The following is a 115,556-nucleotide window of genomic DNA, read 5'->3' on the forward strand; positions in this document are numbered from 1 at the left end:
GTTCTGCAGACCTTGTGGTAGTGGCACATTAGAGTTGGGATTGGGGAATCTCCATCTTCAAATTAGATAAGAACTGTTACCATTCAAGAAGAATGTTTAATTCTGGGCCAGTCTTGGTGACACTCTGGCCATGGAGGAATTGTTTGTTCAGCATAAGCACCCCCAATAAAACCTTTTACTGAGTTCCGGTCCAGTCACAGATCAGCATTAACACAGCAAGAAAGAGAAACCTTTCTAATGAAATCCAAAATATTTCAAGTTATGACAAGTTCCGTGTCCTAAAACTACAGCTTTGTTTGACAATTTGAAGTAGTTGGTGGGGAGAGCTGTTGTTGTTGGGTTTTTGTTTGTTTGTTTTAGTTTGGGTTTTTTGTGATTAGAAATTAAGCTATATACGTATGAAATCTTAAGTATTGGTTCTGAAAAGAATTAATCAAAAGTGGACCTATGTGACTGCCAGGGATCTATCTTCCCAAAGCTTATCACAGGATCAGGGTTTTAGTTTGTTTAATGCAGCACATGAGGAAAAGATTGGCGTTCCAAAAAGTGATTTTGCATTTTGCCACATATATTAATTAATACCCTTAAATACACTTGTTCCAGTCTGTCTGTTCCCCCTCTAAGAATGTGTTCTTTGAAATTAAGTTTTCCAAATAAATATATACAATATTTTTAAAAAGTCCTTCATTAAGTATGAGTTGAGGAATACAGGTAGAAATATTTTTAAAAAATGTATGGGACATATTTTCAAAAAGCACAATATACTTCATAGCACATTCTTCTGTTTGTGTATGCAAGTCCCATGACTGCATGCACAAATGGGTATGTCAGCACCTAAATAATCATTTGGCAGCACAAAGAAGATTATCAACGGGTATCCAGTTGTATATACATTTTTGTCCACAGATGTCGGGCCTCCTTGTTTTAAATTTTTGCTATAAAACTTAATTGTGTTAATTTAATGTTTTTGAACAGGGCCAGATTGCATGCACAGATGGCTTTGGCCTCCAGTGCAATCAAAGAAAACTTACAGTGGTCAGTAGCGTCAAAAGCTTTATACACATTAGGCTACCAAGAAACCAAAACTTTGACCATCCAGGGCCAATTCTCCAAGTAAAGAGTGGCTTAGTCAACATGCTTTTTCAGTTTTGGGGTTTTCTACAGACTTCTTGCAAAAGTTCAGTTGGCATTCATGATGTTGAGATCTTTCCTTTTAAATTATGAATTCCTATTTACTAGAAACTGGACTGAGGTGCCCAGTCATTTCACAGAAGCTGCCTAGCAACCATCAGAATAAAGTAATTTAAACTGGAGAAAGGCTCCATATGTCACTGAAACCCCTAGTCACTTTATTCTACACTTCTTGGCATTGCATGGCTTTGGACAATAAGAAAGAACATTACAAGAAGCTTACATCCCTTGAGATAGTATGTCAAGGATGTACAGGTTTAATTAGAGATGTAGCTTTGAAAACCTATTGGCATTTCTCTTAATTTTTTAATCAAATAGGACAGGGGGCATGCAGGGGGAGGGAGGAAGATGCCAAAGCAGAGACCTGAGATGGAGTAATAAAGGCACTAAAATATCTGGAAGTGTTTTCATCCCCCCAAAAAATCAATAATTATATCTAAATATCTATAAGTGAGTTTTATATCTCTCTTCCTTTGCCCCTATAAAACATCTATTAAAATCCATTACATGCCTTTTTGTTTAATATATTGGGATTCCACTTTAACATTTCTAGTACTATTGCACAATTAGATCAATTCATGTCATGTTTTAAGTGTTTTGGTTGGTTAAATTGATCCAAAAACATTCTCTAAGGTTTTATTCACTACAAATACCATTACAGGCATGTTTTTAGTAATAGTATTTGGCATTATAAATGTAGAGTCCAGAAAATAAAACTGAACAAATAAAAATCATTCCTCATCTTTGGAAACCCTTGATCTGGAATTTTAGTGTGGGTGCTTTTAGCAAAAACAAAGGAAATTAGGGCATCATGGCATCCTGTTTAGCAAAAGACTAGATAGAAGCCACAAACAGAGAGGAACACAATGCTAAATTAGGAGAAGTGCCAAAACATGCTTACAGGCAAACAGTGCAAGGAAACGCTGCAGGGGAATGGGGAAATGTTTCTGATTTTTTCAAAGACTGTACCAACACATTTTTAAAGAAATTTTGGACCATTCCAAAGTACAGTACAGGTTGGACCTCCAAAAACTGTGACTCCCTCGTCCAGCAACATCCGTGGTCCAGCAGGACTATGGATGTTCCTGGACCAAGAAGTCCTAGCTGGGAGCGCCATTGGCAAGAGGGCACAGCAGCCCCAGTAGTGGGGTCAGGGATGCAGCAGCTGCGGCAGCCCCTGTAGTGGGGCCAGGGACATGGCAGTCTGGGCTGCTGGAGCCACAGCAGCATGGCAGCCTGCAATGGGGGGGGGGGGAGGGCTGGCTGTGGGGAGGGGAGGCAGGCTGGGGGCCAGTAGCAGGGGTTTTCCTCTGGTCTGGAAAATTCCCTTGTTCGGGACCAGTTAGGTTCCAAGGATGCCAGACCAGAGAGGTCCAACCTATATGATGAATACAAAATATTTGGGGACTTAATCACTCTGTTGGCACTTCTAACCTACCACCCTTAAAGCCAGGTACTTCTAACCCACCACCCTTAGCCACAAAATTATCATAGAATCATTAAATCATAGAATACTAGAACTGGAAGGGATCTCAAGAGATCAAGTCCAGTCCCTTGACCTCACAGCAGGACCAAGCACGATCCAGATCATCCCTGACAGATGTCTATCTAACCTGTTCTTAAACATCCCCCATGATGGAGATTCCACAACCTCTCTAGGCAATTTATTCCAGTGTTTGGAACTGTCAGGGTGGTTAAAGTTTTTCCTTATGTCGAACCTTAACCTCCCTTACTGCAATTTAAGCCCATTGCTTCTTGTCCTATCATCAGAGGCCAAGGAGAATAATTTTTCACCCTCCTCCTTGTAACACCCTTTTAGATACTTGAAAACTGCTATCATTGATATGATGATGATTGATGATAATACCCATTATTCATAGATTAAATAAAAATGAAATGAACATATCTTAAGTTTTTCTCAAAAAGTGACAGATGAAAACTCTTCTCTGTTAGGAAGAAAAAAACAACAGGCCTTCAACAGAGACCTTCTGGCCATTTTAAAAGGATTATAAAAGTTAGTGACACTCCTCCTCAAATCTTTAGTGCCATGATAGATGAAAGCAACAAATGTTCCATTGGGTAAAATTAGCTACCACATGTAACTTCCTATACTTAGAATGCATTTGTTGGCACTAACATTTTCAAAATGGCAACTAATTTTACTTGGGAGGGGCAGAAGTTGGGAGCCATGCAGTCTCTCTCCTCCCTCCCACCCAGTTCTCTGGGGGATGGGAGCTGAGCACTCTCCCCCCCTCCCCGGGGGTGGGAGCTTCACCTCCTTAATCTCTCTCTCCACTTGAGCCCCCCTCACACACACCATAGGTCAAGGGGAGATCCAGGGCTGGCGCAGCCTTGATCCAGGCTCCCAGCCACCAGATGGGGGGAGGAGGGACATGAAAGAGCTGGAGTGGGCCAAGGAGGAGGAGGAGGATGAGAAAGAGACATAGCCGGGGCCAGCTGGGAGGGAGGGAGGAGGGGGCGAGAAAGTACTGGGGAGGAGGAGGGATGAAAAAGAGCAGGGACTGGGCCCTCCCTGGTGGCCCGGAGTGGAGATCGGAGGCAGGGCTGGCCTCAGCCCCTGGCCCACCCCAGCCAAGAGAGGGGTTGGTAAGTGTAGCAAGCAGGGGGCACAGCCCCCTAGTTTTAATAAAAAGGAATCAAATTTTGTGTTAATTTTCTGAGTAAATTTATGAAAACTTTTGAGATTACTGATTTATTTCTGCAATTTTCACTAGCACTACTACATACTTACACTCAAAGGACACCAAAATAGAAGTTCACCCAGGGCACCATTTTCCCTCAGGCCAGCCCTTTTTCCAACCCTATGAGTCTATGATTCCATGAATATGTAACAATGGTGAAATTCAAACTGCTAGTTAGCCTCTAAAATCCCAAACTGCTTTGAAGCATATTTTTTTGCAACCTCCCTTCCCTCATGCATCATCTCAACACCTAAAATCAGCTAGATTACTTGTACAGTACTAGGACAGATGAAACACTGTGTTAGTTCAATGGCCCTCACTTGTGAAGCTCACTCTCTGATAATCATCAGAGCCACAGCTGTTAGGTTTTAAGGTATGTGGGCACTAGCAGAGTTTTCATTAAGGCTAGGTGGTGTGAAATGAGGCTAGAGGTGTGAAAATCATTTAAGAGTTTCTTAGCTCCTAGCAAGACAACTAAGCAACAAGAGAGAAGTTGGATCTGACCTCACTGCACAGTTTTTAGCAGTGACTTTTATTACAGGCCTGTACACAGAAGCGAGTGAAGGGTGCAAAAGCTTCCTCCCATGATTGGTTCCCAAAATAAGCATTCTCCTGCCTGCCAGGTGAAGGCCCCAAGCCTCCCTCCCCCATGCTCTGGCTGGCTGGGGGAAGGCTGGGGCTGATTTCCCCACTTACTTGGGGGACTATCGCAGGTGCATACACACCCTTGCTATCAATATTTGCAAAAAAAGCACATACACACAAACCCCACAGAAATAACTGCGTCTGGGCCTGTAGGTTTTAATTTAATTTTATACTGCAGTTAGGTATTAGGATTTTTTCTTAGCAATGAAGTAGCAGCACAGCCACATACTAGCATTTAACATTATTCTGTACAAAATACTACTCCTCCCTCTACCCCAGAATGCTGGCTCCATAGCCATATAGATCAGTGTGAAAGAAAGTTCTACAATTTTCTGACAACACACTAGAGGGCACTCAAGCATTGCACAAATAATTGTATTTGTTTAAGCTATACAGTAAAACTCCAATTGTCCTGCATCCAGTGGTCCGGCACTCCCGATAGTCCAGCACCAACTGGAACCCGGAAGTGCTCCGGCCAGCCGGACAATTGGAGCTGCTGTGAGCCCCATGGGTGCTCGTGGCTGGGAAAGGGAAAGGGAAAGGGAGAAGAGGGGAAGGGGATTATATCCCTGTGACGGATCTGCCGGGACCCGCACTGCTATCGGCTGGAGGTGGGGGGTGGGCGGGGAACGGCGCGTCGAGGGGCAAACCCTCCGCCATTTTGCAGGAAGGCAGGGGAAGCCCCGTGCCGCCGCCGAGAGTTTCCAGGAGCGGGCTCCCCACCCCCCAGACTGCAGTAGTTATTGCCGAGGTTGGTCCCACAGCGCCGTCCCTCACCCCCCGCTCGGCGCCTGGCAGCACCCCAGCTACTATGCTCCACGCCACTTCCCCAAGCCCGCCACTGCCGCTGCTGAAACTGACGAGTGGCGGACTTGGGGAAGCTGCAGAGCAGAGCAGCTGGGGTGCTGCCGAGTTCGTCCCACAGCACCGCCCCTCACCCCCCTGCTCAGCGATAATTACTGCAGTCTGCAGGGTGGGGAGCCCGCTCCCCTCCCAGAAACTCTCAGAGGCAGCACGGGGCTTCCGCCGCCTTCCTGTAAAACAGCGGAGGGTTTGCCCCTCGCCGCACCATTCCCCGCCCACCCCCCGGATGCAGTGCGGGTCCCGGCAGACCCATCACAGCCCCCCGCTAAAGTACCTCCCGATACTCCGGCATATCCGATAATCCAGCACCACCTAGGTCCCAAATGTGCCGGATTATCAGAAGTCTACTGTATATGGTAGGTTGATTTTAAAACCTAATGGGATCTGGCAGACCTGTTTATCATCTAGGCCCAGAAAAAAAACAATCAGCCATGGTCAGCTCTGTTTTACTCTTCTATACAGATTCTTTTATTCTTTACCCACACAAAAAAGTTACAGCCCTGAGTTGGACTGATATGTTAGGGTGTTCTATCCCCCAGTAGCTAAGCTCAAGGATCACAACTCTGCCTCAGGATACTCATAAGACCCAGTGGTGAGAAACACACCTGCTGCCTGAATTCTCATTTACGTCTTCCAGCTAGGAATCAGAGCCAATATTAGCTCCTGTCCTGCTCCCTGGCAATGCAGAGGCTGGCCCCTCTCTACTACACATAACTTGCCTATTATTGGTGAAAAGAGACCATATCACCAACTCCCATGATTTTGTCACAAGTCTTAACAATATTTCGTGTGTGTCTTTAAGACCCAGCTCTTGAGTTCATGTGAAAACATGATAATCTCAGCTTTCATTTAAAAAAACAAAAAATGTCTAGCTCTCTGTGTTGTGTAGATAATCTTGAAAACATAAATCAAGTGCTTCCAAAAAGATCAAAGATCAGAACATATTTTAAAAGAACCCAGAATGTTGGGAGGGGAGTTAATGTTACCATTTTTAAAACAATTTGTGGATGCCTGACTCATTATTTTTGAATGCTTGGAATTATTAATAATGCTTATGCTGCTCTTCACATAAGATTCATTCCAACAATGGCTTTTGTAGACAAAGTGGTAAATATAGAGGGATGCAGTCACCTATAAGAGCTGCATATTATAAATAAGTTTCATTACTTTTGCTACTAATGCCAGTTTGCCTTACTAAATTCTGAGGCTATGTCTAAATTGGCATGATCAGGGCTCAACAAATAATGTAATCTACTCATCTGTGGCAAGTAGATTACAACTCGGAAGAGCCGGTGTAGAGTGATCTGCGCATGCGTAGAGCGCAGAACCGTGCAGCTGGCGAGCAGGGCTCACCGCCACTTGGCAAGCCCTGGGCATAATCTTGCATTAAAGTATTTGCACAAAAGAGCGTCTACACTGGCATGTGCCTTTGCGCAAGAGATGTGCTTTTGCGCAAGAGTATCCATGCCAGTGTAGATGCTCTCTTGCGCAAGAAAGCTCCGATGGCCATTTTAGCCATTGGGCTTTCTTGTGCAAGAAATTCATGTTGCCTGTCTACACTGGCCTCTTGCACAAGAACAGTTGCGCAAGAGGGCTTATTCCTGAGCGGGAGCATCATAGTTCTTGCGCAAGAAGCACTGATTTCACACATTAGAACGCAGTGTTCTTGCGCAAGAACTCCCGGCCAGTGTAGACAAGCAGCATGTTTTTGCGCAAAAGCGGCCACTTTGGTGCAAGATCATGCCAATGTAGACACAGCCTAATATACTCTTCACTGTGTAGTGTTCATGAGTTGCATTTTTCACAATTAGATCAGTAAAATCTGTTTCCACTTTGGTTTACAGTCCATTTCACTTTCCAGTAGAGCAATATTTTGGTTGCAAACACTGGAAGGAACATTTTGTTTTAAACACATGGTTTCCATTGTAATTAAAAACAATTATAGAAATCTTTCTATTGTAGTGGGTTTGCATTTTGTAAACATTTGTTTTCACAAAAACAAAAGTAATGTACTTTTCTGCAGTCAATGTTATGAACTCCCAAGGTCACATTTCCAAAAAAGATTCAAAAGGTTGCTGGGTGTTTCTGTCTTTATAAGCTGTGGATTTAAGAGCTTCTTTTACTCACATATCTTAGGCCAGATGATCTCATTATATATGGGATCTGATGTAGGGCATTGGGGTTACTGTCACACAATACAGGCAGTCCCCGGGTTACGTACAAGATAGGGACTGTAAGTTTGTTCTTAAGTTGAATTTGTATGTAAGTCGGAACTGGTACATATTGTAGGGGAAACTCTAGCCAAACATTTCTCCAGAGCTCAGTTTTATTCTCCCACACCTCACTTCCCTCAGTCCTTTATTCTCAAGCTGAGGTGTCTGCTAAGAAAAGCCGCTCCGCGTCTCCCTGGTTTGCTGTAGGGGGGCGCTAGCTTCGCGTCTCCCTGGTCTGCTGGGGGGAAGCAGCTAGTGCGGGCTTGCCTCACCCCGTTTGTAAGTAGGGATCCGATGTAAGTCGGATCCATGTAACCCGGGGACTGCCTGTACTGCAGACTGCAACATGACATGGAATAAAAATGATATTGACACAAAAGCAGCTTACTTGTTAAATGGACTTGAAATGGGAGGGTGGGGATAAACTTTTGTTTGGTCCTCTGAAGCATCTATTCTGGCACATTTAAAAGCATACAAACTATAAAATGTTAGTCTGGATATTACATTTTTCTGTTATAGTTTGTGGGGACCTGCTATAGAATGAAAGTTCTCCAGATTCAAACCCAAAGGTAAATCCTTTGTGTTGCCAAAAGTAACCAACACAGAGCCTCTTCTGGTTTCCAGCTACTTATGGGCAACACCAGCACCAATTTAAATATTTAATCTAAAATATATATTTAATGGTATTTATTTATTTAATTAATATTATTTAATTAATTTAATATTACAAGACTTACAAGGAGTTGCCCAAGGCTGGGACTGGCTCAGGGTGGCAGAGGATGCACTGCCCGCCCACTGGCTTCACCCTGGGGCCAGGCCAAGTCAGTGGGGGCTAAGAAAGTTGCCTGACAGCTTTTCCCCAAGGCTGACCTAAAGCCAGGAGAGACTGTACAGGCCATCTGCTGGCTTCTTCCCAGGGCTGCACCAGAGTGGCAGGGACCATCCTTCCCATTGGCTTTTCATTGGGACCGACCCAGAGTGGGGGTGGTGCATGGCCCGGTCGTCGGCTGCTCCCCGGTGGCAGTCTGGAGTGGCGGGAGACGCATGGCACTGTGACCCAGAGGCAGCCCGGAGCTGTTTCCAAAGCTGGGACACTTGCTGCCGTCTGTGGTCATTCATGAGTATAACTGTCCCTACTATCACTCTCCCCTCCCCCTTTACCATTTGATGTGAAACAATCGCATTCCATGCACATAGCATTGTCCTAGGAAACCCCGACCTTGCTTTAAGTTATGATAACTTACCAGATGTGGTGGTCCTACCTCTTACCTTTTAGGAGGAGTTCTTAAACAAAGGGACTTACAGATTAACGGATGGACACACAGACAGACAGATGCACAAACTCTCTAAAATATATAGTAGATTTTTAAAATATCATTTAGGTATTTCTGGGCTGCCCTATTATCATGTCTGCTGTGTACTGAATTACCATCCATGCTTCTAGATACAAGTTTAGGTTCTTGGATATTAATTTATCTATACTAGCAGATTTACCTGGCATTGCTCAGTTCCCTAAACTCAGTTAAGCTTTTTTTTAAAAAAAATAACAGGGAAATGTACATATTTTATTTAAATGAGTATATTTTTCAAAATTCAGTGTTGTGTTATGAAGCTAATTTATATTTCAGATTTCTTTAAAAAATGGGATTGTTTCTATTTTTTTTCAGTAATTTTTTTAAATGTGAATTCCATCAAGTGTATTTTTTCTTCATCCCTGTAAACTCTTGTAATTCTCTGTTTTAACAAAACAGGGCTATTATCAATTTGGTTTTCAATAACATTTTCTTCTAGTTTTCAAACCTTAAACATTGATTTAGCTGTGCCAAAATAGAGCTCTACTCCAAATTTCTCCATTGTATCTCTCTTTTCTTTAAGGCCGGGGTGGGAACCTAAGGCATCTGGGCCGAATACCCTCCGCCTTCTTCCTGGGGGCTGGAGTACACAAAATCTACTAGCCTGGGCCTCCCTAGGCTCTTGTGTACATGGTGAATGTGAGGAGTGTCTTCCTTCTCCTTTGGGGGCCACGTCAGTAAGGGTTTGGGATGAGGGTTTTGTGGTGTTGCTTCTCACTTTTGAGGCCCTGACTGATTTTTCTGGGGTCAACAGCCCCTGACCCAAAAAAGGTTCCCCACCATTGTTGCAAGGTTTATTGAGAAGCAATCCTATTGTAGGTTCATCCTATTTTTCTGACTTATCTTGGGTCAGTCCCTTTCAACATTTGCTCACTTATGTCACTTTTGAGGATTGTACTTAATTTGATTATTCTGTCTCTTTTCTGTTTTATGAGAAGCAATCCCATTCCTGGTACATCTTGTTTTTCTGGCACAAACAAACCCTTACGTTGCTTTAAGTTATGATCAGAGGAAGCTGTATGCAGAATGTGGTGGCCGTAGCTCTTACCATTTAGGAGGAGTTCTTAATCAAACAGATAAACTGTAAAATATACAGTAGATGTACTTTTGCATGCCTGGGTTTTTAGTATGGCCACAAAAGAGGAAAGAATGGCTATTTATGATTAGTGCATATATGTTGCTTCATTTTTGTAGCTTAGTCCAGTGGTTCTCTGGGGTGGGGGAGGACATGAGCAGATTTCAGAGCATTCCCTCCAAGAAGAGTCAGCATTAGACTTTCTGGGTCTCAGGGCAGAAATCCAAAGTCCCACCACCTGCAGCCCTGAGCCCTGCCATCTCAGGCTGAAGCCAAACCCTGTGCATCTTCTACCCCTGTTGCATGGAGCTCCAAGCAATTGCTCTAGTTGCCTAATGCAGACCCTCAGTTTTATATGCAGAAAACCAGTTGTTGTCATATAGGAGGGCCATGGAATTTTATAGCATGTTGGAGGAGCTCACAAGGAAAAAAGTTGAGACCCCCCAACTTGGGATGTTTCCAGGTAGATCAATTGACTGTCACAATAAAATATGTCATTTGTCTCCCTGTTCCAAAGGTTTATGCTAATGAGTGTGTTTGTGCAGCCCTGTTCTGGTGGAAAACAAACTAGTTTTGTTGAATCAAAACAGAAGTGGTAGCCCACAGTAACCGCTTCAGGCAGAGTTTTTGCAGGCAGGGAATGCCAGATGAGGTCGAAGGAACCAGGCAGTCTCCACTATTTAATTTATTTTTCCCCTAAATCAAGTTGGCTTTTGTGATTGCTTGGGAAACATCTGTGCCAGCTTATGAAATTCTTTTTGTTCTATGAACAGCATTTACAATTGTAACCTTCAGTAGAGATTAGAACTTCTCTTTTGTAGGCTGATTCCTCTATATCTGAGAAGCTCTAAGGGGTCATCAGCACTGAATAGTTCTACCCTACTGAGGCAATGGCATTGCTCTTGTAAGAACCTGTGCTGGATTCACTCTCCTTGTGACCTGGGACTATTTTAGAGTGGATGGGGCCCCCTAAGATCCAGGGTGGGGCCAAAAAAAAGTGGTTCAGAATGCAGGAGGGAGCTCCAGGCTGAGGCAGAAGGTTGAGGTGTGAGAGGGGGTGTGGGCTCTGGGGTAGGGCTGGGATGATGAGTTTGGGATGTAGAAGTGGGCTCCTGGCTGAGACCAAAGGGTTTGGAGTTTGGGAGGCGGCTCGGGGCAGGAGATGGGTGTGAGGGTGCAATGTCTAAGCGGAGTTAAGGTGCAGGAGGAAGCTTAGGCCTGGGGCAGGAGGTTCAGGGGTGGGGCACTTAAGTGGGGCAGGCCATTGACAGGGAAAGGGGCAGGCGGCTCTGCGCACTGCCCTGCGCTCGCCTGGAGGCACCACCACCCCATTGCTCCTATTGGCCACAATTACTGGCCAATGGGTGCTTTGGTTGCAGAGCCTGCAGGTTATGGAAGCTCACAGATGAAGCTCACAGATGGAGCTGCCAGCAGATTGCAGCTGCAGCCCCATGGGGAGAAATGGCAGCACATATGGCTGCAGTACCCAGCTAAGGGAACCTCACAAAATATCTGCACTTTTGGCAGCCCAGCAATCTTTTTGTGAGAGCCCCACTTAACCTATGGCCCTGGGCTTCAGCCCTTAAAGCCCACTTTTTAATCCAGCCCTGGTAGGAACCACTGATTTGTAATGACTCTCTGCCCAGCATCCAACAGGGTAGATTAGAGTATGGAAAATCCTTAGCAGAAGAAGAGACTTGAGAAAGGTGTCAGATAGCCCTGCTGAGAGGGGGGACAAAGAGGGCAGTTGCCTTGATGCCTCTTATTCAAATGGGCCCTTTAAATCCTTGCCAACGCCCCATCTGGTGTGCTCTGGGTGGCTCTGAGGGTTGGCTGAGGGGGGGCAGCACTAAGGGCTGGTTGCCCCAAAAGCACAGAGTTGAGCCCTCCCTGTCCTTGCCCAGGGGCCCAGCAATTTTGTCGGTCTCTGTGGTGTCAGAACCAGTTTTTTAAAATGATACACTCTCTAAGCAAGTGTGTCAGCCATCACCAGAAATAGAAGATGCTGCTGGAGGAGGGGGGACAAATGGGACTTTGGATACTAACCAAGTCCCAAGGAGTCTCAGGCGTGGTGAGGATTCTGAGGCTGAGATCATTCACACATTTCTTGTTTTGCATAGAACTGTAACTGTCTAAGAATAAAGGGGGGGTGTGCATAAGAAGTTCATTTGAAACACATTTCTTGCTTTAACTATCACTTGCTCCCTGAATGGTTAAACTGCAAGGGAACATGCAACGCTGTTGGGCAGTAGAGGTTTCCACACTTTTCTTAGGAAAAGTTGGACTGCAGGATCCAATATTCCAAGGACGTGTTTCCGACAGGGAGCCTACACCACAAATATGTGTCATAGAGGCCCAGAGTTAGACAATGTCTGAACTCTGTCCAGAACCAGCTGGCTTGGAACCACATGGAATCAAAACGTTGGGTCTGATTAACACAATCTGGTGACTGTCCACCATGGGGGCTCAGATATGTCTGTGACATCTCACTCTCAACCCTCCCTTCCTTCCACATAACTGAAAATAATTTTGATTGAGGCTGTATTGTAATTATCTTGTTTTGAAACTTTGATGTTCTCTACATTTCAAATGGTTCCTGGATGTGAATTTTTTGTAACATATGTTTGCAATACTTTTCAAACATGTCTTGGCACAGAGATCAAGTATAAAATATAATACCCAAAACATGGATTTGTAATTTAGTAACGATGGCAATTAAACATGGTTTTATAATTTAACATTTAACTTCATTCTCGAACTGCACAAACCCTGCTATTCCAATGTGGGCTGTTCCTGGAGCAGAGACTAAATAGTTGCATCTCTTTGATGATTTGGGTATTTGTCTGTTGGGAACGATAGTAGAACCTCACAGTTATGATGAGCTTCTCAAGAATGGAGGCTGTATAACTCTAGGGCAGTGATTCCCAACCTTTTTCCCATGGAGGAATCCCTAAAATAATTTTTCATATCCCAAGGAACCCCTACCTATGAAAACATTAGTTGGCCAGAAAAAGTTGACAGCAGGGAGCCCAATTCAATTACTGCTAAATTATTGTCAAGAAAATTTATTTGTAAAGAGCTGTTATATATATATGTCAGCTTACATTGTAAGAAAAAAATTATTTATTTATTCCACGATTTCTCGTGGAACCCCTGATGATGGTCTGCGGAACCGCAGGATTCCGCGGAACCCTGGTTGGGAAACACTGCTCTAGGGAGACCAGATGCCCAATGTTTACGATAACGGCCTTATATTTAAGCCCTCCTGTAGGTGCCCTTACTTGTTTTTAAAAATGGTTCAATTGTCCAGTATTTTCTGCCTTTCCCCTCCTGTTAGTACAGGGGAGTACTGTTGCTGGCCTGGCCCTTGTTTGTCAGCTGCCCACCCACCAGTGGTAAGTGTGTATGTGTGCAGGGGCTGTTGGGGAGTCTAGAGGCTGCTGATGAGGTTGGGAGCATAAGGCAGTAGTTGGGCACAGCTACAATGTGCAGGGCCATTCCCCCTTCTGGTCCATCAGTGCAGTCCCTGATTCATGCCTTCTCTTGGCTAGCAGGCTCCCTTTGCTCCCTGTCCCATTTCTAGCCAGCGCTGGCTACTTGCCGCGGTAGTTGGTGAGTGCAGGCTGGTGATAGCCAGTTATGTATCACTTCTACTGCCACCCCTTGACAATTTCACCATCTCATAGTATAGATATATATAAGTATTCTAGACAAGGTGAAAGCAAAAAAGAATGTATTACCAATCATAAAGTATGTAAAAGGCCAACTAAAATTATCATAGCAGCTATACTATAAATGGGATTAAATCAACGTGCATGTACCTAAAATGTCAAGAGTATGTTAATTCATATTAGTCATGTAATAACTGAAATGATTTTATTGATAGAAAAAAGTTAAGAATCAGAAAAAAATTAAGACAGAGCCATTGCAAAAATGAATACATCTACAGATGTTCATCTTCTGTATTTGGATCAAATTCTTGCTATGTCTTAACCTTGATAAATCCAGAAAGTTAGAAGTAAGTGCTTATGTCACATAAAAAGTCATATGTGGAGCCTGCAGCTCATCAGGCCTGAGATGGAAGTTTCCATCCTTGAAGTATATAGCCTGGGACCCAGCAAGCGCAAACAGCAGCTGGCCCTTACTTGCTTTAACCCAGGCCTTGAGCTGGGAAACTACTAAATAATAAACAAGTTTGACTTTGGTCTCAGATCATGAGAATGTTGAAAGTGACATTGAGCCAGTACATGCACACCCAGTAAATAACTGTAGTATAACTAGTGTAGGAAGTCCCATGCCCGGTGAGTCTCACGAGGGACCTAAACCTCAGAGGGTGCCCTGGATTCTCCAAAATGAAGCCACATACACTGCAGCCTGGTGCAAGGTGACAGGAACAGGACTCCCCTCAGACTGAAGGGACATAAGCATTTCTGTTGCTCTCTTAGGCATTGCTCTGCTTGTGCTTATTGATCTGTCACTTTGCAGTAGCTGTGTAACCATTTGGCAGTATTAACCCTGTAATATTAGTGACGTAGTGAGATTAATAAAAGCAACTATCCCTAATCGACTCTGTTGTGAAGCAAATCTATAATCCTGTTTGGACATGGCCCCTTAATTGACATCTTATTATTCCTAAATTGACTAAAACTCTAATATTCAAACATAATGGCTACGTCTACACTGGCCCCTTTTCCGGAAGGGGCATGTAAATTTCACCAGTCGTCGTAGGGAAATCCGCGGGGGATTTAAATATCCCCCGCGGCATTTAAATAAAAATGTCCGCCGCTTTTTTCCGGCTTTTAAAAAAGCCGGAAAAGAGCGTCTACACTGGCCCCGATCCTCCGGAAAAAGTGCCCTTTTCTGGAGGGTCTTATTCCTACTTCAAAGTGTAGACGCTCTTTTCCGGCTTTTTTAAAAGCCGGAAAAAAGCGGCGGACATTTTTATTTAAATGCCGCGGGGGATATTTAAATCCCCCGCGGATTTCCCTACGACGACTGGTGAAATTTACATGCCCCTTCCGGAAAAGGGGCCAGTGTAGACGTAGCCAATGTATTTAGGTTACTATGCAAGGGAACAGAGTTACTAGTGCCACTAATGTTTTCAATAGTTAAAACATGTAAACCTACAAACATGTAAACCTATAAACACACAATACCACAGCTTAAAATACAAACCCTATTTTACATGTAGTGAAATAAGTATTTAAATCACAAGAATCCCTACTTTGTTAACTGGAAGTCTATTGATGAACAGTACTGGGAATAACAACAAGAAATCTGATGGCATTTTAAATACTAACAAATGTATTAGGGGTACTGGAGCATAAGCTTTCATAAGCTACCACTCACTTCCCTCACTTCCCTACATGCTGAAGAGAAAAAGACAAAAAGAGAAAAAAATGATGTAGAGTTGGGAATGTGACATCAGTGCTAAATCATAGAATCATAGAATACTAGAACTGGACGGGATCACAAGAGGCCATCAAGTCAGGTCCCCTGCCCTCATGGCAGGACCAAGCACCATCTAGTTCATCCCTGACAGATGTCTATCTAACCTACTCTTAAATATCTCCAGTGATAGAGATTCCACAACCTCTCTAGGCAATTTATTCCAGTGTTTAACCACCCTGATAGTTAGGCAGTTTTACTAATGTTCAACCTAAACCTCCCTTACTGCAATTTAAACCCATTGCTTCTTGTTCTACTATCAGAGGTTAAGGAGAATATTTTTCTCCCTCCTCCTAGTAACATCCTTTTAGATACTTGAAAACAGTTATCATGTCCCCTCTCAGTCCCCTTTTTTGCAGTCTTCCCTCATCGGGCATGTTTTCTAGACCTTTAATCATTTTTGTTGCTCTTCTCTGGATCCTCTCCAGTTTATCCACATCTTTCTTGAAATGTGGTGTCCAGAACTGGACACAATATTCCAGCTGATGTCTAATCATTTCAGAGTAGATCAGAAGAATTATTTCTTGTGTCTTGCTCATAACACTCCTATTAATGCATCCCAGAGTCATGTTTGCCTTTTTTTTTTGCAAGTGTCAACACTGTTGACTCCTAGATCGCTTTCTTCTGCAGTACTCCTTCCTACTTCTATGGGAGGTCAGTGAAGGCAGGACCGAGGGGAGGCAAGCCCCCGGCCACACCTCCAACCCTGCCCCTTCTGCTGAGGCCCCGCCCCCCATAGAAGCCAAGACGCCTCGCACGTGTGTACTATCCTCAACAAGAGGAGGTGAGGAGGGAAGGCAGGTGTGTGCCCCAGCCTCTTCGGCCCCAGAGCATGGGGAAGGTGGCCGGCACACAGCCCCAAACTCCCTGGCTCCAAAGCATGGGGAGGCAGACACTGGGGGCAGCAATACTCATCCCCCAGAATGCCTATTACAGGTGTTCTGGGGGTGGAGTGTGGGCAGGGCTGGTGGTTTGGAAGGTCACTTCCCATTCTGTATGTGTGAAATGATTGCTCCTTCCTAAGTGGAGTACTTTGCATTTGTCCTTATTAAACTTCATCCTATTTACCTCAGACCATTTCTCTAGTTTGTCCAAATCATTCTGAATAATGGCCCCTATCCTCCAAAGTAGATGCAGACCCTCCCAGCTTGGTATCATCTGCAAACTTAATAAGCATGCTCTCTATGCCATCATCTAAATCGTTGATGACGATATTGAACAGAACTGGTCCCCAAACAGACCCATGCAGACCCCTCTTGTTATGCTCTTCCAGCATGATTGTGAACCATTGATAACTACTCTCCATGAATGGTTATCCAGACAGATATGCACCCACCTTATAGTAGCCCCATCTTGGTTTTATTTCTGTAGTTTATTGATAAGAAGGTCATGTGAGACCATAGCAAATGTTTTACTAAAGTCTAGGTATATCACATCCACCACTTCCCCCTTATTCATAAGACTCATTATCATACCAAAGAAAGCTATCAGATTGGTTTGACATGATTTGTTCTTTACAAATCCATGCTGGCTGTTACCTATCACCTTATTATCTTCTAGATGTTTGTAGATGAATTCTTTAATTCCTTGCTCCATTATCTCCCCTAGCACTGAAGTTAAGCTGACTAGTCTGTGGTTTCCTGGGCTGTTTTTATTTCCTTTTTCATAGATGGGCATGATATTTGCCCTCTTCCAGTCTTCTGGGATCTTGCCTGATTTCCATGACTTTTCAAAGATGATAGCTAATGGCTCAGATCCTCCTCCGTGAGTATTCTAGAATGCATTTCATCAGATCCTAGTGACTTGAAGACATCTAATTTCTCCAAGTAATTTTTCACCTGGTCTTTTCCTATTTTAATTTCTAAACCTACCCTATTTCCACTAGTAATCACTATTTTGAGCATTTAGTCACCACCAGCCTTCTTGGTGAAAACTGAAACAAAGAAGTCATTTAGCACCTTTGCCATTTCCTCGTTTTCTGTTATTGTTTCTCCCTGTTCATTCAGCAATGAGCCTACCCTGTCCTTGCTCTTCCTCTTGCTTCTAATATATTTGTAGAACGTTTTCTTGTGACCCTTTATGACCCTTTATGAGCTTGTTTTGTGGATTTGCGTTTCTAATCTTGACTCTACATCCTTGTGATATTTGCTTATATTCATCCTTTGTAATTTGTCCTATTTTCCATTTTTTAAATGACTCCCAGTTCCCTATGGCCAGAGCCCATCTGGACCTGCTATGCCCAGCACCACCCCCAGATCTTGTACAGTGTCCTGCACACCACCACCCATACCCTGTGTCCCACAGCTCCTCCACAACTGCCCAGCATTCCACGCAGAACCCCCAGTTCCTAGGACTGCAACACACAGAAATTTTCCCTGTCCCCTCACGGCCCAGCACCCCCACTTAGGTGCTCCAGAGACCCACTCCCCTACGCCCTACCTCCTGACTTCACACACAGACCCTCTGGGACATGACTCTGTCTGCTGGACCCTGGTGACTGTCTGTCAAGGCACCCCACGCAGGCCACCTTCTGGTCTCTCTCTGGGTCCAGCCCAGGACAGCAGGGGCCATGCTATCCACTTCTTCTCTGGGCCACCCTGGGATGGGGGGGACCATCCTGACCATCAGCTTTTCATTGGTGCCGGCCCAGAGTGTGTGTGGGGGAGCATGGCCCAGTCATCAGCCACTCCCCAGTGGCAGCCTGGAGTGGTGGGAGCCATGTGGCACTGTGGCCCGGGGCGCCAGCAGCTGTTCCCAAGGCTGGGGCACTTGTTGCCCCTGTGGTCATTCATGCGTATAACTGTCCCTGTTATCACACACCCCCTTTCCATTTGATGTGAAACAACCACATTCTATGCACATCCCATTGTCTTGGGAATCCCTGACCCTGCTTTAAGTTATGATAACTTACCAGATGTGGTGGTCCTACCTCTTACCTTTTAGGAGGAGTTCTTAAACAAAGGGACTTACAGATTAACGGATTGACACACAGACAAACTCTCTAAAATATATAGTAGATTTTTAAAATATCATTTAGGTATTTCTGGGCTGCCCTATTATCATGTCTGCTGTGTACTGAATTACCATCCATGCTTCTAGATACAAGTTTGGATATTAATTTATCTATACTAGCATATTTACCTGGCATTGCTCAGGTCCTTAAACTCAAGTAAGCCTTTTTTTTTAATAACAGGAAAATGTACATGTTTTATTTAAAGGAGTATATTTAAAAAAAATACAGTGTTATTTTATTACGTTAATTTATATTTTGGATTTCTTTTAAAAAATGGGATTGTTAAAATCTATTAATTTTTCAGTAATTTTTTAAAAACGTATCAGAGGGATCGTCATGTTAGTCTGACTGCAAGAACAAATAGAAATCCTGTGGCAGTTTATAGACTAACAGATTTATTGGAGCATAAGCTTTCATGGGCAAATACTCACTTCATCTGAGGAAGTGGGTTTTTGCCCATGAAAGCTTATGCTCCAATAAATCTGTTATGTCTATAAAGTTCCACAGGACTTCTCATTTTTTTAAATGGGAATTCCATTAAGTGTATTTTTTTTCTTCATCCCTATAAACTTCCGTCATTCACTGTTTTAACAAAACAGGACTATAATCAATTCGGGTTTCAATAACATTTTCTTCTAGTTTTCAAATTGTAAGCATTGATTTAGCTTTACCAAAATAAAGCTCTACTCCAAAATTCTCCATTGAATCTCTATTTTGTAAGGCTGGGGTGGGGAATCTAAGGCCCAGGGGCCAAATTCCCTCCACTGCCCTCCTGTGGGGCTGGAGCACTCAAAGTCTACTACAGGTCCGCGGGGGGGGGGGGCGGAGTGGGAGTGGGGCAATTTGCCCCGGGCCCTGCAGGGGTCCCCACGAGAATGTCTGAAGTCTGAGACAGGGAGTGCCAGGAAGGGGCCCCCGAAATTGCTTTGCCCCAGATCCCCTGAATCCTCCGGGCGGCCCTGGTCTGCTAGCCAGCCTCCACCGGTTAACAGGCTACACAGTCCCATTCTCTAGAAGGCGTACACAACTAGAATTCATGCACAGTTAGTACCCAAACCCAATGAAGCCGCTGCTAATGTGAACCCTACCCTAAGCGTGCGCTCGTTTGCTTGCTGCAGGGCTATGGTGCTGTTAACACGGAGCCTGCGGCGTTCAGAAAGCCTCGTGTGCGTGTTTCACATAGACACTGTAGGAAAGGCGGCAGGGTAAAGAACGGGGGGCACCCCATGCTAATAAGCAGTGGCACCGATTTTACTGCGCGCTGGCACAGCGGGCGCCCTCCGCACCCAGACTCGTGGTCCCACGGGGGAGGGGGGGGGTCGCAGCCTCCGCCTTGCCGCCCACAGCGCAACGTGCCCCGAAAAATCGGCTCTGGAGTGCGCGGGGGAGGGGGGTTCCAGCGACCCCAGGATGGTACAAAGGGCTTTGTTCCAGCATCGCAGCGCTTCCGTGTCCCATCAGATTGCATGGGCGGAAATGTGATGGGGGAGGAATGGGGTCAGTTTAATATTTGTAACGCCCTTAAGGGCAGGAAGCGGGTGGAGAAGTTTAGGCAGCGGCTGTGGCTAAACTCTTAAGTTGCCATTTCCCTGAGGAGCTATGGGAAAGCAGTTTTTTAAAAGAAAATTTTGATTCCCAGCACACCGCAGCGAGCAGGGTTCGAACCTGCGCGGGGAGACCCCATTGGATTTCAAGTCCAACGCCTTAACCACTCGGCCATCGCTGCTGTTGCGAATGTTATGCGTAAGGACCTTACTTTACCAACAAAGGCGTTGCCTGTGGTTTCCACCCCTTTTCTTCTTAGCAGGCTTCTGACCAATAGGAAACGCCGGAGTCGCACAGCCGACGAGCAAAGAGCTGGGGACGCCGCGCGGCCTAGGGCGCGGACATTTTCTTCTCGTGTTTTGCTGCTGGCCCGGCCGGAGTAAGGCGCTGGGAGCTGCGGCTCCGAAGCAGGCTGCAGGCGCAGGGCCTGGCCCAGGGACATGCTGCGCGGAAGAGCCGAGCAGAACAGAGGGTCGCAGCGAGCAGCCCCGGAGCTGTTACGAGAAAGACTGACGCAGTCACCAAAACTTGCCCCCAACAGCCTCCCAACGCACCGCTGTCCCAGGACGAGCACACAGCCCAGCTCAAGTGCCCACAGCACCACACCAGCTCCCCAGCGCCAGCCCTTTCCCGCCCCCTCCCTCAATCCTCTAGAGCCCCTTTCGCTCCGCACAGCTACACCCAGCCCCGCTCCCTCCGCACAGCTACAGCCCCCATACCGCCTGTCACACCCCCTCCCTCAGCACAGCTACACCCAGCCCCGCTCCCTCCGCACAGCTACAGCCCCCATACCGCCTGTCACACCCCCTTTCCCTCAGCACAGCTACAGCCCCCATACCGCCTGTCACACCCTCTCCCTCAGCACAGCTACACCCAGCCCCGCTCCCTCCGCACAGCTACAGCCCCCATACTGCCTGTCACACCCCCTCTCCCTCCGCACAGCTACAGCCCCCATCCCGCCTGTCACACCCCCTCTCCCTCAGCACAGCTACACCCAGCCCCGCTCCCTCCGCACAGCTACAGCCCCCATACCGCCTGTCACACCCCCTTTCCCTCAGCACAGCTACAGCCCCCATACCGCCTGTCACACCCTCTCCCTCAGCACAGCTACACCCAGCCCCGCTCCCTCCGCACAGCTACAGCCCCCATACTGCCTGTCACACCCCCTCTCCCTCCGCACAGCTACAGCCCCCATCCCGCCTGTCACACCCCCTCTCCCTCAGCACAGCTACACCCAGCCCCGCTCCCTCCGCACAGCTACAGCCCCCATACTGCCTGTCACACCCCCTCTCCCTCCGCACAGCTACAGCCCCCATCCCGCCTGTCACACCCCCTCTCCCTCAGCACAGCTACACCCAGCCCCGCTCCCTCCGCACAGCTACAGCCCCCATCCCGCCTGTCACACCCCCTCTCCCTCAGCACAGCTACACCCAGCCCCGCTCCCTCCGCACAGCTACAGCCCCCATACTGCCTGTCACACCCCCTCTCCCTCCGCACAGCTACAGCCCCCATCCCGCCTGTCACACCCCCTCTCCCTCAGCACAGCTACAGCCCCCATACCGCCTGTCACACCCCCTCTCCCTCCGCACAGCTACACCCAGCCCCGCTCCCTCCGCACAGCTACAGCTCCCATACCGCCTGTCACACCCTCTCTCCCTCAGCACAGCTACAGCCCCCATACCGCCTGTCACACCCCCTCTCCCTCAGCACAGCTACACCCAGCCCTGCTCCCTCAGCACAGCTACAGCCCCCATACCGCCTGTCACACCCCCTCTCCCTCAGCACAGCTACAGCCCCCATACCGCCTGTCACACCCCCTCTCCCTCCGCACAGCTACACCCAGCCCCGCTCCCTCCGCACAGCTACAGCCCCCATACCGCCTGTCACACCCTCTCTCCCTCAGCACAGCTACAGCCCCCATACCGCCTGTCACACCCTCTCTCCCTCAGCACAGCTACAGCCCCTATACCGCCTGTCACACCCCCTCTCCCTCAGCACAGCTACACCCAGCCCTGCTCCCTCAGCACAGCTACAGCCCCCATACCGCCTGTCACACCCCCTCTCCCTCAGCACAGCTACAGCCCCCATACCACCTGTCACACCCCCTCTCCCTCAGCACAGCGACACCCAGCCTTGCTCCCTCCCCACAGCTACAGCCCCCATACTGCCTGTCATACCCCCTCTTCCTCAGCACAGCTACACCCAGCCCCACTCCCTCAGCACAGCTACAGCCCCCATACCGCCTGTCACACCCCCTCTCCCTCAGCACAGCTACACCCAGCCCCACTCCCTTCGCACAGCTACAGCCCCCATACCGCCTGTCACACCCCCTCTCCCTCAGCACAGCTACACCCAGCCCTGCTCCCTCAGCACAGCTACAGCCCCCATACCGCCTGTCACACCCCCTCTCCCTCAGCACAGCTACAGCCCCCATACTGCCTGTCACACCCCCTCCCTCAGCACAGCTACACCCAGCCCCGCTCCCTCCGCACAGCCACAGCCCCCATACCGCCTGTCATACCCCCTCTCCCTCAGCACAGCTACACCTAGCCCCGCTCCCTCCGCACAGCTACAGCCCCCATACCGCCTGTCACACCCCCTCTCCCTCCGCACAGCTACACCCAGCCCCGCTCCCTCCGCACAGCTACAGCCCCCATACCGCCTGTCACACCCTCTCTCCCTCAGCACAGCTACAGCCCCCATGCCGCCTGTCACACCCTCTCTCCCTCAGCACAGCTACAGCCCCCATACCGCCTGTCACACCCCCTCTCCCTCAGCACAGCTACAGCCCCCATACCGCCTGTCACACCCCCTCTCCCTCAGCACAGCTACACCCAGCCCTGCTCCCTCAGCACAGCTACAGCCCCCATACCGCCTGTCACACCCCCTCTCCCTCAGCACAGCTACAGCCCCCATACCGCCTGTCACACCCCGTCTCCCTCAGCACAGCTACAGCCCCCATACTGCCTGTCACACCCCCTCTCTCAGCACAGCTACACCCAGCCCCGCTCCCTCCGCACAGCTACAGCCCCCATACCGCCTGTCATACCCCCTCTCCCTCAGCACAGCTACACCCAGCCCTGCTCCCTCTGTACAGCTACAGCCCCCATACTGCCTGTCATACCCCCTCTCCCTCAGCACAGCTACACCCAGCCTTGCTCCCTCCCCACAGCTACAGCCCCCATACTGCCTGTCATACCCCCTCTTCCTCAGCACAGCTACACCCAGCCCCACTCCCTTCGCACAGCTACAGCCCCCATACCGCCTGTCACACCCCCTCTCCCTCAGCACAGCTACACCCAGCCCCACTCCCTTCGCACAGCTACAGCCCCCATACCGCCTGTCACACCCCCTCTCCCTCAGCACAGCTACACCCAGTCCCACTCCCTCAGCACAGCTACAGCCCCCATACCGCCTGTCACACCCCCTTTCCCTCAGCACAGCTACACCCAGCCCCTCTCCCTCAGCACAGCTACAGCCCCCATACCGCCTGTCACACCCCCTTTCTCTCAGCACAGCTACACCCAGCCCCACTCCTTCAGCACAGCTACACCCTCTCCCCCCACTCCCTTAGCACAGCCACAGCCCCTAGAGCTACATCTGCAACAGCCCCTATTCCCCACACTGCACAGCCCTTTTGCTTCAGGACAGCTACACCCTACAGCCCTGGTACAGAGATGGATGAAAGTAGGATAATTTCGAAGACAATGAAAGGACGTGGAAATACTGCCTCAGAAGGAGAGAAAAGGTACCATCAGGCCAGGTGCTAAGTATGAGCTGGTCACTCGGAGTGTCTACAATGCACCCTTCGTTTTAAATAAGCTACACAATTTGAGCTACGCAAATTGCTTAGCTTATTTCGAATCAATTTCAAAATAGCATGCTATTCCAAAATGCCCCTTACTCATCTTGGAGGGGAAAAGGATGATGGGGAAGTTCAACAACACTCATGAAAACTAGTGCCTCCATGCTTTGAGCACACATCTTGCTGTCAGCCCTCAGCCTCACTTTGTCAGACCTGCCAAGCTGGGTTGGAGGAACAGAAGGGGGCAATTGCCCTGGAACCCAGAAACTTTAAAGGATCCAGGGCTCCCAGCTACTGCTACTGCACTCCAGAAACCCAAGCTGCATGCTCCAGCCAGCTCTGAGGGTTAGATGTTGAAGGAGGGGTGATTGTTGGACTGCCCTGGTGGCTCTGGAGTTGACTGGCCCAGGCCCACCCAGGGCCCGATTATCCTGTAGGCACAGTACCTAGGGCCAATGAAAAATTTAGGGCCTAAAAAAAATTAATAATTGACTCAAAATTAAGAAAAGGAAACTGCTAAAGCACACATAATTGCAATTTTTTATTAGAATACATGTACAAATATTGAAAATCAATTAAACGCAAGTGTATTAAATCTTTAGTCAACAAACAACATACGATATGTATCAACATATGATACAATTAAATATTTACTTTGTGACTCTTTTTGTTCGCAAAATCACAGATTACATCAAATGTAATTTTTCTCGAAAGCTCACTCAGTTGAAAGTAGTGGAAAAGAAGATAGTCGTTTCTGTCCCATGGTAGACCAAAACCAGTTTTTTATACATTTTAGCTTTGAAAAAGTGCGCTCCCCTTCATAGTTTGTTCCCAAGATGGCAAGATACATTTTGAAAATAATGTTGACATTTGGAAAACTTCTCACCAACTTTTCTGCTATTTGTGCACTGATCATTGCTGCCATGGATTTCTTGACTGCAAACATATGTGAGAATAATAGAAATTAATCTGTAAATGCATGTTTGAGATCTGATTGTTAGGTATCTACTAATGCCCTGGTTCTAGAGGTGACTTCAGTACTGGACATAGATCTAGCCACAAGAAAACTGAACCTTTCATTCAGTGAGGCATATGCTGCTTGTCATCTAACCATCTCAACAATACGTTTATCCATGTGTTGAGGGGCAATCAACCCTTGGAGACCTTCAAGCCTAATTGCCTTTGATGGGGCACCTTGACTGTCACCAAGTCACTTTACAGAGCGGCTAGGCAGCCTCAGTCTATACCCTCAGTCCTTTTCTCAAAGTATTGTGACCCAATGACCAGAGGCGTAGCAAGGGTGTTATGCACCTGGGGGCTAAAGCAAAATTTGCACACATACACCCCACTGCTATGTGACAGGGCCCCAAACCTGGCACACAGCTGAGCCCAACCCTGGGAGGGGGCAGGAGCTTGTACCGCATCTTCCCCTGCCCCCTCCACTTTGCGGTGGGAACTATCACGCTGTTGAAAATGGAGGAGGGTGGGGCTGGGGGGTAAAGAAGTGGAGAAGAGGTTTCAGCAGGTGGTGGGTGGAGGAAGAGCAGACAAGCCGTGGGATGATAGTGGGAGCGGAGGGGCAATTACCCCCCCCACACACCTCTTTTGCTACCTCAGTGAGTGTAAGAGATTCATTTGCCTATTAAAATAACACTCCGAAAAACTTTTAAATAAAACTAACACGCAACACGAGACTCACCCTCACTTTCTTGAAGGCACTTGAAGCAATAAGTAGCCTAAAGATGAGGTTACACTGCAAGCGTGGCTTTCTGTCTGACACGAGGACTTTTTCCTTCAGGCTGTCATGAGATTCTATCCTTAAGTAAAGGAGTGAGGTCTCTCTGAGCTGCTCTACCAAATTTCACACAAGCCATTCAACTGACGCCATAAATATCAAGATTCAAGGCCAGCCTTGCCTTTGGCTTTGGCAGACTGCCTCACCAGGTATTCACAATCACAGTGTCTGAACATGTATAAGACTTTTAATTGAGGAAGCCATGTTAATTCCAAGTGTCTGCCAGGACTGGGAGATGTGGGTGACCTATAGAAAACACCAGCATTTTCTTTGGAAAATCCACATAAAAGCGTGGGGGGATCTATCACGTCAGTAATGCCAGCTCCTTTAGAATTGAGGCCCTGATTATCCAGCACCAGCTGAGGTGGAGCAGCACTGTGTATACTTCTGATATATTTTTACTAAAACTGCTACCTGCTCAACTCGCCAAAGAAGAAAGGAAATGGAAGCCAAAAGGAATGGTTTAGAGCAGTATTTCTCAACTTTTTTTTAAAATAAAGTACCACCTTTTTTTAAAAAAAAGTACCCCCAGTTCCTACAGTTTTCAGACACACAAATTTTTTTTTCTACCATTGCAATATATTTGTTTAAACAACTTCATTGTATCCGCATCACTCCTTACAAGGTATATTGACCATGGAGGTCAATGGGGCTGGGCTATTTTATATGTAAAGATACTGAGAAATGTATATGTCAATACCATGATGGCAATGCTTCTATTATTTAAATAATACCAAATAATAATTGCCAAATGAGACCACTTCCCAACCTGTTTACAAAGGACCTGATACAATTTAAATTTTAAGCTAGGATTGAGCTCAAGACAATCTGTTGATATGACCCCAAAAGATCCAGATAACATTTAGTCACCCTTCAAACATATAAGGGACTAATCAGTAAAAGCCCCACTGCCTGGTAGAGGCGATCTTTGAAGAAAATTGGAGAAACTTTGAATTTACTTTTTCTGACAGCAGCGCTTTCTGTCACTGAATGTGGGGTCTTCAGCACAGGTTTCACTTTGTGTCAGAATAACTCAGAAATGCGTCATCACAGCTAACTCCATTCAGGTTAAAGCAACATGCACCCCAAGGACAGAAGAACAAATCCCTCAAAACTGGAAGTCAAAACATCTCACCTCTTCACAGAGCTCACAAAGGGGCTTGTTCACCTAGAGACATGAATCATGACAACTGTCTCTGGAGAGAGACCATACATCCTGCCTCTCTGTGGACACACCAAGGCTACGTCTACACTGGCATGATTTTCCGGAAATGCTTTTAACGGAAAAGTTTTCCGTTAAAAGCATTTTCGGAAAAGCGCATCTAGATTGGCAGGATGCTTTTCCGGAAAAACACTTTTTCTGGAAAAGCGTCTGTGGCCAATCTAGACGCACTTTTCCGCAAAAAAGCCCTGATCGTCATTTTCGCGATCGGGGCTTTTTTGCGGAAAACACTACTGTGCTGTCTACACTGGCCCTTTTCCGGAACAGTTTTCTGGAAAAAGACTTTTGCCCGTACGTGAGCAGCATAGTTTTTCCAGAAAAGCACTGATGATTTTACATTAGATCATCAGTGCTGTTCCGGAAATTCAAGCGGCCAGTGTAGACAGCTGTCAGGTTTTTCTGGAAAAGCGGCTGATTTTCCGGAATAACTTGCCAGTGTAGACACAGCCCATATGTTTCTATGTGGCATCTTACCATGCTGTTTAAATCAACTGCTTGGATGAGGAAGACTCACAAAGAGTCTGTCCATCATCCACACTGGAGCAACATGGTGATTTCACCGCCATGGTAACAGACCTGATCTCTCTGTGGGCTCTTGTGGAGCAGCAGGGAGCCTGCAGCGATCTCGTTGGGGGAGAGGCCAGGGGTGCCTCTACTGCAGTGGTTCTCAAACTTTTTGGCCCGTGGACCACGTGTTTCAATGTAAACCTTTCCATGGACTGCCAGTTGCTAATGGAAACTCACTTTTAATTATACAATTATGCCCAAGCCATTTTGCTAGTGCTGCAACTAGGGAGAATGGTTTAATTTCAGTTATTAAACAGATTAAATGTTTTAACTTTCTCATGTTAATTTATCAAACTTCATTTTAAATAAAGTAAAATATTAATTTATGTCCAATACAAAATATTTCAATGTTTTCTTTACTTATGGCAGGGGTAGGCAACCTTTTTTGGGTCAGGGGCCACTGACCCACAGGAAAATCAGATGGGGACCGCACAAGTGAGAAATAAAAAAACTCCTACAAGCATAAACTTCACTCAGGTGGCCCCCAACTGAGACACATCACTCCTCTGGCATTCCAGTCGCAAGGGGAAGGTACAGGGAGGACTAAGTTTCAGGGCTTCCCATAGGCTAGATTTGCTTTTCTGAAGAATTTTATGGACACCTTAGGTTCTAAAGTGGGGACAAAAATAAGGGGTTCAGGATTTAAAAATGGCAGCGCCAGGCAAGATGCAAATGAAGCCCGGGATATTTAAATCCCGGGCTTCATTTGCAACTTCGATTGACTACATTAACCACCCTAGTTCGAACTAGGGTGGTAGTGTAGACATACCCAAAAAGTTTAAGAAACACTGCTCTATCAGCTACTGTGCGGGATTGATACACCCATCACACCATGATAGGATAGAAGCAGTAGGTGTGAAATTTGTCCCTGGCACTCAAATCCGAGACAGTATTATCCATACACACTTCATCAAAAATTTGTTTTGTGTGGTCTCATTGTAGTTGGATGGTGTGATATCTTTTGTAGTTTTTGTGCAAGAGGGTTTTGTGGAAAAACAAGCAGTGAGGACGGGGAAGGGGGTTGCGCAAAAACTCCATTTTGTGCAAGATCCTTATGTCTCTCCCAGAGGCCTTAATGTAGCCCTTAATATTGAATAGTTTGTTAAAATCATTTCAAAAGAGACATAGATTGAGCAATTGAGTTGGGTTAACATTTGTTTTTAAAAACTCTAATTTTCCAGTTTGTGAAATTTAGTATGCTTGAATTCTCAGTGCTGCACTGTTAGCTGTTAAAGTTATGTCATTAATTGAAAAAAATCAAAACTACTGTTACTTGCACCTCACTTTATAGTGAAAGAGACTCTATAGTTAGGGCCTGTCTTATGTTGTACAAAACATATCAGAAATAATATGGCCAGCACGGAGTGATTCCACCAAAGCACTTTATATGAACTATTCTGAAATCCGTCATCCCTCTCGAACATGGTTAAGAACGCCTCTGGATCATCTTCGGGACCCATCTTCGACAGTCTAATCGGTACTTGCGGCCCCCCCCCCGCTTCTGCCCCCTCACTTACCAGTGTCACTGGGGTGCCCCCTTTCGGTGATCCATACTGCTGCATCCATTGGTTCTGCTGTGTTTGGAACTGCTCAGCCAACTTGTGCACTACCTGCTTCTGCTGCTCCTGGTGCTGGGTGGAGAGCTGCTGTATGAGGAGGGTTTGCTGTTGTTGATGCTGTCGTTGGCTCTCCATCAGCCACTCTAGCACCTTCGCAGGTTCCATCTCTGTGCTCTTCCGTCTCGAGGGAGGGAAGCAAAAGGGGAGAGACGAGGCGGATATACTCGGCTCTAGTTGCCCCCCCTCCTCTTTTTCGGCCCCCCTCTCTCTCTCCTTTTTTCCCCCCCCACCTGTCTCCTTCATTCGGGGCTACTCTTGTGCCCACATTCTCCACAAACTTGTAAACGTGCTCAGATGGGTACGCCGCTGTTGTCTGGTCCCGTGCCCATCTACGTGCTCCCCTCACCACCCCCGACATCCTCTTGCGTCCAAGTCTGAGCAAGTTTGGGGCTCGCTGGCCCTCCTTTGTCTGGACTTTGCCTGCCCCACCTGGGGCCTGCCCCGTCTGCTAGCTCACCAGGAGTGAAAAATCGACATAGCTCCATTTGCTTTTACAAAGTGATGCAAAGGTGCATCAGTCTTGCAAATTGTAGTCCTGAGTCTCTGTTGACTTACTTCACCTGTTGTCATTGCCATGCTGATGCAGTGGTAAAGGACTAAACAAGGCCTAAGGCAGTGGAAAAACCAGGCCTCAGAATGTCAGGAAGCACTGGAAAGAGGAGGACTCAAGACAGCTGGTTGCTACAAGTAGCCCAGACACACACCCTTAGCAGTTAAAAGGGGAAAAACAGAGCAGCTGGTCTGGTCCTTGTCAACACAGAAGAGGTAACCAACAAGAGAGAAGAGGAAATGGGCCAAATTTATGCCACTCCTGCTGCCGGCAAGACTCTTAAAGGCTCAACACAGATAGTATCGATGCTCAGAAATAATAATACCCAACAGCACAGAACTAACTGATGCATATCACAGCATCTGAAACTGAAAGAGACTGAAGCCTTTATTGTGAGTCATTTTATCTTTTGCTATGTAATTGCATCAGCTTTATAACATCTTCACTCACTGCATCCCAGCCAATCTTGGTTTCTCCTCATTTATGGATATGAAAGTAGAAGGTAACAGTGTTTGCCTTCAGGAAATTAAAGGTTCTCAATAACTGTATTAGTCATCAGTGCCACTTTCTTCTATTATTGAACCTGTAGCTAGCATATTCTGAGAATAAAATAAGCAAACAGGAAACAATTGTGCTCAACCTTCAATTTTACTGGGACTGGAATTTTTAATAACATTACTTGCATTCAGCTTTAATCTGTTCATTAGATGTCTTTAACTATTAACTTTCCATGTATATCTGAAAAGCTTTGGAATTATCAGCATGTTCCCAATTCCATACAATATATTTCATTTGCATCAAGACTCTAGAAGCTATAACATTCAATTATATTAATGATATTTTATTGTACATAATACAACTGTATTGTAACTATTGGCCAAAAATTTGTAATACAATTGTAATATTTAGACTAGATTTCCTTGGCAGCTGCTAACCACCAGGTGACTGAGCTAGTAATAGCATGATTTCCCTCTACAAACACAGACTCAGGAGACATCCTTGCCTCTCTTGATCTGGATTGTGCTTCCTTGAAGCTCCCAAAGATTCATGGGTTTTGGGAAGGCTTCACATCTTTTCTTTTGCATGACCACTCTCAAATTTCCCACATTTGAAAATATGGTAGACAGAAAACTCCAGGGAATGGTCTGGATCCAAGAAATTACAGGGACAGTCAATGTTTATGTACATACCCTACAGAAACTTTGTTGCTATAAAGTTATTTGGCCATGTGTAATGGCATTTTCTGAACATCCCTACATTTGGTGACTGAAGGGTTAAACTCAGGTGGCTAGGGGTTGTTGGCAGGGAACCAGGAGAGCCAATGGAAGAAAGTATTGAGATTTGAATTGGAAGATATACCTGCCTGCTGTTTTTATTTGTGGAGTTTTAAGCCAGGGAGTTGGGGAAACAAGATGAATTGAACCAGGTAGCACTACCATGCCTACAAAGAATACTGGGCATGGAAATGGACTGGACCTTAAAGTAGATAGGGATCATGAGTAGATAGGGAAATGTTTATTCAGACACGATCAGGTTATTTTCTTTGTTTTGTTTGGTTAAACTCCTCTGTGCAAGTCCATGCCCCTCCCCCCCTCCTTCCTGGACATACATTGTAACTTTAAACTGAATCGCAGGGGTGAAAATTCTCTTGTGATTTTAAATTGTTATTTTTTTCAGTTGCTTTAAAACTACTAGCAAACAAGTATGCTTTTTTGGTTTTGTTAATAAAATCATGGTTTTTATGATGATTTAATCCTTGTGTCCTGGAAGAATCTGTGCATGCATGCATGTCTGTATATGCATGCCTAAGACTAAGAGGTCAGCTATCAGAGATTGCAGTTTCTTTTCTCTTTTTTATTCAAGCTCTCTTGTGTTAGAAGAGCTTGGGATACCCCTCTGGAAGAGGTTTCAAGTGCTTCTTTCTGGGTTCAGGAAGAAAGGGGTTTTCACTTGGTGGTGGCAGCCTATCTACCAAGCCAGGGACTCTGTAACCTTGGGGAGCTTTTAAGCAGGAGCCTATAGAGGCAAAGCATTTTTAAGGTCTCTTGCGGACCCCTACCTTCTGCATTTGGAGCAGCAGAGTGGGGAACAGCCTCGATGACATGAAACAGACAAAATAACTTCAATCCACAAATCCATTTTTGTGCTATAATCTTACTATATATTTTAGAAATGCAGGTCTGTCTGTCCATTAATTTATTTGTTCAAGAAATCCTCCTAAACAATAAGAGCTAGGACCACCAAATTTGATATGCTGCTTCCCCTTCTCATAACTTAAAGCAAGATCAAAGTTTGGTTGTGCCAGGATAATGGGATCATAGGCATGCACATAGGGTGTGCCGGGTGTGCCCAGGCACACCCTAATGTCTCGAGCTGGCTAGCAACTGCTGGAGGAGGAGGGCAATTTGAGATGAGGTACCACAGCCCGTCACTTTCCCCGCGGCCATCTACAGGGCACTTTGGGGCAGAGAGCATGCATGCGCGGTGGAAGCAGCTGGGGCCAGACCAAAGACGCCAGCCTGAGCCATTTTTTCGCCCTGAGCCCCGCCCGGCCCGGCAGCACCGCGTGGCGCCCTTTTTGCGCCTGGGGGCACCCCTGCCCGGCCATGGCACCTTGGCCCCATCCTTGGCCCCTCTCATCCTGGCAGCACTGCGTGGCGCCCCTTCTGTGCCTGGGGCCAGGGTTCCAGCCCCAGCCTCGGCCCTGGCCTGGCAGCACTGCACAGTGCCCCTTCTGCCCCTGGGGCCGCAACTCCAACACCAGCCCCGGCCCCAGCCTGGCAGCAACACGTGGCGCCCCTTCTGCCCCTGGGGGTGCTCCTGCCCGGCCCAGCCTGGCCGCACCGCGCAGCACCCCTCCTGCACCTGAGGCCTCATCCTTGGCCCCACCCGGCCCAGCAGCACCGCGTGATGCCCCTTAAAGTGAGGTACCCCAGGCTAGGTCCCAGCTGGCCTGTAGTTTGGGCTGGCTTTGATTCCAGCCCGGCAAGCTGGAAGGCAGAAGCCAGCTTAGCCTAAGGAAAGGGAAAAGGAAAGGGAGATGGGGGGAAATAGGCAGGGATGGGAGAGGAAGAGGCCTGTGCTGAGGAGAGGGGGGCAGGTCAGGATAAGAAATGGGAAAGGGTGGAGGAGACAAATGCCAGGGGGCCAAGGCGAGACAATGAGGAAAAGGGCAGGAGGGGAGGTGTCAGTGGGAGGGGGGACAGGGTGATGCTGGGAGAGGAGAGGGGAAGGGCATTGGGAGGTAAAGGGGGGAGGAGGAGGTGCTGGGAAAGGCTTGAAAGAAGGGGTGGGCATGAGGAAGGCAGGGATGGAGCAAGACGTGTAAGGGCACAGAGGGGCATGAGGGGAACGGGAGCAGAGGGTGGTGAGGGGATGGGCATCAGGGAAAAAGAGGGCAAAGGGGGAAGAGGCAGTGAGGGAAGGGGGAGCACCAGGAGGGTACAGGGCTAAGGGAAGTTGCAGATGCCAGGGGATTCTGGGAGTGAAGCAGAAGGGCAGACACCTGCAGGAGAGGGACCAGCACCAGAGGAGAGAGGCAGGGCAGGTGTGTAGAGGGAGGTGTTAGGAGAGGGGATGAGGAGGGGTAGCTCACATGATCAGAGTGGGGCTATTGGAGGAGTGGGCACGGGGGGAGAGAAGGGCTGGTGGAGGGGGGCTGGTCTCAGGAAGGCTGAGGACAGTGAGAAGGGCAGGAGTCAGGAGAGCAGAGGAGGGTGAGGGGTTGGGGGGCAGCAGGCACGAGAGGAGCTGATGGAGCAAGGAGAGATTTGGCAGCAGAAGGAAAAGGTAGCGGTTTATAAGATATTTATTAATAACAGTGGCACATCCAAACAAGCCACATGAACTCAGTACCGGTGCACAACACAAAATTCATTCTGCTCATGGGAGGAAACTCTTAGAGGGAATACTTCCCCCAGCCTCTCTTCCCCTGAGTTAATGAGTCACACATTGAGTTAATGCAACTGCAGGATAATTGCATAAGGGGGGATTGGTGGGGGCCAAACTAATTCCTATTGGTAGGAGGATAGTGGGAAAAGTCCTTAGAGGGGGGTCACGGGACACCTTTTATTTCTGGTCATGTGTCCATCTTGGCCCGAGAGTGTTACCTCTAGAGCTGTGACCAATGGGAGATGGGGTGTGGCCAATGGGGGTCATGAGCATGGTTAACAAGGGGTCAGGGCTATGGCTAATGCGGGTCAAAGTACATTTTTAAAAAGTTCTTCAGGTGTACACCCTAATGAAATGTGCTGTGCACGCCTATGAATGGGATGTGTGTGGAATTCAATTGTTGCATATCAGATGAAAGGGGAGGAGTATGATGACAGGACAGTTATACTCATGCATGACTACAAGGAGGCAGCAAACACTGAAACAGGAATGATATGGGGACATCAAGTGCTCCAGTGAGCAGCCGCTGGCCCCAGGGAGAAGCCAGTGGGTAGGGTGTGCTGCCCCTCCCCACACTGCCCCCAGGGAGAAGCCTGTGTATGGGGTGTGTGGCCACTCCCATCCTCTGTCCTGAATCCCCCACCCTCTGATCTGAGCCTATCCTCACCCCTCAACCCTGATTCCTGAACCTCCAATGCCACTGGTTCCCTGCTCTGAAGGACCTGAACAATGCCAGGTAAGTCTTCTACAGGTTGAACCTCCATGCTTAGGCAACCTCAGGACCCAACTGGTCCCAGACCAGGGAATTTGCCAGACCAAGGGAGGTCAATGCAACAGAGATTCAGATTTTCCTCCTTGGCTGCCCTAGTTTCAGGGGAGGCTCTGCTTCCTCACCACATACACACTGCCCTGCTGCCATCGGGCGATGTGCTTTTGCTTCACAACTTTACTGCGTGGGGGGTGGGGCCTCTGTGCTCCCACAAAGGCTGCACTGCCACCCAGAGTTCTGTATTCTGCTACCACCAGGAGCTCTGCCCAGAATCCCTGCTGCTGCCCAGACTGCGCTCTGCTGCCACCCAGGGATAATACACCACACGATTATTTCGGAATAAGCTATTTCAGAAGAAATACTCCAAAATACCTTATTTTGAAATAGCATATCTACACTACAGGGACACCTGGAAATTAGTCCAAGGAAAGCTCCACTAATGTGGATGCACTACCTTGATTTAGAGCCCCAGGAGGCACTAGGGAGTAATTAGTTTGAATGGCCAGCGGGAGGAGCTATTTCAAAATAGCAGCAGTGAACCGTCCACACTACGGCTACGTCTACATTGGCCCCTTTTCCGAAAGGGGCATGTTAATTTCACAGGTCGTAATAGGGAAATCTGCGGGGGATTTAAATATCCCCCGCGGCATTTAAATAAAAATGTCCGCCGCTTTTTTCCGGCTTTTAGAAAAGCCGGAAAAGAGCGTCTACACTAGCCCCGATCCTCCGGAAAAAAGCCCTTTTCTGGAGGATCTCTTATTCCTACTACAGGGGGCCAGGGCTAGAGGGGGACTCTGGCTGGGGGGAGAGAAGCGACCCAGGGCGGGGCCACGGAACCCGTGAGCGGGGGAGTTTAGGGTTCCCAGACCCCCCTCCCCCGTTGTGAGTGAGGACAGGTGTCCTGACTCTAGGGCCCTGGGTCGGGGTCTGGAGCGTGGGTGGGCCCGGAGCCCCTTTCCCTCCCCCCCCAACCAGCTGGATAGGCTGCTGCGTGGCCTGGGCCTTAGGCGGCGCAACGAGACCAGGCACAACTGGTATCCTATTGGGACAAGAGGGGCGCACAGGGAGGAGACGTGGCAAGGGGAGGGGGGTCTTCCCCCCCGTCTACTGGGGTGTCCTACACCCCCTAAACAGGGACTGTTGCTACCCCACTGCTTTCGCAAAAGCAGCAGCACAGGGCAACAGGCAGCCAGTCTGCAAGGGTATGTCTAGACTACATGGCTCCATTGATGGAGCCATGTAAACTAGTTTACCTGGCATAGGCAAAGAAGCAGGGATTTAAATAATCCCCGCTTCATTAAAATAAACATGGCCACCGCGCTGTGCCGACAATCAGCTGATCCGGCACAGCGCAGCAGTCTAGATACAGATCGGTCGGCTGGGGAAGCCTTTGCCAACCGATCCTGTGAGCCTCGTTTCACGAGGCATAAGGGATCGGTCAGCAAAGCCTTCCCCAGCAGACCGATCCATGTCTGATTGCTTATTAATATTCCTTTTTAGGGGAGTTAACATTACTAAATAATGTTTTAGGAAAAGTAGTGATAGACGTGTGAATTAAAACATACTAAAACAGATAAAAGGTTCTAACTACTGCTAATTTGTTGCCACTCGGATGTTGTGTTGAATGTCCGAAGTAAACATGCATAGGCAATAAACATGCAGTGCCTTTTACCCATTCGCTCCTGGGTCACCTGCTTCTTCTCTAACAGTCACCAAAAGGCAGGTTTTGGTGACAAAACATGTCCGTGTAGACAAGCCCTAAAACAAGTAGAATCTGGACATTAGTATTAGTGATAATGTTCAAATATGGCACATAGATCAGATTTTCACCTCCAACGTTCATGTTTATTTTTCTTTCACTCACTCTGTTATGATTTAAGTGTTATTTTTGTGATTACGCTCAGGTATTATTTTAGAATAATATTAACAGTGAAGCATTTTACAGGATGCTAATATCCAAAATATAGGTATTACAAGGAAGTAGATAATGTGAAATAAATAAATACCATCTTAAAAATTGCAACATTGCCCAAAAAAATCAGTGTTTCATGTTAATTGTTGCTTATGTTAAAACTCAAAGGGTCTGATTTTTCCACTATCTCATGTGACGACGCGTCGGGATTTTCCCATCTCCTGCACCCCGAAATGGCATGAACAGACTTCACCAGCCAGTAGAATGGAGGTTGTTTATTGTTCCTCCAGCGCAGCGCAGCACAGATGTAATCTGGTTACAGGAACTGGGGCTAAGAGGCCTCAGTGCCCCCCTTGAGATAGGGGAGTCCCAGCCCCCCTCCCCAGCTCCTTTTTCCCTGCCTTCCAGCCAGGAACTAACTTCCCCTCTTCCAGCCCTGCCCACAGCCAGGGCAGCATTCCACCTCCCTTTGTTTCTCCCCATGGGGGGCCGCAGGTCAGACATGTTTTTTGAGTCACCTTTGCATAATGAGGTTTTCCCTGCTGGGTCTTGCTCCAGACAGCAGAGGTCACCACAGCCCAGCAAGTACCCCCACTACGTCACACCTCATTTAGGGTACGTCTAGACTGCAGGCTTCTTTCGGAAGAAGATTTTCTGGAAGAGATCTTCCGAAAAAACTTCTTCCAAAAGAGAGCATCCACTCTGCCAAAATGCATTGAAAAAGCGATCTACTTTTTCGAAAGATAGTGTCCACACTGAATGGACGCTATCTCGCATTTAAGATGCAATTACTATGGATGGAGTGGCCACCAGGGCATCTTTGCTTTTAACTCTTTCCTCTTCTTTCAAAAAAGAAAGCATCCACACACGCCTTTTTCTGAAAGAGCGCTTTCGGAAAAGGCATTCTTCCTCATAGAATGAGGTTTACCAATGATGGGAAAACCCCTGCGTTCTTTCAATTTTCTTTCAAAAGAACACAATAGCAGTGTGGACATAAATGAAGTTTTTTCAGAAAAATGGCCATTTTTCAGAAAGAAAAAAAAAAAAAAAAAACCAGCAGTCTAGACATACCCTTAGTCACTAACCAGTGCAAATTACCAAATCAGAACCCTCCAATTATTTACACTTGTTTACACCTACTGCGCATAGGTATGAATGATTACAGAATGTGCAAGGTAATGGAGAATCAGGCCTAAAATATCTAATTTAGAAATACACATTACTATTTGTCATTCAGGGTTCAGAGATTATTATTTAATGCCATGAGTTCTTTATTCTGCACAGTACATGGTTATATATTTAATACTGACAGAAGAGCCATCTGATTGTATACCCATGAAGAACACAGGAAACTGATCTAAAACACTGGACCACTTTACACATATGTGTTACTTTTACTAATACTGAATAAAGGTAATGCCTGGCCAGCCAAAAAAATGTTTCCACCTAAAATACTTATACAAAGTAAACAGACCAGTATTACAAGCCACATAACTGAACAACATTCAAATAAGCATGAACAGGCACAAAATACAAACAATAAGATATAACCATGGACTAAATATATTGCACTGCTGAGCAGACGATTCCATGCTCTCATGTATCTTGGGCACACACTTCATATTTCATAGTTCCTGAACTTCCTGAGAAGCTCTGAAGGGGCATCACCTGACCAGCGGAAACGCAAGTGCCAGCAATTTGCATCTAAAAATCCTATGAAAAATGTGGTGAAGAAATTAATTATTAAAACAAAATTAAACTGACTAAGCTAAAGTATACAATGGTGTTATAGCCATTTCAGTCTGAAGATTTGAGAGAGAAAATGTGGGTGAGATAATTTTTATTGGTTTCTCTCGCAGAAACAGAAGTTGGTCCAATAAAATATATTACCTCACGCACTTAGACAAAAGTAGGTGTTAGTTATTGTGACTGAAATATAAGTAAAATACTGGAATATGTAGTCATCTTAGCAGTGCTGTAAGCATACAAGTGACCAACTCAATGAGTGATCACATTAATTGTACTCACTGTTCTAAAAATCTAGCCACCATGTTCTCTGTCTAATATTCTTATAGGTGCACACTGAGTAATAAGACAATTGCAGATGTACAGAAAAGTAAGGGAATGGGAATTATTGAAAAAAAATGTAGTCACCCATTTCTTATTCAGTTCACCTTTTAAGTGAACATCACACTCAAACAAAACTCCCATTTAATTAGATGGTAATTTTCCATGAATAAAAACTTCAGTATCAGGTATAAAGCCTAGACATTGAATTCTGTCACATCACTGGTTCCACTCACTTGGAGAGTCAGGGCTCTTTGGCAATTGTGGCTTCTCATCAGTAATCTCAGCATCATCTTGTTCCCATCTCTCATCTGATAAACCATCTTTATTGTTTTCAGTCTGTTGGGCCCAAATGTCATTAGTTACGTTGTTGCTATTATTTAGCTCAGGTGCTTCCAGCATTGCTTCTTTTTTACTTCTGACAGCCCAGTGCATTGACTAAATAAATTAAAAAATAACAATGCATAAATCTAAATTGTATATTAGATTTTAAACATAGCACATGCCAGTTTTCTACTTTAAAAGATCCAGTATGCAGTTACACAGGTTTGGTTTTTTAACTAACAGAAGTACGCACTAGAATCCTATAAAAAGGCTTTCTGGAAATTACAGTACAGTAGGATAATGAAACTGAATTTTCAAATTAATAGTTGAGTAGTTGGACAATGTTAATCTATAATTAATTCTGGGTGGGGATAAAAGTGCTCAAGCAGAGATGCAGAAAATAATACTAAGATATTAACATTTTTACCCATCTGGGTAAAAGTAATGACCTGGGGTAAATTTTTCATGAGCACCTATGACACTTAGAACTCTTAGTCCTATTTTCAAAAGTGCGTTGGGCATTTCAGAGCTTAGTCCTTTTGAAAATGGGACTTAGGCATTTCTGGAAGCATTAGGTGGGTATAACTCATGCTGCAGTCAACAGAAATACTCCTATTGAATCAAGCTTGGAGGGACTGATCCTACAATCCTTATATATTTATGTATAGTGATTTGTAGGCAAATGATCTCATACATAGTTCCACAAAATTTGTTTGTGAGACAATTTGTGTATTCATATCTAAAAAGGCCCAGTAATGCACAGTACCATATACCCTCCATTCACATTCACTTTATCTGTACTGAGGGTGATCATGACATCGTGTGACCGGGACCTAGCCGAAGTATTAAAAAAAACTCCCCCCAGCAAAATTAGTGCAAAAATCTTGAGACTGTCTGTCTGCAAAGCACCTAGCATATCAATAGCTTTATATACATACACTTATTGAAGCATACATAATATGAAATAAGTTTGTGTGTGCCTCAACTTACAAAGAAAAATTAAAGTTTCATAAATACAGTATTCTTTAGTGCAAAAGGAGGGAGTGTCAATATAAGACCTTAATGGTGATATTTTGCTCTTCAGCTTCAAGAAAAGCAAAGCATAGGAAAAAGAATACCAGGTGAAATCCTAGATCCATGGAAGTCAATTGCAAAATTCCTTCCTTATGGTGGATCTAAATTCGGGGGGGGAGGAGGGGGAGGAGGTTCTGCCCCTTTCAGACACTCCACTGAGACTCTGATGGATGATTAGGTAACTTGGTCTGTTTTTCTGAGCAACTTATCTTCCTTTGATGAATCTGAATTACAACTCCTGACACCCTGTGTGGCAATATGGTGCTTCAAGAGCAGGGGCAAATGACTGTTTTGCGGGGCCCCGGGCAGCATAACTCCGTGGGTCCCCCCCTTTGCCTCGGCGCATGCGCAGGGCTTTTTTAAGTGCGGGGCCCGGGATGGCCGCCCCGTTCATCCTGCTCTATATCCGCCCCTGTTCAAGAGCTTAAACATCTTTGGGAGTTGTAGTGCAGCTTCATTCCAGCAAGATCAATGAGCAAGAGGATACCACACATTACCCTACCAATCCAGCAGTGTTTTCTGCAACATCTCACATGAAGCACAGGGTTCCAACAGAATATTTTTCAGATTTCCATCAGACCTGTAGACAATTCTGATAAACATTGTGTTCAAGGATTAGAAATTAAAATCAGACCTAGAAAATAGATAAATGTTTTCCACAGCACCACACAATATACTGAAATTGTTACTTGAAAAACATCCAGGGACTTACTAAAGCCAAGTCTAATGCACACAGAAATGAAGCTGTGACAAGTTCACTCTACACAGACTGGCCTACACAAACCCAGTGAAGGGTTTTCATTAACCATCTGATTTTATTTGAATTTCCTTATAAGTCATTCTAATGCTATTTCCATCCCCAAAGGCCATTGCTGCAGAATTCTTTAGAGATTTAAAACAAAGCAGCTGCTAAGCGCCATTTCCAGGAAGACCAAACAACTGTCACTAATATTTACCATCTGTCAGCTAGTCAGGCTGGCAGCAAGAGGCTTCAAAGTATACACTCACAACTCAGCACCCTGCTCCTTAGATAAGTTTGTCTAGGGGTACATCTAGACTACATGCCTCTGATGACAGAGGCATGTAGATTAGACTACCCGGCATAGGAAAATGAAGCGGTAAATAATCGCCGCTTCATTTAAATTTACATGGCTGCCGCACTGAACCGATCAGCTGTTTGTCGGCTCTGCGCGGTAGTCTGGACGTTCCGCGGTCGACATCAAAGGCATTTGTCGACCTCCCAGGTATGCCCATACCTGGGAGGTCGACAAATGCCTTTGATGTCGACCGCGGAACGTCCAGACTACCGCGCAGAGCCGACAAACAGCTGATCGGCTCAGCACAGCAGCCATGTAAATTTAAATGAAGTGGCAATTATTTAAATCACCACTTCATTTTTCTATGCCGGGTAGTCTAATCTACATGCCTCTGTCGCCAGAGGCATGTAGTCTAGACGTACCCTAGGTTTACCAAAGAAAGGATGGCTACGTCTACACTGGCGCGTTCTCACGCAAAAACTCTTTTGCGGAAGCAGGGGCGGATGAGAGTGCCGTGGGGCCCCGGGCAGCACCATTTTGCGGTGGCCCCCCCTTTGACACGGCGCATGCGTGGGGCTCCTGCAAGCGCCGGGCCCGGGGCAGCCGCCTGCTCACCCTGCCCCAAATCCAGAAGAGAGCGTCTACACTGGCATGTGCTTTTGCACAAGAGATGTGCTTTTGCACAAGAGCATCGATACCATTGTAGATGCACTCTTGCGCAAGAAAGCTCTGATGGCCATTTTAACCATAGGGCTTTCTTGCTCAATAAATTCATGTTGCCTGTCTACACTGGCCTCTTGTGCAAGAACAGTTGCGCAAAAGGGCTTATTCCTGAGCGGGAGCGTCAGAGTTCTGGCACAAGAAGCCCTGATTTCATACATTAGAATGTCAGTTTACTTGCGCAAAAACACGCAGACAGTGTAGACAGGCAGCAAGTTTTTGCACAAGATTGCGCCAGTGTAGACGCAGCTGATGTGTTTTAGCTGCCAGCAATGTGGATGTCTGCGGGGGAGAGGGGAAATATTAGCTGACTTTTTCTCTATCAAACTGCCCCCAGCAAGATGACCTAAGGGTGCACTGGAAGCAGCTGCCACAGAGATATGATACTAGTTATCTAAACAGACAAAGGAAGGGACAAAGCAACATCATATTAAGGGAAATCCTGCAGACCATATTTGAACCTACCATTACATAGTAGCAAAGTACAGCAAAACAGTTTAGAGTTTGCTCAGAAGCCTAAAGAGCTTCACTAGAAAATATTAGCAAACTAAGAATATTCCATTGTCAGGAGACTACTATTTCAGTCTATTAATTTACACAGAGCACCTAACAATATTGTTCCACAACACACACAGATACATTCCTATGGAGACTAGATTACCATACGTTCTTCAAATCGACCCTCCTAAAGTTAAATAAAGTGTGACAAAAAGTCAGATACCTTCTGGAAAGTAACAACAAATGGTCTGGTAGTACTTTAAAGACTAAAGGGAATCAGTAAGTATCTGAAGACTGGGTAGTTAAAATGAAGCATGTATCTTCAGATACTTACTGATTCCCTCTAGCTCCCTGTCTCCACCCTCCTTTTTTCCCCTCCCCTTCCCCTCTCCTATTTATTTTGGGTCTGCACATCCTAAACTCATAACTCCGGTAATCTGAAGAAGTGGGCTGTGCCCATGAAAGCTCATGATACCATCTACATGTTTTGTTAGTCGATAAAATGCTACCAAACCCTTTGTTATTTTTTTCTGTAACAGACTAACTTGACTACCCCCTGAAGCTTCTGGAAAGTGTTTGGCTTCCGTTTGCTAAGAGAAAAAAAAATCACAAAACCAGGAAGTTCTTTAAGAGTGAATCTATTGTTCTTACCTATTTTATACTTGAAGCAATATTGCTCTGCTTTGACGTAGCTATTAGGGAAATTATCACAGAGAACGAGGGTGGTGATTTAATTTTTTTTATATTGAGATTTTAATGTGTGTGTTTTGGGGAATTCTCTCCTTTATTTTCAATGAGAAAGAGATTTCCAAAATGTATTCATTTTAAAACTGCCATGTCTGGATTGCCAACAAAATACAAACCACATGGTGTCAGAAAAATTGGGACATCTGCAGGAAAGCATAAATATGGGGCTGTCCCTTTAAAACCAGGATGTCTGGTTACCCTAAACATCAACAGTCTATTTAGTAAAAATGTCCATAAGCTGTGAAGAATTTTAGTCCATTTGTAAAGATGGAAATATGCTACTAGTCAAATTCGTTTCGATTCTCCCTAATCATGTTATTCTGTTGCCATTAAATATTCTTCCTTGTTTAACCAAAAAAGGCTGGTAACAGTTGGCATATCTCAACTATTTTAATATCTTTCATCAAGGAGGTGCTGAGGGGGTTGACAGAACCATAGTAATGTTTGTAGAAAGAAGCCTTTCAAGGACCAATGAAGTTGTTACATTAAGAAAATGCAGCACAAGCCTGGAGAATAATTTGGAATGGTTGCCCTTAAAAATCATGGCATTTACCTCTTTATCATAATTTGCACTGTTTCTTTTAGATCATGCAGTAATAGAGTCTGTTGTTGAGATATGTTCATATGTCTGCATCTCATTTTATCTCCATCTTCCAAATCATGTATTCTTCACAATCCTTGCAAGGATAATGCTATGGCAAACCCTCAGCATTGCACATTTTTTTATACTTTGCAGTTGATGACTGTAAGACATCTTTTGACATTTAGAGACTTGTAAATTATGCTGGAAAGATCTCCCACACTGAATAAGTCCATTTTATTTGAAGATACACAATGTTTAAAAAGTTTCACTCACTATACAAAAATAAACCTTAACGTACACCTACACTATTGTAATTGTACGTTATGTGATCATAAATGAATGCTATCTACTGCTACTATAAACCATTATACTTCTACCTGTTTTCCTATCCTGAATTACAGGAAGATGATTTAAAAAAATCAAGTATAGCTACACATTAATAAAGTTGGTGGAAAAAAAATCTAAGGTGCCTGATCACAACAAATAGATACTTGGGTATCTACTGAAAGACAAAATATGAAAACTTTTGAATAGTGTGGTTTGCTCAGACATAATTAGAATCTTTCAGACAATTTATCTTCAGGGAGTAGATCTTCTCAAAATGAATTGTAATACTCAGTATTCAGGGAAGTAGTGATATCAACAGAATTAATACATAGCAATGACTCACTCATTTTCACAAGCATAAATAAAAAATATAAATCAACAGCAGTAAATATGAACTAGAAAATGAATGCAAATGTGTTCTGAAAAATAAAGAAATGACCATAAAGGATCATTCAAAAAGCTTATGAACTAGAAAAATATTAATTAAAAATTTTTTTTCATTATTATTTATTAGGTCAGAATCTATCAATTGTTAGGAAAAACAACTACAGGTTGAACTTCTGTCGTCTGGGACTTGGATGTTGCTGGACTAGAGAGCCCCAGCACAGAAGCTGCCAGCAGCGGGAAACAGAGCCAGCTGATGGGGCCAGCAGGGCAACGGAGCCCACAGGGCACCAGAGCCTGCAAGAGGCCAAGCTGGCAAGGGCAGCAGAGCTCTCAGCCAGCAGGGCCGCCGGAGTCTGTAGGGGTGAGGGGTGCTGAGCCTGCAGCAAGCAGGATGGGGAGGTCTAACATGTAATTATATGGAAATATTCAGGTATTTCCAGTTTGTCACACTAAATCCTCACAGACAATAGGAAAGAAACATAGTTTCAGATATACAAAATTATATTTTTCTAGTCAATATTTTTATTAAAGGAATTACTGAAGATTTGTTTTCCCAGGGTGAAATCCTGGCCCCACTGAAGTAAAAGAGAGTATGCCACTGACTTCAATGAAGCCAGGATTCGCTCCCAGTAATCTTTCTGAAAAGTAACTTAAAATATACCATGCGCCTTTTACTATAGGCTAACTAGGATCACATAGCCACTTTCAACCTCAAATAAATTATTTTAAATTAAAAAGTTTTGAAATATTGAGAATTTTGCTATGGGATTGGACAGAAATATGAGATAAAATCTATACTGTCCTTGAGAACAAAAACAGCTATTAAAGTTTCATTGTGTATGTGTTCTTACATGTTTATATCATCTAACTGCCTTCCAATTTGGTATTTGTTTTTTTTAATGGATTCAAGAACATTTTTTCTGCACTCTTGTTACCTGTTGCTATGCAGCAATATTGAGGGAGTATTTTTGGTCACGTGCTATTCTAATTAGTGTCTGTTCTGCCATCAGATTAACACTGGCAAACTGATTATACACAATTGAAGGCTGATATAATGAATATTCTTTAATCTCTGACCCATCCTGCCTCACCAGTGGGAAAATATCCCTTTCCACAAACCTAACTAATTTCCTAATGCTAATGAATACGCAGGGAATTTAGATAAACAAAAAACAACCGTTTTTATGGAGTTGCTCAGAGCCTCCCACTGATGGAATGGAATGGAAATTTTGCTTCGTCGCCAGTAATCATAACGAGCTCGACTCTCTTCATTAATAAGAATCTCCTTAGCCTGCTGCAGCTTCTGAAAGTTCTCCACTAGAACACAAACCAAAAGGATGTTACATCAAATACTTACTTTTAAAGCAATTAATTCCCTTTTGGAACAGGAATGGCCAATAAAAGCTAAGTCTCAGAGAGCTGGCCGTGTTAGTCTGTATCTGCAAAAGCAACAAAGAGTTCTGTGGCATCTTAAGGCCTAACAGATTTATTTGAGCATAAGCTTTCATTGATAAAACCTATGACTGCATCTGATAACGTAGGTTTTATCCACAAAAGCTTATGCCCAAATAAATCTGTTAGTCCTTAAGGTGCCACAAAACTTCTCATTGTTTTTTCAATAATAGCTAAGGGTACGTCTAGACTACAGGGTTTTGTCGACAGAAGTTTTGTCGACAGATACTGTTGACAAATCTTCTGTCGACAAAGAGCGTCTACACTACCTTCAGTTCTATCGACAAAGCAAGCTGCTTTGTCGACATGGCAGTGTAGACGCAAGGACAGTTTACATGCAATAACACCTTCTGTCGACAGAACTCTGTCGACAGAAGGCGTTATGCCTCGTAAAATGAGGTTTACTAGCGTCGACAAAACTGCTGAGTTCTGTAGACGTTATGTCGACAGAACTCAGCGGTAGTGTAGACGCAGGTATAGTTTTGTCGACAAAAGTCCACTTTTGACGACAAAACTCTGTAGTCTAGACACACCCTAAGTAACATCAACACAAAATGGGGCAGAAAAAGCTAACACCTTTCATAGACAACTTATGTCCTCTTTCCGATGAATCATTTAATGCAAACTGGATCCTTCTTGTCTCTTGGTTTAGATGCTTTACAAACTTGAAGGCCATTGAAATTATGTGGTAATCAAAGCAAAACACATCAGATTCTGCCACATTTAAAAACTAACATTGCAGTAGCACAGAGGGTGGGCAAAATATGGCCCACAGGCCAAATTTGGCCCACTAAGCCACCAGATCTGGCCCATAGCCCAGTTGAATACTTGACTGTATGAATAAGACCTCTTATTTTTCTTCTCCAACTAAACTAAGAGAACAAATGAATACGCATTTTTATGCATTAACTGAAATGGAACATTTTATTGAATTATTCTGCATTTTTTTCTAAGGGATTTAAGAACTCAGCAGCCTAGCTGAGAAAATCTTAAACTGGGAGAGTAGGTTCTGCTTCGGCTCTCCTTACCCATATGGGCTGTATTTTCAAAGGAGTTAGGGAACCTGAATTTCAAAAGGATTTGGTTATCTAGTTTCCTTAAACTATTTTGAAAATCCCAGTCATCATGTAGTCCCTTACTCTAAGAATAGTCACACTGATTTCAATATGAGAAGTATGGGGAAGAATCACTCTCAAAGTTTTTGGATGGAATATCAGAAACATGCATCACAGAGAACTATATTGTTATAACTGGTTTAATACAAATGTGTCCAATATTAAGTGTTGCACTCTATCATTAAATTAATCTGTTTTGGGAGTTTTTCCAAGTACAGTGCCGTAATTTCCATAATCTGAGCCAACTACATTCACTAATTTAGTGTCCAACACCACATTTGACGACGACAGAGAAACTTAATAAAGAGTAGAGAATGATTGCCTTCAATATACTATTTATTTTTTTCTGTGCATTTTGTATAGACATTAAGAAGGCCAGAGGAGACATGCAAATGTTTGTGGTCATTGATGACAGTGACTCTACTGGTTACGGATAGATAAACCTGTTTCAGAGTACAGGCAGTCCCCGAGTTACGCGGATCCGACTTATGTCAGATCCGCAGTTATGAACGGGGCCCTCTCCCTGGTCTCCAGCAGACCAGGGAGAGGAAGCAAAGCGGCAGAGCACGCGGGCAGCGGACAGCCCAGACGCGCGTCTGGGCTGTCTGCTGCCCGTGTGTTCCGCCGCTTTGCTCCCCGTCCTTCTGGTTTGCAGACCAGGGGGACGGGGAGCAAAGCAGAGCAAAGCGGCTGAACACGCGGGCAGCGGACAGCCCAGACGCGTGTCTGGGCTGTCTGCTGCCCGCGTGTTCCGCCCCTTTGCTCCCCGACGGGGAGCAAAGCAGAGCAAAGCCGCGGAGCCCGAGGGCAGCAGGACAGCCACGGCGCGTCTGGGCTGTCCCGCTGCCCCCGTGCTCCGCAGCTTTGCTCCAGACGCCTGTGGTACAGCAGCTGGGGCGCTGCCGGTTGGTCCTGTAGCGCCACTCTGGGCGCTACTGGACCAACCCGGCAGCACCCCAGCTGCTCTGCCCCAGGCGTCCTGATTCAGCCACTGCTGGTCAGTTTCAGCAGCGGCTGAATCAGAACGCCTGGGGCAGAGCAGCTTGGGTGCTGCTGGGTTGGTCCAGTAGCGCCGAGCAGCGGCGGCGCTACTGGACCAACCCAGCAGTACCCCAGCTGCTCTGCCCCAGGCATCCCCAAGTCAGCCACTGCTGAAACTGACCAGTGGCTGACTACAGGAAGCCCCTGCCCCGGGCTTCCTGGAATCAGCCACTGATCAGTTTCAGCAGCAGCTGACTTGGGGATGCCTGGGATTCTAAGTTGAATCTGTATGTAAGTCAGAACTGGCATCCAGATTCAGCCGCTGTTGAAACTGATCAGTTTCAGCAGCGGCTGAATCTGGACGCCAGTTCCAACTTACATACAGATTCAACTTAAGAACAAACCTACAGTCCCTATCTTGTACGTAACCCGGGGACTGCCTGTATGTTTTTTTCTTCAAGGCACTGGTATGAGGGCAAAGTTAAGGTTATTTGGGTAACTGACATTTCCCCAATTTCTGATATTTGTTTTTTGTCTGGGCAAAGCTGGCCAGTCACATGGTGCTGGGTCCTCTTTATTTCATGTAAACAATTGCTGTAGTTAATTAGTGTCATTTGATTCCCATTGGGAGAGGAGATAGTCCATGCAAGCCTGCATTGGAAGGGATGTGGTTCAAAAGACAATGTTTGGTTTAAAATGTACATCTTATTAAAAATGTTGACAACTCCTGGACTAGATAGTCAAACCATATTTAATATCCATAATTGTGTACGCATTACAGTAAAATGTTAAGGCTTGAAATGTAAGAGAGTACATTCTGTACATGTTAAAATTATAAAATATTAAAATGGAAAATATTTACTGATGGCTTTTAGGCAACATTCAATGCTTTAATTATAATTTAAAGCAATAGATTATTTTTAAATAGGAAAGTCTACATACCAGCTTTAGGGTTTCCAGGATGTTTGTCAGGATGACACTCAAGGGCTTTAACCTTAAATTCTGCAAGAATTTGTTCAACCTAAACAGAATATCAACATATAAAATTCATAAATACACACACACACACACTCAAAGATGTTGGAGACTGGGTTTGAGGAGTGGGAAGTTTCTGTGTCTGTTTTGCTTTTTTGCTTTTCCAAGATCCTGTATAATCAAAATATTTTACAAGAACCACGTGACAGCTGTGTCACTAATTTAATTTTGTTCTCTGTGCTCCCATGTTTACCCTTTTCTTCATAAACATGACCTTTTTCCATTGCTGCATGCTTTGGTTTTAACAAAACTGTAAGTAAAAGTTCATACTTGTAAGACTTATTTCCAGCTTTTTATCTGGACATAAGAAATGTATAACTTCAGCTTTTGTTCTCATTATTTAGTCAGCTCAAATTATGAAGATTGCTCCAGTGCAGAGGGCACCTGCAAAACTCTCTACATCACTGGAATCCTATGTTAAGAGTTTATGTGGCCTTAGGTGAATCTTCTGCAAGGGGGTAAATTTCACCTAAAAGGTGGAAACTTAGCACACAATAGTATCTGTTGGATTCATGAACACCACTGAGCTACAGAATGATTTCTGCTTTTTCTATCAAGTTGAACTTCTCTTGGAAAAAAGATAAAGTTGGCCTGTAATGAAGTCAGTTCTGTGGTCAGTGCTATAATGATAACATGGACTAGTTGTGTATTCATCACATCTTCTCATAACAGTTTATGGTACTATAAAACATTATATTAATTGTAAAAAAGAATATATTGACTCCTGACATACTTGCCATGAAATCTCATGTCACTAGTTGGGAACTGACACACAAATGGTCTGATCCAGCATGGCAAATCTGTATTTCACATCAGAAGTGCGTCACTAGTTTTTGTAACTACAGTAAACTTCCGATAATCCGGCACCTTTAGGACCCAGGGGATGCCGGATTATCAAATATGCCGGACTATCAGAAGGGGGGGCTATGAGGGGTCAGGAGTGGGGTGGGAGGGGATGCCACCCCAGACCCCTCATAGCCCCCCCTTACGATAGTCCGGCTCTGCCCCAGGCATCCCTGATTCAGCCACTGCTGGTCAGTTTCAGCAGCAGCTGAATCGGGGATGCCTGCAATAGAGCAGCTGGAGTGCTGCCGGGTTGGTCCCGGCGCTATGGCACCAACCCAGCAGCACTCCAGCTGCTCTTGGGGACGCCTGGGACAGAGCAGCTGGGGTACTGCCCAGTTGGTCCCGCAGCGCCGAGGGGCGGCGCTACGTGACCAACCCCACACCACCCCAGCTACTCTGCCCCAGGCGTCCGGATTCAGCCTGCTGGTGAAACTGACGCTGCTGGTCAGTTTCAGCAGTGGCTGAATCCTGACGCTGGGGCAAAGCAGCTAGGGTGCTGCCGGGTTGGTCCCGTAGTGCCGCCCCTCGGCGCTGCAGGACCAACCCGGCAGCACCCCAGCTGCTCTGCCCCCGGGGTCCCCAAGTCAGCCGCTGCTGAAACAGATCAGCGGCTGATTCCAGGAAGCCTGGGGCAGAGCAGCTCTGCCCTGGGCTTCCTGGAATCAGCCGCTGATCTGTTTCAGCAGCAGCTGAATTGGGGACCCCTGGGGCAGAGCAGCTGCGGTCCTGCCGGGTTGGTCCCGCAGCGCCGTCCTTTGGCGCTGCGGGACCAACCCGGCAGCACTCCAGCTGCTCTGCCCCAGGCGTCCCCAAGAGCAGCTGGGGTGCTGCCGGGTTGGTACCGCAGCCCCGAGGGGCAGCGCTACAAGACCAACCTGGCAGCACCCCAGCTGCTCTGCTCCCAGCTTCCCTGATTCAGCTGCTGGTCAGTTTCAGCAGCAGCTGAATGGGGGAAGCCTGTCCGGCTGCCCCAGCACTTCCGGGTTCCTGATGGTGCCGGACCATCAGGAGTAGTGGAGCTTTGGATGCCGGATTAATGGAGTTTTACTGTAGTTATTATAGCCAAAAAATTAACAATTGCACCACACGCCTCTAAATACCACTTAGGTCTGGTCTATGCTACAGACCTATAATGGTATAATTACAGCACCCCAAGTGACATAGTTATACTAATCTAACCCCCAGTATAGACAGTGCTATGTTAGCAGAAGCTTCCTCCACCAATATAGCTAGTTCCTCTTGGGGTCAGCAGAGAGCATCTTCATTAAAATGTGACAGCAGCAAGGCTTTATTGGTACAGCTATGCCAATGCAGAATTTTAATGGCAGTTTAACTCTTTAGAAACAGGCTAAGAACTCATTCAGTAACAAACTGGAATTGGGGACCAATTTGAGGCTTTTAACACATTTTCAACTTAGCTCCTGAACTGTGCTCTAGACTGCTAAACATTTTCATGCTATTCCAGTGAAACTCAAACTCTGATAACATCTTGTAGTAAGTTACTGTTTAACCAAAAGGATTTTTTTTTCAGTTTGGCAGTTTTATGCAAATCCTTACCACTTCCCTTCATTTTCTGTAACACAAACTTCTGAGATTTATTGAGAATTAAGCATTATGTGATTTTATTTTAAAGCAAAATATTGTATCATTCAACTGGGCAGTCCTATTTCAGAAAGCAAATAGCCTGGAAAACAAAAGACAGCTACAGTGCTTTTACAAATGGTATATTTTGCATTGTTGCACCTTATTACTCTTTGTATGTACACACTTTAGTTTGGTACCTTCAGTTTTTAAATCTAATAAATTACAAGTTAAAAAATACAGCAATTGCATGCATGGAAGAGAAAGCATGGGAGCCTATATTGCTATAAATATTTCAACTATATTTTCAATGTTTTCATTATGAAGGTGACAATAGAGATTATATTTTAAATGTTGAAAATATTGCCATGATTTAAAATGAGCAAAAAAATGTTTTCCCATATAGACATAACAGTAGTACTCAGATGAGTCACAGTCTCCCACAGACAACCAATATTCATTAGGCCAGTCGGCCCCTGGCTTGCCTGGATATGGCCCCCAAGACTCAGGGTTCCCCCCATCCAGCATTGGGGAGCCTGCGCTGGTGCTCCAGTTCCCCCTCTCCCCGCTGCCCCACAGCAGTGCTGGAGCACTCAAAATCTACTAGCCTGGGCCCCTAGGCTCTGGTGTGCAAGAGGAATATTGGGAGTGTCTTTCTCCTTCTCAGTCAGGGGCCACGACAATGTGGGTTTGTTTTTCTTGTTTTGCTTCTCACTTGTTGTGTGCCCCCCAACTGATTTTTCTGTGGGTCTGTGGCCCCCAACCCCAAAAAGCTTCCCCACCCTTGCATTAGGCAACAGTAAACTAAGAGTATCCTGTTGCATCTCTGAATAATGTGTAACATATTACTATTCAGAACCAGTAGGCAGATATTACAAAACACATTATTTTTCACTTCAAGGTAATTTTAAAAAAGGTTTACAGTATATGCTTGAAATGTGCATCTCTGCCTAAGACTATAAAACAGAATTAATGTGTTAACCTTATTCATCTGTTTAAAAAAAAGCTGAAATAAAGCTGAAATTAAAAAAAATTGTACTGCCACCTACTGGAATGTCTCAAAATTACTATTTAAACTTGTTTTCAATAATAGATTTAAGAATGCAACTTGAGGTATATTTTTGTTAGTGTCTAAGGTGCAACAGGACTACTCATTTTTAAATATTTTTCTAACTATATTTACATATGGGTTTGATGTATATCAAGGACTTATGTCTATATTAATGATAAAATATTTTTGAAGTACATAATTACATTTGGAAAACAAACATATAACTCATATATTAACAAATATAATAGAAATATTACAAAATAAAAAGCCTAAAAATACTACTTCAATTCACATGTTCTTGAATTTGCATAATTAGAAAATGTAATTTAGGACAACATTAGGAAATAGAGTTACTATTGTTTTAGTTACAATCATTGAGCACCTTTTCAGACAGATTTTATCCTTAGGCATGAGATGACATGCACCTACCAAAGAGAGTCTAGAAAATTAGCATTTGAACAATATTTTGGGGGTAGAAAAGAGAGCTGGGGCAAGGTTTTCAACACATTTTCTCCCACGGACAATGGTTGTATTTTCCAGAAATATCTGAATATCTTTAAAATTGAATATAATTACTAATTATTAACAAAGAGAATAACATTTTCAAGTTTCTTATACCAATTAAACTGACAGTACTTATCCGCTGTCACCTATGAAGAGCATCAATATACTGTGTAACAGCCTACAAATAACATTTTACAAGTGTTTCAAACTGCATTCTGACATCACACATGTTGTATTTCAAATAATTATTCATTCACAGATAAACATTAACTTCAAACTCCCCTTGAAAGCACACAAACCCAAAACAAACTATAATTCACATGGCAAATAAAACATAATTACTCTTTTACCGTGGATAGTTCATCACATCCTAGCAAGATGTAATAATCTTCCATTTCATCCAGCTTGCAATTCAAAACTGCGTCCATTTAAATAGTCAAACAGCTTTTCCCACCCCCAACAGCTGATGCACACCAACTGGAAAGTATAAATTGTCAATAGAAAGCTTATAGGCTCATTTAAATGTAGCCCAGGGAAAACTGCTTTTTGCAGTCTGGTTTAAGGCTCCCTACAGCTCTTTTTAATACAGTGAGATGTCATCTGAGATTCCTGAATTCTCTGTTTGTTATTGGCTCTTCACAGGAGGACTGTAACCTTGCACAAGCCTAGTATCTGCAATGCTCTCTGGGATTTGTAGTTTTCAAGGTAATTTAAATATTTTTTAACTGTATGATCTGCCTCTTCAGACTGAAAAGCATTCAGGATGCCAAATAAAATGTTCAATATCATTTCAGGCCTGGATCCTGCTATGACTTATGCATAGGTCTATTTTTAAGCAAGTGTAGTCCTACTGATTTCAGTGAGATTATGCACATGCTGGACTTAGCCTTAAATCTAGTAAAATAATTTTTCCTTCCACTATAGACTATAATTATTGCCTCAATTTTTACAGGGGAAATATGCATCAAGTATGGAAGAGCATAGCTACTAATTTAAATTATAATTGCAGGATTGCTAACTTTCTCAGAATGAAATCCCAGAGTTTTGCCACTGACTTCAATAGGGCCAGGATTTCATCTTGATCTTTGTAGGATCACACAGGGTAGGAAAATACATTACCATCACATTCTTTAAGCTTTTTTGTGTCACTTGTATATACCACAATGTTACAACTAGGGATGTAAAATTTCAATTAATTGGCAAATCGAGTAGTTGATGCAATGTACATCAACTATTCGATTAGTCAATAAGGGCGCATCCACCTTCTGTGTAAAGGAGAAAGCACTGTGAGGAGCACGGGGCCAGCAGGGGACTCAAGCAGGGCCTTGTGCTCCCCGCAGCATTTCAAAGAGGCAGCGCCGCATGAAGCCTGGGGTCAGCCGGGGACTCAGAGTCCCTGGCTGACTGCAGGCTCCATGCAGTGCTGCCGCTTTGAAACACTGCAGGGAGCCTGGTGTCAGGCTCCACATGGCATTTCAAAGTGGAGCCTGGGGTCAGCAAGGAGTCCCAGGTGACCCCGGGCTCCACATGGTGCTGTCACTTTGAAATGCCACGTGCAGCCCGGGGCCAGCTGAGGACTCCCATCTGGCCCTGGGCTCCACACAGCGCTGCCACTTTGAAGCACCTTGTCCCCCCACACCTTGATGCCTTTTTCTGATAGAAGTAGCAAGCAGGAGGGGGGGAGGGAGGAGAGGAGAAGCGACTAGTCATTCACATCCCTAGTTACAACTATATGAAGAGTAATACACAGGATTAACAATATAAAGTATAGTGCTCATTCTTTGATTATGGTCACTGCTGTTGGGCCTTTTTAATTTCTTGGGAATAATAAAGATATTCTTAAGCTTCATAGGGGTAGCCAAGTTAGTCTGTAACAGGAAAAAATTAAGAAACATCAAATAGTCTAGTAGCACTTTAAAGATTAACAAAACATGTAGATGGTATCATGAGCTTTCGTGGGCACAGCCCACTTCTTCAGATGACCAGAGTGTTGAAGTCCAGATCCAAGAATAAATAAGGAAAGACGGGGGGGAGGGAGAAGGAAAAAAATTGAAGGGGAGGAAGAAAAAAAGACAGTGAGTAGATAAGCTTCAAAAGGACAGCCGAGCGAGTCTGTAACAGGAAAAACTTAAAAACCAACAAACAATTGAGGGGTATGTCTACACTAGCTTGTTAATTCGAGTTAGGTAGGCAAATGAGGTGACCAGAGTTGCAAATGAAGTCCGGGATTTAAATATCCCGGGCTTTATTTGCATGTTCCCATCTGGTTGCCATTTTGAAATTTCACTAGCCCGAACTCATTGCCGCGCGGCTACATGCGGCAGTGAAATGTTAATTCAAACTAAGTCCCAAGGAGTAACAGTTAATTCGAACTAAAGACTTAGTTCGAATTAACGTTTCACTGCTGCGTGTATCCGCGCGGCAGTGAGTTTGGGATAGTGAAATTTCAAAATGGCGACCAGATGGGAACATGCAAATAAAGCCCGGGATATTTATATCCCGGGCTTCAATTGCCTGCCTACCTTGAATTAACGAGCTAGTGTAGACATACCCTAATAGCATCTTGACTAAATAATTATAAGAGGCTGATAAGAACCATTAGCTTGCACTTGGAAAGGAAAATGAACAACGCCAGATTCTACACAGACATTAAGAACCATTAGCACCTTCATTGTTTGGTTGGTTTGATATCACAATTCAAGCCATTAGTATAAGAATTAAACTTGGGAATGAAGTTAAGCTCCAATCCTTCTCTGTGTATTTGGCTTGTGGAATTGGTCAAACAAAACAGCGACTTGGAGATCCATTAATGAGTGTCCAGGAAGATTACAGTGTTCTCCAACAGGTTTTTATGTGTTGCCTTTTTGGATATCTGATTTGTGTCCATTAATTCTTTCCTATAGAAACTGTCCGATTTGGCCCAATATACATTGCACTGGGGCATTGCTGGCATTTGATGGCATAGATCACATTAGTGAATGTACAGTTAAATGAGCCTCTGTGCCCTAGATCACAACCCAAACCCTTGCACCCTCTCCTACACCCCTTCCTACACTCATACCCCTTACCCAACCTTGCATGCCAATGCACTGAACCAGGTCACAATCCTCTCCTTCACTCAAACTCCCTCCCAGACTTCACACCCCCTCCTGCATCCCAGTCTCCTATCCTGAGCTCCCTTCTATAGCCCTTGACCACTTACCAAATTCTTGGAGTGCTCCCCCATTAAAAATTATTGCTCACCCCTGTGCTGGCTGCTTCTGGAGCACAGCATGGTGCCCCCAGGACAGGCAGGCACCAAGTAGCCGAACCCCAGCCCCCGTCCTAAATCCTTCCTGCACCCCAAATTCCTGTCCCCAGCCTGATAAAAGAGAATGAGGATGGGGAGGGAAGATGGGAGTGAGCAGGTGCGGGGGCTCAGAGAAGGGGCGGGAAGGAGACCAGGAGCCCCCCCAAGTAAGCCTGAGTCGCCCCCCCTCCCCACACTCCCACCCCAAAGGAGCCATGTGCTGCTTTAGTTAAGCTGACCTAACTCTTGGCGGTGGCATGATCAGAGTAAAATTCTATCAAACCTAGCTACTGCTGTTAGGGAAGGTGGATATCAGTGGTCACCAACAAGTAGATTAGGATCTACTGGTAGATCTTGGAGCCTTTGACAGGTGATCCTGAGAGGTTTGGCCGGGAGACTATCAAGTGCCAGCACTTCAGCTTCCCCTCTAAGTGCTACCCTGTTGCTCCTTCCCCCAGCCTTGGAACTGCCCCCCACCCATGGGAGCTTCCTGCTTGCTGTGCAGGGCACGGGAAGAAGAGGAAGGGGGGTACTGATCTCAGGGTGCCCCTCCCTCCACCCTGTACCCCATCTCCACAGAGCAGAGGGGGACAGGGGTGGAGAGAGTTTGATGGCTGCTTTTGGGAGTGGTGCAGGACCAGGGCAGAGGTGAGCCTGCCTTAGCCCCCTGCACCACCACCAAGAAGCCACCTGTGGTAAGAAGTATCCAGCTGGAACCTGCATTCTGAACCCCAGCCCCCATCCTAAATCCTTCCTGCACCCCAAATTCCTGCCCCCAGCCTGATAAAAGAGAATGAGAATGGGGGAGGGAGGATGGAGTGAGCAGGTGCAGGGCCTCAGAGAAGGGGCGGGAAGGAGACAAGGCAGGGGTATTTGGGTTTGAGGTAGATCCTGGATTGCACTTAAATTCAAAAAGTGATCTCATGTTTAAAAAGGTTGGAGACCACTGATCTACATCAATGAAAAACCCTTTTCCATCAACATATGAAGTGTCTACACTAAGGATGTGTCTAGACAACAGGGCTTTTTAAAAAGAAGTGGTCTTTTAAAAAACAAAATTTCCCCGCATCTAGACTGCTGATACTTTTGAAAAAATGCAAGTCAAAAGAATGCAGCAGTTTTTTTGATCATGGAATACCTCATTTTACAAGGATTAACGCCTTTTTTTGAAAGTGCTCTTTCTAAAAAAAGGCGCTATGTAATGCAAACTGTGCTTTTTCGAAAAAAGCATCTAGACTGCCAGGGTGCTCTCTTTCAAAAAAGCGGCTTGCTTTTTTGAAAGTACTGTTTGTAGTCTAGATTCTCTTTTTCGAAAGAGGCTTGCAGTCTAGACATCGCCTAAGAGTACCACAGTCATGCTATGCCACAAAACATAGATATGCCCAAAGTACACTAATAGCAATGCCTGTTACTATTTGTAGAAAACCATGACCTTATGAAGAGTGTAACATTCATCGTATTGCCAGCTCATAATTTTATAAAAAGTCTTATAATACTAGATCATCTCCTGCAGGTATATCCTGAGAATCTTAGCTTGTATTTTAAAAAAATTAATGTGAATCTGTAGCCTTAAAGGATACAGAGAAAAGCAGGAAAACAAGAGGCTCAAAAAGCAACAAGGAAAATGTATATATTTTGGGCTTTTAAAAAGTTTCATTTTTAAGCCACTCAGATTTTTTTAATACACAGGGTTGGCAATTCTCTCTCTCCTTCTTCAACCAGGTTTTCCTTTTTCTCCTACTTTGATGAAAACAGGAATCCCAGTGATTTTAAGCTTGCCTGCACAAACTGGTAACAGTTTAATTGCAGGTGTGTTTTAAAACGGATTTACTTAAATCTGTGCACATTTGCATATGCATACATAATATTTATATTTAGCAGTGGTTTATTTGGGGGGTTAGTTTAAATCTTGCAAAACACAGTTTAAATTAAACAAATACTCAGATGAATAAGCATCCAAAACGATAAACTTTTAAACACACCCTTAGTTAAACTTCTACAGCTCTGGCTGTAATGCAAGCCTTCTGATTTCTTAACACCACTCCCTCCTCCAACTTGTATTAAAAATAGTGACACCTCCTGTCCGTCCTCTGCAGCCCTCACTGGGCTGATCGCTTTGGGGTGCTCCCCTTCGTTCTCAGCCCCTCTCCCCTACTCTGTGGGACCATTTGCTTTTTCTTTCTCACCTCCCCACCCCTAAGGCCTGCTCCATCCGTGCCCTTACAGCGCTTCCTCCTGCCCCGCACAACATCCCAGCTGCTCACGCCTCCAGCAGCCCCGCCCCTTCCCGCGCTCCCCTTACATAACGCCTCGCACTGGCAAAGCCCCGGCAAGCTACCCCGCTAGTAGGTCACGTGAGGGGGTGGAGGGCATCGGCGAGGTGCGCCCAGCCTTTGTACCGGGGTCACGTGACGGCGGCATTTCCCACCCTATCCCTTCCCCTCACGTGACCCAGTTTGTTGTTGTTGCGGCCTCTGCGGGGAGGGTGCCCGCGTGGGCGGCGGTGAGGTCACGTGCAGGGTTTAAATCTCTCCCTGGAGGGCGGGGGGGATCGGGGAAGGGGGCTGTAGCCGAGGCGCTGGTGCGCCGGACTGGGGGAGGCGGCGGTTGCTGTTCCAAGATGGCGGACGAGGAGACTCTGCTCCTCCAACCGCGCAGCGGCCCCTGTGCCGCAGCCGAGAGCGCCGAGCCCCTTCCTAAGCGCCAGCGCCTGGACTTGGAAGACGGTGCCGGGCGTGGCTCGGTGACGGGCCCAAGCCCAGAGCGAGGCGTTGGGACGGCGCCCACCGCAGGCTCCGCAGCTGGGGCGGTGGGGGGGCCGGCGGCGGAGGGCTGGAGCGGCGCGGACAACGGGGCCGGGCTGCGGGGCCTGCCCCGCGAGGAGCCGCCCCCACAGCAGCAGCAGGAGGGGGAGGGGGCGGAGACGGCGCCCAGTGGAGACGAAGCGGACACGGCCATTGGCTACAGACGGTCGCAGTATTCACACGAGGTGCCTGCCCCGCGTCCCGGTGAGGATCCCCGGCTTGACCCCGTGGCGGGGAGCGGCGCCCTTCCTGCTCCCTCTCCTCGCCGGGGCCAGTGAGAACCCTCCCCTGGCCGCCCGGGCACAGACAGCTCAAGGGGGGAGGCGGCTGCGTTACTCAGTGGGCCTCCCCCTTCTGTGTGACACTAGTCACCGAGGCCCCTGCCCCACCGCGCGCACGTAGCCGGGGCGAGCCGTCTGCCACGCTCACTCGCGGCTGGGCAGCGTAGGTCGTTCCCTTCCCCCGGCCTGGCGAGGCGCAGTTAACCTCCTGCCCTCCTCCCTACACCGGCTGGGTTTGGGGAGAAGCAAGCGAATTCCTCCACCCGCCACAGAGTCATCTGCTCCGGGCAGGTGTTGAGCAGTGGGCAGCTGACCCGTCACGCTCATCTCCCTATTTGGAGGCGCAATGGAATCAGCCGCGCTTAGGGCCCCCATCCTTTTGCAGCAGCATCTTATTAACGGGACACCGATACTAAGTTTTTAGTTTCGTTTTTTGCACACATAAGCTTGTCAAATGCCCTTTGCGCTCAGTGATGTGCGTTGATTTATGTATGTGTGCGCTCGCTGAGCGTGTGTATTATAGAAGCATGTCTTCTGCTCCATATTGCTACATCTACTTCGGTTTGTAGATATAGAAAAATCGTGTAATTGGCCATTGGTTTGTACTCCTATGGGATTTGTGACAAATTTATTTTTCAACTTACAATTTTTATAGCCTGTACAATAAGTTCAGTAGACACAAAATTATTACACTGCTTCTGGAACTGGAAAAAAATATTACTATGATAATGTAGAGATTGCTAGATTGAAGTTTGAGTGATACTATGTTGATTTCTGTGCTGCTTATTTGTAGATAGTTTTTATGTATTGCATGTGCATCCATTATTCCCAAATTCAGTTTACCCTCTTAATTTCACACTGCTTTTTCAGTTTTATTTCCTGGACTTCTAAAAGGAGACTAATTTAAGTCATGTTGTAAACAAATTTATTTAATAATGTTAATAGCATCCTGTAAGTGAAATTTTTAAAAGGTTGTTTCCTATATGTATTTAGTATTCTTTCAATTTTTGTTTCCTGAAAATAATTTTCATGAGTTGTGATCCACTGAGCAAGTCTTGCCAGCTCCTTCTGTAATTGGCCCCAATACTGAGGGCTTTGCCTGAAAAGATTCAGTAAGCATACTAACTTTTCTGGAAACTGCCCTGCTTGAGGAATCACCTGACTGTGCAGAGGGTGGTATAGTTAAACAGGCTCTTCTACTGCAAAAATTTCTCAGTATAATGAGAAATATGGGTAGGGCCTACCAAACTATTAATGATCTAAACCCTAGTCCTTCAAACATTTCCTTAACTTGGTTTAATTTCACTGAGATATATCACATAGCCCTTTTTGGTGAACATAAAGAAATCTATACCAAGGCATGCAACTTGTGTTTGCAAATGTATAAACTATCACTTCTGCTTATTTTATGCATAAATCAGGCTATCTTCCTATAAAGACTTGAGGTGAGAGTGGAAACTGTCCAAACACACAAGACACCATGAGAGGCTAGATTACCAAAATAGCACTCATACTTTTATATTGGTTTCAAATTTTAACTTGTAATACCATGTCTCTTTTAGGGATGTAAGTGACTAGTTGATTATCTGATAAGCATATGCTTATTGGGTAGCCAAGTAGTGACTTGACTAGTCACTCTCCCCCCACTGCCTCTAAGAGAGAAGCAGAAATTGGGGGAGGCGGGGAGGATGGGGAAGGGAAAGCAGGAGCCAGTGCTGACAGGGAGCTGGCTTAAAAGCCAGTTCTCCTCTTCTCTCTCTCCCCCCCCCCCTCCCCCCAGCACCATTTATATGGGGACAAGAGAGGCAGGGACCGGGCCCAAACCAGGAATTAGCTGATTCCCGTCTCGAGACTGTTCCCAGATGCTGTGCCTCTGCTTTTTAAATGTATTAAGAACCACCTGGTGGCTCTTAATACATTTAAAAAGCAGAGTCACAGCGGGGTTAGCTCACTGGCGGGGAATTAACCCTGCTGTGGCTCTGCATTTTCCCCATTTATTGACTCGATTAGCTGCTTGCCTGCAATTTAACATCTCAAGTCTGTTCTTCTATTCTTTAGTTAATAGCTGTAGGGCTTGAAAGATAATCTGCAAAGGAAGATGGGGTTAGGATTTGTACTGCCCTTCTCCTCCTTCCCCCCCACCCCCATAAAAGGGGTATCAACTGCATGTTCTGCTTTTTTTAACATAAAAAAATGAAGACCATGGCCTTATCCAGAATAGGATAAAGAAAATTAAACAATTTGCTTTTTCTTTTAGGAGGAGTTGGGAGTGAGTTACATTTCTTTCCTTGTTCTTCAACTTAAAAATAATCAGACCTGTCAGATCTGGCCTTCCTGGGTTTTGCTGAAGACCTGAGGTTCTAACACCATGGTATACAACCAATTCTGCTATAGCGAACTAACCACGTTCAAGTGGCCAAATACCACATTGTTCAAGCCAAATACTGTAGCCAATAGTGGCTAGTGTATTGGATACCATGTTTCTAATATTTGGAAAATCTAGGGTTCCTCTTAGGTTAAAGTCAACCCAGTTACATTTATAAAGTCACCATGCCTTATGTGCCTGGGACTGCTCTTACATATTTGCCAAGCATTCTCACTTTTTTTAAATGCTAGTCTAGATAAGGGCTATGTGGATGAATTAATGTAAATCCTAGGATTCAAGGGTGGGAGGAGTTGAGCATTTAAAGTAGGAAAGGCGAGAGGGAGGGATTTTTAGTAAGTGTTTCAAAATTCCATTTGTGTGTTTTGAGGCCTGAGAATTAACACCTATAACGTCAGAGGCTGTTTTATTTTAAAAAAAACTTTTTAGATTCAACATTCCCACTCTGAAATTTCAAACAAAATATTTCTTCTGAAATATCAGGTAAAACTAGGGAAGATCAAACTTAATATTTCTAAGCTTTTTTTTTTTTTTTAATGGTAAGTGGGAACTTACCCACCACACCTCCCTTATTTTTTAACTAGAAAAATACACTACATACAAAATGATGGGGACTAACTTAGCTATAACCACTGGAGATCTGAGTCATGGATAGTTCTCTGAAAACATTCACTCAATGTGCAGTAAGGATGTTAAGTAACAGTTAATTCACTAGGGCTGTGTCTACATTGGCACCCGTTTCCGGAAAAGGGATGCTAATGAGACACTTCAGAATTGCAAATGCCGCGGGGGATTTAAATAAAAGGTTCAGAAAAGGGCAACAAAAATGATTAGGGGTTTGGAACGGTTCCCATATGAAGAGAGATTAAAAAGATCATGACTTCAGTTTAGGAAAGAGGAGACTAAGGCAGATATGATAGAAGCCTATAAAATGACAGGTATGAAGAAAGTGAATCAAGAAAAGTTATTTACTTGTTCCCATAATGTAAGAACTAGGAGGTCAACAGATTAAATTAATAGGCGGGAGGTTTAAAACAAAAGGAAGTTTTTCTTCACGCAGCACAGAGTCAACCTGTGGAACGACTTGTGAAAAGATATTTTGATGTCCAGGATTCTAACGGCTCAAAGAGGAACAGGATAAATTCCTGGAGGCGAGGCCCATCGATACTTTTTAGTCAGGATGGGTAGGAATGGTGTCCCTAGCCTCTGTTTGTCAGTGTTGAAAATGGGTGACAGCTGAGAGATCACTTGATTACCTGTTCTGTTCACTCCCTCTGGGACATCTGGCATTGGCCACTGTCAGAAGGCAGGATACTGGGCTAGATGAAGCTTTGGTCTGACCCGATATATCTGTTCTTTTGTTTTTAAAATCGCTCAGCTTCTCCATAAGGCAAGATTTAAAAAAAGAAATCCTCTTGCAAGTCATACTTAATGGTGTAGTAAATTTTAGCTTTTTTTTTATAATGTTTCTTCTTAAAATTGAGACACTTGAGTCAATTACCTTTTTTGTACTATCTTGCAGATAACATCCTTTTTAGTGATGAAATAGTAGCCAATGGCTTCCATTCCTGTGATAGTGATGAAGATGACAGAGCCTCACGTGCCAGCTCTAGTGATTGGACTCCCAGACCACGTATAGGTAGATGTTTATATAAATGTATCATTTTCAAGATTGGTTTTTACTTTTAACTATTGTTTAATGTCTGACCTTTATTTATTATTTTCTTGTTGCAAGAGTCCAGTAGGCTATTTTGATACTATTACTACTTTTCTGAAGGTTGCAGTTCTGGGCAGTAATCTGCATCAGTTTGAATGATTAAAGGGAAATAGAAAATATTCCTTAACTCTCTGACTATAAAGGAGATAAAATATTTCATATGGTATCTTTCAAACCTCACACCGCTATTAACAATATCATGAAATATATTCAATGCTTTACCCAGTTTAACACATCAAATATATTAGATTTATTGCCAAATCCTGTCTAGTAGCACTTCCAAATCAAGATGCTGGTATATAATCTTTCCTGAAAACATTGTCCAAAAGGACATGTACTCTGGGAATTAGGGTTCTAAAATGTGTGTGTGTTTGTTTTTAAATATATATTCCATTTTCAAGCATAAGAAAGGATCATATGTCAGCAGAAGTCCTGTTCTGGCAATTATCTGTCATTTCTAGAGATAATGAAATTATAAGTGAGTTATCTTTAGTGGACTAACCCCTATATTAGAGTCTAATAATCTATTGTGTAGAAAAGTGCTATTGATGGGGAAAACTTAGCATTAGTAAGATTAAGAAGTAACAGTTAGCTAACAAATTTTCTAAAGAACCTTCTTTGATTCAGAATGTTAATGATTTTTGTAACTTTGCTTTTCTATAATAGGTCCTTACACTTTTGTTCAACAACATCTCATGATAGGCACAGACCCCCGGGCAATTCTGAAAGATTTGCTACCAGAAACAATCCCCCCACCTGAATTGGATGATATGACTCTGTGGCAGATTGTTATAAACATCCTTTCAGAACCACCAAAAAGGAAAAAACGAAAAGATATTAATACTATTGAAGATGCTGTGAAACTTTTACAAGAGTGCAAAAAGATAATTGTTTTGACTGGAGCTGGGGTACGTATGTCTCTTAAATACGTTAGTGGGAAAATAGTGGATGACTACTTAGATCCTAATCCAACAATTTACAGCATTCTGACAGAATGCTGCCTTGATGCAGAGCTATACTGAAGTCAATGATGCTCTAAAACATGCAGCAGCCCACTTGGACACTATAAATTGCGGGATCAGGGCCTAAACTTAATGTATCAGCTAAACTTAATTTTATAGTACTTGTATACTAGAGAAATTGATATTCTTGTACCCTAGCTTAGACAACTGTATCCTAACATGCCTAGCATCTAAACACAATAGATACATTTTTTTCTTTTTAATTCTTTGTTACCTGTTCCACAATACCGATTTCCAGTTCCCATCTTTGTTGAAACATATGCTCAGATTTTTCTGTTGAATTACTTTGGGCCTGCTACAATTTCCATTGAGCAAAAAGCTACTGTTATCTTAGGGAGTCAAATTGAGCTTTCTTTGATAGAAAGTTGTATCTGATTAAGAACTTCGCCTGAAGCATTATGAACTGTGTTCGATTATTCATTAGCACTCTAAGTCATAATGTGTGGTTTTTCTACTTACTTGCACCATGACATAGTTCTTGCTTTGTTTTTATTTTCTGTTGTAATGTGACTGGCTCATGAGAGAACAGATGTGATAGATTCTTATGTCTTCATTCTTAAAATGGAATGTGACAAGAAATAAAAGATAATCAACTTGAGGCAAACCAGTGTGCCCATAAGAGAAGGAAGAGGTCCTGGTGCTGCCTAGTCTTTTTTAGTTATAATTCTGTAACTGTTGTCAAGACCTCAAATTGAAAATTTTGGCTGTCGTAGAGAAATCATTATTATACTTCTAAAAGTAATAGCATAGCAAGCTTAGTTCTGCAACTTTTGAACATCAAATTAATACTTATTTGCCTAAAGTTTAGTAGGCTGATCCTCTGCTTTTTGTGTGTGTGTGCGTGTGTGTGTGCGCTAATATAATGGATCATCTTGTCTACGCTGCTATAGGAGATAAATTAATTTAATTTTAGGAAACTAAATTCAGCATGTTTGTGTTAGATCTCGAAGATACTCGTATTTACAGAATATATAATGGAGTACTAAAAATACATATTCAACAATGTTCTTCTGAAGTGCTTGTACTTAACATTTAATTTGCCTTAGATTTTTGTGATCTCAAAGCTAAATTTAATATTCTCTATACTTCTTCCTGCACACTTACAGGAAACTTAACATTGTCAGAAGTAAGCATGTTAAGGACTAGTTGGCTATCCAGTAAGTCAAATGCTTATCGGATAGTAAGTTGACTCTATCAGAGGCAGCAAAGGGGAGAAGAAGAGGTACTTCAAAGTGGCAGAGCCGCACAGTTGAGCCAAGCCAGTGTTTCAAAGGGGCAGCGCTGTGGAATCTGGGGACTTCCCAGCTGACCCTGGGTTCTGCGCGGCATTTCAGCGGAACCCATGGTCAGCGTGGGACTTAGTCCCCTGCTGACCTCGGGTTCCATAAGGGTACAGGGGCTTTGAAATGCACAAGAGCCCCTGCATTCAGCCTGGAGTCAGTGGGACTTCGCCCTGGCCCTTGGCTTCACAGGGAGCCCGCTGGGGCTCTTGTACATTTCAAAGGAGGAATGTGGAAGTGTTTATTGACTAGTTCAGTAGTAGATGGAAATTCCAGTCAATTAACCTCAATTTAACATCCTTAGTCAAAAGGAAGTCTAAACTCATCCCTACTTTGATAAATTGCCTTTGTTCTCATTTGTTGATATTAAAAGCTGATAGCAGGCACATAAGTTTAGTGATCAAGTACAGTATATGTTAGCAGGCCATTATAGCCAAATAGACAACTGATTTCAGTCTACAAAGTTTAACCTGTATTTCAGGTGTCTGTTTCTTGTGGAATACCTGACTTCCGATCAAGAGATGGCATATACGCCCGCCTTGCAGTAGACTTCCCAGACCTTCCAGATCCTCAAGCAATGTTTGATATAGAATACTTCCGAAAGGATCCAAGACCATTTTTTAAGTTTGCAAAGGTACTAAGTTTCAGTTGCTTTTTTTTTTTTATTTTGGACAGCAAAGATATGCCTCAGATACAAATTTAGTTTCCTAAAATAGAGTTCTGCCTCTCCTTTTTCTTTATGAACCAGGAGGACAAATCCTTAAGCTACTGAATTTATTTTAATGAGGAATAACCTTAGTCACAAGTAATACAGTGAAACTGACTAAGACCATTCCTCATTAATTCTGTAAAACTAACCTCTTACTTTCTTAACAATTTCACTATTGGCTACAGATTGGCTTTCATAGGAATATTTATAATTAAATAGTAAAATGTTGCTAATTTTACAATACTTTGTTTCTATAATAGGCAGGGCTCAACAATCAGGCCAATCTATTCGCCTGTGGTGAGTAGATTTTAGCCCGGCATGACGCCGCAGTGTGCCGATCAGCGCATGCGCAGCGTGCCGAGCTGATGATAGGAATGCTAGCACAAACTTTCTAATTTGGGCTCTCATTTCAGGGAGGGTATTGTAATATCCTTGACAAAATTTTCCTATTTAGATGACCTGGTGTTTACTTACCAAGTAATAGAACAAAAACTCTTAGTAGGTGTTAAGTTGCCTTCCTAAAGGGGAACAAGGAGCTTGAAGGATCTTAGGCAGCATGTAAATGTAACACACATTTGACATACTTATTACAATGAAAACTTCACGTCATGGCATACAATCAGACTTAATCATGGGGTATAAAATCCAGTATGAATGAAGGAGTCTTCATTCCTTTCCAGACTTGTCATAATTCTTACTTTTTATGTAGCTCCTTCTGCGAGCATAAAAATATCTCGAATTAAACAATACAAATTGTATATAGGGATCATTTCTGCCCTATATTGGATGAGATGTGGTAGCTTTTTAGAACAAGCCAGTGATGCTAAATCGATGTAGGAAAAAAGGTGGGTATGTAATTTGAGTTAATGTGGAAACTCGGATGCAGAAGCAAAACAGTTCTATCCAGTTTGGAATTTCCTTGGAACATTGATGCTAACTACTGTTTAAAAAAAAATGAAATGCTATGAGATTTCTAGAGGAGTTGCAAGGACCTTTGAAACCTAGCACCATTAACATGGTGCATACCACTATCTAGAGCATTATTTAGTACTCACTCAGAGGCTGAAGAAGAAACATCACATCCTGCAGCCTCTTGGTTTTCCTGGAAGTCTCCCAGCCAAATACTAATCTAGTCATGTCCTTTATTAAATACCCAATAGCTCACTTTTATTCCTTTAGCACATACAAAACTTACCTCTGCTTCACTGCTCAAAACCCTTGTCCGTGCATGTCTCAGAACAATCTCTGTAATATTTTTCCCCTTTATTCTTCATTACCTCTTCACCTCCTTCAATCTACCCAATATTTTGCTATGGAAATAATCTCTCCCTGCTTCTGCCCCATCCTTACCCACTAACTTTTCTTCTATAAGTGTGTCTAGGGAGGTTCCAGTGGGCATAATTTTGCTGTATGCCTCTCAAAATGAATATAAACTAAGAGCAGGTTGCTGGTTGGTTTGTTTGTGGCATTTTTTTGTTTTGTTTTTTGTTGTGTACAGGAAAGCTCCATATGCATGTTCAATATCCAGCAGGTAGCTATTGCTTTCCTTATGTTAATTTTCATGAAATACTGCTGATTTCCCATTCCCACTACTGATGTAAGAACTGTTTATCCCAACCCAAAGACTCCACTCCAGTTTCTTTATGAAATTTTGTCAAAGCTCTGAAGTTTAAACAATGTGATATTGTTTACTACAACAACATGAGTAGGCAATTATACCTACTTAACTAACTGGCACTAATTTTGCTCTCTAAGAAGAATCTCTGTGCTTGCAATAGTTATTGTGTATCTTCCTATATCATGCTGGAACAGGAACTAAATAAAGGCTAGATAAATATTTTCACACACCCTAACTTAAATCTCAATTTTGCAGGAAATATATCCTGGTCAGTTTCAGCCATCTCTCTGTCATAAATTCATAGCTTTAATGGACACAGAAGGAAAGCTACTTCGCAACTATACTCAGAACATAGATACGCTGGAACAGGTTGCAGGAATCCAGAGGATAATTCAATGTCATGGTAAGTGAAACTTAAAACTACTGCATTTTTTTTCTAGATAATACAGAATAGTGCAAGTAGTCTCTGTTTTTTGCTTTCCTACTTTAAATAACACATTAAATGTTGCAGTCATCCCAAAACCACGTGTTTAAACTCAGGAAGTTCACAATCAAGGTTAAACTTAAGAGATCCAACTATGTTGAGGTATTGAAATTCTTAATTGAGGTACCCATGCTATCTTAGCTCTGCTTTATAATGACTCCATGCTGTAATGCCCATATGGTTGTTAAAGGTCTTCTAGTGTTTATAGTCCTATTTTAGATTAAACTGTTTTGTTTTTTAAAGATGCTAAGTTTTTTTCGTATTTATCCTTTGTGACACTACAGGGCAAAAATAGCTCTGAGAAAAGAGCTGAATGATGACACTAATGTTTCTATTTGACCAACATAGAGGTGAAGGCCTTGTGTATTTTTATACTGGCATCATAGGCAGTTATAAACAAGAACAACAAAATGGTGAAAAATACAATTGATAGTTTCCTGTGAGGTTTCCCTGAATGCTAAAAAGTGTCATGGGTTTTTTTCCCTCCCAGATGTATGGTTCTGCATCTTAAAATCTTGACCTTTGTTTAAAATAATAATAATAATAATAATAATAAAGCCCTTAGTTACTAGAGGGCATCATTCTGAAAAATTAACTTCTAGCTGTCCAGAAGGAAAAATAAGAACTTGTACATAAGGTCTAGGATTTCAAGCTGTAGCCAGTACCATTTTTATATTGTTTTATAAAATGTATGCAATCTTCAATTTGAATCCTGGATTATTGGTTAAGAAAAATGCATATAGTATCTCTCTTTAGTCTGTTGGTAGACTTTAATTAACAATCTTTGCCTTGGTACGTCTCAAAAAGATGGATGGAAACCTCTTGGGACAAAAAATAATGGCAAAACTGTAGGGGTCCTTTATTTACCAGCTAACTCCAGATTTGCTTCTTTCAGATGCCTAACTATTTGTTTCAAGGTGCACATCACATTTAAGGGGAAAATACATTATAACCTGTCAATGTTTAAAACTTTAAAGGTTTAATGCATAATACATAATATTTACTATTTTAGACTTGAAAATGATTTGCATTCAAATATTTGACTAAAACCTACTAGTAAATTATCACTTCTGCAACCTATGGGAGATGTGTAAGTGAATAAACTAATGTCCAGTTTTAGATTTCGGTAGAGGGAACCTGTTTCTTTTCTACCTGTTGTACTCCATTACATGCACCAAAAAGAAAAGGCAAGGGGAGGGAATCATTGCAGACATTTTTAACTTCACAGGTTACACTTACCCAAACTGCCACATGGAGGCTTAAATTGCACCTGTCTGCATCAACCTGCCCCCTTGTTTCTCACTGGGGATACCCTTCAAGGAAGGATAGATGGTATATCTGCTATCTGCCTTCCCCTTCCATTTCTGCTTGATGGAGGGAAGAAGCAGCAGCTATAAACTGCTTGTCAATTACCCACACCAAAATTCTTATTCATACACTCCAATGGTAGCCACCTTTACCCAGTTTCTAAGGCTCAAAGCACAGTCCAGATTATTTAGGCACCCTGCCCTTTCTCAGTTCATAGGGCTCTGGGTGAAAGGCATGTACCTTACCCAATTTCTAGGGCTTAGACCTACTCCTTTGCAGGCACTTTAACTGGTGAAAAGAGCCCTTTACAGTAATATCCTTACTGTCTGTTAACAATTGCCACAACAGAATGCACTTCTTATACACATAATGTTCACCACTACCAATAAAACAGATGAACTTTTCTTGATGGTCAGTCAAGTTCAGGCCTATCTGGAGGCTTCCAGTTTCTGCACAAGGTCATTGGCAGAGTGAGGTCTGGTAGCTCTGATCTTGGAGCTATGTCCTAGAATTGGTTGCCAAAAGACTTCCTTTTGGAACCCAGTTTATATAGTGAAACAAGTCTTTTAAAGAAGGCTGACAAAACATATATGGAGGGGAAAAAAGATGCATGACCACCCTTCCTCTAAAGCAGGGTTTCCCAAACTATGGGCAACAGCCCACTACCGGGCCGCGGGGGCGGGAGGGGGGGGAAATACCGGGCCTCAGCATGGCTGCCAGGGTGTTCCGGGCTCCCGGACTGCCCGTCCTGTGCCGGGTTCCCCAAGCCCTCAGCCGGGCTGGGCAGAAGCAGCCGTATGTTTCAGGCTTCTGGCAGAGGCATAGTGAGGGTTACCAGGTGAGCTCTTATTGCTGGCTGTGGAGCGGGGAGGAGGGGTTGGATATGGGCCACAGGCAAGCAGGGTTGGGGCAGTGGAGCTGCCCGGGGGAGATAAAGAGGGGAACTGGCCGGCAGAAGCAGGGCTGGCTGGGGGGAGGAACAGGGGGGCGGAACCTGCTGTGACAGAAGCAGGGCTGGCCAGAGGGGCGGGAGCAGTGGTGCTGGCCAGGGGAGATCATGGAGGAGGGGAACCGGCTGGTGGAAGCAGGGCTGGCGGGGGCAGCAGGGCTTGCCAGGAGTGATTGGGAGAGAATCTGCTGGCGGGGACAGTGGGGCTGGCCCAGGGCAGGGGTGGCAGAAGGTGTGGGGGGGGGGGGGGAGAATCGGCCAGCGGGAAGCAGGACAGTTCAGGGCGCACACAGATCCTGAATAAAAATGTAAAAGCAGTGCCTTTTACATATCCCCACTGCTGACAGTGAGGTTTAAAGGCACTACAATGTGTCAGAATGGAGAGAACTTGGTGCATTCACCATCTGGAATGAGAATATGGATAAAAAATTCCAAAGATGGTGTTGGCTTTCTGAAAATAAATGAGCCCCTTTTCAATATACGATGTGGTGGTGCAGGGTTTTATTGGATTACAGTCCATTTTTCCAATCTATATTCCCTTAACTTCCTGGTAAGAATGTTGTGGGTAGCTGTAGCAAAAGCTTTGCTAAAGCTGGCCCTGAGGGCTTTGGGAGGACCAAAACCAATGTATTTTCATATTTGTCATTTACTTAATGAATATGCAAATGAATGTTATCTGTCCTCCGAAAGCTCATAAATGGATTTACTGGTCCCCATGTCAAAGTTTGGGAACCCCTGCTCTGAAGCAGTGGTCCTCAAACTTTTTGGCCTGTGATCCACCCTGCTCAATGCAGACCTTTCTGCGGACCACCAGCCCATCACCCATGATGACAAAATGGGTGCAGGAGGAGCTGGGGTCTGGCCAGGAGGGAGGGTGCAGGTGAGGTTTGGGGGAGAGGGAGGTCTGGGTACGAGAGGGATGGGGGCACTCACTTGGCTCTCTACCTCCTGCCATTCCTATTGGCTGTGATTCTGGCCAATGGGAGCAGCAGGGAAAGCCTCCAGGTAAGTAGTTTTCTGCTTCACCACTTTCCCCAGTTGGGGGGGAGTGGCAGTGCAAAGCCCCTTTCTGCCTATGTAAACCAAATCTGATCTGCCAGGCTCGTTTTTTCTCTTCCCCCCCCCCCCCCCCCTTGCAGGAAGGCGACACTGGTACTCCATCCTCATGATGGGGGAGGGGACTGGAGCACCAGCACAGGCTCCCCATTGCAAGGGGGTGGAGGGGAGAGCTCCTAGCTTGCGGCCCACCTGCAAAATGGTAGTGGACCAGTAGTGGTCCTCAGGCCACCCTTTGAGGGAATGTCTACACTTGCACCCTCTTTCAAGAGAGGGATGCAAATGAAGACATTTTAAATAGCAAATGAAGTCCGGATTTAAATATCTTGTGCTTCATTTGCATTATGGTGCTATTTTGAAATAGAGCCATATTTGGAAATAACAGATGTTGTTCAGATGCGGTTATTTTGAGAGAAGGGTTTTCTTTTGAAATAACCTGGTCTTAGCAGCATCTTATTTCGAAATAGTGCTATTTTGAAATAGTGCCATAACATGAATATGCAAATGCAGCGCAGGATACTTAAATCCCAGCTTCATTTGCTGTTTCAAATGTCTTCATTGGCATCTCTCTTGAAAGAGGGTGCAAGTGTAGACCTACCCTGAGACATACTGCTCTAAAGGAGTATTCCCGCTGCTGTCCAGGGGAGTAGGTCACAGTGAAGAGGCTGGTTTTTGTTCCTAGACTTGCAAGATGTGTATTTTCTTATTTTCATCCATCCTGCTCATAGGCGATTTCTTCAATTTGTTTTAGGTACCCAGCACTACTAGTACTAGATACTACCATGTGGCCTTTCAACAGCTCCAAGAGTTTTTTTTTCAAAAGGTGCTTCCAGTCATTATAGCATACATCCAGAAACAAACCATTATCATATTTCCTTACCTTGACTGTCTCCTCAAAGTGCGCTCCGAAACCAATGCTCCCTCTTAATCACAAGGCCCATCTTTCAACATCCTGGTCTACAGATAAACGAAAGCAAGTCAAATCTGATACCCACTCAGAGAATTCAGTTTATAGGTGCTTACCTGAACTCCACATGCATATGGGTGCCTGAAGCTGCGCACTTCTACGGTGCCGGCATTGCATATGCGTGAGTCTCTCCGCCCCCCGCCCCAGTTCCTTCTCTACTGCATCTGGTTTCAGATGGAGCTCAGTTTTTTTCTCTACGAGTTAGTGAGTTATTCCCTCATTAGCTGATTTTTTTTTTTTTTTTTTAAACTTCCCAAGTTTTTCTCCCCATAGATAGTCTTAATAAGCACCATGCCTGGCTCCCTAGGTTTTAAGGGAGTTAACTAACATTTTTTTTTTAAAACAGTTTTAACAAAACCCGCTGTTCTTTCTGTGAAGATCCTCTTCCTGCAATGGATGGACATGCTCAATGTACTCACTGCTTTATGTGAGGTTCACAGCTTGAGAGTATGGTGTGACAGAGGCCTACACCTCAAGCTGATTTTACTTGAAAAATCGCTAAGATTAGCCTCAGATCCAGGCCAACAATCTGATAAGCCCCAGGCACAAAAGGACTAAATATCTTCAAAGAAACAGGCCGCCTCACTGCTTCGGGAGGCTCTGGCACCTAAATGCTTGTCTCTGATGCACACAATGCCAAGAGTGACTCCAGCGCCCTGTCTGAGTATCTCTGATGCACCAGGCGTGTCTAGCACCACCATGAGAGCAGGAACTGCAAAGTTCTGCTCCAAGGCCACAGACTTGAAATTACCTGCTTCGAGTGCAACTGCAACTACCCGCACCGATGTTTTATTGCCAGCACTGCAACTGCCTCTGGGGCCAAGCACACCATCTAGCAGCACCATGGGCACAAACTGTTTCACCTGGCCACACGGTGCCAAGATGTCACATGGCACCATGAGTGGCATCAGTGCACTTTACTACAGCACCATCTATGCTGCCATAGCCATATATACAGCATAGGGATCCTTTCGGGGCACACACATTTCTCCCTGTACCTCAGCACCAAAACTGGTTTGTGTCACCAGAAACGGTTTCCTTTGATTCTGATGAGATGGATGTGGTGTTCATCCTTAGTAGTTCCCCTCTTACAGATTATTCTGTCTACACAGTCAGGACCCATCCCCACACTCCAGACACCATGACGTGCCACCTTGGTATAACCCCTAGGTACCACCTGCCATGTCATACCCACAATGGCAGTATTGGAGTCCATGGCAGGCACACAGTAAACATCACCATTGACACAGATGTGTTTCTGTGCGTCAACACTTCCCCCCAACCTCAACCTCCGTCACCTCAATGGCAAATATGACCATTGGAATTATTCCAAATTATTTTATTTCAGACACTTCTGAGGCCAAGAAGCAGCAGTTGAAAGCTGTGACTGCAAAGGGCCATGCATACTCAAGGATGGCCCTACATGATGCAACTGACCTGTGGCCTTCTCCATAGCAACAGCTGTAATGATGCAAAGAGCCTCATGGTTCAGTGTTGCTGCCTTCCCTAGAGAAATCCAGTCCACAGTAGAGGGTCTTCTATTCAATGGGCAGAAGATCTTCACAGTAAACACCAATGAAGGGCTGCATTCCATGAGCCTCTCGGGCAACCCTCATGTCTCTTGGCATTCATAATCCTGTAGCAATAAGAAGGCAATAGAGGTATCAGCCATACCGTTGGGCCAGATAACACCCCTCCTCCCATACCCAACAATATAATAGGCAAGACCAACATAATTAAAACCGCAGTAGAGGTAGGGGCTAACAATGATGTCAACTACCTAACAACTCCTAGCAATCACAGCACTCCTCTAAGCAAATTTAAGAAATAAGTTGAGAGTTGTGAAAACCTTTCTCCAGTTCTGATGCCAGCCATACCATGTAAACTATTTCAACATTGTTTGTTGCTATTTCTTAACAATTGGAGAAGGATAACCTCAAATAAATGGGTTCTCCAAATAATCTAGATTAGATATGTGATTGTCTTCTTCCCATTCCTCTACCCAGTCCCTCTTCAGGGACCCCACTCTCAAGGAATTTCAACAGGAGGATGACTTATCTCTTATAACTAGGTGCAGTTGAGTTAATCCCCAGTCAGTATAGAGAGAAAGGGTGCATCTAGACTGGCAAGATTTTGCGCAAAAACTTCCAGCTATCTACACTGGCCGCTTGAATTTGCACAAGAGCACTGACTTTGTAATGTATTAAAACAGTGCTGCTTGCACAAATACTTTCACGCTCCTGCTCAGGGAGAAGCCCTCTTGCGCAAGAATACTTGCGCAAGAGGGCTATTGTAGACAGGCACCTTAATTTTTTGTGCAAGAAAGCCTGATGGTTAAAATGGCCATCAGCGCTTTCTTGCGCAAAAGCACGTCTAGATTGGCACGGTTGCTTTTGCGCAAAAGCATCCTTGACAATCTAGATGCTCTTTTCGGCAATACTTTTAATGGAAAAGCTTTTCCATTAAAAGTATTTCTGCAAAATCATGCCAGTCTAGATGTAGCCTTTAAAGGATTTTACTCCCCCTGCTGCCTCATGGAGAAAAAGTCTGGAGGAGGATGATCCATTCTTGATCTACAAGTATTGAACAAATTCATAAAGAAACAGAAGTTTAAGATGGTAACACTCACCACCATCATACCAGCATTAGAAAGAGGCTGGTTTTTGTCCCTAGACTTGCAAGATGTGTATTTTCTTATTTTCATCCATCCTGCTCATAGGCGATTTCTTCAATTTGTTTTAGGTACCCAGCACTACTAGTACTAGATACTACCATGTGGCCTTTCAACAGCTCCAAGAGTTTTTTTCAAAAGGTGCTACCAGTCATTATAGCATACATCCAGAAACAAACCATTATCATATTTCCTTACCTTGACTGTCTCCTCAAAGTGCGCTCCGAAACCAATGCTCCCTCTTAATCACAAGGCACATCTTTCAACATCCTGGTCTACAGATAAATGAAAGCAAGTCAAATCTGATACCCACTCAGGGAATTCAGTTTATAGGTGCTTACCTGGACTCCACATGCGCTCTCACTTCTCTTCCTATGGACCAGGGGTTAGCAACCTTTCCAAAGTGGCAAGCCAAGGTTTAATCCTCCTGCCCTGGGCTGTTCCACTCTCTGGGGAGGAAGGGAGGAGCTCTCTCCAGCGCACACCCTATGGACCACCTGGGTCAGTGCAAACCTTTCCATGGACCTCTAATTGCTAATGGAAGTTTGCTGTTAATTACATAATTACGCCCTAACTTACGTGGTCTTGGGGGGGGGGGGGAGAGGAGACTGCAGTGCCGCATGAGGAGCAGTGGCCCTGCATGGAGCCATTTCTCACTCAATACTTGCAGGCAAGAAGTGAAATGTCCACTGGGGCTTTCTGGGACGTATGGTTGGTTTAGATCTGGAAGGTAGGCTTGGGTGCCAGTGAAAATCGTCTCACGTGCCACTTATGGCATGCATGCCATAGGTTGCTGACCCCTGCTAGAGACCATTTTTACAAAATTGTGGACTTCATCAGGATTCTGTAATCCTCTCCCAAAATAACAGCTTATGACTGCCTGCAGCTCCTGGGTCACATGGCAGGTTGCAACTTTGTAGTCAGAAATGTGTGTATGCACATGAGCTGTCTGCAAGGATGGGTCAGGACAGTTTACAAACCCAACATCCATCCACTATCAAAGTCCCTCATCATCACACCCTCGGTGAAGAAAAACTTTCTCTGGTGGTTGACACTGAAAAACCTGTGTTCCAGCATTCTGTTCCTTACTGTAGAACTGTATTTCAGTGATGACCGATGCATCCCTCATGGCCTGGGGCCCACACTTGCAGCATCACACAGGTTAGGGACTGTGGAACTGTGAGCAGTGAGATGCACTTGCAAGTGTTTTGTACCTTTAATCCGCAACAATCATGTGAGACTATACATGGACAGTGTTGCGGCAATGTTTTATATAATTAGGGTGGAACCCGATCACATGCCCTATGAACAGAGGCAATTTCACTTTGAATTGGTGCCTGAAACATGGCATATCTAGCTCTGCCATTCACCTTCTTGGCAACCTCAGCACCACGACCGATGCTCTAAACAGGTCACTGCCCACCAAATATGAGTGGCCAATCAATCCAGATATGATTTCGAGGCTCTTCTAACAATGGGGTCACCCACCATAGACCTCTTTGCCACACTGTGACGGGGCACCCTCGCCCCGCACGGCGACTCCCGCTGACCAGGTGTTGCTCGGCACCGAGAGGGAGGCAGCCCGGCGATGCACGGCGTGTTCCCGTGCCGCACCGTGGCTTGCGGAGCCTGGCGACCTGCAGGCGGCGGGCCGGAAGCACGGAGGTGGGAGCGGGGACAGCATGGAGGCATTCCCCCACCCTGGGAGTCCAGCGTGTCCGGGAAACAGCAGCGGGACACGACAGCCCCGCTCTCCCCCTTCTGATGACGTCAGGCAGGGCGGAAGCGGCGTGATGTTTAAAAACGCCGCTGCCATAACCTAGGTAGGAGAGAGAGAGGGGGTGAGTGGCTGGGTGGAGGCTTTGGAGATGCCACCGGGAGAGACCCTGGAGAACGGTTGGGGGTCAGAGAGGGTGCCTGTAGACCGGTGGTTACAGTCCACTGACTACTTAGTTGCTGAGCGTTGGCACCCTGTCCGCTAAAGGAAAGGTGAGCCTTCCGGCGTCGAGAAGTCGGGGGCGGGGAAAGGAAGCAGCCCAGGGCAGAGCCCATTTGGAGCTGGTGGGCTGATGCGTTATGGCAGGATGCCCCATCAGCTGGACCAGATCCAGACCGATCCGTGTCCTTAGCGCCCTGGGTTGGGGCCCGTGAGTGATGGTGGGCCCGGGCCTCCCTTTCCCCCGCCCCGCGACCTTGGGGGAGGCGCTGGTATTCCCGTGCCACGGAGAGTGCCGTAGCTGAGGCAGGAGGATTGTCCTAGCGGCCGCCAGAAAAGGCGTCCGAACGACATTAAGCCCCCCCTCCAAGGGGGGGTCATAGGGCACCGTCGGACGAGACGGGTACACACACAACAACAAAAAAGTGTCTGCAGTTTTGTTCCAGAGCTGGCATGGAGAAGGGCTCACTTGAAGATACCTTGATGATTATACTGGTCACATCATCTCTGATATGCTTTCCCTCAATATACATTGTGAACAGGGTCATAGTCAAAGTGCAGACAGATAAAGCACACTTAATTCTCATAGCACCTTTTTGGCCAAGCCAACCCTGGTTTCTCTTTCTGCTTATAATGTCTCGAGTACCACCAATCCCTCTGCCCCACAATCAGGATCACCTCTATTAGGCAGGAAATCAGACCATTCATCCCAATCGTCACATGATGAACCTGAAATACATAGGTTCTCTATGGTTTCCACACAAGAACTAGAGCGGTCACACGTTCAACACGTCCTACTGCACAGCAGAACGCAGAGCACCTGTACAGCATACCTTCAGAAATGGAAAAGGTTTTCCATATGATGTTCACAGTGACACGCTGGTCTCGCACTGAGTTCCATTAAGATACACCTTGCTGCTATAAGTACTTTTTACCTCAAAATAGATGGTTCCTCAATATTAGCACACCCTCTTACTAAGAGGTGTATCAAAGCACTCTACCCAGATGAGGCCTCGCCAGCAAAACCATTGGACCTCCATCTGGTTTTAAATACTCTGACCAAATCTCCATTTGAGCCAATGGCACCCTTGTGCACCTTTCTGTGAAAACAGCTTTTCTTGTAGCTATTCTTTCAACAAGATGGGTAAGAAAGATTGCAGCACTGATGGCAGATCTCCCGTTCGTTACCTTTTTTAAGGACAAATTAATCTCAAGTTTTTACCAAAGGTTCAATCCTCTTTCCATCTGAATCAGACCATATATTTGCCTACCTTCCTCAAACCTCTCACTAATGCGTTTGAATCAGTCATGCGCATGCTGGATTTACACAGGGCAATTTCCTTTTATTTACAATGTACAAGGCCATTCAGGTCCTCTCCCAGACTGTTTGTTTCCATAGCTAAACTCAATAAAGGCCAAACCATCTCAGCCCAGTGACTCTCACTGGATTTTGGATTGCATAAGACTTTGTTACTCTTTATCAGATGTTAATCCTCTTCACAAAATAAGCACACACTCATCCAGAGCCATGGCTACCTCGGTGGCCTTCCTTCAAAAGGTCCCAATAGCAGGCATTTGCACAGCTGCTGCCTGGTTATCAGAACATACATTCGCAAAGCATTATGTACCTTCTCAGGGACCTTTCTCTAACCTCAAATTCTCGGGCCATGCTAGCTACTGCATTCATGTCAGATCTGAAATCCCTATTTTAAATGGATATAGCTTTGTAGTCATCTAACGGGGAGCATCCATAGGGGCATCTTTCGAAGGAGAAGAGGAGGTTACTCACCTGTGCAGTAACTGATGGTTTTTCAAGATGTGTCCCCGTGGGTGCTCCACTACCCTCCCTTCTTCCCCTCTGCTTCAGGGGTGGGGAAGGAACTGAGAGGAGGTGGTGCTCAGGCATGTGCAATGCCTCCACTGTAGGAGCATGCGGCTGGAGGCACGTGCATGTGCGGCCCTGGAGACGCTGCTCTGAAGACTCCAGAGAAAGGACTTGGTGGCGGCACACTGACCTAATGTGGAGCACCCATAGGGACATTCATCTTAAAGAACATCAGTTACTGTACAGGTGAGTAACCTCTTTAGAAGTAATTACATGAAGGTTAGATTTGGTATAAAATATCTTGCAATGCATCTTGTAACCCAGTGTTGTAAACATAGGTTCACAAAAGTCTGGTAGATTACCTCATAGTAGCAAGGTGCCTAGACCACCATTCCTAACCAAATCAGCAATTAGCTGTTTCTGCCCTTCCAAATTTATAAGATCTCACAACTCCTATATTTCAATCTGTGGAATCCAGTTCCCTTTGTTTCCTCTTCATTAAAACAAGCTTCCAGTCAACACCTTGGGTGACGCAATCTCAGAAATCTCTTGAATATAAGAAGATTCATAATCAAAACTTATTTCTGTGAATTGCAAAAGGAAGAGTTATTGTTTTAGTCCAAAGTGTCAACAGCAATAAGAAAAGTATGGTATGTGCTAAATATGAGAAGAGTAGTTGAAATATACTTAAGTACTACTAATCAGTGAAGTTAAACATTTGCTTATATCTTCAACTGGTGTAAAGTGATGTAGTTCCAACATAATCAGTGGGGCCATGCCCGTTTATATTAACTGAGGATCTGGGCCACAACCTTTTTTCACCTCCTTCATTCCTTAATGCCTGTGTGTATTATAAGCACTCAGATTCTCCTAAGGTAGTTGAGTCAGATATATACAGCTGCAGATAAGTGGATCTTCCCATAACATATCCACGTTTTACAACAAAGTGTTAGACAGAAAAGGCCTCAGCCACAGCAGAAAATCTATAAAGCTGCTATTTTGTCATATCTCCCTCTCTCTCTCAGGATTTACAGGTTTGACTTACTTTTTTTTCAGGCATCCTTTGGGTAAAAGGGTTTTCAAATCATTTCTCTCAAAACTGGCTTATAACTACTAATGGAGGGGGGAGTTGAACACTTGATTCTGGTCTCTCTTTCCTTGCAACTGACTGCTTGCTATATCCCAAGTATTTCTGACTAAAAAAAGAGAGATTTGAAATGAAAACTAATTTACTGATTACTTTCCAGTAACTAATCCTTCTGCACATCCCCTAGTCAGCACCTCAAGAAATTATCCAGATATTTATATGAGGGAGTCTTCAGGTTTCTGGTATACAGTTCACACTACTTACTTAAAATAGTATTAAGTTACATTCTAATCTACTAAATTAGTTTTTCCCTAAAGCTTTGGAAATTTTCACCTGATGTAGCATTAAACTTCTACTGCTTTTGGTATTTATAGGAAGAGACGCAAAGCCAAAATACCTCATATTGGAAGTTTTTTTCAGAAAGTAAATTCCAAGATAATTTAATTAAACTGATTATAGGTGTGTGTGGGGGAGGGGGCATTAATGAACTTTATTATGCCTTTCTAGCATTGTTCTGTCATACGTCAATGATCTTCAAACTTTTTTTCTCATGGCCCAGTTAAGGAAAATTATTGATGCTTGTGACCCAACGTAATTTGACTGAAGTGTGGGTTCTGGGTTAGAGCTGAGAATGAGATCTTCAGCTTTGGGTATGGGTCACAGCTGGGGTAGGATGGGCTTACCTCGAGTGGCTCCCAGTCACTAAGGTAGGCTAAGGGGTGCTAAGGTAGGCTTCTTGCCTGTGCTGGCACCGCAGACTATGCTGCACCCCAGCAGCAGGTCCAACTAATGGTATTGTGGAGCTAGTGCCCAGGGAATGACAGTCTATGGAGCCCCGTGCACTCTTCTGCTCACTGAGGAACCGGGCATGGAGCGCAATGGCAAGACAGGCAAGAAGCCTGCCTTAGCCCACTACTGATCGCCCTGCAGCGATGAGACCCAGTGCCTGACATTCCGTGGTCCAGTACTGAGTCATGACTCGTAGTCTGAAAACCACTGATGTAAGTCATCATCTGAGACCATATAGTAATGTTAACTGTCACTATTGTGTAGAAAAAACATCTTCACCCTTTTCCTTTTTTTTTCCAGGTTCCTTTGCAACAGCTTCCTGCCTAATCTGTAAATACAGAGTTGACTGTGAAGCTGTTCGAGGAGACATTTTTAATCAGGTAATTAGAAAAAAAATGCTTAACTGATCATAGGTTTCCAAAAAGTTGTTATAGTTTTCCTTGAAGTAACTGGAATGTTTCTATCAGCTTTTTTTTTTTTTTTTTTTTTTTAAATGTATTAAATGTGCACTAGAAATGAAATTCCAAACACTTTATTTCAAATTAAATTTAAATTTCGAGATTTTCCTGCAGCACTTGCAATCCAAATACTATTTGGGAACCAGATAGATTTCTAATTAATTTCATTATTTAGCTTCCTTTCAAAATTAGTTAAATAAAATAAGTCTGATTAAAAATGGGAGAAAAATAATTAGATTTAATAATGTATTTTTTATTAATATAAGATGATCGTAATGCAGGTAAGGAACTCTGAATACTTTTGAGTGTTCCTTTAAATCTTCCAAGGAGTGTGTTTTTTGGTTTTTGTTTTTTTATTCAGTAATATTTGTTAAACAACACATGACATGTAAGGAAAGTTGATAAAATTATAAAGCTGTTGTCCTTTTTATTAAAAAGATGGGGAATCAAATGGAGCCTTTGACACACATTTTCAAAGGTGTGTTTGAAGCTATTATCATCTCTCTCTAGCCTTTTATGTTGTGTGACATGCTCCAGATCTAGGTAAAGTAGTTCCTACTACTTCTGTTAATGTAGAGCAATCTTGTATTTTTCAGCTCCATTCTTTATCCCCTGCCCTTCCAGGAGTAGAGGGATTTCTGAGAAGGTGCTTAGTTGGCCAGGAGGATCTGGAAGGGGAGATCCTATCCTAAGAGCTGGGTCTTCTCGGCCTGTGTAGATAGAGGCCACTACACCAATGGTTCTACCATAAATATTTAGTGTGCGCACACTTGCTCTTTTAAATGAGAAACTAAATCTAAGGACCATAAACATTCAAACTCCGTCTCAAATGTAATGGTATAAAAGGAACAAGGGTCTGTGAAAATAGGTGTCGTTTGCAATAGTTGAAGTGTGCAATAATGTCCACGAAAAAAGTCTGATTTGCATTATCAGGAATTTTATAAATATTTACTATTTCTCCTGCCTGGGGCAGTTGTTGCTCCCTCAGCTCTAAACTCCAATGGGTTTTCAGCTTCTAATCTGACATAACTGAGTTTTAGTTGCCAGCTCTCCCTCTGCTGACATATTTGGATCACAGCACTGACATGTCTAGCTTAGTCTTTCTGCCTTTCTTTCCAAAAAGCAGAGACTTCCTCCAGCTTTTCCTATCTTATCCAATCAGGATTAGCTATTGCCACCACTTCCCTCCCTACAACAATTTCTTGCAATCTAGGGGTGTGTCTAGACTACATGGCTCCGTCGACGGAGCCATGTAAAGTAGTTTACCCGACATAGTCAATGAAGCGGGGATTTAAATAATCCCCGTTTCATTAAAATAAAAATGGCCGCTGCGCTGTGCCGACAATCAGCTGATCTGGCACGGCGCAGCAGTCTAGACGCGGATCGGTCGACAAGGGAAGCCTTTGTTGACCGCTCCCTTATGCCTCGTTTCATAAGGGAGCGGTCGTCAAAGGGGATTATTTAAATCCCCGCTTCATTGACTGTCGAGTAAACTACTTTACATGGCTTCGTCTACAGAGCCATGTAGCTAGACACACCCTAGTAGTAGTTCTGGTACATAGTGTCTTCAACTTTTTTAGGGAAGACAGGCATTTTCTTTTCTTAGGAATTTTACTGCATGTTTAAAAGTGAAATCCCTAGTAGTAAGATTCAAAGGGTTTCTCTTCTGGGTCACCTCCATGCACCTGCAGTTCCTCTTATTTGCAGCAATGTAGTAAGACTGTTTGGAGCCACTTAGGACTATCTGGATTTTTAAATAATCTCAGACAGTGGGGGTGGGGAGGTGTTATTGCAGGTTAATGTGTCCACTGCTAAACATGGTTTTCAAGATCAAGGAATAAGGCCCATCAAAGGAAAAGGCCCAAAATCGTTTTACTCCTACTCCCTCCTGCATGCATGCATACATACTCTTCAAACTGCTAGTCCCAAATCCTGTCTGGTCCTGTATTTTAATTCTCCTCTCCTTGTCCAGTGCTTATTTTAGGGGTCAGTTAATTGTTACCTTGGTAGAGGAAATGCTCATCTAGCTCAGAAACCTCAGGCAGTTCCCTACTTCCACAGACCCTTTGCATCTAACAAAGACCTTTCAGTCCTAAGTCCTTACAGAAGACCCAGTTTCGACTCTTCTTTCTCTTTTTTTCTTCCAGATTCTTGCTAGATCAAACCTTGGAAGTTGCCAGTTTTCTGGGCTGTTTCATTCTTCATAAAAATGTTTGCATTTTCTTGGCCTTGCTCCTTCTCTGGACAGATTTCATCCTAAATCAGAGGGACTGTTTAGATGAGAAATAAAAATTCCAGCCAGTTTCTTATCAGCAGAGACGTCCTTTTAACCTATGATAGACAGGATTGTACAAAATCTTTTATTATACTCTTCTGCCACTGCTTCTCTTGTAGTCTGCCTTAAGACAACTGAAGTGTTGTCTTTTACCTTTGACATGACCAGAGGCATTGTGTTTTTGCTGGCCAGTATCCATAACCATCTAGATGGATAAGAGGAAGATGACCTACAATGAACTCTTGAGTAAGAAGACATGACAGAGGCTCTAGAATTAGAAATAAATGTCCAGAAGAAGATGCACCAGCTTTTCCCAATGGCCAGTGAAAAAGCTCCAAGTTAATTTGGACCTTCCTTTCCAACAGCAAGGATGTCAGTGGTAATAATTTTGAGGGAGGGTGTATGAAGAAGTGTGTTCTGAGGTATCCTGAGAATTTGAGTAACCAACTATCTATTCTAACTTTAACATCTTAGTATCAAATGTCAGCCTTTTCAACAGATGTTCCCCTTAATCATCATCCTGAGATTTAGTAGAGAAGCTAGTAACTGAAAGATGTGTAACACTGAAGCACTATTGAGAACTGAGCCCCCAGAAGGGGTGAGGCCGGGATCTAGTATCTGCCTACTATGTGCACACCATCCAAGGCCCTAGTGGTGATTTTAAAGGGATTCTGTAGTTTAACAGTGTGATTAAAATGAGTTAATTGTGAGAGTTAACTGTGATTAATCAACAGCCCTACTTACAGTGCTTCAGACACTTTGGATTAAATAGTGGCATCAGTTGTTTCACTGATTATTTTTGTCATGGGGCTTTTGTCTGAGGTTCAGGCCCATGTGAATAGTTTTTTAGCCTTGAGATGAATGAAATCTGGAGAAAATGAGGGACACCATTATTAGGTCTCTGGAACTTCTTAATTTAGATCAAAAGAAGAAATGCCTCCTTGTAATTTGTTTTTATACAAAAGACTGCTTTACACTATGGATGTTAGAATATAATCATTAAAATGATTAACCGATAAGACTAGATTTATTGGTTAATCCAAATTACTACACGCAACCCCCCAGTCCTCTTGCTGCCTCTATCAGAGACAGCAAGGGGGGAGGGGGAGCTGGTAGTACCTATAGGGAGCCTGCTTAAAATTGGCTCCCCCCCTTCATGCCGGGTTCTGTGAAGCCGCCGGGTTCTGTGAAGCCACCTGCCCCTCCCCACCCACTGCCAAACACAAAGACAGCATTGCAGGAGGAAGTCAGCTTAAAAGCTGACTCCCCACAAGCACCAGATCCCGCAAAGCTGCCTTCCCCACACACTTCCCCACGCACATGTGTTGCTGCCTTTGATAGAGAAGCAGCAGCAGCAGCATGGAGGGTGAGGGGGTCAGGCGAGAGCCGGTATGCATAGAAAGCTGGCTCCCCATGCATAGTGGCTGTTGCAGTCACCTACTTCCCTCTAGCTGCCTCCCACAGAAGCAGTGGGGGGGAGGGGGAAAGCTAGGGCTAGGGGTGGGGGAAGGAGGAGTATCAGCAACAGGGGAAGGGGAAGAGGCAGGTGGGATGCCATAACAGCCTCTCTCCGCAGGTCACTGAGGAGTGCAGGTCTGCAGGCAGGAGCTGGTCTGCACGGGAAGCAGATTTTTAAACTGATACAGAGGTAGAAATGCAGTGTGCCAGGGGGCTTCCCGGGAGTGGAGCTGGAGTACAGTGGCTGCCGGCCCTGCCCCCAGGGAGCATTTTAGTATCTGTGTAACAGCAAAAATTTGTTGTGGCTACACAATTACTAAAGTACAAGATCTGAAGAAGTGGATTGTACCCATGAAAATTTATGATACCATCTACATGTTTTGTTAGACTTTAAGGTCCTGCTAGACTGTTCATTGTTTTTTAAGTTTGTGCAAGATAGCTAACATCCCCACTGTACACATCCTTTAAATTTCCAACCAGATTTCCAGAAAAGCATTTTGGCATCAACAGAAGGCATCAGAGCAATGGCAGCTTCATGCTCTGTCATCTTCTTTAACAGCAGTACCTCAGAGCTGAAGTTTTGTGAGAGAGCCCAGAGCAACTTCCTTCTCCTCCCCTTGGTGACCACTTGGTTAATCTCCCTTTGGTTTGGGATACTAGAGACCATTTAGCTGGAATGTGTGATCCAACTTTACTCCTCCATACTATCTTCTAGCCCTTAGGCCATCTCCGTCTTCTTGTGAGAATCTATGAAAAGCAGGAGTGGATTCCTTGTGTAAAGACAGGAACTGCAGAGAGAGTGCCTCAGCAATACAAAGGGGGGAATCTGTTTTTGTTTTTTTAAAGAGATGGCTTTTGTCCTATTGTAGATCTCCAGAAACCAACCTGCTTACTCAGAAAATTCAAGGTCCACATACTGTTGCTGGCTTCCATTATTTCTGCCTCTTACCCACAATGCTAGTTCATGGTTCTCTACTTAAAAGATTTCTTTTTTCCATATAGCTTTCAGACTGGCTTTCAAAGTTTTTGGCTTAAAAGTCTGCCGATGCTGCCTGGAATTCTCTTCACACATTTATGCAGCACTAGTCTCTTGCTCTGCCATTGAGATCTAATGCTTGCTATGGGAGGGCAGTTCTGCAGTTTTTGTTTAATGAGAACACCTCCACCTTCCATCCTAAGCGTTGTACCGCTTGCAAGACTACAAATGGGAACCTGCAGTGGTCACCTCAGAGAGATTATTCAGCAGTAAGTAGTTTTTAGGAGTGTTGCCTCTGTCTGTTTTTACTCCTAACCCTCTTTCCCTTCTTTTCCTAAATTCAAGGCTTAGCACTCTGTGGTTAAGAAGAAAGAACTGAGGTGGTTAAGGCTGCATCAACCTTTTATAAATTCCTTTCTGAGTATTCAAAGCTGTGAGAGAGGGCACTTGTGCATCCTTAAAAACTACTGCTTTCGAGAAGGCTCCCAAAGCTCAGTGGCTGCAGAGGAGTGGGCATTCCACAAGTATAGATATAGAGACAACACTCTAAAAAAAAAAACTAGTTTCTAGGAAGCAGCATTTATCTGTTCTGTGCGGGAGTGGAACATTTATGATGAAAGGCTGTCAAAATGTAGTATGTTATTAATTGGCTATTTGCTAGAATTCACTAGTGCTGTATGAATTCTATATAACCTTTCAGGATGAAAGGTCATATAAATATAAAACTATTACAGTATACACTTTGGGAGTGATGCTTGATAGTGGGGTATCATCCAAGAATTGGCAGTTATTAATTGTTTAGTGAGAATAATCTGAGTATAAACTTTGCTTGATAGTAATGTATTTAGCTAGTGCTAAGTAGTGGTAGACTAAGCCCATGTTATATAAATGTGAAATTAAGTTCTGGACTTCAGTACAGAAGTTGCCAAATTGAGATTTGGTATTTCCTTCGATTTAAAATGACCTGAAAGCACAAAATGAGCCCTCCTACCCAACCAGTCACTGTCACTCACAAGCTACTGTGTGTGTGCAAATCAGCAAAGTTTGTGGATCCACAAGAGGTCTGCATGGAACAGAAGGAGACAGGGTAGACTGTATGAATTGCTCAAGAGAGCTTAATTGCCTTTCACAATATACATTTTGACAATAAATTACCAATAATTGTTCAAACTTGAGATTTTCTCTTTAACAAGTTGGAACTATGCTTATTTTATAATGCAGGTTGTTCCTAGATGCCCCAGGTGTCCACCTGATGAACCACTTGCCATCATGAAGCCAGAGATAGTGTTCTTTGGAGAAAATTTACCTGAGCAGTTCCATAGGGCCATGAAGTATGACAAAGATGAAGTTGATCTCCTTATAGTTATTGGGTCTTCACTGAAAGTAAGACCAGTAGCACTGATCCCAAGTAAGTGGCTATTACTGATAACTGTGGGGAATAAAAGAGAAAGTGTTCTAATGCAAAAGTTTGCGCTGGCTCTTCCGGGTTGTAATCTACTTGCCACGGGCGAGTAGATTACATTATTTGTCGAGCCCTGCTAATAAGTATTGATGAACCTAACCTCCATGATCTTATCTAGTTCCTTTTTGAACCCTGTTAGAGTCCTGGTCTTCATGACATCCTCTGTCGAGGAGTTCCACAGGTTGAATGTGTGCGGCATGAAGAAAATCTTCCCTTTTGTTTGTTTTAAACCTGCTACCTGTTAATGTCATTTTGTGACTCCCTAGTTCTTACAACTTTTTCTTATTCACTTTCTTCATATCTGTCATCATTTTATAGACCTCTATCATATTCCCCCCCTTAGTCTCCTCTTTTCTAATCTGAAGTCAGTCTTTTTAATCTCTCTTTATATGGCACCCATTCCAAACCCCTAATCATTTTTGTTGCCCTTTTCTGAACCTTTTCCAATGCCAATCTTTTTTGAGATGAGGCAACAACATTGGTACACAGTATTGAATATGTGGGTGTACCATGGTTTCATACAGAGGCAATAAGTTATTCTCTGTCTTATTCTCGATCCCTTTTTAAATGATTCCTAACTTTGTTAGCTGTTTTGACTGCCACTGCACATTGAGTGAATGTTTTCAGAGAACTATCAACAATGACTCTGCGATCTTTCTCTTGAGTGATTATAGCTAAATTAGTCCCCATTATTTTGTATGTATAGTTGGGATTATTTTTTCCAATGTGCATTACTTTGCATTTATCAACATTAAAATGCATTTGCCTTATTGTTGCCCAGTCACTTAGTTTTGTGAGATCCTTTTGAAGCTCTTCAGTCTGCTTTGGTCTTAACTATATTGAGCAGTTCAGTATCCTCTGCAAATTTTGCCACCTCACTGTTTACCCCTTTCTCCAGAACATTTATAAATAGATTAAATAGGATTGGTCCCAGTGTAGACCCTTGGGGGACATGACTAGTTACCTCTTGCCAATCTGAAAACTGACCATTTATTCCTACCCTTTGTTCCCGGTCTTTTAACCAGTTATCAATCTATGAGAAGACTTTCCTCTTATCCCATGACAGCTAACCTTACTTAAAAGCCTTTGGTGAGGGATCTTGTCAAAAGCTTTCTGGAAATCTAACTACACTATATCCACTGGATTTTCCCCTTTGTCCACATGCTTGTTGACTCCCTCAAACAACACTAGTAAGGCATGATTTCCCTTTACAGAATCCATGTGACTTTTCCCTAACAAGTTATGTTCATCTATCTGTGTGACAATTCTATTCTTAACTATAGTTTCAACTAATTTGCCTGGTATTGACATTAGACTTACCTGTCTGTAATTGCCAGAATCACCTCGAAAGCCCTTTTAAATATTGGTGTCACGTGAGCTATCTTCCAGTCATTAGGCACAGAAGCTGATTTAAAAGATAGGTTGCAAACCACAGTTAATAGTTCTGCAGTTTTACATTTGAGTTCTTTCAGAACTCTTGGGCAAATGCCATCTAATCCCAGATATTTGTTACTGATAAGTTTATCAATTTTGTTCCAAAACTACCTCTAATGACTCCTCAATCTGGGATGATTCTTCAGATTTGTCACCTAAAAAGAATGGCTCAGGTTTGGGAATCTCCCTAACGTCCTCAGCTGTTAAGACTGAAGCAAAGAATTCATTTAGTTTCTCTGCAATGACCTTATCTTCTGAGTGCTCCTCAGCATCTCCATCATTTGTCTTTTTACTTCCAAATATGAAAAGGCAGGTTAAGCAATTCTTTGCTTGCAATGTGATTTGCAGTCTCAACAGAAATGTTTTGCTCTAGGTAAAGGGGTATCATTAACTGAAACTCACGCTTGTATATGAAAAATTTTGCGTTGTTTCAGGTAATTCATAAAATTATTGTAGCTTTCAAGAGTTTAGAGAAGTCTCTCTTTTCTATTTGGTTACTTTGATCATTTGATAGTGACTTGTTTTATTATGAAAAGTCTCAGGGGGTAGTCATTATAAGGCCATATCTGCAAAATAATGAGGAATCCTGTAGCACCATAGAGGCTAACAGATTTATTAGGGCATCAGCTTTCATGGATAAAACCAACTTCATTAGATGATTTGTAGTGGTGTTTACAAAGGCATGGGTGTATACATAAGGACAACAGAAGAAAGAAGGTACTTGTGGTAATTGAACCTAATCCAAGTTAGGGTGGAAGTGGCTCTTTCACAGCACTTGATGTGCATATCATGAGAGGGGGGAAAAATACCCACTCACAAGAGACTAACCCTAATTTTCCCCTCTCCCAATATCCACATTTCCACACCAGCTGCAGTGATGAGCCATTTCCACCCTGACTTGATTAGACTCATTTATACAAGTGCCCTCTTTCTTTTGTTGTTCTTTCATTGTGCTTATATATACCCCTGTAAACTCCACTTCAATTCATCTGATGACTTGAGGTTGGTGGCAGTAGACCTCCACTGGTCTGGCAAATCCCCTTGTTCAAGACCAATCCAGTCCCAAGGATACCAGACCAGGATGATCCAACCTGTGATTTCTTAAGCTTCTTTGTTTTAGTCTCTTTTAAGTGGGTATACATAGAGAACTTGGAGAACACCAACAAGGCTTCATTTTCAGTACAGTTGGTGCATTCTAACTGCTGTTAAAGAATTTTTACCTTTATTAGAACAATAATTATTTTTAAAGTTTTTTTTGGTGACTGATCTTTTCTGTGTGTGTAGGTTCCATCCCCCATGAAGTGCCTCAGATCTTAATTAATAGGGAACCTTTGCCTCATCTACACTTTGATGTGGAGCTTCTAGGGGACTGTGATGTCATTATTAATGAGTTATGTCAAAGGCTAGGTGATGAATATACAAAACTTTGCTGTAACTCAGTAAAACTTTCAGAAATAACAGAAAAGCCCTCACGAATGTATAGGGAACTTGAAATGAATTCAGCTGAGTTACCACCTACCCCTTTAAACATTTCTGAAGACTGCAGTTCACCAAACAGAATGACACCACCTGGTCCTTTAATGGTACTCTCGGAGAATCCAACTGAATGGAAGGCAGAACATTCTAATCCTGCCTCAGAATTTAAAGGCAATCATCAGGAGAAAGAATCGCAAGAAGTACAAACATGCTCAGTAAACACAGAATGTATTACTGGCCAGTTAATGAACTCAGAACATATGAAGGATAATAGCTCTAACAAGGAAGAAAATAAAGAGAAAAATGAAATAACTTCATCTGTTGAAACATTGAGGAAATGTGCAAATAGATTTGCAAAAGAACAAATTAGCAAGCGGCTTGATGGTAAGTGTTAACTCACATTCTGTGTCCATTTTGGTTTTTGTATTTAGGATATGAGAGCTTACAGAATTTTAAAGCAGTAAAATGTTAATTTATTTGGGGTGGTAGAGAATAGGCTCTGCAGCAGTAAATGAAGTAGTCTGTTTGAGAGGAGCTAGAAAGGTATGAGTCTGCAGTGACAGGTAAAAATGCATTATTTGAATAGCAACGTGAAGAAGCTGAAGAAAAACTGAATGCTTTTCTCCTCTTTTCTGCATGAAATAACTAAGCTAGTAAAGCATGTTATGCGGGAAAAGCAAGATTCAGGGAGTTGGAGATTATAAAAATCTGAGTTTTTTATTGTTCTGCCAGAGTTACTTCTGGAAAAGCATTAATTTGTTAATCCTTTCATACTCTAAATTATAAAAACATTGAACAGAAGTTTTATTTACATTTCAGCATGATTATATTGCATTATTTTCATTGACAAAAGCGTGATGTTGAATGGGAAGCAAATCTTGTAAGATTTAATTTTCTCAAGCTGTCACTGTAACTACACAAGTAATAGTTATGTTGTAAGATATTAATACTAGCACTTCATCCTACATGTTTTAGTCCTACTATTTCAAGAAATGTAAGAGGTCCTGGAAATCTTTATGATTCTATTGCATAATCTACTGAAAGTTCTGATGATGTGAAAGACATACAAGTTACCACTTCACTGTTACAAAATGAATTGACATTGACAGCCTGTTAGATTTGCAAACTTTGCAGAGCAAAGACTGTATCTTTCTATATATGTACAGCACCCAGTATAATGGAGACTCAATCTGGATTGTGTGCTATTGTAATATTTAGTAGTGCATAAGAGTTTTGGAAAATATCTATAGATCTGGGCAGATAAAACTGCTTGCTGTAAGAGCTATAAATATATTAATATATGGAGCAGGTAATTAAGGAAATCCTATGCAAACACTTGGAAGGTAATAAAGTGATAGGGAATAGCCAGCATGGGTTTGTGAAGAACAAGTCATGCCAAACTAATCTGATAGCTTTCTTTGATAAGATAACGAGCCTTGTGGATAAGGGAGAAGCGGTGGATGTCATATACCTAGACTTTAGTAAGGCATTTGATACGGTCTCGCATGATATTCTTATTGATAAACTAGGCAAATATAACTTAGATAGGGCCACGATAAGGTGGGTGCATAATTGGCTGGATAACCGTAGTCAGAGAGTTGTTGTTAACGGTTCTAAATCCTGCTGGAAAGGGATAACAAGTGGAGTTCCTCAAGGGTCTGTTTTGGGACCCGTACTGTTCAATATCTTTATCAATGATGTAGATATTGGGATAGAGAGTACGCTTATTAAGTTTGCGGATGATACCAAACTGGGTGGGGTTGCGACTTCTTTGGAGGATAGGGACATAATTCAAAATGACCTTAGCAAGTTAGAGAAATGGTCAGAGGTAAACAGGATGAGGTTTAATAAAGAGAAATGCAAAGTGCTCCACTTAGGAAGGAACAATCAGTTCCATACATACAAGATGGGAAGCGACTGTCTAGGAAGGAGCATGGCAGAAAGGGATCTAGGGGTCATAGTGGACCACAAGTTGAATATGAGTCAACAGTGTGATGCTGTTGCAAAAAAAGCAAATATGATTCTAGGTTGTATCAACAGGTGTGTTGTAAGCAAAACTCGTGAAGTCATTCTGCCGCTCTACTCTGCACTAGTTAGGCCTCAGCTGGAGTACTGTGTCCAGTTCTGGGCGCCACATTTCAAGAAAGATGTGGAGAAATTGGAAAGGGTACAGAGAAGAGCGACAAGAATGATTAAAGGTCTAGAGAACATGACCTATGAAGCCAGGCTTCATGAACTGGGCTTGTTTAGTTTGGAAAAAAGAAGATTAAGGGGGGACATGATAGCGGTTTTCAAATATCTAAAAGGGTGTCACAAGGAGGAAGGAGAAAATTTGTTCCTCTTGGTTTCTGAGGACAGGACAAGGAGTAATGGGCTTAAAGTGCAGCAGGGGAGGTTTAGATTGGACATTAGGAAAAAATTCCTAACTGTCAGGGTGGTCAAATATTGGAATAAATTGGCAATGGAGGTGGTGGAATCTCCCTCTCTGGAGATATTTAAGAACAGGTTAGATAGACATCTGTCAGGGATGGTGTAGGTGGAGCTTGGTCCTGCCTTGAGGGCGGGGGGCTGGACTCGATGACCTCTTGAGGTCCCTTCCAGTCCTATTATTCTATGATTCTATGATTCTATGATATATAATTATATAAATTAATTATAAAGAGCTATAAACACATCTCCATACTTGTGTTAGTGACATTTGCCCTTTTGTTTAAAATATATATATCATCAAAACCACCACTCCTTATTTTAAAAGGTTTTTAGAATCTCCTCCAGAATGGTGAACAGGTACATCAGTGAGTTGATATGGAAGTGGTGGTCAGCTTTAAGGATGTTAAAATGCGGTTAATTGACTAGTTGACTAGTCGATGGAATTTCCATCCTGCTGGGGCTCTTGTACATTTCAAAGGAGGAATATGGAACTCTGTGTACAGCCTGGGGCCAGCGGGAAGTCCCACTGATTCTGGACTGCATGCGGCGTGCCTGCTTTGAAATGCCCCGGTGGAGGCTCTTATGCATTTCAAAGCCTAGGAGCCCAGGGCTAGCTGGGGGAGTCCCAGCTGACCCCAGGCTCCCCGAAGCATTTCCCCAGTACCTGAGATCGTCTGGGGAGTCCCCAGCTGACCCCAGGTTCTGGGGAAATACCACGTGGAACCTAGGTTCAGCTGAGGATCTCGGGTTCCAGGAAATGCTGCGAGGAGCCCAGGATCAGCTGGGGAGTCCCCAGCTGACCCCGGGCTCCAGAGCTACCCCTTTGAATTGCACAGAGGTAGTGTTTTAAAGGGGCAGCCCACTACACAGCTCATCCGTGTATCAGCTGTGCAGTGGCTGCCTTGGGGTTTCAAAGTGGCAGTGCCATTATGCGGCGCTGCCACTTTGAAGTACCCCTTTCCTCTGCCCCCCTTTGCTGCCTCTGTCGACTAGTCAAACGACTATCCAATAAGCAAATGCTTATCGGATAGTCGACTAGTCTTTAACATCCCTAGTCAGCATACCAAAGATATGAAACTTCAATTGGATAAAGCACATTAGGGGACTGGTTAGAGTGGCGAAGGTGATGTCTGAAACATAAGAAAATATACATTAAGAAAATTTCCTAAATATGCCTGCCTTCTCTGGAGAGAAGAGATCTAAAGGATAATCATGGATAATTATTGAAGAATGCATATGCTTCAGCAAAAGTGAATAGATTCTGTTGGTGCACTAAAGGGATAGACTACAAAAATAGGCAGTGAAATAAAAGGGAGTAGTAAGTTAGAATGTAACATTACATAAACATTTATTTAGTTATCTATTGAATGTGTTGCTGCAAATATACGAGATGGTTGACTTCATTGCTGCAAGTGTATGAGATGGCATATCAATGTTAGTATTGAAAGCCTTGAAAACCAATATTGTAATGGTTAATTTGGCCTCATGCTTCAGGGCTGAAATGGATCATATGTGGGAATCAGGAAAGATGATTCTTTTCTTGTATAGTAATGCATATTTTGTATTTAACAAGTGTATGTTAGGTGAAGAGGGAGGAAAGGGAATGCCTTGCTTTCTTATGAAGCATCTGGCATTTACCACTGCTACAGACAGGGCACCTGACTATAATGGTCTTATAACTTGTTTCTGTTAGATACTTGCATAAAATTGCACATTTGGATAAAGGTTTTGGGATTAGAAAGATTGCACTGTAGCATAGTGGGTTTTTTTACATAACTAAGCAGATTGCTCTTCATTGGTTAAATGTATTTCAGATACTCAGTACTTATTTTTACCACCAAATCGCTACATTTTCCATGGTGCTGAGGTATACTCAGACTCCGAAGACGATGTCATATCTTCTAGTTCTTGCGGGAGTAGTAGTGATAGTGGTTCTTGTCATAGTCCAAGCTTAGATGTAGAAGACGAAAGTGAGATTGAAGAATTCTATAATGGCATGGAGGAGGAGGAGGCTCCAGAGAGAGAAGAGGAGACTGGATTTGGGGAAGATGGAGTTGAACAAGATACAGTTGATGAACCAGATCAGAAAAATGAAGCAACAGGAATTGATTGTCCATCAAATTGTAATCATTGACTGGTTACAGGAACTTTTCCATCAGCATTAGGAGATTTGGCATGTTGGAATGAGTGTTTACTTCTGAATTTAGAACAAGGAAACCATACTGATGTAATGTTTATAAACAATTAAAATGGATTTTCATGCATAGTTTTTTAACTTTTTTCAATAAAATTCTGTAACTGTGCATTTAACACTAATTATTTTTTGTTTTTTTAAAAAGGTACCAAAAGTATCTTTAAGCAATTGTCACTATGTTCACTTTTATTGAGTTCATTTGTGTGATCAGGCAGTGTGTATACAGTATTTTGCTCAGTGAATTTCAGCATATATTATTTTTAAACAGTTTTGAAAAAGCCATTAGAATGTTAAACTAATATAAAGGGAACAGCTAATCTAGACCAAAGAATGGTATTTTCACACCTCATACTTTATAATAGTTTGGTTTATTTAAAACCTGTTTGTGCTTCTGCTAAATCTTTCATTCTTTTAGAATCTTCTTATTAAACACTGGCATTTTCCAAGACATTCTGTGGCAGCTACTTTTTGTTTTGTTACTTTGTATATTTGAGAAAGTGAGAGTAGATAGTTAAAAATAAAATGAGAGAAAGCACTTGAAAATGTTTTTGCCTTTTCTGAAGAGCATCATGTTTAATTAACATTTTTGAAGGAGGACTGATCTTTCCTGTGGGCATAAGACATTGTCTATAATGGCTTATAACTTTAACATGACAATAAGAAATGCTATGAAAATATTTGCTTTTATTTAAGAAATAGATTGGGTCCTCTACTGCAGAAGTTTTTCAAGTTATTATAAAAGATCTATCAGTGTAATACAGCTTGCATAAATCCTTTTTTGATAAACTGCCAAGTTGTTAATATGCAAGCTATTATGAATTTGTAAAACTCTCAGAAGAATATAAGGAGGGGAAGATCTCTTTTCAAATACTTGAGTGCTTATAATTTGAGCTAGTTTCTCATAAAAAGTTGGCAATTAGCTGCATAGGTATCTGAAGTAATTGGTAAAATACAATGTAACCATAACTCAACCAGCAAGCATGCCTCTTTGAGGTTCTGTCTCCTGTTTAAAAAATACCTTGTTCAGAGTTTTGTACTGGAAAGCAAAGCAGCTACTGAAATTGGCGCTTGCAGTGTATCTTCAAGTGCTGGGCTGCCTTAAAACTGGATGGTCACAATTTTTTTTTCCGACTGCAGATTTGTTTCCATGCTTTCGTAAGTAAATATTTTATAAAATTACAAAGTATAGTAGTAAGTGAAGCATTTGTTTTCTATTAACCACTTTCTTGCAACACTGATCCAAAAGAACTCTACAGATGTAGATTATTTGTATTTTGCTTTAATATTTATTACATTTTGGTATATGTATAGTAGCTGTTCTTTAAACATAAAATAATCAGTTAAGTAATTCAGAGACTGTCAGTTGTATTAAGAATGGCCTTCTGTGTTCCTCTAAAAAAAATTTGGCATGTTGTCTAATGGTACAAATTTTGACAGACTTTATTTGGCTACACTAAATGTAACATGTTTAGTTTTCTCTTGCATGTCACAATGTATTTGTGCTATAGGAGATATTTTAAATTGAAAGATTGTTTTAAATTATTTTTACAGTAAGGATTGTTTTCTGCTCTTTTATATTGTATATAGTGTCTTTTATGTAATCTACTGGCATATGTTTTGTAGAAGACTGTTTAAAATGACTGGCTCTCTTCCTGCAACTTTTGAAATACAAACCAGTGTTTTATATTCATACACTCTGTTCTAAAGTATATTAAAATTGTCATTTGACTTTGTTCCTGCTAAGAATTTCTGTACAGAACTTTAAGGTATCTTATAAAAGTTCTGAATTTGTCAATAAGATGTCTTATGAAATATTAACGTGCACACTGTGAGGCATATTTATTCGGGCTATTTTCCTCCTTACTCATTATTTCTGTGAATGTGAAAAGATAGCTAAGTACTGGAGCTAGAGCTTCTTTGCCCAAGACAGACTCAGTAGTGCCAAAGAGTTTTATTTACCTCTCCCCTTAGTCATTGAGTAGCCCCTTGAGAAGGAAAGAACAAATAGGAGACTGAACAGCCTACTCTCAATTTCCATGAAATGTTTAACATCTTAAACAGCAAAGACAGATGATACCTGAGAATTCTATCCTCCATGTGCCTTATTTGATATGCAGCAAGCTATGGAACATTTAGTTGAAAGTGGGAAGCAATAAATCAACACACACACACGTTAGCAGACATCTGTTTTGGTCACTACATGTAGCACAGTACCGGAGAGTAACTGCTCTACTGGCAGGTATGTAACTGTGTGGACTAACAAGCTCACCAATGAATTAACACTAAGAATCTGGGGTGCTTTATTGTAAAGTAGTTTGTTTGAAAGTTAGGAAATAGTAAGATCCAGTGTGGTGGTGTTCTTTTGCAGGGCTTTTCTACTTCTATCTACCCCAGTGTTTCTCAAAGCAGTCTGCGAAACCACTTCGAGAAACCTGTTAACTGGCCATGCCCGTTTGTTTTCTTACCAGTGCTGCGGCCACGGAGCCTCACAGCTCCTATTGGCTCCAGTTTGCAGCCAAGGGGAGCTGTGGGAAGCAGTGTGGACTGGGTTTTGTGGACCACTTTGAGAAACATTGGTGTACCCTAAGGCATGTGTTAACATATTGGGTGAAGTGTAACATTATGTAATGTCTTACTGCTTTGTCCAGATCATTGTGTAGGACTTCCTATCCCAAGACAAAATTTTAAAAAGATCATGGTAAGAAAATTAAGTACAGTGGCACATTGTTCCTTAAAAATACTGTAAAGTCAAAGTATTTAAATTTTAAACTAACATTCCTGAGTTCACTCTGCCTGGTTCAGGGTTGCTACCTGCATTCCGAGCCCTTCATTTCACAATTAGCATTTCACTCTACCCTCAGGACAATTGTCTATGCTAGCAACCACGGCCTTGATAACTCTTATTTGAAGTGAACAGTCTATCATTCTTAACACTTTCCCTTTCTGGAAATTGAAAAATAGGATGCTGAATAAGTGTAATTGATCTATGCTGAGTGCTCTTGTGATCTTAGATATAAATTGGTAGATGGGGAATTTTGAACTCCTTGACTCCTATTCTATGAAATATAGTCTGAAAATTGATGCCAAGTGCATGTATATAGTATATGGAAAATAAACAACTGGAGGGGGAAAATTTTCTTCCTTGAACTATCCCATCTGTGAATGAAATTATGGCATCCTGAAATTACATAATCACCATTTATTGCAAACCAGATTAATTAAATAACATTAAGATGAAAGTGTAGAAATAAAAACATATTACGCCTTTTATATATCATACAGTTCTGTAAATACTGTACAGAAGGGGGTGAAAACAAATTTTACATGGAGGGGCCAGCATCTAGATGGCATTTGCAGCCATGTAGTTCGTGAGTATGGTGTATCACTGCCTGTTACATTGTTTCTGCAGCTCCTGAGTTAGTTCAGTGGAGATCTCCAAAAAAGTTGCCGCCTTTATCCTGAAATTATTTCACTGCAGGGCATCACCACAAATCCATAGAATGATCTTTTCCCACTAATCCAGGCTGGTTTCCCAAGCCCAAAAATGGTACTACATACTATGACGATGCTTCAGGAACTGGTCCTCTGTCATCAACCACCAACACAAACAGAAAACCTAGCTGTGGGCACTCTGTTCATCAGCTGGATGGCATTGGAATCTTTCCTGAGTGGCCTGTGGCACAAGTGCACTGTTTACAGGGAACATTGTTCCCAAATAATTGATGACAGAGGACTAGTTCCTGAAGCATCTTCATAGTATGTAGTACCATTTTTGGGCTTGGGAAACCAGCCTGAATTGGTGGGAAAAGATCATTCTGTGGATTTGTGGTGATGCCCTGTAGTGAAATAATTTCAGGATAAAGAAGGCAACTTTTTTGGAGATTTCCACTGAACTAACTCAGGGGCCGCAGAAACAATGTAACAGGCAGTGATACACCATACTCATGAACTACATGGCTGCAAGTGCCATCTAGACACTGGCCACTCCTGAATGCAGCTGATCTGTAGTGAACCAGTTTGGTTTGATAAAATCAGGTTTGGGACCATTTTATGCATGTTTTGATGCCATGGAAAATGTACTGTTAGATTGGATTTGAACATTAAAATGGCCATACTGAGTTGGACCAGTGATCCATCTAACCTAGCAGCCTGTCTTCAGAGAGTAATCAATGCCAGTTGTTTAAGGAGGAATGAACAGAACAGGTAACTGAATGATCCATGCCCTGTCATCCATTCCCAGCTTTTGGCGATTAGAAGCTAAAGCCACCCTGCACATAGGATTTAATCCCTAACAGCCACCACATCATCTGCACAGTGGGCAGAAGTCCACATCAAAAGTCAAACTCATCTCTCTTTGTGTGGTGAAATACAGGCCCACCAGCCTCTGTGTAGTTGAGGTTGACAGCACAGCAGCATGGAACAATTGGCTCTATACCAGCCAACAGCAATTTAAAAAAGGTATATGGGGTTGTATCCCTAACCATTGCCTTTGATGGATCTATCCTACATGAACTTATCTGTCTTTTTTTAACCTTGTTATACTTTTGGCCTTCACAACATACCCTGGCACCATATTCCATATTGTTGACTTTGCATTGTGACTGTTTATAAATTCTAGGGTCTAATGGTGGGAGGGGAAGGCCAATAGTAGGCATGAGTCCCGTCAATTGGGAATCCCATGTGTGCAAAGCCATCAATACTCTCCTAAGCATTACCACACACTGTAACTTTGAAATTGTAACTGCTATTGGAAGAGTGAATAAAGACATGTTATTTATCCCGTCACATAATAACTAAACAGACATATTTCTCCATAGTGCTCTAATGCGTTGTTGACCACCATAGTTGGTTTATGGACATTAATTCTGGGTGGACTGGACGATTCCAAAGTACTAGGTGCTTTCAGAACTCTGCTCTATTTAAAATTAATTAAGAAAGTACTATTTATTTTCTGGGAACACTGGACATTGGGGGTGTGGTCATTCTCCTAGAAGACACAATTTACCTTCTGCTTCCCTGACTAACAAAGCTATTCAAAGGCTGCTTGAACAGAAAGAGGGACCAATTTAACTACAACCTCAGTAGTTGCAAGACAATAGTGGGCAGTGCATGTAGCTATTTTAAAGATAGCTAACACTGTTCATGAAATAGATGGGACACAGCAGAAAAACACATTCCCAAGATATAGCAGCATGTTGTATTGTCTACAGTATTTGTGAGAACAAAGAGGGAAGCCTTGGGTGGGAGTTGAAATGCCGAGATTTGCTCTGTGAATTCAATTTCCAGAAAGGCATCCAATAAAAAACACAAAGAGATGGAGTAATGTCTGTGATGCTTATTCTTATTTTGAGTTTCAGGCCTGAAATCATGTAGCTGCACATCCAGCTATTAACCCATAGAAGGATGGGGGGGGAGGAGTATTTTATGAAGGTCAGTAGTGTTTATGAGGGGTGGAAGTACAGTGCTGTGGTGATTCCTTTTTTGCCTTTGCAATATGTTTGTAAAACCTTATGAATTAATGCAAACTATTTTAGGTGTAAAATAAACTTGACTGAGTTTTTAAAGTGTTTAATAATAAAAAAAATCTATTATGTAATAAATAGATGAACCTTTCACTGAAATGATATACTGAAAACTCCCCACCTTACCTGGTTATAGAGAAAGCTTTTATCAAAAACAGTGAAGTGTAACTGCCTGTGCAAGGCAAAGTGTGAGCATGATTGTGGGAGGCTTAAAGTTAAAGGTGAGTACACATCTTTCTCTTCTCGTTTGTGGGGCTTCTGACATGGAGGGCCATAGCTCAAAGTTACCTAAATTATTAAAGAAATCAAAAGAGCTGGGAGCCCAGGTGCTACATTTCTTGGTTTCTGGGAGTGGGGTCTGGGAAGGAAAGGCCTCTGGGGAGCGGTGCTGTAAGAATAGTGGGCTGGGTTTTGTTTACAGAAGCCTGTGCACATCAGGGGCTGCATAACATGGCTAAATGCTGGTCTGTTGTACTGCATTGCTGGCAATAAAACTCTGAGAGGTAGCCATATTAGTCTAACTTAAAAAAACTAAGACGAATGGAACTGTAGCACCTGAGAGACTAACAAAATATATATCGTATCATGAGCTTTCGCAGGCACAACCCACTTCTTTCATCATTGCAACCTTTGGCTTTGTATTGCCTCCTGGCTGTCTTTAGCCAAGGCAATGTTTTCTCTAGCAATTGCCATGCTGCCCTTTCCCACTGCAATGATCTCCCTGTCTTCAGTTACTGCTTCCACCTCTCAAAACAATTTTTTTTTAATATCTGCCAACATTTCATCACACATATTCTCCCCCTCTCATTTGTCAGCTACTCAGCCCTGTCTTTCAGGTTCTGGTCATTGAAGTTCCATAGATACAGGATTATTCAAAACAAAAAGGCAAGCCATTGTTTGTTTATATGCTAGGAAGGCTGTGATAGAATTCCTTTAAAACATGTTCTGGGCTTTTTCATTCTGAGATTCCTCACTGACTTGGGGGAATCTCGGAGATACATGCACTGGAATTTTTGTCTGTGCCATACATGCCCATTGTGACTTTGCCCATTGTGACTTGGAGACTAGGATGGGAATTCTCTTCATGGACTGGGGATAGGCTTGGTAATTACGGTCCCAATCTGACTCTGCAATATTGTATTGCATTGGAGGTGTTTATGTGTTACAGAAGGGATTATCAAGTGAATCGGGGTGAACTGAACAGTGATCTCTCCCTCCCCTACAAGTTATCCTGAATCTGGATGATGATACATTAAGGACTGAGTAGGAGTATGTGACTAGCCTTATTTAAAAAGGGCATACCCACAAGTTACGCTGTGAAGTGCTTCACCAAAAGGGCATCCTGAACTATACTAGAGGGAAGGCAGTGTCTATTCCTCCTAATCTAATAACAAAAACGGAGCAATTTCTTAGTTCTAGATTGTGCTTTATCTTCCCTGAAGACATGTTGAAAAGTACAGAGAAAAAGAGAGGCCTATAGTGATTACTTGAAGCACTTACTGATACCACTCAGCAAGTATGCATGTTACAGGGTCTTCACAGAGGAGCTGCACTCTGTGGCTTGATGGGCATGCAATGCCCATGTCTACCTAATGTAAAATGAGAAAACTGACCAAACTTCTTTTCCTCTAACTACTCCCTAAATGAGCTTCATATTTCACACAAGAATGTTTTCCTTTCCCTAATTTCTCATGGAAGGGGATAGGGTAGCGAGACTGCAGTAATTCTGCTGACCACCATCTTTCTTAGCAGGTTGGGAGTAGGAGGGAGATACATTCACCAAGCACAACTGCTGAGGGAAGGAGAAAAAATAGATACATGGCCATGTGCCATTCTCAGCACTGGCCTGAGAACAGTTAGTAGCTGGGTCGTTAGCGTGAGATGGAGACTAGCTGAGCACCCGGGATGGCCATCACTTTGGAAGGGACAGAGATTGGAGAATAGCAGAAAAAAATGTAAAGAAAAATTATTGTAGAAATTAAAATCTACATGATACGGATGTAATAGTGTAAACATATAAATGGTTAACTGATGAGCCTGGACTTATTGGGTAACCTTCACAGTTACATGGGGTATGTCTACACTAGAAAGTTAATTCAAACTAACAGCCATTAGTACGAATTAACTTTCATAGGCGCTCCACAGGCAAACCGCTAGTTCAAATTTAATTCAAACTAGCGGAGCACTTAATTCGAACTAGGTAAACCTCATTCTACAAGGACTAACGCCTAGTTCGAATTAAATAGTTCGAATCAAGGGCTGTGTAGCCACTTAATTTGAACTAGTGGGAGGCTAGCCCTTCCCTGGTGGCCACTCTGGGCGCAACCAGGGAAACTCTTCTGCCCCCCTCCCTGCCCCGGATCCCTTAAAGGGGCACAATCTGGCTACGGTGCGCATGCCAGGTGCAAGCCTGCCAGCACCCAGCCAGCAGACCCTGCACCTGGCACGGCGCAAGCCAGCCCCCCGCTGCCACCCAGCCCTCCGCCTCTTACCGGGAACAGGCTGGCAGCTCCCAGGAGCCTGCCTGGGGCCACATGAGGCGGGCACCCGCCTGGTCTAGTGCGGAGATCGTGGACCTCATCCAGGTTTGGGGGGAGGCCTCCAACATCCATGACCTCCGCACTAGACACAGGAAAGTGGCCGTCTAGGGCAGGATAGCTGCCAGCTTGGCCACCAAAGGCCACATGCAAACTCAGGCGGTCCAGTGAGACCCCCAACCCTGAGCTTAGAACATAAGAACGGCCGTGCTGGGTCAGACCAAAGGTCCATCTAGCCCATAGCCTGTCTGCCGACAGCAGCAAACACCAGCTACCCCAGAGGGAATGGACCGAAGCCAGTGACCAAGCTATTTGTCTCGTGCCATCCATCTCCAGCCTTCCACAAACAGAGACCAGGGACACCGTTCCTACCCCCTGGCTAATAGCACTTCATGGACCCAACTTCCATGACTTTATCTAACTGCTCTTTAAACTCTGTTATAGTTCTAGCCTTCACAGCCTCCTGCGGCAAAGAGTTCCACAGGTTGACTATTTCCTTTGTGAAGAAGAACTTTCTGTTATTAGTTTGAAGCCTGCTACCCATTCATTTCATTTGGTGTCCTCTAGTCCTTATATTATGGGAACTAATGAAGAACTTTTCTTCATGCACCCTCTCCACACCACTCTATCATATCCCCCCTCAGTCTCCTCTTTTCTAAGCTGAAAAGTCCCAGTCTCTTTAGCCTCTCTTTATATGGGACCTGTTCCAAACCCCTGATCATTTTAGTTGCCCTTTTTGGAACCCTTTCCATGGCCAAAATATCTTTTCTGGGGTGAGGAGATCACATCTGTACACAGTACTGAAGATACGGCGTACCATAGTTTGATACTTTCCCTCCTTCTTCCCCTGGCTTCCCCCTACCAGCCTCCTCCTCCCAGGTTTCCCACTCCCCTCTCCCATTCTCTCTCTTCCCCTCTCCCACCTCCTTTTCCCAGTCTCCCCAGAGGTTAATTCCCCTCCCCCCCCAGTTTTGTTAAATAAAGAGAGTTTCTATTTTTGAACACACGTGTACTTTATTTTTTACATCAGGAAGGGGGGCTAGGGAGGTGTAAGTGGAAGGAGGTGAGGGAGGAATTGGGTACGAGCCCCCGATGGGGAGGACTGGGGTGGCTCTGTGGGCTCCTCAGGGTGGAAACTGTCCTGCAGCCCCCCGATTGATCCCCCCTCCCGGATGGCAGCCTGCGGCAAGTGCAGCTGGGCTGATGGCCGAGTGCTGTGATGTGCCGAGTGTGGGCACTCAGGGCACTCCAAGCCAGGACTGCTTTGCTGTCCCTCATCGAGGTAGACAAGCAAGCGGGGAACCCTGAGAACTGTCTGTCCGGGGTGGGGGTTGGGTCCCTTTAAGCACATCCCTCGGCTAGCCTGAGACAGCAGCTTCACACGGTAAGTCCTAACCTGATGCCCTGCCGGCTCTGGGCCAGCCTTAACTTTGGTTTCAGGTCCACTCAATGTGGACATGCTAGTTCGAATTAGCAAAATGCTAATTCAAACTAGTTTTTAGGTCTAGATGCACTAGTTTGAATTAGCTTAGTTCAAATTAACTAATTCAAATTAAGTTAGTTCGAATTAGTGCTGTAGTGTAGACATACCCATGCAGCCTTCTCCCCTCCCTCCTGGGGCTGCTGCCTCTGTATGAGAGCTAGTAGTGCAGGGGCAGGGGGAGAGGTGGCTCTGCAGTAGTCAGTGCTTGTGGGGAGCCAGCTCTTGCTTTGGTAGCTCTCTTGCTTTCCAGCATTCATAGTCTCACTGCTAACACACATGCTCCCTATGTGAGTTGCCTGTCCACCCTCCCCCTGCATGCTGCTGCCCTGATACAGAGGCAGCAGCATGAGGGGCAGCAGGGGGGAGCTGATATTTGTGGGGAGCCAGCTTTTAAGCAGCCCCCTGTGAGCACTGCCTCCTGCGGAGCTGCCTGCCTCCTCCCATGCTACTGCCTCTATATATCAGAGGCAGTGGGAGAGATGGGGGGGGGCAGGTGGACAGAGCCACCTCTCCTACCCCCCGCTTGTAAACATGTACCCTCTAAAATTTTCAGTCGGTACATGTTTATGAAAATAAATGCATTTTAACATTTCCCTCTATAGGACCAGCCTCCTCGGTCCTGTTTTGGGTTGCTGCCTGGGAATCAAATTTGGTTGTTGCAAAGCAGCAATCAGGTTTGTCTTCAGCTTGGCTGGCAGCAGGATCCCAAATCTCAACAGATCCGAAAGAACTAAGGGTAGAGGGGGTTGGCAGTGCTCTATGTAGAGCTCTTTGTGTGTACCACTCTAGGTGGTGTCGAAGCAGGACCTATGGGGTACGGCTGAGGGGAAATCTTCCAGTACTGGTGCACATGGCAGCCACACACACTTACTTTGAATAGACATAAGGTTCTTCGAGTACTTGCTAATCTCCAGCAAAGAGATCCAAGAAATAAGTAACCAGAAGCTCATTTTCAACCAGAAGCACTGGGGCATGTACTCTGGATGTCAACACCGATTCTCATAGGAAGCTATCAAGTGGCAATAGACTTATGTGAGCAAATGTGGATGGCCAAGAGAAAGCTTATTAAGAGGGGTCTCAAATTCAGGGCCTGCAGGCCATCCCCAGCCAAAGCAATTATGCAATGCAGCATGGTAATCCCAGTCAGGGTGGAGGTGGGGCGCATTATACTTCATGAAGCTCTGTCCCTTTCCCACCCTTCCCCACATTGCACTCCATCCCCAAGGATGTTGCTTTGGGAATTACTGGATGGGAGGGGGGCCTGGCACAAGGCAGCAGAAGAGGTCAAGCCCCCTGCCAGTGCTCCCTGCTCCCTGAGTGCTGGGGCAGCATTTTAGGGGAGATTAAAATATTGCCCAGCTGATTAGCATAGTGTCCATAACTGGCAGCAAGTGTTTCTATTGACAGTGCACATCCATACATGCTCAGTGCACATAACATTTATTCTGCACAGAAGGAAAAATGAGAGTGAACATTGCCCCCCCACACACACACATTCCCCACTTAGCATGGAGAGCAAAGCAGTCGATCTGTACACGTTAAAGCAGATGTAATCCCAACAGGCAAGAGGAAACTAATTTCTACTCAGTGCACCCCATTGGCACAGGAAGGATGGAACGTCAAATTAAGTTACCAAACTTGAGATGCAATGTACCAAACACCACGTGCTCTGACTTTGGGACATCTCTCAGAAGAATTTGCACCAGGTGCTGCACATGCTGGGCTCTATCCCTGCAACTGAATCTCATGGGTGTTAAAGGTCTTGTCCAGAAAATGGTTAACCTACACGTGTCACCCTTATGCTTATGCGGCAGTTGTATTGGGTTTTTTCATGGGTCTAAAGAAAGGGAGGAAAAAGGAGAAATGGATTTCGGTTGGGATGCTACAGCCAGATCCTCAATGGGCTTCCAGGGCAGTTCCTTTTGCCAGGAGCAGAGGCAGCTACAGTAACCTGTAGGGGTAGAGGAGTGCATCATGCTCACTAAAGACTATCACACCCCTCAGGATAAACTACCCTGGGAGAGAGTTGCGGGTAGCTAGTTGGAGAAGCACAGATGGGCTGTATGAGACGCCATCCTGGGGGCTGAGGCATGGCTGAGTCCAGCCAGCAATGTACTACTCAGGGTGAAGCAAAATGCAGGACAATGTAGCACTTTAAAGACTAACAAGATGGTTTATTAGATGATGAGCTTTCGTGGGCCAGACCCACGAATAGTTGTGACTATTTTCTTCCACTGTTTGATCTGAGGAAGTGGGTCTGGCCCACGAAAGCTCATCACCTAATAAACCATCTTGTTAGTCTTTAAAGTGCTACATAGTCCTGCATTTTGTTTCAGCTACCCCAGACTAACAGGGCTACATTTCTAGCACTACTTAGGGTGAGTTTTGCCAGAGGGAAAACATAGAAATCGCTCTTCCTGCCCCCAAACGACGTGGCTGGAACCCGCAGGCACTTTTCCCCGCTGGGGGAGGATTTCGCGTGGGGCTCTGCCCCCATTTGCCTGACAGAGAGCAAGTACACCAGCCGCCAGCCCCTCCCGCCCACGCCGGGAGCCAAAGCCCGCCCTCGCCCTGCCGGGTTGGCTGCCTGGACGGGGCGTCGCCGGTCGCTCCCGCGGGCTGTCCGCAATGTCAGCGCAGTGACCCGGCTGCAGCCGCTACGCCGGACTCTGACCTTGCACGGCTGGGACAGGCCCATGGCTGCCAGGCTGCTGCTCCGCGCCCTGCCGCGCGCCTTGCCCACCGCGCGCCGCGCCCTGACCCCCGCCAGAGCCCTGAGCGCCGGGGGTGCGTACTGCGGGGAGGAGCCGGGGGGGGGGCCGGGCAGGGTAGGTACACAGGGCAGGGTGAGGGTGGGGGGGGGGGGCCGGGCAGGGTAGGTACACAGGGCAGGGTGAGGGTGGGGAGGGGCCGGGCAGGGGAGGTACACAGGGCAGGGTGAGAGTGGGGAGGGGCCGGGCAGGGGAGGTACACAGGGCAGGGTGAGGGTGGGGAGGGGCTGGGCAGGGTAGGTACACAGGGCAGGGTGAGAGTGGGGAGGGGCCGGGCAGGGTAGGTACACAGGGCAGGGTGAGGGTGGGGAGGGGCCGGGCAGGGTAGGTACACAGGGCAGGGTGAGGGTGGGGAGGGGCCGGCAGGGTAGGTACACAGGGCAGGGTGAGGGTGGGGAGGGGCCGGGCAGGGTAGGTACACAGGGCAGGGTAAGGGTGGGGAGGGGCCGGCAGGGTAGGTACACAGGGCAGGGTGAGGGTGGGGAGGGGCTGGGCAGTAGAGGTGCACAGGGCAGGGTGAGGGTGGGGAGGGGCCGGGCAGGGTAGGTACACCGGGCAACATGAGAGCGCATAGGGGCCAGGCAGGATAGGTGAACAGGACAGTGTGAAGGCGGATAGGGGCTGGGTGGGAGAGGTGCACAGGGTAGTGTGAAGGTTGGTTGGGGCTGGGAGGGACAGGCGCACAGGGCAGTGTGAGAGTTGTTAGGGGTCATAGGAATGGGCTGGGAGAAGTAGGGAGGCCTGGGAATGCAGAGTGAATGATCAAGAGATGTATAGGTGTTAAGGTGTTAGCTCCTCAGGGGTGTGTAGATGGTGAATTATCTTGACAAAAGATAAATTTCTGAATCACATTCTAGATGATTAGTGTGTGATGCTGAATCTATGCTGGTACTGAAATATAAGTGTTTCATCCAGTGGCAGCATTTTAGGGACATGGCTTGTTGTTTATTTGCTATTCAGCCAAGCCACAGGTGCCCTGATAACCTTCATACACACAAGTGACATTGGAAATGGCCTGCATATTTATACCTGCCTCTGGAAATTTCCACCACATGCATCTGACAAAGTGGGTCTTTGCCCACGAAAGCTTATGCTTCAACACTTCAGTTAGTCTATAAGGTGCCACAGGACTCCTCGCCGCTTTTGGAAATTACTTGTGTCTAGAGTGCCTCCATGTGCTGCCATCACACTGAGGGAAGGGTTCAAATCCAGTGTATTAAAGGCTGCTATAAAGAGGACAATGATCTATTGCTCTCCATGCTCACTATGAAGTAATTAGCTTAATTTTCAGCAAGCAAGATTTATATTAGATGTTAGGAAAAGCTTTCTAACTGCAAAGGATAAACAAACATGAGAAAGGGAAGTTTTAAAGAAATTTTAGACAACTGCCAAGAATGGCCTAAATACATTTAATCCTGCCTCTGCCAGGGAAGATGAATCTTGAAGTCACTTGCAGTCAGAGGCCAATGAAGGATGCCAGCTGTATGGTTTCTATTAGATGTGCAGTTGCTCACTAGAGAAAGGACTGACACTACCTTGAATGGTAACTTTTTGGACACTATCAACCAAAGTTGAAATTTCATTTTTCATTAGAACAGGTGATGAAAAAGAAAAAATGTCTGAACTGGCACACGGTTTCATTAGGGGAAGCAACAGTTGTGAGGGGTTTTCTATACAGCATGGGCTGTAGTTTGTGCTACCAGTATTTGGTAGTTTAAAGCTATACTTTTGTTATACCAGAAGATGACCTGGGCAATATAAAAAGAACAGCTGTTCCAAGAACTGTCAGATGGAGTGCCTGTAAATCAAAAAATATCTAAATCTGGCAGGGTTTGCATACCTTTCTCCAAAAGCATCTACTACTGATCACTATTAGAGACAGGATACATGACTAAACAGATTTCTCTAATCCTTATGGTAATTCCTATGTCATGTCTTATTTAAATAAAAAGTGCTTTGCAACTGAAAAATGGAATGGACATTTATTTATGATGCTGCCCAGGATGTGGGCTTAATGCTTTGCTTTAGTGATTAGCAAAATCTGATTTTTGGATAAATATATAGAATTCCTCTGTATTTTATTCCTACTTAGGTGTTCCCAGTGATGAGGAACAGGCAACTGGGCTTGAACGGAAAACTCTAGAGGCTATGAAGAAAGGGCAGGTAAGGTTAATATTAAATAATATGCACAAAGTTAAAAGCATTCCATTGGGAGTTGTAAATATGGAAAGAAATGCTGAATAGAATATTTTAATTAAAAACCAAATAAATCAAAATCTGTAAGGCAATATATTCATTGTCAATACACTAACCTTGCACCTTCTAAGTATGAAAACATTTTGGAAATGCAGAAATAAGGTCACCTTACCCTTACCTTTGCATTCTTGCCTCCTTACACTTGAGATTTGTGTATGAAAAGTATACTGCACAGTACGGCTATGTCTACACTGGCGGGTTCTTGCGCAAGAACGGCCGTTCTTCCGCAGAGCATCCACATTGCCTGCCCACTCTTGCGCAAGAAGATTTACAGTAAAGCGTAGTAGGAGTGGGCTTCTTGCACAAGAGCAACACACTTTTCTAACAAGTGTAAACTCTCTTGCGCAAGAGCTCTTGTGCAAGAGGGCAGTGTGGACATGCAGCAGGGTTTTCTTCTGAAGAAAGCCCTATGGCTAAAATGGCTATCTGAGATTTTTGGCGCAAGAGAACATCCACACTGCCATGGATTCTCTTGTGCAAACACACATAGCAGAGTGGACAAGTTCTTGTGCAAGACTTCTTGCACAAGAACCCTTGCGCAAGATGTTCTTCTGCAAGAACCTGCTAGTGTAGACACAGCCTACCAGTTCTTGTTGAGAAAGCAGACCTGGAGAACCTAAGGCCCTGATTCTGTAGCTGGATCTACGTGGTCCACCACACATCCACATGAAGGTCTCTGTGTTGGTCAGTGATCAACACAAGCAGATTCAGTTGCAGGATTGGGAACTAAGTGACCTACCTGGAGGTGATGTGCTACAGTGGGTTAGACCTATGCTTGTGTGACGTTGGACAATTCCAACACTCTCATTACGCTTGTTTTTGAGTCTGTAATGCTTGTCTCTCACATGGTCTGGTTGAGATTATTTTATAGAAAATAAGACTTTAGAAACCCACTGTGTATTAGCGAAGCAGAAAATAGAACATAGAGGTTCTTTGCTCCTACCCCTTCATGCAGTTCACTAGATTACACTACCTCTCCCTGTATTTCTTCTCCCTGCTAACTCCCTCCCCAAACAAGCATACTATTTGGCTACATCTACACTGGCACCCTTTTCCGGAAATGCTTAAAACGGAACTGTTTTCCGCTATAAGTATTTCCGGAAAAAGCGCGTCTACATTGGCAGGATGCTTTTCTGGAAAAGCGTCCATGGCCAATGTAGATGCGCTTTTCCGGAAAAGAGCCCTAATCGTCATTTTCGTGATTGGGGCTTTTTTGCAGAAAAGACTACTGTGCTGTCTACACTGGCCCTTTTCCGGAACAGTTTTTTCGGAAAAGGACTTTTGCCCGAACGGGAGCAGCATAGTTTTTCCGGAAAAACACTGACAATTTTACAGTAGATCGTCATTGCTTTTCCAGAAAAGCAAGCGGCCAGTGTAGACAGCTCGCAGCTTATTCCGGAAAAGTGGCTGCTTTTCCAGAATAAGTGGCCCAGTGTAGACACAGCCCCTCTGTAGAGGTGGTCTCCTTTCCTTCTCTATTCCCAGGCTTAACTGACTTAATTTTTCAGTGATTCTTAAGTGCTTTACAAATTTTGCATCTAGCTAGTGGAAACACTAAGGCTTGTAAAGCATGCTCAAACTGCTTTTTATAACTGCACCTGTGCAGAGTGCAGTGCAGGATTGGGGTATAAATGAGTTGTGCCCCTTAAACTATTTGAAGACTGCACCAACAGAAGATGACAATTTCCAGAGTAAGCTGAGTTTACTATGTAATGTGATAAACTACCACAAAAGTTACAAAACTGTTAAGACAGGAAAGGGGTAAAAATCTCTTTAAAAATCCTCTCAAATACTTTTAAAATTTCTCTCATGTTTCCTTATTTTGGTGTTAGCATAAAATGTTGCATATGAAATTTCAGGCAGATTGGCTTATGGAACGCAGGAGGCAGAATCATAATAATAATCATGTATTTGCTTACTGTGCCTTCATAAAAAGGCACTATAAATAGCACATAGCACCCATGTGCTTTAGACAGTATGCAGTCATGAGTTCAGCTTGTATTTTTAGTGACACAGAGGCTACCGCTAATAGTTGATACTCCAAACTGATTCTTGCATATGAACTGACACCCTGTACAGTAACATATAACTCTCTCCCCCTTGACAAATCAGTTTCTAATAATAAAGTTTGACATTCTTCATCCTTCCTTCTATTAGTTTTGTGTACCTGTATGTTAATATTCTAAGGATGATTTATCCATGTTTGGATGACATAACAGCAGCAATGTAATTACCTTTATTATATAGAGAAGAGCTGCTACAAGATCTTTGATAGTACTTCTTGTTAATTATGTTCTAGGTTTAGCAATTGAGATTCATGTTTTGTTCTTCTCTCAAGGATCCATATAACATCCTCAAACCCAAAGGAAATTCAGGAACTAAAGAGGATCCTCATATTGTTCCATCCGTCAACAGGAAGAGGCTAGTGGGTTGTATCTGTATGTATCAGAACAATAGTGTGTATTTTTTTAATTCACACACTCAAAAGTTAAACAAATCATTTTATAATGTTTTTTGTTTTAATACACCTGTATTAATGCTTCAAAAAAGTTCACACTGAAAATTCAACAGATCTTACCCCGCGCCGCGCGGCTACACGGGGCACGAACTAGGCTTCCTAGTTCGAACTACCTAGTTCGTGCCCCGTGTAGCCGCGCGGCACAGGGTTCGAACGAGCAGGGTTTAAAAAATGGCGGAGCCCCGCTTATGCAAATGAAGCCCGGGAAATTCAAATCCCGGGCTTCATTTGCAAGTGCGGTATGCCTACATTACCCCGCTAGTTCGAACTAGCGGGGTAGTGTAGACATACCCTAAGAAAGGAATTTCCACAGCTAAGGAAAAGTTGCTTGCTAGGCTTGGAAGTTCCTGGCTGCAGTGGTGCATGCACTTATGACATGTCTACAGATACCAGATGCAAACTCACAATGGTGTATTATAATGGTCAGCTTACAAAGTGGAAATGAGTATAATTAATATGAGGCATAACTAAATGAAAATCAAGATATCCAGTTCTGTTGCCATTAGTTATGAAAATGGTCCCACTTTGAATGGGGGTTACAGTCTCAAAAGATTATAGAAATCATGGTCTGTTACTTCTGATTCCTTAAATATGTAACAACAAAAGTATCATGATGTCATTCTAGGGCTACAGGTAGGCTATTTGAGTTCTCTGGGGCCTGCCTAGTGCAAGACTAAGCATTTTAAGATGTAATCAAATGGGAGAGGTGTGACTCACCACTGCAGTGCCCCCTGCTCAATGTCCTGGGGATCAGCTACACTAACCCCTGTGCTCTCTTCTGGTGGCATATGACCACTGCCATAACATGTGACCCACTCTGGGGGGGACACATGTCAAGAACTGCAGCATCCTCTTTGTGACATAGCCCTGCAGCTGTGCTGCCCTCTATGCTAAGTCCTTCCTGGGGACAGGATCAACCCACTATCCAGCCACTTCCCTGTCAAATGTCTGGCCACTCCTTCAGGGAGAAGGTGGTGTGGATCCCAGGGGGCCTTTTCCGTTACACAGGATTCTGACCCAGGACCCCTGTAAATGGCAGCCACACGTTCACACCAAGTTCTCAGTACTTTTCCTTGGGCCATGTCCCCACAGCCGCCAGCACCCTCTTTGCTCTTGCCTCCGGACCTCAACCTGCAGCCCACAGCAGTAACTTTACCTCCCTGGGTCTCTGCTTGCAGCCTTGGCCTGTCTGGGGTGCTTGTTACCTTCAGTCTGCATGGCAACCAGTCCTCCTCGTTCAAGCTCCAGGGAGTGATTGAAGCTGCTCTGCAGCCCTTCTTGTAGGGGCCAGCCCAGCTCTGATTGGCTGCTTTCTGCACATCCTCCCAGGGCTCTGTTAATCCCTTAGGCTACGTCTACACTGCAACGCCATTTTGGGATACTGGAGTATCACAAAATAGTGCATTATTTTAGGCTCACAATTCCAACGTCCCTGTAAACCTCATTCCACGAGGAGGAAGGGACATTTTGGAATAGCGGGTTATTTTGAAATTTGTCTGAAATGTGCAGACAGTGCCAAATTATGAAATAAACCATTTCAAAATAAGTTCAAAGTACGATATGCAATTTGCTTATCTTAGTTCGAACTACAGTGCAGTGTAGAAGTAGCCTTAAAAGTCCTCTCTGAGGCAGGCAATCCATCACAGCAAGTTTTCCCATAAGCAACTTCCTCCCCTTTAGAAGTGATCAACATGCACGCAATTCAGTCACAAGTAAACCTTCAAGTTCATCATTTAGGCTGTGTCTACATTAGCATCCCTTTTCCGGAAAAGGGTGCCAATGAGACAAGTCGGAATTGCAAATGCCACGGGGGATTTAAATATCCCCCGCTGCATTTGCATGAACATGGCTGCCGCTTTTTTCCGGCTCGGGGCTTTGCCGGAGAAAAGCGCCAGTCTAGACGGGATCTTTCGGAAAATAAAGCCTTTTCCAGAAGATCCCTTATTCCTGATTTTAAGAGGAAGGAGGGATCTTCCGGAAAAGGCTTTATTTTCTGAAAGATCCCGTCTAGACTGGCGCTTTTCTCCGGCAAAGCCCCGAGCCATAAAAAAGGGGCAGCCATGTTCATGCAAATGCCGCGGGGGATATTTAAATCCCCCGCGGCATTTGCAATTCCGAAGTGTTTCATTAGCATCCCTTTTCCGGAAAAGAGTGCCAATGTAGACACAGCCTTACTGTTTTACCTCTCCTCACCTCCAAAAAATTCCAGTGCATTGTACTTTAAAATACAGATTAACTGTGATGGAAATGGACATTAGAAAAGGAATGATGAGACGGTTGCTCATTTTCTATGTTGATTCAATTATTGAACCCCTCACTGAAACTATATGTGTAGATGTCAACTAGGTTAAGAATTCCAGCACAATGCTTTCTCTACAGACGTGCCAGAATACTGGAACATGACAAAAAAGGCATGAATGCTTAATTTGCTTTTCTTTTCTTACATCAGGTGAGGAGGACAATTCTGCTGTCATTTGGTTCTGGTTGCATGAAGGAGAAAGCCAGCGATGCCCATCATGTGGTGCTCACTATAAGCTTGCACACTATGATGTTCCACATTGAAAATCTGTTATTTAAATGAACCAAAGAAGATTTCACTATGTGGCTAAATTGCACAATGATGTGCACTTAAATCTGCATGCAGAATATTTACTATCTTCGTATTTGGCTTTTATTGGATTTTTAATAAACTCCAGTCTTGTTTTACTCTAGGTTAATTAAAATGTAAATGAACAACATTGCAGACATCTGTGCCATGGATCATCGTTCTTCATAAAACTGAGGATAAATCAGAGTAGTGTTTAGGAAGAAGCGTTCTAATACTACTGGTTAATAAACATGGGTTGGCTTTCTCTCCCTCTCATCTGTAATAAAATTCCTAAGTCTTATGACTGAAGCCCTACCAAATACACAGCCATGAAAAACCCATCATAGACCATGAACAATCTGGTCTTTTATGTAATGTCACCTAATACTACATCTGGCATGGTATGGTATTGCCACCCTTACATCTGTCCTCCTGCTGGCAGTGGCTCTGTCTTCAGAGTGGGGCATCTGGCCAGGAGCTTCTACTCTCTGGGTGCCCAGCCCTGAAGGCAGCACAGAAGTAAGGGTGGCAATACCACAACCTCACTACAACACCCTTTTTAGTGGAGATGTAAATGAGTAGTTGAGTGTACACCTAGGCTTAGGAGTTAATCATCGTGACTACTTGCAGTTCTCCCCACATACTTGCTGCTGTATCAGAAGCATGAAGGGGGGCAGAAAGCAGGAGCCAGTGCTGGGGGAGCTAGCCTAAAAGCCAGTTCCCTCCAGCACCGGCTCTGCAGTGCTGCCTCTTCCCCTCACCCTCTGCTGCTACCTCTCTGCAGGGGATCCATGCTCCCCACAGAGCAGCCTCTAACCATGGCGAGCCTGGCCCCAATGCAGGCAGAAGCAGCTTTTCAGCAGCAGTCCCTGTCCATGCGGTGGGGAGGGGTCCCAGGTCCCCCCCAGACAGAGGCTGGAACTGAGCTGGGACCTCCCACAGATAGGGGCTGCTGCCGAACCAGCCTCTGTACATGGCCAGCCCAGGCTGCCCGTGAACAGAAGCTACTTCACGGCAGCCTCTCCCCCTCCCTCTGC

The 115,556-nt window shown here is 44.2% G+C and overlaps 3 protein-coding genes and 1 non-coding gene across 5 annotated transcripts; 2 read left to right on the plus strand and 2 right to left on the minus strand.

The window, feature by feature from the left end:
- Nucleotides 1-20,147: 20,147 nt before the first annotated feature.
- Nucleotides 20,148-20,229, minus strand: TRNAS-UGA (transfer RNA serine (anticodon UGA)). Its single transcript has one exon. It is a non-coding gene; the product is annotated as a tRNA-Ser (tRNA).
- Nucleotides 20,230-36,438: 16,209 nt separating this feature from the next.
- On the minus strand, nt 36,439-53,110 carry DNAJC12 (DnaJ heat shock protein family (Hsp40) member C12). Of its 2 annotated transcripts, none has more exons than XM_075934912.2 (5): nt 52,858-53,110; nt 48,433-48,511; nt 45,120-45,259; nt 38,482-38,584; nt 36,439-37,891 (listed from the first exon to the last, which is right to left on the minus strand). In XM_075934912.2, the coding sequence occupies exons 1-5, from the start codon at nt 52,933-52,935 to the stop codon at nt 37,797-37,799; spliced, it is 495 nt and encodes a 164-aa protein (XP_075791027.1). In that variant the 5' UTR covers nt 52,936-53,110; the 3' UTR covers nt 36,439-37,796. The 2 variants fall into 2 exon arrangements, with proteins under 2 accessions (XP_075791027.1, XP_006125339.1); XM_006125277.5 differs by having other exon boundaries at nt 38,482-38,683; nt 52,858-53,103.
- A 5,232-nt stretch (nt 53,111-58,342) lies between these two features.
- Nucleotides 58,343-96,573, plus strand: SIRT1 (sirtuin 1). Its single transcript, XM_075934916.2, has 9 exons — nt 58,343-58,804; nt 62,787-62,903; nt 63,648-63,889; nt 65,765-65,917; nt 67,866-68,013; nt 80,983-81,062; nt 87,071-87,257; nt 90,030-90,605; nt 94,466-96,573. The coding sequence occupies exons 1-9, from the start codon at nt 58,417-58,419 to the stop codon at nt 94,783-94,785; spliced, it is 2,211 nt and encodes a 736-aa protein (XP_075791031.2). The 5' UTR covers nt 58,343-58,416; the 3' UTR covers nt 94,786-96,573.
- Nucleotides 96,574-106,978: 10,405 nt separating this feature from the next.
- Nucleotides 106,979-114,670, plus strand: LOC102447928 (cytochrome c oxidase subunit 5B, mitochondrial-like). Its single transcript, XM_075934918.2, has 4 exons — nt 106,979-107,174; nt 109,251-109,321; nt 111,753-111,852; nt 114,382-114,670. The coding sequence occupies exons 1-4, from the start codon at nt 107,084-107,086 to the stop codon at nt 114,492-114,494; spliced, it is 375 nt and encodes a 124-aa protein (XP_075791033.1). The 5' UTR covers nt 106,979-107,083; the 3' UTR covers nt 114,495-114,670.
- The last annotated feature ends 886 nt before the right edge of the window (nt 114,671-115,556 follow it).

The sequence above is a fragment of the Pelodiscus sinensis genome, chromosome 8 (assembly GCF_052426305.1).
Source record: "Pelodiscus sinensis isolate ZL-2025 chromosome 8, ASM5242630v1, whole genome shotgun sequence".
NCBI lineage: Eukaryota > Metazoa > Chordata > Testudines > Trionychidae > Pelodiscus > Pelodiscus sinensis.

What these genes read in the sequence shown, in the direction of transcription:
- LOC102447928 (XM_075934918.2), top strand. Translation starts at nt 107,084, where the DNA reads ATGGCTGCCAGGCTGCTGCTCCGCGCCCTGCCGCGCGCCTTGCCCACC. An exon ending in CAGAGCCCTGAGCGCCGGGG is followed by an intron (nt 107,175 to 109,250) that starts GTGCGTACTGCG and finishes ATTCCTACTTAG; the next exon opens with GTGTTCCCAGTGATGAGGAA. An exon ending in GAGGCTAGTGGGTTGTATCT is followed by an intron (nt 111,853 to 114,381) that starts GTATGTATCAGA and finishes TTCTTACATCAG; the next exon opens with GTGAGGAGGACAATTCTGCT.
- SIRT1 (XM_075934916.2), top strand. Translation starts at nt 58,417, where the DNA reads ATGGCGGACGAGGAGACTCTGCTCCTCCAACCGCGCAGCGGCCCCTGT. An exon ending in TTGTTTTGACTGGAGCTGGG is followed by an intron (nt 63,890 to 65,764) that starts GTACGTATGTCT and finishes CCTGTATTTCAG; the next exon opens with GTGTCTGTTTCTTGTGGAAT. An exon ending in ACCAGTAGCACTGATCCCAA is followed by an intron (nt 87,258 to 90,029) that starts GTAAGTGGCTAT and finishes CTGTGTGTGTAG; the next exon opens with GTTCCATCCCCCATGAAGTG.
- DNAJC12 (XM_006125277.5), bottom strand. Translation starts at nt 52,935, where the DNA reads ATGGACGCAGTTTTGAATTGCAAGCTGGATGAAATGGAAGATTATTAC. An exon ending in GATGTGATGAACTATCCACG is followed by an intron (nt 48,512 to 52,857) that starts GTAAAAGAGTAA and finishes TATTCTGTTTAG; the next exon opens with GTTGAACAAATTCTTGCAGA. An exon ending in TCCTGGAAACCCTAAAGCTG is followed by an intron (nt 45,260 to 48,432) that starts GTATGTAGACTT and finishes TTTGTGTTCTAG; the next exon opens with TGGAGAACTTTCAGAAGCTG.